This window comes from Haliotis rufescens, unplaced genomic scaffold (assembly GCF_023055435.1).
Source record: "Haliotis rufescens isolate VD_foot unplaced genomic scaffold, xgHalRufe1.0.p SCAF_137, whole genome shotgun sequence".
In the NCBI taxonomy this organism is placed as follows: Eukaryota; Metazoa; Mollusca; class Gastropoda; order Lepetellida; family Haliotidae; genus Haliotis; species Haliotis rufescens.
Window position 1 is genome coordinate 178950 of NW_025963821.1, and position 130039 is coordinate 308988.

General features: G+C 43.2%; 5 protein-coding genes across 16 annotated transcripts; 4 read left to right on the forward strand and 1 right to left on the reverse strand.

The window, feature by feature from the left end:
* The first annotated feature begins 830 nt into the window (after positions 1 to 830).
* On the forward strand, positions 831 to 29939 carry LOC124124412 (serine/threonine-protein phosphatase 6 regulatory ankyrin repeat subunit B-like). Of its 8 annotated transcripts, XM_048394985.1 has the most exons (10): positions 831 to 1055; positions 1865 to 2102; positions 3820 to 3893; positions 19724 to 20014; positions 20534 to 20693; positions 20952 to 20990; positions 21255 to 21268; positions 22461 to 22496; positions 22944 to 22982; positions 23176 to 29939. In XM_048394985.1, the coding sequence occupies exons 3-10, from the start codon at positions 3824 to 3826 to the stop codon at positions 27069 to 27071; spliced, it is 4545 nt and encodes a 1514-aa protein (XP_048250942.1). In that variant the 5' UTR covers positions 831 to 1055; positions 1865 to 2102; positions 3820 to 3823; the 3' UTR covers positions 27072 to 29939. The 8 variants fall into 8 exon arrangements, with proteins under 8 accessions (XP_048250942.1, XP_046343528.2, XP_046343530.2 ...); XM_046487572.2 differs by lacking the exon at positions 1865 to 2102; XM_046487574.2 differs by lacking the exon at positions 1865 to 2102 and having other exon boundaries at positions 19730 to 20014.
* A 3630-nt stretch (positions 29940 to 33569) lies between these two features.
* On the forward strand, positions 33570 to 42533 carry LOC125378969 (glycoprotein-N-acetylgalactosamine 3-beta-galactosyltransferase 1-B-like). 3 transcript variants are annotated; one of them, XM_048394990.1, is made up of 3 exons: positions 33570 to 34010; positions 40581 to 41245; positions 41960 to 42533. In XM_048394990.1, the coding sequence occupies exons 2-3, from the start codon at positions 40661 to 40663 to the stop codon at positions 42254 to 42256; spliced, it is 882 nt and encodes a 293-aa protein (XP_048250947.1). In that variant the 5' UTR covers positions 33570 to 34010; positions 40581 to 40660; the 3' UTR covers positions 42257 to 42533. The 3 variants fall into 3 exon arrangements, with proteins under 3 accessions (XP_048250947.1, XP_048250946.1, XP_048250948.1); XM_048394989.1 differs by lacking the exon at positions 33570 to 34010 and adding an exon at positions 38255 to 38435; XM_048394991.1 differs by lacking the exon at positions 33570 to 34010 and adding an exon at positions 38615 to 38960.
* Positions 42534 to 44200: 1667 nt separating this feature from the next.
* On the reverse strand, positions 44201 to 49122 carry LOC124117629. Its single transcript, XM_048394992.1, has 3 exons — positions 48475 to 49122; positions 45835 to 46707; positions 44201 to 45062 (listed from the first exon to the last, which is right to left on the reverse strand). The coding sequence occupies exons 1-3, from the start codon at positions 48794 to 48796 to the stop codon at positions 44947 to 44949; spliced, it is 1311 nt and encodes a 436-aa protein (XP_048250949.1). The 5' UTR covers positions 48797 to 49122; the 3' UTR covers positions 44201 to 44946.
* Positions 49123 to 66669: 17547 nt separating this feature from the next.
* On the forward strand, positions 66670 to 78006 carry LOC125378970 (ankyrin repeat and KH domain-containing protein mask-like). Its single transcript, XM_048394993.1, has 3 exons — positions 66670 to 67965; positions 76664 to 76735; positions 77259 to 78006. Exons 1-3 carry the CDS (start codon positions 67086 to 67088, stop codon positions 77858 to 77860), a joined length of 1554 nt encoding a protein of 517 aa, XP_048250950.1. The 5' UTR covers positions 66670 to 67085; the 3' UTR covers positions 77861 to 78006.
* A 2804-nt stretch (positions 78007 to 80810) lies between these two features.
* Positions 80811 to 95268, forward strand: LOC124123154 (putative ankyrin repeat protein RBE_0220). Of its 3 annotated transcripts, XM_048394994.1 has the most exons (5): positions 80811 to 81709; positions 93113 to 93175; positions 93519 to 93584; positions 93918 to 93983; positions 94547 to 95268. In XM_048394994.1, the coding sequence occupies exons 1-5, from the start codon at positions 80827 to 80829 to the stop codon at positions 95131 to 95133; spliced, it is 1665 nt and encodes a 554-aa protein (XP_048250951.1). In that variant the 5' UTR covers positions 80811 to 80826; the 3' UTR covers positions 95134 to 95268. The 3 variants fall into 3 exon arrangements, with proteins under 3 accessions (XP_048250951.1, XP_048250952.1, XP_048250953.1); XM_048394995.1 differs by lacking the exon at positions 93519 to 93584; XM_048394996.1 differs by lacking the exons at positions 93519 to 93584; positions 93918 to 93983.
* Positions 95269 to 130039: the final 34771 nt, after the last annotated feature.

Sequence of the window (130039 nt, forward strand, 5' to 3'; positions counted from 1 at the left end):
TGCTGCTAGTATAGGTAAGCAGGGGTAAATAGGTGACATTATGCTGCTAGTATAGGCTTGCAGGGGTAAATATATGCTGCTTGTATAGGCATGCAGGGGGTAAATATATGCTGCCAGTATAGGCAAGCAGTGGGTAAATATGTGCTGCTAATATAAGCAAGCGGGAGGTAAATATATGATGTTACTATAGGCAAGCAGGACGTAAATATATGCTGCTAGTATATGCAATCATAGGGGTTAAATATGTGCTGCTAGTATAGGCAAGCAGGAAGTAAATATATGCTGCTAGTATATGCAATTGTGGGCGTAAATATGTGTTGGTGGTGTAGGCAAGCAGGGGGTAAATATATGATGTTGCTATAGGAAGCAGAAGGTAAATGTATACGTTTAGTATAGGGAAGCAGGGGGTTAATATATGATGTTGCCATAGGAAGCAGAAGGTAAATGTATACGTTTAGTATAGGCAAGCGAGGGGTAAATATATGATGTTGCTATAGGAAGCAGAAGGTAAATGTATACGTTTAGTATAGGCAAGCAGGGGATAAATATACATGTAGGCTGCTAGTATATAGAATCGCGAGGGGGGGTAAATATGTGTTTCTTGTATAGGTAAGCAAAGGGTAAATATATGATGTTACTATATACAAGCTGGTATAGGCAGGCATGGGTAAATATATGCAGCTAATATAGGCAAGCAGGACGTAAATATGTGCTGAATAGACTATGAGAAGGCTCCTAATCTCAGATTCCCTATCACAAGTTGAATAGTGTATAGCTACATATCTAGTATATATACAGCTAGCGAAGGTACACGTGACCTGATTGAGAAGTTAGTCATGCTGTGACATAGCATAGAGCCTACATTCACCCTGGTGTATGTATGATACAAGGGGGTCCTGTTCGACAGCCTACATGCACACTGGTGTATGTATGATACAAGGGGGTCCTGTTCGACAGCCTACATGCACCCTGGTGTATGTATGATACAAGGGGGTCCTGTTCGACAGCCTTAATGGGATACAGAAACACACACATCATGTTCTCCTGTGATGTTGGTAAGCATTTTATGTCATTCGTCGTCATATTGTTTGGTTTCACGTGTTGAATAGTATATATCGCGTGACTGTATAGTATAGCATAGCGCAATATACATGTGGCCTAGATGTGCGGTTGTTCATGCAGTGACACCACAAAGCCAATGTTATGTAGATGACAAAAGGGAGGTCACCTGATAGGTAGGCTGATATAGAAGACATGTGCATCACAGGGCGTAGCATTGTGTATTATGTTGGTGAGTAGCTTATGTCATTCGTCGTCATTTTTTCGGTTGACGTTTTTGACATGTCATCTCATACAGATTCGGAAGGAATGTCTATCGTAACTGGCTTACCGTGACCGACAACATTAGAAGTTGTAGCAGGATCACTCGGGGTACATGGGGTTTTATGCGTGGTAAGGTTTTATACCCCGAGCCAAGTTTAAATATGACATTGTAAAATAATTCAAATTTATTGAAAGCTGAGAGAAAACAGCTGCTCGATTGAGCTGAGGTGAGCTTGCGCTAGGTCACGTGACATCTATTTGCTCACAAAAAACATACGGTTATACGGTTATAACGAACACGCTTATGACGAACTGATGGATATAACGAATTTATTTTTGGGTCCTGGCAATTTGCTGTATTTATGCTGTATATATGCTTATAACGAACAACTGTTATAATAAACCAAAATGGGCCGTCCCTTGAGTTCATTTTCGTATTTCGGGCGTCAGACCGCCCTCTACTATATTATCCACGATCAGGGCCCTGATAGATCGTCGCCGAAACACGCGGCATATTAAAAACACGCTTGACATGTTTCAGTGTACGAGTCGGTTCACTTCTTCCGGGTACTACTATCATAACAACATGGAGCAGACACTGTTTATCCTCAACGCCCGTTACTGGCTGCTGGGAATGTTCATACCGTGTACTGAAGATAGCAACCGTCATAACGGATACGCCCTTATCTTGTTGCTGGGAATGTACACACCGTGTACTGAAGATAGCAACCGTCGTAACGGATAGGCCCTTATCTTGTTCGGGTTGTTTGTGACTTTTGGTATGGTTAAATATGGAGCATACATGTTATGAATGAAGAAAATACACTATTCTAAAACACTGCCGAGCATAGTATTTCGTCACCTGCGTTTTCACAAGGCTGTATTTGTAACTTGAACATGTGTGAACAAACACATTAGGTATGTTTTTTTTACCGTTCGTTATGTATTCTAGATGCCCATTGGGTAATTTTAAATTTGATTTCTCCTTACCTAAGTTACATTTGCAAAGATGTGGACAAAAATGAGTGAACACTGCATGTGTATTAGAAGTAGACAAACTGGTTTGGGCAGCCTGCATAAGCTTTGACAACCATAGGTGACTATTTATCACGTTGTGTGTAAACAGTACGGAAGACGAGCCCGCCTATACACAGCAGACAGACAAACAATACATAGTATACGAATAGGGAAATAGATCACAGCTAGTGTTAACAGTGTAAAAGTTTGGTTTGGCTTTAATAATGTATGGCATGATATACATCTACGTATCGCTCACCAAACAGGTCATCAGAAAGTGAAAAGGGGGGCACGGGTGGCCAAGTCGTCTAAGGCGCCGCGATTCGCTGTGCAGAGTTGCGTCCCTTGGGCACGCCAGAAACCTATGATTGTGGGTTCGAATCCCGGTTCGCCGCGATTATGTTTCTAGGTTTGTCAGCATCATACCCGTGCTCGTGGGTTTACTGACGACGGATGAAAGAAGATCAGGTGTGTTATGGTACGCTCTGTCTGCTTTGGCTGCAGGGAATTGTTGATAACAGTTCTTTGAAAACAAGTATATTTGTTGTTTCCACCAGTGTAAATATACAGAAATGTCAAATACATTCCTACTGCTTACAACATGAACCCCGGTACTTAATTTATATATAAAAAAAAGAAATATATTCACTAGATGATTTCTAAAGTCACTTTCTGGTGTAGTGATTTGCGTACTAACAGACACGATGTCATCTTCTTCCTGTTAAGAGGGAATACATGAGAATCATTAAACACGCTATTGCCTGAGATGTGTGACACAGCTTAACACCGACCTCCATGCTGGGGTAAGTTTCTCGCATGTGTTTGGGCACATTTATGTGTTTGTGATTGTATCCTACTTAATAAACCCTCACCTGGGATATCTGCTTGTTACAGTGACGTCTCTTTAATATCCATATTCAGCATTCATTGCTTTTTAGCTATTGTTGTCCTTATGGTAAAAAAAATGATGATCCTTTCAATATAGGAGGCATCTGAGCTGCCGCGTGCTGTCCTTTGTTTCTAGATCTAGACGCTGTATGCTTGACAAACAACATAATACAGTAGAGTACGGTAATAACGAACTTAATTTTAGTTCATTATAACCGTAGTTCGTTATAAACTTATACACATCATAACTACAGCAAATAGTCGGGACCAAAAAAGTAAGTTCGTTATATCCGTCAGTTCGATATAAGCGTGTTCGTTATAACCGTAGTTTACGGTATTTGCCTGAACAGACAGCAATTGACTCCACTGACAAGAAAAGTGGTGATGAAAAGCCCGAAGCCCAAAGTGAGTCAGGTCTCAGACGTTTACCACTTCGGTGAAACTCAAGAGCACAGGTATGGTGCTGACAAACCTACAAACATAATCGGGGCGAATCTGGATTCGAACCCACAATTATAGGTTTCTGGCGTGCCCAACGCCACCCGTTGAGAGAAAACTGAGTTTTACTTTTCTAATGTTTGTTGTTTTCAGACGCATGATGCCGGAGAAGAATGTGGTAGTCTTGTCAGCAACAATGTGGCTTTGGGCAGTTCTCGTGTTAACATGTGAGTACATTAATCTCCTAAAATGTATATGAAGCATTCTTACATGTGATGTAACTGACGATAAATGAAACGACGTGTAAACTATATATATGTTTTAATATAGGTGTCCTAATCGATGTATCAATGTCATGGAAGTTTTATTTTATGTAAAAGCTTAGATCATAGTTTAAGTGCAAAGCATACGTTGTATACTGGGAGGGGCATTGGAACGATTGCAATACTTGAAAACATTGAGAGTACATGATATTCCGGGATTCCATTGGACGAGATGTCAGTCATACGCCCATGAGCGTTATTCATCACATGAATGCATTTTAATAGTGACACAGCTGTTGTAACTTCCTTATTACCAGCGGAACATCATACTTACCTCACGTGAATAACACGAGAGTCATGGCTCGTGTGTTCCTTTGTTCACAGAACCAAACAAATGGTTTGGTTTAATGTCATAGACTTTGGAGCATCGCTCTGTGAAAACTGCCGGGCTTCTTTACATGTTCCAGTTAAATATGTCAGTGGGGGGCACGGGGCCTAGTCATCTAAGGCGCCGCGATTCGCTGTGCAGAGTTGCGTCCCTTGGACATGCCAGAAACCTATGATTGTGGGTTCGAATCCCGGTTCGCCCCGATTATGTTTCTAGGTTTGTCGTGTGTCATGTGCAATATGTAGTTTCAGGTTAGAGTTTGAGTAGGTTAGAAATACGGATAATATAAGCAGCCTGACTCGGGGGATTCAACTGAAGTGCGTGGGGATTACACACATCACATCGTCATTAACCTTATGTTCCTGTGTGTATCCTGGCAAGTGAGGGTTGACCTATAGCAGTAGAAACCTCCACAGAAGGCCACACTGGGTGAACCTATAGCAGTAGAAACCTCCACAGAAGGCCACACTGGGTGAACCTATAGCAGTAGAAACCTCCACAGAAGGTCACACTGGGTTGACCTATAGCAGTAGAAACCTCCACAGAAGGCCACACTGGGTTGACCTAAAGCAGTAGAAACCTCCACAGAAGGCCACACTGGGTTGACCTATAGCAGTAGAAACCTCCACAGAAGGCAACACTGGGTGAACCTATAGCTGTAGAAACCTCCATAGAAGGCCACACTGGGTGAACCTATAGCAGTAGAAACCTCCACAGAAGGCCACACTGGGTGAACCTATAGCAGTAGACACCTCCACAGAAGGTCACACTGGGTGAACCTATAGCAGTAGAAACCTCCACAGAAGGCCACACTGGGTGAACCTATAGCAGTAGAAACCTCCACAGAAGGCCACACTGGGTGAACCTATAGCAGTAGAAACCTCCACAGAAGGCCACACTGGGTGAACCTATAGCAGTAGAAACCTCCACAGAAGGCCACACTGGGTGAACCTATAGCAGTAGAAACCTCCACAGAAGGCCACACTGGTTGAACCTATAGTAGTAGAAACCTCCACAGAAGGCCACACTGGGTGAACCTATAGCAGTAGAAACCTCCACAGAAGGCCACGCTGGGTGAACCTTTGAACGCTGAATGAAAGTATGAGCGTCATTTTAGGTGTTGATTTAATAATTATATTGCAAATATTCATCAGACTTCTCGTAGGAGTGTGCAGAAGTACTGGCCTCACATCCCGTGTACAGTGTGTAGAAGTACTGGCCTTATAATCGGGGATAGTGTGTAGAAGTACAGGCCTCACACCCCTTGTACAGTGTGTAGAAGTACTCGCCATATATGCGGGGATAGTGTGTAGAAGTACTCGCCATATATGCGGGGATAGTGTGTAGAAGTACTCGCCATATATGCGGGGATAGTGTGTAGAAGTACTCGCCTTATCTGAGGGGATAGTGTGTAGAAGTACTCGCCATATATGCGGGGATAGTGTGTAGAAGTACTCGCCTTATAATCGGGGATAGTGTGTAGAAGTACTCGCCTTATAATCGGGGATAGTATGTAGAAGTACTGGCCTTATAATCAGGGATAGTGTGTAGAAGTACTCGCCATATATGCGGGAATAGTGTGTAGAAGTACTCGCCATATATGCGGGGATAGTGTGTAGAAGTAGTCGCCTTATCTGCGGGGATAGTGTGTAGAAGTACTCGCCTTATAATCGGGGATAGTGTGTAGAAGTACTCGCCTTATAATCGGGGATAGTGTGTAGAAGTACTCGCCTTATAATCGGGGATAGTGTGTAGAAGTACTCGCCTTATAATCAGGGATAGTGTGTAGAAGTACTCGCCTTATAATCGGGGATAGTGTGTAGAAGTACTCGCCTTATAATCGGGGATAGTGTGTAGAAGTACTCGCCTTATAATCGGGGATTGTGTGTAGAAGTACTCGCCTTATCTGCGGGGATAGTGTCATGAAGTACAGGCCTCACACCCCGGGTACAGTGTGTAGAAGTACTTCCCTCACACCTCGGGTACAGTGTGTAGAAGTACTGGCCTCACACCCCGGGTACAGTGTGTAGAAGTACTTCCCTCACACCTCGGGTACATTGTGTAGAAGTCCTGGCCTTACATATCGGGTACATTGTGTAGAAGTACTGGCCTAACATCTCGGGTACAGTGTGTGGAAGTACTGGCCTCACACCTCAGGTACTATGTGTAGAAGTACAGGCCTCACACCTCGGGTACAGTGTGTAGAAGAACAAGCCTCACACCTCGGGTACAGTGTGTAGAAGTACTGGCCTCACACCTCAGGTACTGTGTGTAGAAGTACAGGCCTCACACCTCGGGTACAGTGTGTAGAAGTACTGGCCTAACACCTCGGGTACAGTGTGTGGAAGTACTGGCCTAACACCTCGGGTACAGTGTGGAGAAGAACAAGCCACACACCTCGGGTACAGTGTGTAGAAGAACAAGCCTCACACCTCGGGTACAGTATGTAGAAGTACTGGCCTAACATCTCGGGTACAGTGTGTAGAAGTACTGGCCTCACACCCCGGGTACAGTGTGTAGAAGTACTTCCCTCACACCTCGGGTACATTGTGTAGAAGTGCTGGCCTTACATATCGGGTACATTGTGTAGAAGTACTGGCCTAACATCTCGGGTACAGTGTGTAGAAGTACTGGCCTCACACCTCGGGTACAGTGTGTAGAAGTACTTGCCTCACACCTCGGGTTGCAGTGTGTAGAAGTACTAGCCTCACACCTCGGGTACAGTGTGTAGAGGTACTGGCCTCAGACCTCGGGTACTGTGTGTAGAAGTACTGGCCTCACACCTCAGGTACAGTGTGTAGAAGTACTAGCCTCACACCTCATGTACAGTGTGTAGAAGTACTTGCCTCACACCTCGGGTTGCAGTGTGTAGAAGTACTTGCCTCACACCTCGGGTACAGTGTGTAGAAGTAATGGCCTCACATCTCGGGTACAGTGTGTGGAAGTACTGGCCTCACACCTCAGGTACAGTGTGTAGAAGAACAAGCCTCACACCTCGGGTACAGTGTGTAGAAGAACAAGCCTCACACCTCGGGTACAGTATGTAGAAGTACTGGCCTAACATCTCGGGTACAGTGTGTAGAAGTACTGGCCTTACACCTCGGGTACAGTGTGTAGAAGTACTAGCCTCACACCTCGGGTACAGTGTGTAGAGGTACTGGCCTCACACCTCGGGTACTGTGTGTAGAAGTACTGGCCTTACACCTCGGGTACAGTATGTAGAAGTACTAGCCTCACACCTCGGGTACAGTGTGTAGAGGTAATGGCCTCACACCTCGAGTACTGTGTGTGGAAGTACTGGCCTCACACCTTGGGTACTGTGTGTAGAAGTACTGGCCTCACACCTCAGGTACAGTGTGTAGAAGAACAAGCCTCACACCTCGGGTACTGTGTGTAGAGGTACTGGCCTCACACCTCGGGTACAGTGTGTAGAAGTACTGGCCTTACACCTCGGGTACAGTATGTAGAAGTACTGACCTAACATCTCGGGTAGAGTGTGTAGAAGAACAAGCCTCACACCTCGGGTACTGTGTGTAGAAGTACTGGCCTAACACCTCAGGTACAGTGTGTAGAAGTACTGGCCTTACACTCTGTGTACAGTGTGTAGAAGTACAAGCCTTACATATCGGGCACTGTGTGTAGAGGTACTGGCCTCACACCTCGGGTACAGTGTGTAGGAGTACTGGCGTCACATATCGGGTACAGTGTGTAGAAGTACTGGCCTCACACCTCTGGTACTGTGTGTAGAAGTACTGGCCTCACACCTCGGGTACTGTGTGTAGAAGTACTGGCCTTACACTCTGTGTACTGTGTGTAGAAGTACTGGCCTCACACCTCGGGTACTGTGTGTAGAAGTGCAGGCCTTACATGTCGGGTACAGTGTGTAGAAGTGCTGGCCTTACGTCTCGGGTACAGTGTGTAGAAGTACTGGCCTCACACCTCGGGTACTGTGTGTAGAAGTACTTGCCTCACACCTCGGGTACAGTGTGTAGAAGTACTGGCCTTACATCTCGGGTACAGTGTGTAGAAGTGCTGGCCTTACATATCGGGTACATTGTGTAGAAGTACTGGCCTTACATCTCGGGCACTGTGTGTAGAGGTACTGGCCTGACACCTCGGGTACAGTGTGTAGAAGTACTGGCCTTACACTCTGTGTACAGTGTGTAGAAGTACAAGCCTTACATCTCGGGTACAGTGTGTAGAAGTACTGGCCTTACATCTCGGGTACAGTGTGTAGAAGAACAAGCCTCACACCTCGGGTACAGTGTGTAGAAGAACAAGCCTCACACCTCGGGTACAGTGTGTAGAAGAACAAGCCTCACACCTCGGGTACAGTATGTAGAAGTACTGGCCTAACATCTCGGGTACAGTGTGTAGAAGAACAAGCCTCACACCTCGGGTACTGTGTGTAGAAGTACTGGCCTAAGACCTCAGGTACAGTGTGTAGAAGAACAAGCCTCACACCTCGGGTACAGTGTGTAGAAGAACAAGCCTCACACCTCGGGTACAGTATGTAGAAGTACTGGCCTAACATCTCGGGTACTGTGTGTAGAAGTACTGGCCTCACACCTCGGGTACAGTGTGTAGAAGAACAAGCCTCACACCTCGGGTACTGTGTGTAGAAGTACTGGCCGCTCACTTCGGTTACAGTGTGTAGAAGTACTGGCCTTCACTCTGTGTACAGTGTGTAGAAGTACAAGCCTTACATATCGGGCACTGTGTGTAGAGGTACTGGCCTCACACCTCGGGTACAGTGTGTAGGAGTACTGGCCTCACACCTCGGGTACAGTGTGTAGAAGTACTGGCCTCACACCTCGGGTACAGTGTGTAGAAGTACTGGCCTCACACCTCGGGTACAGTGTGTAGAAGTACTGGCCTTACACTCTGTGTACTGTGTGTAGAAGTACTGGCCTCACACCTCGGGTACTGTGTGTAGAAGTGCAGGCCTTACATCTCGGGTACTGTGTGTAGAAGTGCTGGCCTTACATATCGGGTAGAGTGTGTAAAAGTATTCGCCTTACATCTTGGGTACTGTGTGTAGAAGTGCTGGCCTTACATCTCGGGTACTGTGTGTAGAAGTGCTGGCCTTACATATCGGGTAATGTGTGTAGAAGTACTCGCGTTACATATCGAGTACTGTGTGTAGAAGTATTCGCCTTACATATCGGGCACTGTGTGTAGAGGTACTGGCCTCACACCTCGGGTACAGTGTGTAGGAGTTCTGGCCTCACACCTCGGGTACTGTGTGTAGAAGTACTGGCCTCACACCTCGGGTACAGTGTAGAAGTACTTGCCTCACACCTCGGGTACTGTGTGTAGAAGTACTGGCCTCACCCCTCGGGTACAGTGTGTAGAAGTCCTGAGCTTACATATCGAGTACATTGTGTAGAAGTACTGGCCTAACATCTCGGATACTGTGTGTAGAAGTACTGGCCTCACACCTCGGGTACAGTGTGTAGAAGTACAAGCCTCACATCTCGGGTACAGTGTGTAGAAGAACTCGCCTTAAATCTCGGGTACTGTGTATAGAAGTACTCGCCTTACATATCGGGTAGAGTGTGTAAAAGTATTCGCCTTACATCTCGGGTACTGTGTGTAGAAGTACAAGCCTTACATATCGGGCACTGTGTGTAGAGGTACTGGCCTCACACCTCGGGTACAGTGTGTAGGAGTACTGGCCTCACACCTCGGGTACAGTGTGTAGAAGTAGTGGCCTCACACCTCGGGTACAGTGAGTAGAAATACTGGCCTCACACCTCGGGTACAGTGTGTAGAAGTACTGGCCTTACACTCTGTGTACTGTGTGTAGAAGTACTGGCCTCACACCTCGGGTACTGTGTGTAGAAGTGCAGGCCTTACATCTCGGGTACTGTGTGTAGAAGTGCTGGCCTTAAGTCTCGGGTACAGTGTGTAGAAGTACTGGCCTCACACCTCGGGTACTGTGTGTAGAAGTACGTCCCTCACACCTCGGGTACAGTGTGTAGAAGTACTGGCCTTACACTCTGTGTACAGTGTGTAGAAGTACAAGCGTTACATCTCGGGTACAGTGTGTAGAAGTGCTGGCCTTACATATCGGGTACATTGTGTAGAAGTACTGGCCTTACATCTCGGGCACTGTGTGTAGAAGTACTGGCCTCCCACCTCAGTTACAGTGTGTAGAAGTACTCGCCTTACATCTCGGGTACTGTGTGTAGAAGTACTCGCCTTACATCTCGGGTACAGTGTGTAGAAGTACTCGCCTTACATCTCGGGTACTGTGTATAGAAGTATTTGCCTTACATATCGGGTACAGTGTGTAAAAGTATTCGCCTTACATCTCGGGTACTGTGTGTAGAAGTGCTGGCCTTACATCTCGGGTACTGTGTGTAGAAGTGCTGGCCTTACATATCGGGTAATGTGTGTAGAAGTACTCGCCTTACATATCGAGTACTGTGTGTAGAAGTATTCGCCTTACATATCGGGCACTGTGTGTAGAGGTACTGGCCTCACACCTCGGGTACAGTGTAGAAGTACTTGCCTCACACCTCGGGTACTGTGTGTAGAAGTACTGGCCTCACACCTCGGGTACAGTGTGTAGAAGTCCTGACCTTACATATCGAGTACATTGTGTAGAAGTACTGGCCTAACATCTCGGATACTGTGTGTAGAAGTACTGGCCTCACACCTCGGGTACAGTGTGTAGAAGTACAAGCCTCACATCTCGGGTACAGTGTGTAGAAGTACTCGCCTTAAATCTCGGGTACTGTGTATAGAAGTACTCGCCTTACATATCGGGTAGAGTGTGTAAAAGTATTCGCCTTACATCTCGGGTACTGTGTGTAGAAGTGCTGGCCTTACATCTCGGGTACTGTGTGTAGAGGTGCTGGCCTTACATATCGGGTAATGTGTGTAGAAGTACTCGCCTTACATATCGAGTACTGTGTGTAGAAGTACTCGCCTTACATATCGGGCACTGTGTGTAGAGGTACTGGCCTCACACCTCGGGTACCGTGTGTAGGAGTACTCGCCTCACACCTCGGGTACTGTGTGTAGAAGTACTGGCCTCACACCTCGGGTACTGTGTGTAGAAGTACTGGCCTCACACCTCGGGTACAGTGTAGAAGTACTTGCCTCACACCTCGGGTACTGTGTGTAGAAGTACTGGCCTCACACCTTGGGTACAGTGTGTAGAAGTCCTGGCCTTACATATCGAGTACATTGTGTAGAAGTACTGGCCTAACATCTCGGATACTGTGTGTAGAAGTACTGGCCTCACACCTCGGGTACAGTGTGTAGAAGTACAAGCCTCACACCTCGGGTACTGTGTGTAGAAGTACTTGCCTCACACCTCGGGTACAGTGTGTAGAAGTACTGGCCTTACACTCTGTGTACAGTGTGTAGAAGTACAAGCCTTACATCTCGGGTACAGTGTGTAGAAGTGCTGGCCTTACATATCGGGTACATTGTGTAGAAGTACTGGCCTTACATCTCGGGAACTGTGTGTAGAGGTACTGGCCTGACACCTCGGGTACAGTGTGTAGAAGTACTGGCCTTACACTCTGTGTACAGTGTGTAGAAGTACAAGCCTTACATCTCGGGTACAGTGTGTAGAAGTACTGGCCTTACATCTCGGGTACTGTGTGTAGAAGTACTGGCCTTACACTCTGTGTACAGTGTGTAGAAGTACAAGCCTTACATCTCGGGTACAGTGTGTAGAAGTACTGGCCTTACACTCTCTGTACAGTATGTAGAAGTACAAGCCTTACATCTCGGGTACAGTGTGTAGAAGTCCTGGCCTTACATATCGAGTACATTGTGTAGAAGTACTGGCCTAACATCTCTGATACTGTGTGTAGAAGTACTGGCCTCACACCTCGGGTACAGTGTGTAGAAGTACAAGCCTCACACCTCGGGTACTGTGTGTAGAAGTACTTGCCTCACACCTCGGGTACAGTGTGTAGAAGTACTGGCCTTACACTCTGTGTACAGTGTGTAGAAGTACAAGCCTTACATCTCGGGTACAGTGTGTAGAAGTGCTGGCCTTACATATCGGGTACATTGTGTAGAAGTACTGGCCTTACATCTCGGGAACTGTGTGTAGAGGTACTGGCCTGACACCTCGGGTACAGTGTGTAGAAGTACTGGCCTTACACTCTGTGTACAGTGTGTAGAAGTACAAGCCTTACATCTCGGGTACAGTGTGTAGAAGTACTGGCCTTACATCTCGGGTACTGTGTGTAGAAGTACTGGCCTTACACTCTGTGTACAGTGTGTAGAAGTACAAGCCTTACATCTCGGGTACAGTGTGTAGAAGTACTGGCCTTACACTCTCTGTACAGTATGTAGAAGTACAAGCCTTAAATCTCGGGTACAGTGTGTAGAAGTACTGGCCTTACATCTCGGGTACTGTGTGTAGAAGTAATGGCCTTACACCCTGTGTACAATGTGTAGAAGTACTGGCCTTACACCTCGGGTACAGTGTGTAGAAGTACTGGCCTCACACCTCAGGTACAGTGTGTAGAAGTCCTCGCCTTACATCTCGGGTACTGTGTGTAGGAGTACTCGCCTTACATATCGGGTACATTGTGTAGAAGTACTGGCCTCACATCTCGGGTACAGTGTGTGGAAGTACTGGCCTCACACCTCAGGTACAGTGTGTAGAAGAACAAGCCTCACACCTCGGATACAGTGTGTAGAAGAACAAGCCTCACACCTCGGGTACAGTGTGTAGAAGTAATGGCCTTACACCCTGTGTACAGTATGTAGAAGTACTGGCCTCACACCTCGGGTACAGTGTGTAGAATAACAAGCCTCACACCTCGGGTACTGTGTGTAGAAGTACTGGCCTCACACCTCGGTTACAGTGTGTAGAAGTACTGGCCTTACACTCTGTGTACAGTGTGTAGAAGTACTCGCCTTACGTCTCGGGTACAGTGTGTAGAAGTACTGGTCTCACACCTCGGGTACTGTGTGTAGAAGTACAAGTCTCACACCTCGGGTACAGTGTGTAGATGTACTGGTCTCATACCTCGGGTACAGTGTGTAGAAGAACAAGCCTCACACCTCGGGTACAGTGTGTAGAAGAACAAGCCTCAGACCTCGGGTACTGTGTGTAGAAGTAATGGCCTTACAACCTGTGTACAGTATGTAGAAGTACTGGCCTCACACCTCGGGTACAGTGTGTAGAAGAACAAGCCTCACACCTCGGGTACTGTGTGTAGAAGTACTGGCCTCACACCTCGGTTACAGTGTGTAGAAGTACTGGCCTTACACTCTGTGTACAGTGTGTAGAAGTATAAGCCTTACATATCGGGCACTATGTGTAGAGGTACTGGCCTCACAACTCGGGTACAGTGTGTAGAAGTACTGGCCTTATATCTCGGGTACAGTGTGTAGATGTACTTCCCTCACACCTCGGGTACAGTGTGTAGAAGTACTGGCCTCACACCTCGGGTACAGTGTAGAAGTACTTGCCTCACACCTCGGGTACAGTGTGTAGAAGTACTGGCCTTACATTCTGTGTACAGTGTGTAGAAGTACTCGCCTTAAGTCTCGGGTACAGTGTGTAGAATTACTGGTCTCACACCTAGGGTACTGTGAGTAGAAGTACAAGTCTCACACCTCGGGTACAGTACGTAGATGTACTGGTCTCACACCTCGGATACAGTGTGTAGAAGTACTGGTCTCACACCTCGGGTACAGTTTGCAGAAGTACTGGTCTCACACCTCGGGTACAGTATGTAGAAGTACTGGTCTCACACCTCGGGTACTGTGTGTAGAAGTACTGGTCTCACACCTCGGGTACTGTGTGTAGAAGTACTGGTCTCACACCTCGGGTACAGTGTGTAGAAGTACTGGTCTCACACCTCCGGTACTCTGTGAAGAAGTACTGGTCACACACCTCGGGTACAGTGTATAGAAGTACTGGTCGCACACCTCAGGTACAGTGTCTAGAAGTACTCGCCTTACATCTCGGGTACTGTGTGTAGAAGTATTCGCCTTACATATCGGGTACAGTGTGTAAAAGTATTCGCCTTACATCTCGGGTACTGTGTGTAGAAGTGATGGCCTTACATCTCGGGTACTGTGTGTAGAAGTGCTGGCCTTACATATCGGGTAATGTGTGTAGAAGTACAAGCATTACATAATGAGTACTGTGTGTAGAAGTACTCGCTTTACATATCGGGTAATGTGTTTAGAAGTACTGGCCTCACACCTCGGGTACAGTGTGTAGAAGTACTCGCCTCACACCTCGGATACAGTGTGTAGGAGTACAGGCGTCACACCTCGGGTACAATGTGTAGAAGTACTGGCCTCACATATCGGGTACAGTATGTAGAAGTACTGGCCTTACACCTCTGGAACAGTGTGTAGAAGTACATGTACTTGATTCACACCTCTGGTACAGTGTTTAGGAGTACAGGCCTCACACCTCGGGTACAGTGTGTAGGAGTACAGGCCTCACACCTCGGGTACAGTGTGTAGAAGTACTGGCCTTACACCCTGTGTACAGTGTGTAGAAGTACTCGCCTTACATATCGGGTACAGTGTGTAAAAGTACTGGCCTTACTTCTCGGGTACTGTGTGCAGAAGTACCACACCTCGGGTACAGTGTGTAGAAGTACTGGCCTTACACATCGGGTACTGTGTGTAGAAGTAATGGCCTTACACCCTGTGTACAGTGTGTAGAAGTACAAGCCTTACACCTCGGGTACAGTGTGTAGAAAAACTGGCCTCACACCTCAGGTACAGTGTGTAGAAGTATTCGCCTTACATCTCGAGTACTGTGTGTAGGAGTACTCGCCTTACATATCAGGTACATTGTGTAGAAGTCCTGGCCTCACATCTCGGGTACAGTGTGTGGAAGTACTGGCCTCACACCTCAGGTACAGTGTATAGAAGAACAAGCCTCACACCTCGGGTACAGTGTGTAGAAGAACAAGCCTCACACCTCGGGTACTGTGTGTAGAAGTAATGGCCTTACACCCTGTGTACAGTATGTAGAAGTACTGGCCTCACACCTCGGGTACAGTGTGTAGAAGAACAAGCCTCACACCTCGGGTACTGTGTGTAGAAGTACTGGCCTCACACCTCGGTTACAGTGTGTAGAAGTACTGGCCTTACACTCTGTGTACAGTGTGTAGAAGTACAAGCCTTACATATCGGGCACTGTGTGTAGAGGTACTGGCCTCACACCTCGGGTACAGTGTGTAGAAGTACTTCCCTCACACCTCGGGTACAGTGTGTAGAAGTACTGGCCTCACACCTCGGGTACAGTGTAGAAGTACTTGCCTCACACCTCGGGTACAGTGTGTAGAAGTACTGGCCTTACACTCTGTGTACAGTGTGTAGAAGTACAAGCCTTACATATCGGGTACAGTGTGTAAAAGTACTGGCCTTACTTCTCGGGTACTGTGTGTAGAAGTACCACACCTCGGGTACAGTGTGTAGAAGTACTGGTCTCACACCTCCGGTACTCTGTGTAGAAGTACTGGTCTCACACCTCGGGTACAGTGTGTAGAAGTACTGGCCTTACAGTCTGTGTACAGTGTGTAGAAGTACAAGCCTTACATCTCGGGTACAGTGTGTAGAAGTACTGGCCTTACATCTCGGGTACTGTGTGTAGAAGTGCTGGCCTTACATATCGGGTAATGTGTGTAGAAGTACAAGCCTTACATATCGAGTACTGTGTGTAGAAGTACTCGCCTTACATCTCGGGTACTGTGTGTAGAAGTGCTGGCCTTACATCTCGGGTACTGTGTGTAGAAGTGCTGGCCTTACATATCGGGTAATGTGTGTAGAAGTACAAGCCTTACATATCGAGTACTGTGTGTAGAAGTACTCGCCTTACATATCGGGTAATGTGTTTAGAAGTACTGGCCTCACACCTCGGGTACAGTGTGTAGAAGTACTCGCCTCACACCTCGGATACAGTGTGTAGGAGTACAGGCGTCACATCTCGGGTACAATGTGTAGAAGTACTGGCCTCACATATCGGGTACAGGATGTAGAAGTACTGGCCTTACACCTCTGGAACAGTGTGTAGAAGTACATGTACTTGATTCACACCTCTGGTACAGTGTTTAGGAGTACAGGCCTCACACCTCGGGTACAGTGTGTAGGAGTACAGGCCTCACACCTCGGGTACAGTGTGTAGAAGTACTGGCCTTACATCTCGGGTACAGTGTGTAGAAGTACAAGCCTTACATCTCGGGTACAGTGTGTAGAAGTACTGGCCTTACATCTCGGGTACTGTGTGTAGAAGTACTGGCCTTACATATCGGGTGCAGTGTGTAAAAGTATTCGCCTTACATCTCGGGTACTGTGTGTAAAATTGCTGGCCTTACATCTCGGGTACTGTGTGTAGAAGTGCTGGCCTTACATATCGGGTAATGTTTGTAGAAGTACTCGCCTTACATATCGGGTAATGTGTTTAGAAGTACTGGCCTCACACCTCGGGTACAGTGTGTAAAAGTACATGTACTTGATTCACACCTCGGGTACAGTGTTTAGGAGTACAGGCCTCACACCTTGGGTACAGTGTGTAGGAGTACAGGCCTCACACATCGGGTACAGTGTGTAGGAGTACAGGGCTCACTCAACGGAACAGTGTGTATGAGTACAGGCCTTACACCTCGGTTACAGTGTGTAGGAGGACATACCTTACACCTCGGGTACAGTGTGTAGGAGTACAGGCCTCACACCTCGGGTACAGTTTGTAGAAGTACAGGCCTCACACCCCGGGTACAATGTGTAGGAGGACATACCTAACACCTCTGGTACTGCCTGTAGAAGTACAGGCGTCGAACCTCGGGTACAGAGTGTAGGAGTACATGGCTCACACAACGGAACAGTGTCTAGGAGTACAGGCCTCACACCCCGGGTACAATGTGTGGGAGGACATACCTAACACCTCGGGTATTGTCTGTAGAAGTACAGGCGTCACACCTCGGGTACAGTGTGTAGGAGGACAGGGCTCACAACTCGGATACAGTGTGTAGGAGTACATACCTAACAACTCGGGTACTGTCTGTAGAAGTACAGGCGTCACACCTCGGGTACAGTGTGTAGGAGTAGAGCCCTCACACCTCGGATACAGTGTGTAGGAGGACAGGGCTCACACAACGGAACAGTGTGTAGGAGTACAGGCCTCACACCTCGGATACATTGTGTAGGAATACAGGCCTCACACCTTGGGTACAGTGTGTAGGAGTACAGGGCTCACACCTCGGGTACAGTGTGTAGGAGTACAGGCCTTACACCTCGGGTACAGTGTGTAGGAGGACATACCTAACACCTCGGGTACAGTGTGTAGGAGTACAGGCCTCACACCTCGGGTACAGTCTGTAGAAGTACAGGCCTCACACCCCGGGTACAATGTGTAGGAGGACATACCTAACACCTCGGGTACTGTCTGTAGAAGTACAGGCGTCACACCTCGGGTACAGTGTGTAGGAGTACAGGCCGCACACCTCGGCTACAGTGTGTAGGAGTACAGGGCTCACACAACGGAACAGTGTTTAGGAGTACAGGCCTCACCCCTCGGATACAGTGTGTAGGAGTACAGGCCTCACACCTTGGGTACAGTGTGTAGGAGTACAGGCCTCACACATCGGGTACAGTGTGTAGGAGTACAGGGCTCACACAACGGAACAGTGTGTAGGAGTTCAGGCCTTACACCTCGGGTACAGTGTGTAGGAGGACATACCTAACACCTCGGGTACAGTGTGTAGGAGTACAGGCCTCACACCTCAGGTACAGTGTGTAGGAGTACAGGCCTCACACCTCGGGTACAGTGTTTGGAGCACAGGCCTTACACCTCGGATACAATGTGTAGGAGTACAGGCGTCACACCTCGGGTACAGTGTGTAGAAGTACAGGCCTCACACCTCGGGTACTGTCTGTAGGAGTACAGGGCTCACACAACGGAACAGTGTGTAGTACAGGCCTCACACCCCGGGTACAATGTGTAGGAGGACATACCTAATACCTTGGGTACTGTCTGTAGAAGTACAGGCCTCACACCTCGGGTACAGTGTGTAGGATTACAGGCCTCACACCTCGGATACAGTGTGTAGGAGCACAGGGCTCACACAACGGAACAGTGTGTAGGAGTACAGGCCTCACACCTCGGATACAGTGTGTAGGAGTACAGGCCTCACACCTCGGGTACAGTGTGTATGAGTACAGGCCTCACACCTCGGGTACAGTGTGTAGGAGTACAGGGCTCACACAACGGAACAGTGTGTAGGAGTACAGGCTAACCACCTCGGGTACGGTGTGTTGGAGTGCAGGCCTCACACCTCTGGTACAGTGTGTAGGAGTACAGGCTAACCACCTCGGGTACGGTGTGTTGGAGTGCAGGCCTCACACCTCTGGTACAGTGTGTAGGAGTACAGGCTAACCACCTCGGGTACGGTGTGTTGGAGTGCAGGCCTCACACCTCGGGTACAGTGTGTAGGAGTACAGGGCTCACACAACGGAACAGTGTGTAGGAGAACAGGCTAACCACCTCGGGTACGGTGTGTTGGAGTGCAGGCCTCACACCTCTGGTACAGTGTGTAGGAGTACAGGCCTCACACCTCGGGTACAGTGTGTAGGAGTACAGGCCTCACATCTCGGGTACAGTGTGTAGGAGTACAGGCGTCACACCTCGGGTACAGTGTGTTGGAGTACAGGCGTCACACCTTGGTTACATATCGGATTTCACCGAAGTGGTTAACGTCTGAGACCCGCATAACTTCACGCTTTCCTACTATATTAAGCTGACACGATATTACTGGAATACTGCTAAAAACGGCGTTAAACCCATCCATCTCACTCACTCACTCACTAGGATATGTAGGATTATCTGCCAAAATTAAACAAATGGTAAATCATTCTATTGTCATTCACGCGAGGTAATTCTGAAGCTCTGCTGGTAATATGGAAGGGGTTACAACAACTGTATCACGATGAAACCCTGCCTGACAAGTATTCTCCATGTTTCTCTCTGGTCATTTCCTTGTGTGTTGTAATAGTTCACGATGTCCATCACAGTATAAGGTTCTCTTTTGCACTTTAACTACGATCTAAGTTTCATCATTCTCCTCCATGACATTGGTACATTGATTAGGACGCCTATATTTATAAACCCGTGAAGATCCGGGGTAAAATAGGTCTTCAGCAACCAATGTTTGCCGTAAGTGGCGGCAGACGAGATGGGGAGGTCAGGCTTGCTGTCTTGGATGATACATGTCATCGTATCTCACTTAAGGGTCACTATGTCAATCACTGGATTGTCTGGTCCAGACTCGATTATTTACAGACCGCCATGAAAGCAGCAAAGAAACGAACAAACAAACGAACCTTATTTCATATATTTTACGAAGTATTTCTTAACAGTGAGTCGAATGTTAAAGATTAAAGTCATTTCTTCCCTATGTAGTTTCAGCATCACAAGTGTATGGACAGACGAATTGTGAATGGGGAAGATATGGAGAACGGTGCGAAAAAGCCTGTCCTGAACATTGTATTGTCAATGAAGCCAGGAAACTCCAGCACTGCCACAAGTTGACTGGGAAGTGTTCTGAGGGATGCATGCGTGGGTGGCATGGCGATATGTGTGATCTACCTTGTAGCAGCCACTGCGAAAAGAACACATGCAACCAGCAGAACGGTCTGTGTACTTTTGGCTGTGATGGAACCTACAGAGGAGACTTCTGCAACATCACAACAGGTAGGAATGTCTACTGTGTCATTCAGGACTTGCATGTTCTTAAAAGTTAGCGAGTTTGGTTTGATGTTTGCTGTGAACATTATTACAGTTATATCACGGCGTGTCAGCTTGATGTGGATACGCCCATCACCTTGGTGAAAACTTTGAGCATGAGCATGGTACTGTCAAAACTAGAAATATACACAAGGGTTCAACTATCATAGTTTTCTGTGAAGCCTCCGGAAGATGCCTTGGACGACAGGTCACCTATACCATTATATGAATGTTTTCTTTTGATAATACAGTTTGACAAGGAAATATGAATTAATAAATGAGCTGCCGGTCACAAATAAGTACAAATCAAATTTAACATTAGACAGGGGTTGGCATATGTTCAAAAAAGAACTTGAAAGCAATACTCCGGCTTTGAACACATTTACAAAATGCTTCGATTAACATGCTGGCTATTTAAAATATTGTTTCATAATAATAATAATATTTGATTGACCTAAGATTTGTAAGTTCTTTCTTTTTCATAAGTAGTGGTCTCAACGCACTCAACGTCACCGACAGATGCCTCAACACCACGGGGATCTACCCCTAGGCCTGGGAAACAAACAGACCTAGTCGTGATTATTGTCCCCATCATCATCATCATCATAATCTGCCTCGTCACAGTCGTAGTGGTGGCATTTATAGTGTGAGTGTAGACCTGACAGAATAACGCATCCATAAATAACGGTGTGGCTATTCACGAGATACACTTTACCCGGATCTCCACGGTCGAAATTTCATTCCCATCCGTTGGTATTATACGAGACAATTGTTCCATTAATGAAGGGAATATTCAGTGTTCTTGATTTTTTACAAATATCACACCTACAAGCAAAGATTTAAGCACTTCATTCATCGTTAAAAAATGAATTTCAACTGCTCTAATAATTTTAATTCTTTGCAGGATAAAACGGAAAAAGGGAAGAAAAAACGGCGATGGAAGGTAATACCAAGACCAATGATTTTGCAAAGATATCACGTCACGAAGGCTAAAATGTCTTTACTTTCATATCTACATAATCTTTTAGTTTCTGATATAACATGCAGCTCACGTCGTTCATGGTATGCATCATCATAATATGAGGCTGGGATAAGAGACCAGTATTCCCTGATATTATGTTTTACTTCACGGATTGTATGTTTAACATAAGTGTCATCCATCCATTGTAGTATCCATTGTAGTTGGGAACTTTTTTTATATTTACAGGTCCCCGGAAGACAGTAAGTATATTAAAGTAACTTGACTTTTGCTTAAATGTACAATGGGTGTACTTTTTCAAATATAAGAGTTACGTCCCTCCCGACAGTTATTGGTTATCTGGCGTGCAGTTATATTGTAACCTTGAAATTATATTGCATATCCTACGACCCTCTGACTTGATCTGATCCTTTAGCAGCGAATATGTACGTTGAGACTAGATGCACCTTGTGTTAGAGGTGTTGGGTTAGATGGCAGCATGAAGCCAAACTTAGATACCAGAGACTGATGCTATTAAAACATATTATGTGCCATATGCAAACACGTTTTAGCAGAGGTATTCGTATTGCACACAGGTATCATGTGATCATTTCGAAGTAATGAAAAATATCCCTTGGCATTTAGTTCCTATGCATTACTTTGTTTCAGATTAATGACTATAAGTGATAGTGCTACTTTTACGTGTACACTGATACACTTTCAGTGTGATGAATACAAGGAAAACATTACTTTTTTGGGTACTTATACTCTTGTTGTGTCACATTGGTCATGTAAGTGTTAGTGGCACTTTTACGTGTTTACTGATGCGGTTTCACATTGGTAACTTTATGGCATAGATCTGCTTTTATATATGTTAACTGATGCCTTTGCTATTTTGAAAGTGAGGTGAACTGGGGATTGAACGTCGCAATTTAGATTGTTACACTTATGTAGAGACGTACATTCACGTGCATTCTTACGTCCGTCTAACGGTCAGAAATCAGAAGGAGGTTATAGTTCTGGCCCACTAAGATACAATGCTGCAGTGTTAACATGAATACCACATTCAGGTGCCCTTATACTGATCCGAGTAGTCTGCCCTCAGAGTCTAGCGCCAGGCAGAGTAACGCAAGTACTATCTTTTAACACAGTTTCGTTATCACTAGGACAGGGATCGTACCACCGACCTTCTGTTGGACCACCGACGCTTTACCATGTATGAATGGATCACCAAAATGAATGATTCAACATCAAATTGAACTTAATGACTACAGTGGCTTTGGGGATACACCTGGTGTATAACCTTGTTATTCGTCAATGCATTGTATATTACCTGGATATATAGTAGTTAATAATGTGCTCATATTTTTTACTGGATAACATCTCGTATTCAACTTCAGGTTGTTCAGTAAAGGTATATATTTTTATCTGATCTGGACATCTTCTATGTTTTAGTTCCCTTAATGGAAAGAAGTGGAGCGGCCTTTAGCAGTGAGTATTAATTATATCATATTTCACCTTGATATTAATCACTTGCTTGATAAAGGTAGCAGAAACTACAAAGAATAATAAAAAGAAGTTGGTTTTACATAGAACGTGTCTTGGCGTCTGGCAGATTGCTGAATGTCATTAACTCGTATCACTTGTTCATAAACAAACAATGATTTGAATTAAGTAGACCAAAACTGTATCATAGGCAGAAACAATAAGATCGACAGACATAATTGTTCACGGAGATCAATCCACCTTCCGTGAAAGTGACAAAACCAACAATGACACCCCACATACGTGTGTAGCGCTATATATACGTACATGGTCCTCTTTTTGCTTTAAGTGTATATTTTGACAGGGACATTCTGAAGTCATACATCACCACATTTTTTTTTCTGAACTGTACATGAGTGGGTATGACAGTTGTGGGTCTTATTTTTTTACCAGAATTGGGACATGGTCTGGAAGAACAACGCATTGAGTCAGGTACATACACACTGCTTTTCACACTGTAGCATGAATTATAACAATTGTATTGAACAACGTACATATATCCAAATCAAATGTGATATAAAATGTGATGACAATATAAATAACATTGATATAATAATCTCACTTACTTGATGTCTATTATTTACATTTCAATTTTCTTTTCATAATCGTGTTTCTTCCTGTACAGATCCAATTGACCGAGAGATAAACAATACACGAACATTGTTTGTGGAAACTGAAAACTTTAAGAAAGTGAGAGAAATGTTGGCGACGTTCCATCATGTGACCATCAGTGGTGCTCCGGGTGAAGGTAAAACATCCATGGCCCTGATGCTGGGAGCTGAATACAGGAAGCAGGGCTATGAGCTGGTACTGGTTGATGATCTTTCACAAGTAAACTTGTCTGACTGGCAAGGCCATGATGTATGTGTGATATTTGATGACATATTTCAGAAGGCAGGGTCCCATATGGATGTGCCTCGTTTTAAACACCTTCTGTATGACCTCCATCTGTACCTAGCACAGTGCAAGGACAGGTCTGAGAGACGATATGAGAGTATGCAGAAGGAGTCGAGAGAGGAAGAAAGAAGAGACAATCAGTCAGACATGTACCTCATATTCACAACAGAAACCTCCGCCCTAGAACATGCAATGTTAAAACTTGAAGGTCATCCAATTTGTTTGTTCAATAACTCTGCGGAAGCATTATTGTCTTACACACCGGAGGAGAAGAAAGAAATATGGATGAAACATAAACACCATTACAAATGCAAAGCAAACGTCGATGAGATGGAACTTGGTGCATGTGATAAACAAACTGTTGGATTTCCTCTTGTATGCAAATTGTTCTCCAGTTGTGCTGCCTTTCAAAAACACCAACAGCGTTTTTTTGAAAATCCCGTATCATGTCTAAAACTTGAATTCAACACGGTTATAAGTCGATTGGATAACCAGTCAGCTGCCCTAATCCTAGTGCTACTGTGTGACGGGCAGCTGAACCTCAGTCAGCTGGAGACTGAATCTGACAACCCAGACCTGGAGGCCCACATCAAGGCAGCTCTGTCCTTTGTGAAGACATCAACCAGACAAGATGTAGCTGTGGCTGTCAGAAGTTTATGTGGTTCGCTTTTGACAGAAGGAAACTTAATATCATTTTCCCATTCGATGATTTATGATGTCTGTGCCTCTGTCTTATTCAGTATTGATCCAAAATTTATCTGTAAACATTGCATTATTAAGTTCCTCTTTGAGCATGTACAGGATCAGCAAGCAGACATTGCTCCCATCAAAGAACACCAGCTCAGCATTCCTTTCTCGGAGGCCTACAGTGAAACCATTGATGACAGAATGGCTGATTCTATTGCCAGTGGGGCTCTAAGTGAATACATCATGCATCCCATATGTAAAAGGAAAGAGATAGTTAACAAATTGTCTCTAATGATTAAAGATCCCACTTCTCTGTCTCATGATGACATGCACAACATCTTCCATTATGCATGCTTCACTGGGAACAAGAATATCCTGAAGCAACTTGTTCCTCACTGTGACATCAATAGTCGTGGCTTGAATGGCTGGACGCCAGTTATGTACGCAGTTGTCTCTGGACAGGTGGGTAGCCTGAAACTCCTGGTGAAACACAACGCTGATGTAGAACTATGTGACAGCAACAACAACAGCCTATTACATTTGGCCATTGAGAATGGAACAACTGCCAGTGTAGAATATCTACTTAAAGAACATAAATTTGACATCCACACTCGAGGAATGCATGGCTGGACACCACTTGTGTGTGCAGTGTTTGCTGGGAAGAAGGATGTTTTGGATGTTCTTTTAAAATACAAAGCTGACAAAAGATTAAGAGATACAAATACCAGGAATGCGCTTCATCTGGCATGTGAGTGTGGAATTAATTCCATTGTGGAATGCCTACTGCAATTAACGGATATTAATGCCTCTGGTAAACATGGCCAGACCCCCATAATGTGTTCTGCATCATCTGGAAAGAAGAACACGTTTGACCTTCTTTTGTCAAGAAAGGCCGACATCAACCTGACTGATGATGACAACAACAGCCTCCTTCATGTGGCTTGCCAGTCGGACGATACATCTATTTTAGAGCATCTACTTACACACCTTGACATCAATAGGCCGGGAAAACACGGCTGGACTCCGGTGATGAAGGCAGCTGTGAATGGAAGGAAGGATGTATTTGACCTGCTTGTGGAAGAGAAAGTGAATCTTGAACTGACTGATGACATTGGTAACAATCTCCTCCATCTTGCATGTCACGGTGGAAATGCCTCCATTGTGAAATACCTACTCCCACAGTTTAACATCAACAGTCGTGGAGGAAATGGCTGGACGCCAGTGATGTATGCCGCTGTCAATGGAGACAGCGATGTGTTCCGCCTGCTTGTGTCAAGGGGGTCTGATCTCTCCCTGGAAGATGACTACAGCAACTCTGTATTTCATTTGGGATGTATCGGAGGAAACAGAACCATAGTGAAAGATCTACTGCAAAAAGCTGATAAGAACAGCCAGGGAAACCTTGGGAGAACAGGAATCATGAAGTCTGCTTGGGCAGGCAATGCTGATGTTTTCAAACTTCTTGTGTCAAAGAAAGTTGATCTCAAAACAGTTGATGATAACAATGATACTATACTTCACCTTGCCAGTCAGGGAGGAAACTGCTCCATTGTTGAATATTTGATAGAGAAACAGTTTGACATAAATTGTCGTGGAAAAAACGATTTCACAACCGTGATGTCTGCAGTCTGGTCTGGAAAGAAAGATGCATTTGAACTTCTTTCTTCAAAACAAGATTCCATGTCCGTATACAATGTATATCGTGACACAATACTTCACTTGGCATGTGAAGGCGGAAATATATCCATTGTACAATCACTTCTGTTGAGAATAGATGTTAACATTCGGGGAAAGAATGGCCGGACTCCAGTCATGGCTGCAGCTGTGGCAGGGAATAAAGATGTGTTTGACCTTCTGATTTCAAAGGAAGCTGATCTCACATTGACTGATGACAACAAAAACAACATTCTTCATCTTGCATGCCAGGGTGGAAATACGTTCATCATAGAGCATCTCATACCACTGTTTGACATTAACAGTCCTGGAGAAGATGGATTGACACCATTAATGATTGGAGCTCTCAGTGGGAAGAAGGAAGCTTATGATCTGATTGCAAGAAAAGGGGGTAATCAATCATTAACTGCCTCTGAAAATGATAATGTTCTTCATGCAGCCTGTCTAGGAGGTAATCTAGCCATTGTGAAGGAGGTGATTGACAGCTTTTACATCAACACCAGGGGAAGGAATGGCGAGACTCCTCTGATGCGAGCAGTCTGTGGAGGCTACATTGCTGTGTACAGATACTTGATGTCCTGTGGTGCTGACCGTACTCTGGTGGACAATGACGGACACACTCTACTACATCTTGCATGTCATCACGGACAGCTTGCAATGTTGAAACATATCATAGCTGATTTTGTTGTCAACTCAAAGGACAATATGGGCCTCACACATGTCATGACTGGTGTACTGCACAGAAAAGCTGCAGTAGTCAAATACCTGACAAATAGAGGCACGGATTTGACTTTAGTTGACAACACGGGAGACGATGCCCTTACTCTCGCCCTGAAACTCGGTAACAGACAAATCATTAAACAAATGAACAGAAAACAAGTCAAGCAAGTGGCACCGTGGAATGAGCTAATGAAGACCATGGTCAGGGGGGAAGTAGTTTTCCTGAAGACCTACAGTCGAGGGAGTCCTGACCTGGTTCAGACAGATCAGGATGGAGACAGTTTACTACACCTCGCCTGTCGAGGAGGCAACAAACGGTGTGTGGAGTATCTGCTCCCATCCTATGACATCGATGTCCAAGGTCGCTATGGCTGGACACCGGTGATGATGGCTGCTGTGTGTGGACATGCTGATATCTTCCAGCTACTGGTGGCTCAAAAGGCAGGTCTCTTTGTGGAGTCAAGCACAGGAGAGGATATCCTCACCCTGGCTCGGCGTGGGAAAAACAAAGAAATTATCACACACCTGGAGAAAGATAACTGAAATGAAAATATCCCTTTAACATTAAATCTTAGCAAAGTATTGGAGACTTACGTCACTTATATTGAAGTTACATCTTCAGAACATTACTATCCCATGGTGTAAAAACTTTGCAATAACAAAAGGGAAGAACAGGGACAGACCCATGGCATAACCTCACACTGATGACATCAATGAAAATTGTGCCTAGACAGTGTATAGACAGCAGGCATATGATCAAGCTCCATGCACTTTTCTGCAATTCTTTCGCAAAACAAATATGTTCAATTTCATGTGTGTCTCTTTAAAAAAGATGTTTCTTGAAACGTGGTTACCTTAAAATAATTGATTGTGCTAAGTGGAGTTACTTTTGACCCTTACTGAAGGCCTCATCTCCACAATTCGAACGGAAACATAAACTTTGCTTCATATAAAGTTCAATAAAAGTAGATATATTCTGAAATAAAAAAATGCATTTTTCAATATATATTCATCTCGACCTAAAGGTCGTGATTCACAATTTACAATTTGGATGATTGCATGTTTGTCGGGGGCATAAACTTACACAGGTTTTATTTATGTGAATAGAACACAGTGAATGTTCATGAAATACTTTTGTTTTACCGTAAATAACGCTTATGTACTACCAGGAAGGGCTGAAAATCAACGTCTAAGGGCTATGGGTTTACAGCGAACAGGGATAGCACAAAACCAAGCTACAAGACATGTTAATGTTTGTCGAAACTCAATATCATCTTTTTCGAGACGTTATCTACAGCAGGGAAACAGTCGTGACGTGTCACGGATCAGCTGCCACCGCGTGACGTCACGTCAACAAGACAAACAAGACGCTTGGTGCGTCACAACTCCTTGATTGAGATTAATTTGTGTCAGAAATCAAATCGGAAATGTATAACTGTACTGTTATCGTATACTGTTCATTGATGAGTCAAGGTATCACCTGGGCAGCTCAGGCAGTTGTGCAAGGGAATATTTAAGTCCAGGAGAATGTTTCAATGATGCTTGCGTTACTCAATCGGGTCAGTTTTGGGTGGAAGTGTAATAGAATTGAGCTGCTTCACAACATATGGGAGAACATAACTCATCATTGTTATATGCATGCCGGACGACAGCATTAGAGATCATGTTCTGCCCTGGGACGGAACGTCACGTTGTAGCAGCGTAACGCCCGCCCACATGTTGTACTTGTTGTAACAGGCTTTTGGCGGTAACGAAACATTTACATTTTGCCATGGCTGGCTGTTTCCCCAGACCTTTTCCACATAGGGCATGCATGGGATGAAACGATGCCTACGACAGGACCAGAGTAGGTCGATAACGCTAGCTTAGCTGGACCAATCTTTGGTTGATATTTGAAACAGCATCCAAAAGGCTGCTTTCAATCATCTGGTGTCGTCAATGCACCGCCTCTGCCTCGCCTTTATCAATGCAAATGGTGGTCACACCCAATTTTGACATTGTTTTGGGAGTTGTCACCTGTTACTAGGCATGACTATTGTCAATGGATGTGTTATGTTGAAACATTGATCATACGAAAGAAAACAAATATGCTGTTAATTTCAATAACATAACCTTTACACCTCCTTATATGAAGCAAGGTTACCTTTCCAATATATCAAACTAAAACGCCTTTAAAGACATTCCTACGTGCGGAAGCTTAAAATTGGAAATGATACAGTCTGTCCTACGTGAAGATTCTTGTATCTATGATCCGCATCTTGCACGGTCAGTCACTACCCATGGCCCATACCCGTATTTCAAACGTCTTACTAACTACCTGGTACTCTACCAGTGTTAATATTCTGTCAGCATGTTTAACTTATGATGTGTGACTAGACCCTATCTCTCAGTCAATCCACATCATAAATACAGATATACAAGCTAATGATCTGTATTTACACTAAATAAGTGTCTATTCACCTTACTAAATGATGCGTAATGTAATAAACGATCTGTCAGGTACAACCCTGTAAAAATCTGGTTTAGAATTCGTCTTCAGCAACTCATGCTTGTCCGTTGACCAACCGGATCGGATGGTCAGGTTCGGTCACTTGGTTGATGCATGTCATCGTGTCCCAGTTGCATAGATAGATGTTTATAATGCAATCACAGGATTGTGTGGCTCAAACTCGATAATATACAGACCACCAGCTGGGTTATTGCTTATTGTGGCGTTAAACAACAAATAAACATAATCTGGTATAGCAAACACGAATGATATGGACATGGCATATTGTTGATGATTTCCTAGATATACTAAAAGTCTTGATCAAATAGGCGATGTTTCAACCCTCTTGACGGTGAATGTAACGCAAAAGTGGAAGTGAGTCGGATGTTTCAGTACCGCTTGCAAATATCCTGCTGGTACAGATGTAAATATTTGATTTGTGTTCTGTTTTAGTTATAGACGTCCTGAATGGACGATGTGAGTCGGATTCGGGATATGTGGTTTTCACATTTGTTGGCCACTTCATTAGATATGTTTAAGCATTGTGTTAAGTTTGATATATTATTTAATGCATTGAATTCTACGAGAAGTTACGAGTACTTCATCTAGTTAAAATATATGTGTTTGTGTGGATAAGGTGAGTTAGACAGGTTTGTTTTGAGTAGCAGCAAACAGGAAATATATTTTCCTAGCATGTCATCAAATGATGTTTTAAGCATATCAAAGAAAGCTGTTTTATAACAATCACAAGTATTGAGAGTAGTGCCGGGTATAGATCACATGTATTATGATCAGCTGAAAACATAACCAAACTGTCTGTGCAAGGAAAACGTAATCAAGTATGACTAAATAATGAATGTGAATTTGTGCAGGAGAAGGATGCCAATGTATAAATGTATTTGATGAAATACTAAGACATTGAGTCGTTAGAAGTCTACAATAATATATACAGCAATACATTTCTGAGGCAAAGAAACAACAAAAGTAGAATATAACCACGTTACCGGTATACAGGTTCTGAACAGGAAGTTATATATATCACCGACTTTCGACGTTGCAGTAATGTTTGAAGTTTGAATGAGTGTGTACTCATTATGATGTAGATAGGCGTGTCTTATTTTTCCATTATCAGTTTCATTAGTTGATGCTGATGAATTTGAATGCTATGATATGATTATTATGATGCTCTTCAACGTGTTTACGTATTCATACCATTCAAGATACAATGTTATAACTGTGTGAGTGTCGTGACTAGAGAAAGAGGAGCGACGGGTAGATATATATTGTACTGGTGTGCGCGTGTGTGTGTGAGTGTCGTGACTAGAGAAAGAGGAGCGACGGGTGGATATATATAGTACTTGTGTGCGCGTGTGTGTGTGTGAGTGTCGTGACTAGAGAAAGAGGAGCGACAGGTAGATATATATATTGTACTTGTGTGCGTGTGTGTGTGTGAGTGTCGTGACTAGAGAAAGAGGAGCGACAGGTAGATATATATATTGTACTTGTGTGCGTGTGTGTGTGTGAGTGTCGTGACTAGAGAAAGAGGAGTGACAGGTAGATATATATATTGTACTTGTGTGCGCGTGTGTGTGTGTGTGTCAGTGTCGTGACTAGAGAAAGAGGAGCGACAGGTAGATATATATATTGTACTTGTGTGCGTGTGTGTGTGTGTGTGTGAGTGTCGTGACTAGAGAAAGAGGAGCGACAGGTAGATATGTATATTGTACTTGTGTGCACGTGTGTGTGTGTGAGTGTCGTGACTAGAGAAAGAGGAGCGACAGGTAGATATATATATTGTATTTGTGTGCGTGTGTGTGTGTGAGTGTCGTGACTAGAGAAAGAGGAGCGACAGGTAGATATATATATTGTACTTGTGTGCGTGTGTGTGTGTGAGTGTCGTGACTAGAGAAAGAGGAGTGACAGGTAGATATATATATTGTACTTGTGTGCGCGTGTGTGTGTGTGTGTCAGTGTCGTGACTAGAGAAAGAGGAGCGACAGGTAGATATATATATTGTACTTGTGTGCGTGTGTGTGTGTGTGTGTGAGTGTCGTGACTAGAGAAAGAGGAGCGACAGGTAGATATGTATATTGTACTTGTGTGCACGTGTGTGTGTGTGAGTGTCGTGACTAGAGAAAGAGGAGCGACAGGTAGATATATATAGTATTTGTGTGCGTGTGTGTGTGTGAGTGTCGTGACTAGAGAAAGAGGAGCGACAGGTAGATATATATATTGTACTTGTGTGCGTGTGTTTGTGTGAGTGTCGTGACTAGAGAAAGAGGAGCGACAGGTAGATATATATATTGTACTTGTGTGCGCGTGTGTGTGTGTGAAAGAAGATCTATTTGGAGAGACAGAGGGAGACAAGGGAAGGGAGAGAAAAAGCAGATGTCACTTTGTTCACACAATGTAGCCTGATATCTTTGGACATGACGAATACAACGCTGCACCTGTATTACAAGTACGCCAAGAGACGAGTGTCTAAAAAGAAATACCCCAAATATATTTGCTATGTCGATACATAATGCCCTTCTGGGTCGCTTTTCATTGATGTGATATACCGAGAACTGAAAAATTAGTGTAGCGAAACATGTCTTACTGAGGATACTCACAAGAGTGAAAAGACAAGAATGAGAGAGAGAGAGAGAGGGTAACACTCTCCAGTTTGGAGACTGGCTCTATTGTCTAGTGGTAGAGCGTCTGCCCGGAGATCAGAAGGTGGGGGATTCGATCCCCAGCCGCGTCATACCAAAAGACGTTGAAAGATTGTACTTGTTGTTACCCTGTCTGGCGCTCGGCTTTAAGGGGCTAAAACAAGGACTGGTCGGCTCGGAGTCAGTATACTGAGTAGGGCATTCAATTTGCTATGCGGCATGGTATCTCAGTGGGCTAGCACTGTGAAATCTGGACTAGTACAAGTAGCCACACAAGATCATGCACGTCGCCATATAAGTGAACGCGTCGTTAAACCCAATGTCACTGCACCTCACCACACATTTGGCATAACACATTCTTTCGGTCTGTGAGGCAAAAATGTGTGTTTTGAACTATTTGTGTGCTGTTCGATCGGTTCACTTATGTGCATGTAAAATATGTCTTGGGGTAATGTACAGAGAGGGTGTACAATGTTCTATGTTATACTTGTTGTTGCTAGTCATTTTGAGATACACATGCGCTGTTTAACTAATAGAAGCAAAGGCCACTGGCATTTTTCACAGTCGCAATTATTTCAAGATGTACAGTATTACTCGTATACCAAATGCTCTTAGATATTAGTTGAACCATTTTAAAATACCATGAAAATGCCTACCAAGTGAATGTTATTTTTGGAATGCTTTTCAATATTTGTGCATTTATAGAAGGGGAATATTCATAAATTGTATCACTTATTGTAGCCTAGCTAGAAGCTCAATAAAATATTTTCTTTTAAACAGTTGTTAACTAATGTATTCTTAGTTCAGAACTATCGCAAGGTGCTATGTAATGTTTGTGCTATGTGTTGTGCAATATGTTGTGCAATGTGCTGTGCAATGCGTTGTGCAATGTGTTTTGCAATGTGGTGTGCAATGTGCTGCGCAATCATATTCGCAACATCATCATATTTACTGTTTAAAGTTACCTTTTTGAAGAGAGCTGTACCAGAAAATGTGTATCTATCAAAACATTCAAAGTGACCCCAGCACAATGTCGATGTTGTTCACATCAAGTGCATATTACATCTGGTAGATATGTCAATGTACCGCAAAGTGGTCGATTATGTAAAGGCTGCAATGATGCAAAAATTGAGGTTGAAGATCACTTCCTATTAGTTTGCTCTGCGTACAACATACACGAGAAACATTTTGCCTTCATTCTGACAAGCATGACAGAGAGAAAGGGATATATATATATAGAGAGAGAGAGAGATGAACGCCAGATTTAAAATAGATTACCAACTTTTTTTCAAACACTGCTGTTGATAAGAAGTGAAACTATAAAATACTCCTCTCAAATGAAATGAAAGCGAGAACAGAAAGGAAACGACTTACATGAACATAGACGCTAATCCTGCACGAGACATCCTGAACATGACGTCACATGTGATGCGGTCATGAGTATCGCTTCACACAACGTAACGGTATGTTCGTTTGTAAATCGAACCAATCTAATATATCTTAAATATGAGTAATTCTTCATATATCAACCAACAAGAGTGGTATTCGCGTTTCTTTTGTTCATGAGCAAAGATGACCAACTCTTTTTCGAAACACTACTGTTAATGCAAGGAGGTCAAACTTTAAAATATCCCTCCGAATGGAAGCGAAAACCAGATCAGAAAGAAAACGGCATACTAAAAATATCGATGAATTGCAAATCAATCTAGATACCTCAAATGATATATAAATTTGAAGTGAAATATTGAAGAAACTTAAAGGGCAAACACCGAACTGTGAGAAGTTAATTATATAAAAACAGAAGGAATATTCATGCGATATGGACAGAAAGGACAGACGTCTTATCTTTAGAAAGGATAGAATTACGTCTTATCTTTAGATAGGGTTTATCCAAGCTAGAAACAAGGAATGGAAATACATGTACCCTAACTGAAACAAATGAAAGTGCTCATGCTATCAACCACTAGTTTACCTGGCCAGACTCGATTGTTTACAGCCGCCATAGTATGTCTCTGACAGCAGCGTAACAAGCACACACCGTACTGTAAACCGATAAGACTCTCATCCTGCGCTGATATATAATCTGTGGCCTGCATTTGGTGAGAAGTAGGTTAACCAGAGCGTGAAGTCGTCACTAACACGAGGGGGTTATGAAGAACAGGTAAATGCGTGTTGTGACTCAAACCTTTGTCAAACCATGCTCATTCACCTGAACGAAATTGTGTTTTGATAGAGGCAGTCGACATCACACAATGTATGGATAACGTGAGCTGTCCCAAACCGGAATACAGGGGACGGTTACATACACATGTATCAGACTGGCCTAACGACAACTACCCAGTAAGCATGTACCATCCATGATGCACGGGACGGCTACATACACATGTATCAGACTGGCCTAACGACAACTACCCAGTAAGTATGTACCATCCATGTTGCACGGGACGGCTACATACACATGTATCAGACTGGCCTAACGACAACTACCCAGTAAGTATGTACCATCCATGTTGCACGGGACGGCTACATACACATGTATCAGACTGGCCTAACGACAACTACCCAGTAAGTATGTACCATCCATGTTGCACGGGACGGCTACATACACATGTATCAGACTGGCCTAACGACAACTACCATGTAAGTATGTACCATCCATGTTGCACGGGACGGCTACATACACATGTATCAGACTGGCCTAACTACAACTACCCAGTAAGTATGTACCACCCATGTTGCACGGGACGGCTACATACACATGTATCAGACTGGTCTAACGACAACTACCAAGTAAGTATGTACCATCCATGATGCACGGGACGGCTACATACACATGTATCAGACTGGTCTAACGACAACTACCAAGTAAGTATGTACCATCCTTGTTGCACGGGACGGCTACATACACATGTATCAGACTGGTCTATCGACAACTACCAAGTAACTGTATACCATCCTTGTTGCACGGGACGGCTACATACACGTGTATCAGACTGGTCTTACGACAACTACCCAGTCAGTATGTACCATCCATTATGCACGGGACGGCTAAAAACACATGTATCAGACTGGTCTAACGACAACTACCATGTAAGTGTATACCATCCATGTTGCACGGGACGGCTACATACACATGTATCAGACTGGTCTAACGACAACTACCCAGTCAGTATGTACCATCCATGATGCACGGGACGGCTACATACACATGTATCAGACTGGTCTATCGACAACTACCCAGTAAGTATGTACCATCCATGTTGCACGGGACGGCTACATACACATCTATCAGACTGGTCTAACGACAACTACCAAGTAAGTATGTACCATCCATGTTGCACGGGACGGCTACATACACATGTATCAGACTGGCCTAACGACAACTACCAAGTCAGTGTATACCATCCATGTTGCACGGGACGGCTACATACACATGTATCAGACTGGTCTAACGACAACTACCAAGTAAGTGTATACCATCCTTGTTGCACGGGACGGCTACATACACGTGTATCAGACTGGTCTAACGACAACTACCCAGTCAGTATGTACCATCCATGATGCACGGGACGGCTACATACACATGTATCAGACTGGTCTAACGACAACTACCATGTAAGTGTATACCATCCATGTTGCACGGGACGGCTACATACACATGTATCAGACTGGTCTAACGACAACTACCAAGTAAGTGTATACCATACTTGTTGCACGGGAAGGCTACATACACATGTATCAGACTGGTCTAACGACAACTACCCGGTCAGTATGTACCATCCATGATGCACGGGACGGTTACATACACATGTATCAGACTGGCCTAACGACAACTAGCCAGTCAGTATGTACCATCCATGATGCACGGGACGGCTACATACACATGTATCAGACTGGTCTAACGACAACTACCAAGTAAGTATGTACCATCCATCTTGCACGGGACGGCTACATACACATGTATCAGATTGGTCTAACCACAACTATCCAGTAAGTATGTACCATCCATGTTGCACGGGACGGTTACATACACATGTATCAGACTGGCCTAACGACAACTAGCCAGTCAGTATGTACCATCCATGATGCACGGGACGGCTACATACACATGTATCAGACTGGTCTAACGACAACTACCAAGTAAGTATGTACCATCCATCTTGCACGGGACGGCTACATACACATGTATCAGATTGGTCTAACGACAACTATCCAGTAAGTATGTACCATCCATGTTGCACGGGGCGGCTACACACACATGTAACAGACTGGCCTAACGACAACTACCAAGTAAGTATGTACCATCCATGTTGCACGGGACGGCTACATACACATGTATCAGGCTGGTCTAACGACAACTACCAAGTAAGTGTATACCACCCATGTTGCACGGGACGGCTACATACACATCTATCAGACTGGCCTAACGACAACTACCCAGTAAGTATGTACCATCCATGTTGCACGGGACGGCTACATACACATGTATCAGACTGGCCTAACGACAACTACCCAGTAAGTATGTACCACCCATGTTGCACGGGACGGCTACATACACATGTTTGAGACTGGTCTAACGACAACTACCAAGTAAGTATGTACCATCCATGTTGCGAGGGACGGCTACATACACATGTATCAGACTGGTCTAACGACAACTACCAAGTAAGTGTATACCATCCATGTTGCACGGGACGGCTACATACACATGTATCAGACTGGTCTAACGACAACTACCAAGTAAGTGTATACCATCCATGTTGCACGGGACGGCTACATACACATGTATCAGACTGGTCTAACGACAACTAGCCAGTCAGTATGTACCATCCATGATGCACGGGACGGCTACATACACATGTATCAGACTGGCCTAACGACAACTACCCAGTAAGTATGTACCATCCATGTTGCACGGGACGGCTACATACACATGTATCAGACTGGCCTAACGACAACTACCATGTAAGTATGTACCATCCATGTTGCACGGGACGGCTACATACACATGTATCAGACTGGCCTAACTACAACTACCCAGTAAGTATGTACCACCCATGTTGCACGGGACGGCTACATACACATGTATCAGACTGGTCTAACGACAACTACCAAGTAAGTATGTACCATCCATGATGCACGGGACGGCTACATACACATGTATCAGACTGGTCTAACGACAACTACCAAGTAAGTATGTACCATCCTTGTTGCACGGGACGGCTACATACACATGTATCAGACTGGTCTATCGACAACTACCAAGTAACTGTATACCATCCTTGTTGCACGGGACGGCTACATACACGTGTATCAGACTGGTCTTACGACAACTACCCAGTCAGTATGTACCATCCATTATGCACGGGACGGCTAAAAACACATGTATCAGACTGGTCTAACGACAACTACCATGTAAGTGTATACCATCCATGTTGCACGGGACGGCTACATACACATGTATCAGACTGGTCTAACGACAACTACCCAGTCAGTATGTACCATCCATGATGCACGGGACGGCTACATACACATGTATCAGACTGGTCTATCGACAACTACCCAGTAAGTATGTACCATCCATGTTGCACGGGACGGCTACATACACATCTATCAGACTGGTCTAACGACAACTACCAAGTAAGTATGTACCATCCATGTTGCACGGGACGGCTACATACACATGTATCAGACTGGCCTAACGACAACTACCAAGTCAGTGTATACCATCCATGTTGCACGGGACGGCTACATACACATGTATCAGACTGGTCTAACGACAACTACCAAGTAAGTGTATACCATCCTTGTTGCACGGGACGGCTACATACACGTGTATCAGACTGGTCTAACGACAACTACCCAGTCAGTATGTACCATCCATGATGCACGGGACGGCTACATACACATGTATCAGACTGGTCTAACGACAACTACCATGTAAGTGTATACCATCCATGTTGCACGGGACGGCTACATACACATGTATCAGACTGGTCTAACGACAACTACCAAGTAAGTGTATACCATACTTGTTGCACGGGAAGGCTACATACACATGTATCAGACTGGTCTAACGACAACTACCCGGTCAGTATGTACCATCCATGATGCACGGGACGGTTACATACACATGTATCAGACTGGCCTAACGACAACTAGCCAGTCAGTATGTACCATCCATGATGCACGGGACGGCTACATACACATGTATCAGACTGGTCTAACGACAACTACCAAGTAAGTATGTACCATCCATCTTGCACGGGACGGCTACATACACATGTATCAGATTGGTCTAACCACAACTATCCAGTAAGTATGTACCATCCATGTTGCACGGGACGGTTACATACACATGTATCAGACTGGCCTAACGACAACTAGCCAGTCAGTATGTACCATCCATGATGCACGGGACGGCTACATACACATGTATCAGACTGGTCTAACGACAACTACCAAGTAAGTATGTACCATCCATCTTGCACGGGACGGCTACATACACATGTATCAGATTGGTCTAACGACAACTATCCAGTAAGTATGTACCATCCATGTTGCACGGGGCGGCTACACACACATGTAACAGACTGGCCTAACGACAACTACCAAGTAAGTATGTACCATCCATGTTGCACGGGACGGCTACATACACATGTATCAGACTGGTCTAACGACAACTACCAAGTAAGTGTATACCACCCATGTTGCACGGGACGGCTACATACACATCTATCAGACTGGCCTAACGACAACTACCCAGTAAGTATGTACCATCCATGTTGCACGGGACGGCTACATACACATGTATCAGACTGGCCTAACGACAACTACCCAGTAAGTATGTACCACCCATGTTGCACGGGACGGCTACATACACATGTTTGAGACTGGTCTAACGACAACTACCAAGTAAGTATGTACCATCCATGTTGCGAGGGACGGCTACATACACATGTATCAGACTGGTCTAACGACAACTACCAAGTAAGTGTATACCATCCATGTTGCACGGGACGGCTACATACACATGTATCAGACTGGTCTAACGACAACTACCAAGTAAGTGTATACCATCCATGTTGCACGGGACGGCTACATACACATGTATCAGACTGGTCTAACGACAACTAGCCAGTCAGTATGTACCATCCATGATGCACGGGACGGCTACATACACATGTATCAGACTGGCCTAACGACAACTACCCAGTAAGTATGTACCATCCATGTTGCACGGGACGGCTACATACACATGTATCAGACTGGCCTAACGACAACTACCCAGTAAGTATGTACCACCCATGTTGCACGGGACGGCTACATACACATGTATCAGACTGGCCTAACGACAACTACCAAGTAAGTATGTACCATCCATGATGCACGGGACGGCTACATACACATGTATCAGACTGGTCTAACGACAACTACCAAGTAAGTATGTACCATCCATCTTGCACGGGACGGCTACATACACATGTATCAGACTGGTCTATCGACAACTACCAAGTAACTGTATACCATCCTTGTTGCACGGGACGGCTACATACACATGTATCAGACTGGTCTATCGACAACTACCAAGTAACTGTATACCATCCTTGTTGCACGGGACGGCTACATACACGTGTATCAGACTGGTCTAACGACAACTACCCAGTCAGTATGTACCATCCATGATGCACGGGACGGCTAAAAACACATGTATCAGACTGGTCTAACGACAACTACCATGTAAGTGTATACCATCCATGTTGCACGGGACGGCTACATACATATGTATCAGACTGGTCTAACGACAACTACCCAGTCAGTATGTACCATCCATGATGCACGGGACGGCTACATACACGTGTATGAGACTGGTCTAACGACAACTACCCAGTCAGTATGTACCATCCATGATGCACGGGACGGCTACATACACATGTATCAGACTGGTCTAACGACAACTACCAAGTAAGTGTATACCATACTTGTTGCACGGGACGGCTACATACACATGTATCAGACTGGTCTAACGACAACTACCCGGTCAGTATGTACCATCCATGATGCACGGGACGGTTACATACACATGTATCAGACTGGCCTAACGACAACTAGCCAGTCAGTATGTACCATCCATGATGCACGGGACGGCTACATACACATGTATCAGACTGGTCTAACGACAACTACCAAGTAAGTGTATACCAACCATGTTGCACGGGACGGCTACATACACATGTATCAGACTGGTCTAACGACAACTACCAAGTAAGTGTATACCATCCTTGTCGCACGGGACGGCTACATACACGTGTATCAGACCTTTTTGTGGCTGGTCAACAAAAAAGTTTATATTCTGTCAAAATGTCACTAAAGTGATATTTTATTGATACACGTGTATCAGACCTTTTTGTGGCTGGCCAACAAAAAAGTTTATATTCTGTCAAAATGTCACTAAAGTTATTTTTTATTGACTATGTTTCATATAAAGCAACAATGTCATGTTCTGATACAAAAGAAACCAAGCTAATGTCGGACAGTTTGTTGGTTACATTTTCTGTATTCCTTGCAATGTAAGATATAATTTCGCATACCCTTCGACCTTGACGGCAGCACCCGCTCCTGATCCACAGTAGCTGTGGAGAGATTCGTGGCTGATGCATGAATAAACTATACTATTCTGCTGTTGCTCCTCCTGCAATAGCTGTGAAGAGATTCGTGGTTGATGTATGACTGTCATATAACATCCTATTGTTGCATCTCCTGCAGTAGCAGTGGAGAGTTTCGTGGCGGATGCATGAATGAACTATAATATTCTGCTGTTGCCCCTCCTGCAGTAGCTGTGGGGAACTCTGTGATTGATTGATTGAGGCATGACTGTCATATAACATCCTATTGTTGCCACTCTTGCAGTAGCTGTGGACAGCACCGTGGCTGAAGCTCTGTCCAGGAAGGTCCGTCTGGCCTGTTTCATCACCGCCAGGGAGGTCAACATGGAGACAAAATTGAAGGCCGTCAATGAGACGTGGGGCAAGAGATGTGACAAGATGATGTATGTGATGACAACAAACAAAACAGGGCCGGACATATTAGGAGTGACCATTCCCGACTCCCATCGCACTCTCACAGAGAAAATCGTCCATGCTTTCACACACATGTATAGTACATCACTAGACGAGTATGACTGGTTCCTCAAGGCTGATGATGACACATATGTCATTGTGGAAAATCTCAAATTTCTTCTCGCGCATCTAAACGCCAGCAAACCTGTCTACGTTGGCGACCACTTCGCACCCTTCTCACCTAACGGGTACATGGGTGGTGGTGCGGGGTATGCTGTCAGTAGGGAAGCTCTCCGTCGACTGGTGGAGCAGGGTTACAGAGTGCCAGGTAGATGTCGCCACGCTGGAGGAAGTGAAGACATCGAGACCGGGCGATGCATGTACAAGGTTGCGGTGTCTACATATCTTTCATTAGACAAGTACAACAGATCGACCTTTCATGGTGCAAATCCTGACACATTCCAAGTTGGTGTAGCCAACTTTATCTCCGGGTTTTCTGCCAACAAATACCACTCGGTAAGCTGAGTTTACCTGTTCCTGTTTGGTGAATGGGTAATTTGGTGTAACGCTTCTATGAACAGAATTACAGTTTTCTCCATGGTGTGCATAAAAGGCTTTATTCCCTCTGGCTAAAACAAAACACATACCATTATATGGTGTTGACAGAACTTGGTCTTAGTATCTAGGTCTCATATGTCAAGGGTTCATTCACGAAACGAAAACCTGTATTTATGAAGTAGAACCTCATGAAAAATCCCTGTATTGATTGCAGTTGCTGACTGTTTATATCAACTAGCATAACTGTGTCTGTTAGTTTCAAGTGACTTGTATCTAACGTTTTACATATATAGATATAGATATATACAATCATTTTCTCAGCGTTTCAGATTTAGGGTATAAACTCTAGTATTGGCTTTTCTAGATTTCTAGCATAGTTTTTCCTTGTACTTTATAATTACAGCACGGCGAGACTTCTACAGACAATGTTTATATATTTATAGTTTTTTATATAAAGCGACTTAGAAGCTGTATATTCCCGTTTGGATTCCATGTCAGTCTGAAATGGGAGATCGGGTGGTCAGGTCTGTGACTAGGCAGATTGGGAGTATCGTACAATGGGCGTGTGTCACATACTTCCATGGCCCACTTTCGCTGCTGTAATAGTGCCGCATGCATAAATCAACAAACACATATGTAGTTGAGTTGTTTCAATTTCTGTTCTCGACACAGGGCCCTGAGTGCTGCTCACAGCTGACCATAAGCTTTCACTATGTGAAACCGGAGTTGATGAGAACTCTGGATATGTTCCTCTACCAGATCACTGTGTTTGGTCGGAAGGTGAAATACAAGGAGCTCTGGAATCTGTTTCGAGCCGAGGAGTTTCACATACCACAAGAACGTCGGAGGCGCCCTTACCCAGGGGAGACAATTGAGGAGTACTACAAGAATGCTACAGAGTGGAGACTGAAGAACACAACTATCTATATTCCAGACAAGACGAAACCAAAGAAAAAAACAGGAGCGTGAGTCTGGAGTCAGGAATTGTGTCTTGCTATTTACATGAGCAACTTTTTTTTTTCGCCAATTCGATAAATAAATACATGGATCTTTTCAATACTATGGTATTCAGCCGAATCTAAATTTCAGGCTTGCAATATTTTTATTTTTATATTTTATAAACACTGTGTCATCTGTCAGACTTCGTTATGTGAGGAACATTGTTTTGGAACTGAAACATCCTACAGTGACATGGAAGGAGACATTGAAAGAATACGGGGTATATACTATTGAACTGGGAAATCTATATAATACACACCTGAGAAATTTCATACATACTACATGGGACTTTGAACGATATAAATAAACTTATGACAGTGGTCACCTATCAATCAATCTGTAACATTGTGACACACTGGATAAGAAACACCTAGGTCTATCCTAGATGGACGCAAGTTATTGAAAGCATATGAGTTACAGACGCAGATGAGAGATGTGAAACATACTCAAAGAAGTATTTACTTGGAACGAGTATAACCCATTTAAACATTAATCGATTTCGTTTTCTGTATATCACTATGAGTATGTCACAGTCATACGATTTTTCCAAACCTATGTATTTAAAAAACATATGTAATGGGAAGTGCTTAACTTTTGCCAGGTTTATATATGTATGCATACCTTGTAGATGATAATAAACAACACTACAACAATTATAACTACATCTGGGTGTTTTATCTTTTATGCAACTTTAAACCTAAAATTATTGATTTTGAGTTACGTTTTGGAATGTCAATATTTCTCTAGATTGCACTGGTCTCCGAGCGTCTTGACATGCTTTGCCCTAAGCAATACCAGGATACACATGTGGTTGGATAGACTCCAGGGTTCTTTGGCCATGTAAATCGAAAAACCAAAAATGATTTTCTGTTCATTAAAACAACAATAAATGCATATTTCGCTAATAGTTTTCTGTAGAGCAAAACAGAGTAGCCTATTGCCTCCCTGGCAATATGGAACATGACGTATTCCCATGCTAATGGGAATCGTCAAACATATGACATTTAAAGGAAAAGGGGCATAACTTCCCAACACTGTACACGTATAATCTCAGTATTTTACCATGGATTCCGACACAAATATCAAAGCAAAAGTTATTTACGTGAAGGTTTAGAAATCAGAGTGGGAGAGTGAGTTCAGTTTACTGCTGCTTTTAACAGTATTCCAGTTATATCGCGGCATGTCAGATAAATGTGGGAGGAAAGCCCGAAGTGATACAGGTCTTAGACGTTTACCTTAGAAATCAGAAGATGTTAACCACATCCCTACTCCAAAGAAGAAGAACCTGTTTATGTATCACGTCTAAATATACAACTTCAATGCCAGAGATAAAACACCTACCGAAACAGGCACTTAAGTCATCATAGCGGTGAATATCATATGAATGGATCACAGAAAATCAGTGATGACACCAGGTGTTCGCTAAAAGGGGTAGATATATATCCTGGCCTACTGGTAGCAGGGGGGCTGACCTTTGGCGTTGACGTTAAATATTTACAGAAGCAGAGGAAACAAAAAAAATGATACTCACATTTCCATGGAACAAGTATGAAACATTTCGTTGGATAATCGGTTTCGGTTTCTCTATTTCTAATGCCAAAGTAATACTTTTTTTGAAAATGTGCGTGTTCAGCGAATATATTTTTCAGGGGGAACATTGGGACAAAATATTTTTTTCTGCAGATAAACCCCAGCAACCTTTCCCTCGAACATCAAATTTTAGGTCCCTAACAACAAAAACAAAATTCGCAACAACAGTCCTATATGATATGACGTGTATGCCGTCCACTAACTGTATCGACGTATAGCAACCCTCACTGATTCACATGAACCTTTAACACCACACGTAGCATTCACCCTGTTGTCCATATTCTCCGGGCACGATCATACTGTGGGATAATATTGAGACAAACCTACATGTTCATATTTATTTACAAGACATCCATTTCAGCAATACAAAATGAAAACAATGAATAGAGAGATGTCATGCTTGACGTCATTATGACGTTTCGAAATATGACGCACCATTGATGAGTGGTGACGTCCGCTTGATGAAAACAATGAGTTCGTCAATGGAGGGCCACTGAAAGGACCCGCCTCTCAAAGCCTTGTCTGACAAGGCACACATATAAGTTGTGTACAGTTCTTGATAAATAACTGGTTTAACACCCATATCATGTATCGTACATACAGGCCTTATGATACATCAGGTTTGGAACAAAGACACCAATAATATTAATTCACAGCACCTTATACATCGTTGATACAAATTACCAAAATGTGTGTTATCCAAGACAATGATTCATTGGTCCGTTGATTCACGACTGTTTTGTTCCAATATTCTCTAACACTGCCACTCAGATTGAAACATACAAGTTGTGCACAGTTCTTGATGCACAGCTGGCTTAACACCATATCAGGTATCGTAAATACAGGTATGATGATTCATCAGATTTTGAACCAAAATATCAAATAATAATAATTCATAACCTTAAATATCCTTGACACAAATCACCAAGATGTTTGTTCTCTAAGACTATGATTCATTGGTCTGTTGATCCATGACTGTTTTGTTCAAATATAACCCTCACGTTCATCATCACAACTTGTTGGGTAGGTTCAGTATTCCAGCTATTGGCACTCAGATTGAAACGTTCTCCTCATTTCTTCTCTGTACGGAGATTGTTGCTGACATCGGGTGGTGGGCCAGGCTTAGCTGTAGTAGTCAGCGACTCCTCATATGACGGCGGCATTGGAGGAGTTGTCTGTCCCGCTGCTGCAACAAACAACACTGAAGTACATGGACTTATTTATCCTTCATGCGAAGACACTGTTACATCTCTCTGATCCATGTATTTAGAACGTTCCAGTGATTTAAAACCTCCTGGATACCTTTCACGCATTATGTTTTCACTGTTACAGTGTCAACCATGGAATATTGTACAACTGAGGCAAATTGTAAAACATTTAATGTTTACTGATATTGTAAAAGTAAATGTTTCGGAAATATACTAGTGATCTCCTGACTAATCCATGTCGCAAACGTGACGATCCAAAATATATATGTATTTATGTATGTATTAGTCGCTGATTTACCTTAGCTGCAGCAAAACCTAACATGAACAATGTAAAAGTGGTAAATTTGCTACAGCCACTTGTTTCAGGCATTGTGGCAAATTTATCATAACATGGCTGTTGTGAATGTTTAGAGAAGAAAATGGATTGTGATTTCAGAAAGTGAGCAGCTCATCTTGTTTTTCAAGAGCTGATTTGTTTAATAATAATAAAAAGGCCCATGTGTAAGTTTTACTGATTGTCTCATGCATGCTGTTACGATCTTTGGAAAAAAACACTTAGTTGGACATTTATCTTCTACATTTCAAATATCTGAACAATATATTGAAAAAAAACGAATTAGCGTTGTAACAATGTTTCTATACCACTATTGCTTGATTGCAATAATTTCAATTTATTGGAGTCTGAGCATACATAATTTGACGTGGCATCGACATTTTTTCGACGACTAGGTTACTTCATACTTCACCTACCATTAGCGTCCGGCAGATCGGGATAGAAACCCTGGTTCGGGTAGCCTGCTACTTGTGGATACCCAGCAGACATCCCAGCATAGCCTTGAGGTGGATAGGATGTCATGGTCTGGTAGCTGTAGGGAGGTGGCATTATGCCACCAGGGGGCGCGGCTGTTCCAGGGGGCGGAGCTGCACCAGGGGGCAGGGCTGCTCCACCAGCAGGCATCGTCATCACTCTTCCGGGCGCCATGTTAGATACTGTAACAAAAGTCTGCCCTGTGGAGGTGACAGAGACGTGACCACCAGACCATGGCTGGGTAGTTTTGGCGATGAGACGTCGTTCAGATAAATACTTGTTGTGATCCTTCACCAAACACGGCAGTCGACAGAAGTCCACCAACCACCCAACGCCCAACACTCCAAACGTAAAGAAGTACAAGGCGCCCCATCCTGGTCTGTTCAGGTAGAAATGGTGGAGACCCAGCCACCCGAAGGGGAACCACAGTATATAGACATCATCCAGGTGTTTCCATTCCTTGTCTTCTTCCATTGCTTGGATAGCGTTTGCGCGTTTCACGAGGACGGGGATGCGGAACCAGTCATATACCCAACCCACTCCCATCAGGCCGAAGGTGAAGGTGTACAGTATCCCCCATACGGGCCTGTCCAGGTAGTAGTGATGAAGGCCAAGGATGCCTAAGGGGGATGCGCCGAGGATGTAGGCTGTGCAGGTGCTCTTGCAGGGTTCTGGCTCCCGTGGACACTGGTTGGCTGCCTCCACGAGGGAGGGGATGCGGAACAGATCTACCAGGAAGCCAATGCCACAGAGACCGAAGGTGAGGAGATACAGAACACCCTGGCCCGGCTTGCCCAGGTAGAACAAATGGAAGCCTGCAATAGAGAGACGTTTCTTGAGGACAGGCCCTTAATGGTACTTACAATTTGGCATTACACATACTGTTTTTAAACAATAGCATTGTCGTCTGGATGTCCTGTTGATAATCACAGCAGCAATAATAACAATAATTTGAATTGCGTCAGTTTCCTTTTACCAAGTGATTGCTTGTCTCCAAACATTAGTATTACCACAGACAATGGATCTGTGCATATGCTCTCGATTTTTGATCAGAATACGAGTATTTGATAAAAGAAATGCGTTGTGGGTAACATAAAGCAAATTGTTGCATGGGTTCTCACACAGAAAGCATGTGTATGTGTTAATGTTGTGCAAAAATATACTCCGATAAATAGTAACATCGTAAATATTGATAGAGTGTTGCACACAACGCAAAATCCACTGCCTGGAGCAGAAACACACGAACATGACATACATGTGCAAAGTAGCAATATTCCAGCTATATGAAGGCGGTCTGTACATAATCGAGTCTGGACCAGAGAATCCAGTGATCGACACCAGGAACATGGTACTGGGTACTGGTTTCAATAACACAGGGAAAGGGGGTTCAATCCTCTAAGGCGCTTCAATTCGCCGTGCAGAGTTGCGTCCCTTGTGCACGCCAGGAACCTATGATCATGAATCGGAATTCCTGATCGCCCGGATAATGTTTGTCAGATCCATACCCGTGGTCCTGGGTTTCATCGAAGTGGTAAACGTCTGAGACATGAATCACTTCGGGCTTTCCTCCCACATTAAGCTGACACTGAGTGATATATATGGAATACTGTTATAAGGAGTGTTGTATCGCCTTCTGTGACACGTTTGGACACCGGGGACATGTGAATATCATCTCATGATTGTTTCCAACCTGAAGATAAGTTATTATTATCATGTCTCTTGTCTGTGACACGGTGAGGAAACCGTGTTATCTTGGAAAGCTGACTTAAGCTACCCTGGGCTACGTGAGTCTACACCAAGCGCGTCGTCACCAGATAAGTATGTTGCAGTCCAATACGTGCCGTTGCCAGGAACCGAAACACACAGTAGTAGCTTCACAGGTAATCTTAATCAGGTGATATGTAGGAGAGCCGTTGCAGGATGCTTTACGGCATGGTTGTTTGTTGTTTAACGACGCACTCAGCAATAATCCAGCAACATAATGGCGGTCTGTAAATAATCGAGTCTGGACCTGACAATCCAGTGATTGACATCATGAGCACAATATGGATCGATGACATGCATCAACCAAGTCAGCGAGCCTGACCACCCGATCCCGTTTCTCGCCTTCTACGACAAGCATAGTCGCATTCTAGGGGAAATTTGTATTGCTGAAGACCTATTCTACCCTGGATCTTCACGGGTCATTTACAACATGTGTTAGTAATGTCGAACAACGCAATATATTTATATATTAAAAAAATACACATTACCACGATTGGCGCATAAACTAAGGCATGTTGTTTGACGCCGCTGTTGGCACTAATGCAGTCATACTTGTATGACATGTAGCACCGGTCCACACAATTCCATTTGAACAATCGCCACAGATCGTCAGCCTTATGTTATGCTGTATATCATTATTGTGGTTAATGGTTACAAATGAACACTTGACATTTCACTGGCTAACCGGTCTTCAGGATTGTCTGGTCCAGACTCGATTATTTACAAACCGCCGTCATATTGCAGGAATAATATTGCAGCGTCAAACAACAAACAAAGAAACATAGCAAACAATGCGCCTGTGAGAAGATGAATCTTACCAAGAAGTCCCATAGGAAACCAAAGAACATAGGCGTCACACAGGGTCTTGTCAGGCACGTGATGGGGGTTTTCACTCCTCCTGTTAGCCTCCTTCACCAGGCACGGCAGCCGGAACAGATCCACCACATACCCCACCCCCAACAACCCGAACGTGAAGAAGTACACTACACCGAACCCAGTCCTCCGTAGGTAGAAGTGATGCGCTCCCAGCAAGCCCAACACTACTGCAAGGATGTATGCTTCCACCAATGATTTCTTCGGTCTCTGAACGACAAAATGGTGTGGCGGGTATCTCGGGTGTGCTGGGTCCTGGCCTGTCATGATTCAAGCCGAAATGTGATATACAAATGTGAATATACTCCTTTCAAAGTTTTCCTGATGTTTATCCCTTGTTCCGAAACCGTTCCTCCACTTGTCAATCTTGTCACCTTGCGTGGGTTCGGTCACAACACCAAATGTGCCTACCTGTCGTTCGCGGTGTTATAAGTCCGTCATCGTTATCAGAAGACTACAGTCAGACCCTCCCTCTGTTGTCGCTATATCCTTCCCACGCTTCAGGAAAAACACACACACGGTTCATCTTGCGCTGGTCGAACTGTCACAGAGTAAACGCCGCGTGATCGGTCAAAGGACCCTGAGTGATTGTTTATATTCTGTCATCTACCCTACAGATCAGCCCTGGACAGAGTCAATGGTGTCAGCCCCGCGCGGCTGTGACTCTGGGATATATTTAGCTACGAGGAAGAGCTGAACACCACACCGTGTTTTCGCCTGTACAGTATTTATAAACGCTGATCGTTAATACGTATCCGCTGTGGGTGATACGGGTTTCAATGCTGGAGGTTTGTTGTTTAACGCCGCACTCAGAAATATTTCAGCTTTATGACGGCGGTCTATAAACAATCGAATCCGGACCAGACAGTCCAGTGATTGACATCATGTTTGTTTACTGTTTAACGCTGCACTCAGCAATATTTCAGCTTTATGACGGCGGTCTATAAACAATCGAATTTGGACCAGACAATCCAGTGATTGACATGTTTGTATATTGTTTATCGTCGCACTCAGCAATATTCCAGCTATATGACGGCGATCTATAAACAATCAAATCCGGACCAGACAACCCAGTGATTGACATAATGTTTCAACCCCGCACTCAACAATATTTCAGCTATATGACGGTGGTCTAAATAATTGAATCTGGGCCAGACAATCCAGTGAGTGACATCATGTTTGTTTACTGTTTAACCCCACACTCAGCAATATTCAAGCTATATGACGGCGGTCTATAAATAATCGGGTCTGGACCAGACAATCCAGTGATTGACATCATGTTTGTCTGTTGTTTTAACGCCGCAATCAGCAATATTCCAGCTATGTGACGGCGGTCTGTAAATAATCGAATCTGGACCAGACAAATCAGTGATCATTGATCATGAACATCAATCTCCTAAATCACCCACTCATTTTACTCTACGATAAACAACTCCCACTCGTCGTTTATTTCTCAAACAGTCTCCAGGCTTTCAAAACCCCAACAACCTTGGAGCTGTTGAAACAATATTTCACAAGGCGCGTATTTGAATAACATCGGCCTGTTTGTAGACAAGCGAGCTGGTCATGTGGGTAATCTCTGAATATGATACAGAAGATATTAATGATGACAACATGTTGTGTTGATTGGTCAGATTTGTATTTACTTTGTGTATCGTGATCAGTAAACACAAATGTAGTAAACGGATGCTCAGCAGCCAGTGTATGACAGGAGTGATTGGAAAAAACACTCCAGATTTCTACTTGGTTGTGTGAAAAATGAATTATACTCCACCAGGAAAACGTACGTGTAATGCTGACACGCCAGATCACATATCAACACAATGTAGAATTTAGGTGTCACTCGTGTTCTTACTAAATTAGATATATTGAAATTAAATCATGAAAACACGTATCAAGGAAGTCACAAAAGGTTTGACTGACACACTATTTATAGCACCCGTGAAGATCCGGGTTAAAATCGATCTTCAGCAACCCATGCTTGTCGTCTAACGGGGTCGGTTTGTCAGTCTCCCTGACTTGGTTGATGCATGTCATCGTATCCCAATTATGTAGACTGATGCTCATGAGGTCGTGATTCCGCCGTGATGTTGCTTGAATCATGCCGAGTGCGGCGTCCAACAACAAACAAAATGATGTGAATCACTGGTCTGGTCCAGACTCGATTGAGTGCGGCGTTACACAACAAACAAAAACAAGTCATATGTTCAGGTCCATGTGTTCGGTCAATCTAGGACAGCTTCACATATGTGCAGCATGTGTAAACCAAAAAGAGGTATGAACGTACACATGTGTTGCCATTGTATCTAATCTAACAGATGTACATGCACGTCGTAAGGGAAATAGTGTTATGACATATGTACAAGCACGTCGTCAAATAAATATTGTTATAACAGATGTACAGGGAAATAGTGTTTTGGCAGACATACAGGCACGTCGTAAGGGAAATAGTGTTATGACATATGTACAAGCACGTCATAAGGGAAATAGTGTTATGACAGATGTACAAGCAGGTTGTAAGGGAAATAGTGTTATGACAGATGTACAAACACGTCATAAGGGAAATATTGTTATAACAGATGTACAGGCAGGTCGTAAGGGAAATATTGTTATAACAGATGTACAAGCACATCGTAAGGGAAATATTGTTATAACAGATGTACAGGCACGTCGTAAGGGAAATATTGTTATAACAGATGTACAAGCACATCGTAAGGGAAATATTGTTATAACAGATGTACAGGCACGTCGTAAGGGAAATAGTGTTATGACAGATGTACAAGCACGTCATAAGGGAAACAGTCTTATGACAGATGTACAAGCAGGTTGTAAGGGAAATAGTGTTATGACAGATATACAAGCTCATCGTAAGGGAAATATTGTTATAACAGATGTACAGGCAGGTCGTAAGGGAAATTTTGTTATGACAGGTGTATAGGCACGTCATAGGGACAGATGTACAGGCACGTTGTAAGGGAAATAGTGTTATGACAGATGTACAGGCACGTCGTAAGGGAAATATTGTTATAACAGATATACAAGCACATCGTAAGGGAACTAGTGTTATAACAGATGTACAGGCACGTTGTAGGGGAAATAGTGTTATGACAGATGTACAAGCACGCCATAAGGGAAATATTGTTATTGCAGATATACAAGCACGTCGTAAGGGAAATAGTGTTATGACAGGTGTACAAGCACGTCGTAAGGGAAGTAGTGTTATGACAGATATATAAGCACGTCGTAAGGGAAATGGCGTTAATATATATCTGTGTGGTTTTTTTTTAAATGAAACGGCGAAAGGGCTTATATACATATGTATGGTCAGGATGAATATCGCTTTACTAAATATACATATATGTGATTAATGGAGTTGTAATACATATATACATGTGAGAAATGGGGTTATGATAAATATGCATATATGTGATTAATGGGGTTATGATAAATATGCATATATGTGATTAATGGAGTTATGATAAATATCCGTATATGTGATTTACGGAATTATGATTAATATGCATATATGTGGTTATTGTTATTGTTACGTGTAGTGGGACACTGCGGATATGTTTGCCTGCACTTCAGCCATGGTATTAGTCAGCATTGTAGGCCCCGTGAAGCTGTGACACCCGGATATGTTTGCCTGCACTTCAGCCATGGTATTAGACAGCATTGTAAGCCCCGTGAGGCTGTGACACCCGGATACATTTAGGAAGGAGGAAGAACTGTATGTCATACGATGTTGATAGCCCACACCGACTTTCCTCTAATACGCGACTAGCGTTTTATAAACGTATGTGTTATGGGTGAAACAGGTTCAATCTCGCTGAATTGGTTGAAGCGAGTCATTGTATCGCGGCGTGTCAGCTTAATGTGGGAGGAAAGCCCGAGGTGAAAACTCGGTGAAACCCACGAGCACTGGTATGGTGCTGACAAACCTAGAAACATAATCGCTGCGAACCGGGATTCGAACCCAAAATCATAGGTTTCTTGCGTGCCCAAGGGACGCAACTCTATACTGTTTAAACAGGGATCCAAATGCAGATCTCGTCATCCCGTCTGTGGTAGGGCATAGATGATTTTCTGGACGCTTCACGTTTTCATTGCTTGGGCGACACATACCACTGATGTTACGTATCACTTCTTTCAAATCAGATCCGTGAAGATTCCAGGGTAGAATTGGTCTCCAGCAACCCATGCTTGCCATAAAAGGTGACTATGCTTGTCGTAAAAGGCGACTAATGGGATCGGGTGGTCAGGCTCGCTGAATTGGTTGATGCATGTCATCGATCCCAATTGCGTGGATCGATGCTCATGATATTAATCACTGGATTGTCTGGTCCAGACTCGTTTATTTACAGACCGCCGTTATGAAGCCCGATTATTGCTGAGTGCCAACCAACCAAACAAATCTTTCAGATCATGTTTTGTAAAACAAAATGAGAGATGCTCGACATTAAATTATATTTTTGTGGAAATGGAACAATACACAAATGGAGAGATAGTTTTGAGCACGGTGTGAAAGTGATCACTGCCGCGCAGATCACCATGAACTGACCAGAAAAATTACTTATATTGTGATGGATCAGAAATGGACAAATCCAGCACAGAGTATGTACCTGCTGCTGGATGGAGGGAGACGTTACTTCCTTCATTGAGGAGACACAGACCATGCTTATCAAGCATTTCTTCCAGTACTTATCATTACGTGAATATGAACCCCATTAGGGATTGTGACCATTTATGTCACCCACACTAATAAACGGCTTGGGAAGTCGGTCAATGAGATTATCCAGATCCCTGATTTGGAGAGCAGATGGTGGAGGTATATAAGAGAAGCACAGAGTTATTGCAATATGTAAAGTTATACGTACTGCAACGGCTTGTAGGTTAGTATTTAGGGCAATAGTGTTATGCCGTGTACCCTGTTTCACCAGTAAACTGCCCCCCTCAGAGGCCTTACCATTGGTAATCCTTGCAAACGAACTTAGATAACTTACTGGCGTAAATGAAAAGAATGATCATCTCCAGGAGGTTAAATACCACGGGGTTATAATCATTAATTAGAAGTATTAAGCCCAAACTGTACAACTGATATGAAGATTGTATTTAATTACAACAATCTACCATAGCTACCATGTGCTTTAAAAAGTTACCCGTAGACAAGTTTCACAAATCATAGCATGTAGTATGTCTTCTTATTTCACTTTGTCTTCGCCCATTGTATCTCTTTAGAATACTGGTATTCAACTTATTAATGCATGCATATATTATGTAGTCTATATAGTGAACAACGAAAGTTCCTATGACATTGACTTAGATTTAATGCAAAGATATATTTTTTACCAAATCTGAAACAATTTCGGTTTGCAAAGATAGACTCCTGTAATATTTCTCCTGTAGTGCTCGATTCTTTAATTTGCTAAACTGAAAATGCGTGATTTCATAAAAAAACGTGAACATGCCAAAATGTAAATTTACAAATGAATAGCGTGTGTGTCCACCTCTGGATCGATGCAAGCAACACATCTTCGTCACATGAAATGGACGATGCGTCGCACAAAGTCCTGTGGGTTATCTGTCCATATCTGCTGGAGCATGTTTCGAAGTTCCTAGAGTGTATGTGGAACACGTGGTTGACGTCGAAGGTACCGATCCATCTCATCCCACATGCGCTCGATTGGTGAGAGATCAGGGGAGCGAGCCGGCCAGGGGATGACATTCACGTTGTTTTGTTGAAGATAATCCTGAACAAGTCGAGCAATATGAGGCCGGGCGTTGTCATGTTGAAAGGTTATGCCTGGGCCATGACGACGCAAAAACGGTAGAACAACAGGGCTGATGATCTCGTCGCGGTAGCGCTGACCATTGAGATTTCACTCTATTATTATCAAACGGGTCGTATGTCTTGCTGTAATCCCACCCCATACCAAAACGCTTCCGCCCCCGAACCGATCTTCTTCCATGACACAATGATTGACGTAACGTTCACCTAGACGTCAGTACACTCGAATTCGTCCATCGCTGTGGCTGAGGTGAAAACGAGACTCGTCAGTGAATAGAACTTGTCCCCACTGCATGACCGTCCAGCGTAGACGCTGTCTTCACCACTGTAAACGTGGCTGACGGTGGTTTCCTGTCAAAATCGGACGTCTGGCGGGTCTTCTGGCGACAATCCCTTCACATCTGAGGCGGCGACGTACGGTTTGTGAAGATATTCGTCGAAGGCCAGGGATGGTCCTTGTAGTCACTGTTGTTGGCTGGAATCGATTTCGTAGATGTATTGTTCGAATCAAGTTGTCTTGTCGATTATTGGTTACGCGTGGCCTGCATTTGTCTGTTGCCAACGTTGCCATAAACAACAAGTGGTGTTTCTGTGGACGTTAAATTGTCTTGCATCATCACGTTGACTCGATCCTGCTTCAAGCAAACGCTCATTTTCGGACAGGTGTAGCATTTCTTAATGTTGTATAATTGCGTCATTTTGTTGTTTTTCTGAGTGGTTCTTGTCAGCACGATGCTAAACAACGCATATTGAATCCCATTAACGCACAAAATGAAAAATAAATCTGACAAGACTACTCAAAAAGATTTACTTTTTCTTACCATAGAGTTATTGGCGTAAGACTACTGAGTTTACTCCGCAAGAGAAGTTGTTTTCAAGTATAACATATTTTATCGAATGTGTGTCTTGGCGATTTGGCGGGCGCTACAATCAAAACCTCTGTGCAGATTATCGTAATGTCAATGTCGCTGATTGACAGATGTAAGATATGTAAAGACACTTATGTCCGTTAATATAAATGTGGTACAAATTAGAGGCAGGAAGTTCACGATCACCACCAAGTCCAAAGTGATCGACAGGGAACGTTCGCATCCTGGCTGTGCCGCGATTTATTGACTACCATTTGTCCTATACATGTACGCCCGTTTTGACAAAAAACTGTTCATGTTTTTTTTATGTGGAATTACTATTAGTTTCATGTTTATGATCTAACTACCTGACACCGTGTAAATGAGTTTCCAAAACCATTTCATGTTTTGTCGAAAAAAGACATTTTACAAATTTCCACAACATCTAAATGCTAGTCGACGCCATAATGTCAACAAATTGTGTCAACGTCCGTTTCATATGTGGTAACTCGGCCCCAGTTTCTGTCAATGAAACACGCGGTAGAGAAATAATACAACCACTATACACATCTACTTAACTCGATGACAACTATAGTTGACGAGTTAACCAGTTATGGACTGAATGTCACTGTAAAGTTGGATTTGCTTTTCTTTTCTTTGAAACCGGGATAATGGCGTTACGATTGCTTTGCTGAAATAGTAAATATCGTTTGTCTAATGTACATGGAATATGTTTGATTGTGCAAGATAATAAAAGATAACTATTTATGAATGTTTATACGATGTAACATAAAATATCCTGCAAAAATGGAATATGTTGTCATAACACAATATGGTTCACATTTCCAACATTTTGCATTTGGTATGAAATCAAATGAAGATTACATTTACATATTATTGATGTTAATTGAACTCTTGATAACCATATGATATTCTATCGCAAGTCGTTAACATCTTTATGCTGTAGCTGTTGTGTTAGCAAGGAGTAAACACGTTGTTTTTGTTGTTGTTATTTTGCAATGGCGTTTCAATCTCCAATTGTGTTTGTATAAGCGAAGGATTTTACGGCTGTCCTAGATAGGACAGATTAAGAGTGAGTGAGTGAGTGAGTGAGTGAGTGAGTGAGTGAGTGAGAGAGTGAGAGAGTGAGTGAGTGAGTGAGTGAGTGAGTGAGTGAGTGAGTGAGTGAGTGAGTGAGTGCGTGCGTGCGTGCGTGCGTGAGTGAGTAAAATCACTTCGGAGACTCCAGAAAAATGCTGCACACATTCTTCCTATGTAGGAAAACGCTCTAGGCGACTCAATCCTTTTCCCGATTCCAGATCACAATGCTAACTTCAAATCCAATGTTGACCTAAATGCCTGGAGTCATCATTAACGTTAAATAGATGCACATATTTATTTTCCGCAAGGAACGTGCACACTCGCGTGCTCGACGCTGTCATATATAACATTGTCATATGGTTTCTATAACACTCCTTTTTCATCAAAATTATGTAGCTGGTAAGCATACCATCGTTTATGTAGAAAACAAATACAAATTGTGCGCGTGGCATGCATGGCTTCTTTCTGGATAAAAATAAACAGTTTGACAGAACACAGCACATAACACAGCGCAGAACACAGCACAGAACACAGCAAACAGCACACAGCACGCAGATTACTTCACACTGCAAACAACACATGGAAAAACAGAACACATAACACAACGCAGAACACAGAACATGACACACAACACGAAGCACACAGAACACAGAACACAGCAAGCAGCACATGCTACAACACACAGAACACAGAACGCAGCACAGAACTCATCACACAGCACGGAACACAGCACACAGCACAAAATTATGAACAAAGCACAGAACACAGCACACAACACATAACACATCACACAGCATGGAACACGGCACATAACACAGCACACATCACACAGTACGGAACACTGAACACAGAACACAGAACACAGAACATCACGCAACTCAGATCACATCACACAGCACAGCACACATCACGGAACACAGAACACAGAACACAGAACATCACACAACTCAGATCACATCACACAGCACGGAACACAGCACACAGCACGGAACACTGAACACAGAACACAGAACAGCACACAGCTCATATTACATCACACAGCACGGAAAACAGCACACAGCACGGAACATTAACACAGAACACAGAACAGCACACAGCTCAGATCACATCACACAACATAGAACACAGAACACAGTACAGAACACTGAACACAGAACATAGAATAGCACACATCTAATGCCACAGCGAACAGTACAGAACACTAAACATGATGCACATATTTATCTTCCACAATAAACGTGCACACTCGCGCGCTCGACGCTATCACAAATTACAGTCTCACATGTTTTGTTTTTTTCTATAACAAGACCTTTTCATCAAAATTATGTAGCTTGTTAGCATCCTATCGTATGTAGAAAACAAATACATATTGTCTACTGCAGACATAGTAGGTATAGCTATCGTTATAGCTGTAACCAATTTGTTTATATGACCCCCGTCCCCACACACTGTCATTGGTTGTCAAACCATATACATGCATGAACGTTGCATTCACGTGGCGTGCATGGCTCCTTGCTGGATAAAAATAAACACAGCACAGACCACAGCGTGGAACACCAAAAAAGCACACAACACACAGAACAGAGCACGCAGACTACTTCACACAGCTAACAACATGCGATACAGCACAAAGGACACGGAACACAGCATCGAACAAATCATACAACACTCATCACAGAACACAGAACACATCACAGAAGACATAACACAGCACAGCTCAGAACACAGAACACTGAATACTGAACACATCACACAGAATACAGAAGAGCACACAGCTGAGAACACATCACACAGCACAGAACACATAACACAGTACAGAACACAGAACACGGAACAGCACACAGCTCAGAACATATCACACAACTCAGAACACAGTACTCAGCACAGAATACTGAACACAGAACAGCACACAGTTCAGAACACAGCACACAGCTAAGAACGCGGCACACATCACACATAACACAGCACAGAACACTGACCACAGAACAGCACAAAGCTCAGAAAACAGCACACAACACAGAATGCATCACACATCACACATCAATCGGCGCAGAACACTGAACACAGAACAGCACAAAGCTCAGAACACACAACAAAGAACGCAGCACACATCAAACAGTCAAGAACACAACACAGAACACTTAACACAGCAGAGAACACATCAAAGAACACATCAAACAGTCAAGAACACAACGCACATCACACAGCAAAGAACATAGCACACAGCACACAGAACACAGCACAAATCACATTACATCACACAGCACAGAACACAAAACAAAACACAGCACACAGCACATTACATCACACTGTAACAGCACAGAACACTTAACACAGCAGAGAACACATCCAAGAACACATCAAACAGTCAAGAACACGACACACATCACGCAGCCGGAACATAGCACACAGAACACAAAACAAAACACAGCACACAACACAGAACGCATCACACATCACACAGCACAGAACACTGAACACAGAACAGCACAAAGCTCAGAACACAGCACACAACACAAAACTCAGCACACATCACACATAACACAGCACAGAACACTTAACACAGCAGAGAACACATCCAAGAACACATCAAACAGTCAAGAACACGACACACATCACGCAGCCGGAACATAGCACACAGAACACAGCACACAGCACGTAACACAAAACAAAACACAGCACACAGCACATTACATCACACAGCACAGAACACAAAACAAAACACAGCACAAAACACATCAGACGGCACAGAACACAGCACATATCACACAATACACACAGCACAGCAAACAGCAAAGAGAATACCCATCACAGATGGCAAACCCTAGATGACTGAGCCAGGTACAAGTGGTCACACACACACACACACTGATGAACAAAGCACAGCACACAGCACGCAGCACAGAACACGTCACACAGCATGGAACACGACACATAACACAGGACACGGCACGGAACACAGAACACAGAACAGCACACAGCTCAGATCACATTACACAGCACGGAACAAAGCACACAGCACGGAACACTGAACACAGAACAAAGAACAGCACACAGCTCAGATCACATCACACAGCACGGAACACAGCACAGAACATTAACACAGAACACAGAACAACACACAGCTCAGATCACATCACACAACATAGAACACATAACACATTACATAACACAGAACACCGAACACAGAACAGAACAGCACACAGCTAATGACACAGCGAACAGCACAGGACACAGAACACAGTACAGAACACTGAACATGATGCAAATATTTATCTTCCGCAAGGAACGTGCACACAGCACAGAACATAGCACACAGCACAGCAAGAGGTCACACACAGACTGATAACACAACACAACACACAACGGAATACACGGACCGCCTCGGCATTAAGGGGCTAAAACAAGGACTGGTCGACTCGGAGTCAGTATACTGTGTCCGAGTGGAGTATTAATGTTAAACTGCGGCATGGTATCTCAGTGAGCTAGCACTATAAATCGGCATCAGTGGCCACACAACCACCTACACGTACATGCAGTCGCTGTATTAGTGTAATATTATTTGCCGCGACGTTAAACACCATGTCCCCTCACCTCACCAACGGAATACACACAACACCAATAGAAAGACTTCCAAAACACCAACTCGAAAACGCAAATTCACAACAGACAAACAACACAAACAATCTTCCTTACATTTCCATGAACAGTCCTTCCTACATCTATCGCCTTCGGCGCAATCTAATATTAAGTCCACACAATGAGAGAAAAACAACCGCCAATGCACACACTGCCACCAATTGGAACGTCCCTCCCACGCATGCCCTAACTATCCTATCTGCAGGAAATGTGGATCTAAAAATAGACTGCCGATGTATCAGCTGTAACGCCAGACACAGAGCCACTCAGACAACATTCCTGGAAGTTCTTGGTGGGTTCGTCTCATCTGCTGTCGGGGATGCGTGTAGAGGTGACAGGTGCCCTCCTCTAATGTGACATGAGTCTGGCTGTACCGGGATGACCCAAACCCTCTTTGCTGCACTTATTAGTTCTTATTTGTCAAATGTAACAAAAAGAAGAATCATAGGAACACATAGCACAATAAGGATGTGTGAGTTGAAAAAAAGAATTATGTTGGACTATGTTGACTTTTATTTCTCTTACATTCCGATGTTGAATATGTAAATTACATGGAGATAACAATTTAGGAATCGCCTTTCCTATGCATAAATACAATTTTACTTTTGAAGGACTTTTTAGCACCGGATAACTGCAAATCGTATGCTCACTGAAGAGGATGTCTAAAGACGCGCAAAAGTCGCAACATGTATGCCAGATGTCTCTTCGCCAGAGGATCAACACGGGGCAAAGATATTCTGTAGATACATACCTACTGATGCCATGTAAGTACCTGTACTGTCAGAAAGCGCACACATGTATCCCAGAAGGTAAACCAAAATGTAAACTCAGAATCAGGATATGAGAACATGGCATGAGTTTAAATATTTAGGTAATAATTAGTAGAAACAGAAAAAATCAGAAATTCAAAGCAAAACTAGTGATGCGTTTTCCGGCAATGACTTCCTGAAACATTTTCTATTGTTTTAACAGTCTCCGTGGTCCTAAGGTACAGCGTCCGCCCAGGGAGCGGAAAGTCCGGGGTTCGATCCCCGACCGCGTCATACTAAAAGACGTTAAAAGATGGTACTTGTTGTTACCCTGTCTGGCGCTCGGCATTAAGGGGCTAAAACAAGGACTGGTCGGCTCGGAGTCAGTATACTGTATCTGAGTGGGGTATTCATGTTTTACTACGGCATGGTATCTCAGTGAGCTAGCACTATAAATCGGCATCTGTCCGGACTAGTACAAGCAGCCATCACACACACACTCACAGGTGCGTGCACGTCGCTGTATATAAATGCAATAATCTTGGACGCGACGTTAAACACAATTCTCCTCACCTGCTATTGTTTTCAAGACACAATAGGTATTAGGTTGACATAATCTTAGTGGTATACATGATATATGTTTAAAGTGTTTTCAGAATGGAATAGTATAAAAACTGTTTTCTTGGCACATGATAATGTTTGCAACATATGTGTGCGTATTTGTGTGAGTCTGCATGTTTTATGTAACCACGAATCATACTTCTCTATAAGAGTTAACTCCCTGACGTTTAGTGGACTGCTGTTGTCTGACACGTAAGTTGATCAGGCTGTTGAAAAAGTTGTTTTCCTTCCAACACGAATTTGGGTCCACGTTTCCCGCATAGCGATCTGTAAGTAAGGGAAGGCTGCTATGTGATGTGTGCGGGGAGCCACTGAGAAGTGCCGGTAAGCGTGAATCAAGTGTGATCGCGAGATTTTGGTTACATAGACTTGCGGCTAGTCTCCATCACCAGATTCCAAGGCTGTGGTTGGAGATAGCGCAACCCGCCCTTATCTCACCAGGTGTGAGGCCCACTTCTTGAGAGAATTAAACTATTTCTAATATCATAAAAATAAACCATCTAGACTTTGTCAGATGTGTTAGCTGTACACAAATGTCATGTTATTATATAAATTCAAAGTCTACCCTATGGTTTGTGTACGCAGATGAACTCCTATTGCCAGTGTCGTAACTTTAAGTATAATTCTAATTAATCAAACTGCACAGTTTCCAGGCAAATAAACCCTGCTACCAAATCTCTTTATTTGTTTCGTTGTTAAACATATAAAGACACTTCCAACAATAATGGCCGTAGGAGCGAGAGGCCTATATAAACACTGAATGTAAATATTACATATTGCATTCATGCACACTTGTCATGGTGTGGCCATTGCCTCATTATATTGCACTAATGTTCTGCAAACTACCTGTAATATATATATCTTTAATTATCGTGTGTATAACTGCATCGCTTCTAATACTGTCTGTTCGTCTGCGTTTCCTTTCAGAATACAATAGCTATAGCTTCATCGCTGCCGCTTGTTTCCCAAGTATTAATCTTGTACGGTTAATGATGAACACTATTAATGTGTTTGAACTTTGCAAGTTCTACCCTGTACTATATGCTGATTGCATGAGCTACCTTCACAATCAGGACAGGAGAACAATACATAAGTTTAGATATTAGGGTAATAATATTCTTGTAGGGTAAACAAACATGAATTGAATCAAAGCTAGTAATATGTTTTCACAGCAATGACGTCCTGAAACATTTGTTATTGTTTTCAAGGAACAAGATGTATTAGGTTGACACAATCATAGTGGTATACGTGGTTCATGTTAAAGTGTTATCAGAATGGAATGGCGTAAAACCTGTTGTGTTGTGAGGTGATGAGCAACACGTTCAAGCAGTGCAGCACCTCGGCAGCCTGGGCTATAAATAGAAACACTGGTTTCGTATTCCAATGGATGGCATGACCAGTGTTGACACAAAAGTTCATAAGAACTAACCATCAAAGCATGAAACAAATAATTCACTAAGGAAACAAGAGGTCGTGTATGAATTTATGTTAAACATGTTAATCTAAACCATGGTAGTATTTTGAAAACGGAAACCTATATCAGAATTGACAGTCAATAGTATCCCCACATCCGTCTGGTGGCCTCACCAGCGTGGAATCCAGAGAGTTGCTCCTCCATTGTTCTGTGTATATGACGACAGCTACTCCAGTATTTTGCCATTGTTCTGTGTTAATGACGACAGCTACTCCAGTGGTTTCCCATTGTTCTGTGCATATGACGACACCTACTCCAGTGTTTTGCCATTGTTCTGTGTTAATGACCAGCTACTGCAATGTTTTTCCATTGTTCTGTGTAAATGACGACACCTACTCCAGTGGTTTCCCATAGTTCTGTGCATATGACGACACCTACTCCAGTGTTTTGCCATTGTTCCGTGTATATGACGACAGCTATTCCAGTGTTTTGTCATTGTTCTGTGTATATGACGACAGCTACTCCAGTGTTTTGCCATTGTTCTGTGTATATGACGACAGCTACTCCAGTCTTTTGCCATTGTTCTATGTATATGACGACAGCTACTCCAGTGTTTTGCCATTGTTCCGTGTATATGACGACAGCTATTCCAGTGTTTTGCCATTGTTCCGTGTATATGATGACAGCTATTCCGGTGTTTTGCCATTGTTCTGTGTATATGACGACAGCTACTCCAGTGTTTTGCCATTGTTCTGTGCATATGGGGGTAGGTCGGATACCCTAGTGGTTAAAGCGTGGTTACTACTGGCTACACCCCTTACTAATCTAGTATGAGACACATATGACATCAACAACAACACTCACTCACTCATGGCTAAACATGTGACATAAACAACAACACTAGCTCACTCACTCCTGGCTAAACCCCTTACTACTCTGTTATGAAACACATGTGACATCAACAACAACAACACTCACATATTCCTGATTAGACCTCCAACTAGGGGCGGTCGGGTAGCCTTGTGGTTAAAGCGTTCGCTCGTCACGCCGAAGACCCGGGTTCGATTCCCAATATGTGTACAATTTGTGAAGCCTATTTCTGATGTCCCCTGCCGTGATATTGCTGGAATATTGCTAAAAGCGGGGTAAAACCATACTCACTCAACACTCACTCTGTGCATATGGCGACAGCTACTCCAATGTCTTGCCATTGTTCTGTGTATATGACGCCAGCTACTCTAATGATTTGCCAATGTTATGTGTAGATGACGACAGTTATTTCCAATGCTTTGCCATTGTTCTGTGTATATGACGACAGCTATTCCAATGCTTTGCCATTTTTCTGTGTATATGACGGCAGCTACTCCAATGATTTGCAATTGCTCTGTGCATATGACGACAACTACTCCAATGTCTTGTTTTGTTCTGACTCTCGTTTTCTTTGACATTGGAGGAGCACAATATCCCCAGCACTAGTTGTTTCTGTGCTAATGTATCATACTACAGAAGTCATCGGTTTCACCAGTAATGACGTCACAGGGCTTTGAAAGGAATATTGCTGTTGTTGCTGATTAACATATGTGTCTCGAACTACGGTAGTTGTAGTCAGTGAGTGAGTGTTGTTTTGTGATGCTTTAGCAGTATTCCAGCAATATCACGGCAGGGGACACCAGTAATGGGCTTCACACATTGTACCCATGTCGGGAATCGAATCCGGGTCTTCGGTGTGACGAGCGAACGCTTTAACCACAAGGCTACCCGACCGCCCCTAGTTGGAGGTCTAATCAGGAATATGTGAGTGTTGTTGGTGTTGATGTCACATGTGTCTCATACCAGAGTAGTAAGGGGTTTAGCCAGGAGTGAGTGAGTGAGTGAGTATTGTTGTTGATGTCACATGTGTCTTATACTAGAGTAGTTAGGGGTTTAGCCAGGAGTGAGTGAGTGAGTGTTGTTGTTGATGTCACATGTGTCTCATACCAGAGTAGTTAGGGGTTTAGCCAGGAGTGAGTGAGCTAGTGTTGTTGTTGATGTCACATGTTTAGCCATGAGTGAGTGAGTGTTGTTGTTGATGTCATATGTGTCTCATACTAGATTAGTAAGGGGTGTAGCCAGTAGTAAGTGAGTTTGAGTTGTTGTTGATGTGAAATGTGTCTCGAACTGTAGTAGTAAGGGGTTTAGCCAGGAGTAAGTGAGTTTGAGTTGTTGTTGATGTGAAATGTGTCTCGAACTGTAGTAGTAAGGGGTTTAGCCAGTAGTAAGTGAGTTTGAGTTGTTGTTGATGTCAAATGTGTCTCGAACTGTAGTAGTAAGGGGTTTAGCCAGGAGTAAGTGAGTTTGAGTTGTTGTTGTTGATTTCAAATGTGTCTCAAACTGCTGTAGTTAGGGGTTTAGCCAGGAGTAAGTGAGTTTTAGTTGTTGTTGATGTGAAATGTGTCTCGAACTGCAGTAGTTAGAGGTAGCTCATCAGCAGATGTCCTGTTTTATTTGCAATACACCAAATATTAATGTTTGGCAAGTCTAGGAAAAGTGCAAACATCCTGTACCGAGTTCCGTACAGGTCACTCTGACATCGGCTAAACTTAATGTGAAGTCATCTAGCCGATCTCCATACTTTCTTGAAACATCCGATGCCCATTAATGTTTCCATAAATAACTAATATGCAATTAACTAGATCTTAGTGCCCCAATGTTCAAACGGGTCAAGCTGACATGCAGAGTACTGACGTCGATTATACATGTATGTCTCGTCTAACAGGTGTGTTAGTGTGGCGCTAAAATGCCATGCTTCTTACATCACAGATATAGTTTCTTATTCTCTATACCTCCAACATGGGGCGACTAAATGTGACAGCAGTAGAATATTGATGAGTAGAGTGAGAGATGACCTTTTTATTACAGCATTCTGTATATAGAGGATTAAAAACAAAACCATCCTCCACATACTGACTCTGTCTCAGAGAAGCTGTAAAGGCTCAAAGGCAAATCCTCAGTCTCTGATGATGAATATAATCTAGGGTTTTTTTAAACTCACGTTTACAACCTCCACCATATACGATGGAGATGTAATCCAGTTTAGAGCGCTCTACAGTTGGAGGAGGGTTTTCTTATCCCCTCCCCGCTTTGAATCGGAAAAGACTTTCAATGGAGCAAGTGGCTTCAGGCATTTATTGTTTAAGTAATTAATGTGTGGCAGAAAGGTTTAATTTTTGTTCCACCTTGTTCTTTCTTTTTCGATAGCTTTGACGTCATGAGGAAAGAAACGTACCTGATGTCCATATGTTATCAAAAATAACGAAAAGGTATTCTAAACATGGGTCTTGTAAATGCTTCAGGAGTTGATAATTAGTTGATAATATCAGTGTCTTTATAATATGTTTCTTGTAAACATATTGCACCTGGTTTGAAATCTTGAATTAAGAGTTGTAAGTCATTATATTTATTCCTAAGTCCTCTACAGTTCCATTGTATTATATTTGATGCTTGAGCCATGGTGGCTCAAATGGTAATCTCTAAGGTGAACATGAGCACCAAAGCGGTTGAGGGGAAATAATCTTCGAGGATGAAAGGGTATTGGGTGTTGACATAACCAGCTTTTATTGAATTGGGAACAGGTCAACGGGCAAGTGAATAAATATGTGTTCGTTTGAACAGTAGTTGATGTATCATCCTTTCTAATAAAACGTTTGTCAGACTAAACTTGATTTTTGTCCCGGCACATTCAACCTGAAGAGCTCCACTGCGCAAACGTGTCACATTTTAACCTCCCCACAATGCCATGAACAGATCTGGATATACCAATTTGATTGGTTCATGATCTGTAACTTCGATCACAAGGAATCAACATGTGTATTAGCCTTATCAAACGACTTGCATCCAAATGTCTTCGTTAAGAAACAGAATGATTGTTAGCCATGGTGGGGGATTGGAGGAGAAAGGTATATGTGAGACTGCATGTGGCATAGAGGCCTGGCTGTCTGCTACGGGTGGATCAAAGGTATATGTTGTACATTGGACATATAGACCTTGGTGTCGGGGATGGGCAATAAGTAAGTTCCGCAGCGTGAAACAAAGAGAGGTAATTTACGCACATTATTAATGTTAGGGGTTGTATCGAGATTAGTTAAAGTAAACAAGAAATCTAATATTTTTCAAGTTACTTCAATAGTAATAATACTCTCAACACGAGGCTATTGTGGCAACATACTTGGTATGTAACACAATACCCTGATGAGGGTACCTGCCTTATTTGTGTCTGTGGTGCCACATGAACGCACAGGAATTTTCTGTCAGAGCATTCCTGAGTTGGCTTTTTGTCAAACACTTCAGGCTAAGTGCGATGTTGATCCAGCACCAAGTCAGTCTTCTCGTAACTGCGGCGAGCTAAACATATCTCTGCATGATGGAACTAACAAGTGTTGTATTCATCAGTCTTGTGTTCTTGTGTGGTGTCAGAGACGCACATGCTGATACCAATTTGACCGACTTGACTGGACAAGTGAGAGTCCTGACCGCAAGTATCCAAGCATGGAAAGGAAGAGTTGATAATATTAAGACTGATATGAAAAACCACTTTAGGACGTGGGAGTCATCACTGAAAAATCAACTGACTGACACGTTCATTCCTGCCCTGATAAATCCTCTAGTGGGACAAGCGATTACCGGCATCCTGAAAGAGTATAACATTAGGAATATTATGAGCGGACATATTCTTGATGTAGTTAACAGACTGAGAGTCAGTGTACAATACACAAAAACACAACTTCAGGCAGTAACACAACAGTTCAGACGTGTAGAAAAGGAAAGAGACAGTTACAAAGAAAGTCTTGAAAAACTTCGTAGCGAGGTGAACACTGACATCCACAGTTTACAGCTGCAGCTGAATGAGACGAAAGCTGGTCTTCGTGATGCAAAGATGGTGAACACTGTTCTTAGGGAGGACTTAATGACACTGAATACAAGCTGTGTGAGGAGAGAAGAGATAGAAGCGCGCACCCATGATGATCAATCATACAGGGAGGGCTTGCAGGAAATGCAGCAAAAGTTAAAAACTGACATTCAGAGTTTAAACATTCAACTAAATCAGAACATTGATGACCTACATGATTCAAATCAAGTAATCACTGGTCTTACAGAGGACATTGTGACACTGAATACAAGCTGTGTGATGAGAGAAGATATTAAAGAGGTCAATGTTACTGACAGGTCGCTGACTACATCGTCGTTGTCGCAGGTGTCATTCACAACATCGCCCCCTTCGTTTTCTGGTGTTGCAGGAGGTGAGACTTTTAGCAGTAATTTCTCGTATGTCTTCTTCTGCCTTTAACTTGTGTCTAAACTTTCTGTGTTATAAATGTGTAAAACAATAAAATACACTGACACATAACAGTGTAATCCTACATAAAACTGTCTCAGAAAATTGAGATGTCCATGAATGAGTCCATGCAAAAGATGCATGAAATATATTATTTCCTTTGAAAAAAAGCAGAACACATTGAACATATTGGCTAAACACTGACTTCCGCCAGTTTCCGGAATGACAATAACTCTTAGGCGTTCATTACATTGTAGACCGCCTCCCTGGTCTAGTGGTAGAGCGTCCGTCCGGAGAGCGGAAGATCCGGGTTTCGATCCCCGGCCGCGTCATACAAAAAGACGTTAAAAGATGGTACTTGTTGTTATCCTGTCTGGCGGCATTAAGGGGTTAAAACAAGGACTGGTCGGCTCGGAGTCAGTATACTGTGTCTGTGTGGGGTATTCATGTTAAACTGTGGCATGGTATCTCAGTGGGCTAGCACTATAAATCGGCATCTGTCCGGTCTAGTACAAGCAGCCACACACACACACACACACACACACACACACACACACACACACACACACACACACACACACACACACACACACACACACACACACACACGTGCATGCACGTCGCTATGTAAGTGCAATAATCTTGGACGCGATGTTAAACCCAATTTCACCTCACCCCATTACATTGTAGACGACGCATTCCTACTCTGATCATAGATATTGCAGTGCAGCAAGCGTAGAGAGCTTTCCAGCTCACGTGCACAGAAGAATGTTTGTGTGCAAGGTTTCGTGTGTGTTGAGACGTTAGGGTTTCGTTCCGAAACCGTTTAGCGTCTGTCTCTGGCAGTCTTTTTTTCAAAGCACATCGTCCTTCTGATCATAATATCAATGTGCCAAGATCCTATTTCCTTTGGAGAGTTTTCAAAGACGGGACACCCAATACCCAGGTACATAGGTTAACGTCGGTATGAATACTCCCACCAATATTCATTACAATATAGAAAAGAGTGCATGACTCAGGTAAAAACTAGAAAAAATGTGCGTCTCTTAAATAAGTTATTAGTAACACGACATTTATACGGGGTGAAAATATACAGGAGCGTTCTAATCCTGCTTCATTTATACGCAAACTCTAAACTAGGCTAACTATACTACTGTGTAGTAAATTCAATAATAATCGAGTATACAGTAAGAAAGAATCATGAACAATCCATTACATTTCATAACGTGAGTGTGAGTGAGTTGGTTTTAACGCCGCTTTTAACAGTATTCCAGTTATATCACGGCGTGTCAGCTTAATGTGGGAGGAAAGGCCGAAGTGATGCAGGTCTTAGACGTTTACCACTTCGGGGAAACCCACGAGCACGTGTATGGTGCTGACAAACCTAGAAACATAATCGGGGCGGACCGGGATTCGAACCCACGGTTTCTGGCGTGCCCAAGGGACGCAACTCTGCACAGCGAATCTCGGCGCCTTAGACGACTGGGCCACCCGTGCCCCCGAAAGAATCATGAACAACCCACAACATTTCATAACGTGAACAAGCGTTGATGTCAATAATGTCACTGGGGTCAAAATTGGAAATCCAGGCCAAGAGAGAAAAGTCAGTAACGAGTGTGTCCGCCCCCAGCAGCCACACATGCAACACAACGACGCCTCATGGATGTCACTAATGTCAGTAGTGTGTTCTGTGGGATAGCATGCCACTCCAAACTCAGCCATTGAGGAAGCTGGCGCAAATCTTGAGGTGGAGGGTGGCTCTCTCTAACACGTCTCGTTAACAGATTCCATACGTGTTCAATGGGTGCCATATCAGGAGAATATGCTGGCCATTCCATGCGAGTAACATTGTTTTGTCCCTGAAAGTCAGTGACTATGCGTGCACGATGAGGTCTAGCATTGTCATCCTGGAAAACCGCCTGTGGGCCTATTCAAGACAAGGAATCACCATTGGTCTCAGAATCTCATCCCTGTAGCAAACAGCATTCAAATTCCCGTTAATGACGTACAGATTGGTTCTGTGATCAAATGAGAAGGCGGCCCACACCATGACACTACCACCACCAAAACGATTGTGCTCACGGACGTTGACGTCAGTAAAACGTTCCCCACGCCGTCTGTAGACAAGAACACAACCGTCATAATGCTTCAGTGAGAACCGAGATTCGTCAGAAAAAAGAACTGCTGAAAACTGTTTTCTTGTCCACTGCCGGTGTTGCCGTGCCCATGCGTCTCTGGCTGCTCTGTGACGAGGAAGAAAAAGCGGTCTAACGGCTTTACTTCGGGGCCAGATGTTTCTTTCCATCATACGGTTTCTTGTGGTTTGGTCACTGACATTTGTTCCTGTAGCAGCCCTCAGTTGCCTTCGAAGATGGTTCTCTGTGACTGTTCTTGACCCCAACACTGTACACCGACAGATGCTTCATATGTACTTGACCCCAACACTGTACACCGACAGACGCTTCACGTGTATTTGAACCCAACACTGTACATCCACAGACGCTTCACATGTACTTGACCCCAACACTGTACACCGACAGACGCTTCACATGTACTTGACCCCAACACTGAACATTGACAGATGCTTAACATGTACTTGACCTCAACACTGTACACCGACAGACGCTTCACGTGTACTTGAACCCAACACTGTACATCCACAGACGCTTCACATGTACTTGACCCCAACACTGTACACCGACAGACGCTTCACATGTACTTGACCCCAACACTGTACATTGACAGATGCTTAACATGTACTTGACCCCAACAGTGTACACCGACAGACGCTTCACGTGAATTTGACCCAAACACTGTACACCGACAGACGCTTCACATGTACTTTACCTCAACACTGTACACCGACAGATGCTTCACATGTACTAGACCCAAACAGTGTACACCGACAGACGCTTCACATGTACTTGACCCCAACACTGTACACCGACAGACACTTCACATGTACTTGACCCCAACACTGTATACCGACAGACGCTTCACATGTACTTGACCCAACACTGTACACCGACAGACGCTTCACATGTACTTGACCCAACACTGTACACAGACAGACGCTGCACATGTACTTGACCCTAACACTGTACACCGACAGACGCTTCACATGTACTTGACCCCAACACTGTATACCGACAGACGCTTCACATGTACTTGACCCCAACACTGTACACCGACAGACGCTTCACATGTACTTGACCCCAACACTGTACACCGGCAGATGCTTCACATGTACTTGACCTCAACACTGTACACCGACAGATGCTTCACATGTACTAGACCCAAACAGTGTACACCGACAGACGCTTAACATGTACTTAACCCCAACACTGTACACCGACAGATGCTTCACATGTACTTGACCCCAACACTGTACATTGACAGATGCTTCACATGTACTTGACCCCAACACTGTACATCGACAGACGCTTCACATGTACTTGACTCAAACAGTGTACACCGACAGACGCTTCACGTGAATTTGACCCAAACAGTGTACACCGACAGACGCTTCACATGTACTTGACCCCAACACTGTACACCGACAGACACTTCACATGTACTTGACCCCAACACTGTATACCGACAGACGCTTCACATGTACTTAACCCAACACTGTACACCGACAGACGCTTCACATGTACTTGACCCAACAATGTACACCGACAGACGCTGCACACGTACTTGACCCCAACACTGTACACCGACAGACGCTTCACCTGTACTTGACCCCAACACTGTACACCGACAGACGCTTCACATGTACTTGACCCCAACACTGTACACCGACAGACGCTTCACATGTACTTGACCCAAACACAGTACATCGACAGACGCTTCACATGTACTTGACCCCAACACTGTACACCGACAGACGCTTCACATGTACTTGACCCCAACACTGTACACCGACAGACGCTTCACATGTACTTAACCCCAACACTGTACACCGACAGACGCTTCACATGTACTTAACCCCAACACTGTACACCGAAAGATGCTTCACATGTACTTGACCCCAACACTGTACACCGACAGACGCTTCACATGTACTTGACCCCAACACTGTACACCGACAGACGTTTTACATGTACTTGACCCCAACACAGCACATCGAGACGCTTCACATGTACTTGACCCCAACACTGTACACCGACAGACGCTTCACATGTACTTGACCCCAACACTGTACACCGACAGACGCTTCACATGTACTTGACCCCAACACTGTACACCGACAGACGCTTCACATGTACTTGACCCCAACACTGTACACCGACAGACGCTTCACATGTACTTGACCCCAACACTGTACACCAACAGACGCTTCACATGTACTTAACCCCAACACTGTACACCGACAGACGCTTCACATGTACTTGACCCCAACACTGTACACCGAAAGATGCTTCACATGTACTTGATCCCAACACTGCACACCGACAGACGCTTCATATCATCGGCATCCACGACTTCTTCAGCCCACAACCCCCTAACCCCATTTACATGGTCATTCCAATGATTTAAATAAATGTGGATTCAGAATAAGGATAATGATTTTGAGAGCAAACTTGCCACAGTTCTGAGTCCCGTTTCAAAACAATTGTTTGCCTGATAAGTCGGAAGAAGAATGTTTACAGTACAGCACTGTCTCTAGGTTTCTAACGCTCTACAGAAATATATATTCTGATCATGGACACAGGAGTTATAGCTGTTATATCACAGACGCCGAAGGTTCCAGCGAAGAATAACTACACAAGATGAAACATTGCCACATTTCTGAGTTCCATTTAAAAAATAACTCGTCTGCCTGATTGAATTGCCAGAACCGCATTGTCAAGGGGTTTCTAACGCTCTGTAGACATAGATCAATATTCTGTTAACTGGTATACAGCAGGTATAGATACCGTTCCGTACACCTGTATAGCAAGCTGGCTTACCCACTAAGAGACCAAGCAGAATAATATTGACTCTTTTAGGAGAGTCCAGTTAAATAACATTTAGTCCCGTAAATATAATTATATTATTTATACAAAAGGACAGACAGACAAGAAAAAAAAAATCTTTTCCAATTCATTCCCGTCTCCGACACCTTTTTAAATTGATGAATAGGTTCGGTTGACCCAGTCGTTTTAGGCGGCGCAGTTCGCCGTGCAGAGATCGCCGAATACCACCCAACACCATACCATACTTCGGATGTTCCTCCCACATCAAGCTGACTCACCGTGGTGTTAAAAGCGGCGCGAAATAATAGTCATTCAGGATATGCTTTTTGAAAATCCTTTATCGATAAATTATAAACATCATATTTCCCAATAATGTTTGGATGATGTTTATATGCTTACTACATCAAACTTCAGATAGCCAACGAGTCTTTAACCCACAGATTTAGCTCCTACTTAACGGACTTAAGCATGCACATGTGTTATTGCTGTGACTGAGTTAAATACCTGGGCACATTCATCTACACTCAAATAACATGTTAAGGACAGATTTTGAATATAAGCAATACGAAATGTAACAGCGACAAGGCAACACTTCATCACTATGTCAGCGGCCAAAATTGTTTTACACATTCAACATTCAAAATGGTGGCTACCGTCGCGATAGCTTCGGTGCTGTGTTTGCTTGTGATAAGGTTAAGTAACTGGTCAGTTGTTATCGGTAATTTTCCGATCAAAACAAAAATATGAGTTCATGGTCTGATGATTTTTAATGAACAAAAATGGTGTATCAGGGCAATGGCATATTGCTGAGTGCGGCGTTAAACAACAAACAAAACAAACAATCTTACAGTCAATAGATTGAGTCGTTACGTTACAGTCAATAGATCGAGTCGTTACGTTACATTCAATAGATCGAGTCGTTACAGTCAATAGGTGGAGTCGTTACGTTACAGTCAATAGATCGAGTCGTTACGTTACAGTCAATAGATGGAGTCGTTACAGGCAATAGATGGAGTCGTTACGTTACAGTCAATAGATCGAGTCGTTACGTTACAGTCAATAGATCGAGTCGTTACAGGCAATAGATGGAGTCGTTACGTTACAGTCAATAGATCGAGTCGTTACAGTCAATAGGTGGAGTCGTTACGTTACAGTCAATAGATCGAGTCGTTACGTTACAGTCAATAGATCAAGTCGTTACAGTCAATAGATGGAGTCTATATAGCGACGTGCATGCACGTGTGTGTGTGTGTGTGTGGGGGGGGGGGGGGGTGCTTGTACAATTCCGAACTGATGCCGATTTATAGTGCCAGCTCACTGAGATACCATGCCGCAGTTTAACATGAATACCCCACTCAGACACAATATACTGACTTCGAGGTGACCAGTCCTTGTTTTAGCCGAGAGCGACAGACAGGGTAACAACAAGTACCATCTTTTAACGTTTTTTGGTATGACGCGGCCGGGGATCGAACCCCGGACCTTCCGCTCTCCGGGCTGACGCTCTACCACTAGACCACGGAGTCGGTCGGTCGTGAGCGACAGGGATGGTGGAATACAATGTGCGTGTTTACTGGTATGGTTAAAGCCAATGGCGCTGTTGAGAATCTTACCTTTTCATATCCCACACGTCTATCTGGAAAAATAATTAGGTAAAGAAACTTGCATCTCAGCTTTCTCAAAGACGTTGAAAGAAGGTACTTGTTGTTACCTTGCCTGCTGTTAATTTATCTTAAAACGTCATTTTATCACACTGTTGAGTTTTAGTTAAGAAATATAGTTTGCTCTACCCCCGTGTGTGGTGTAATTAAGCAAAGTGTTGCCCTGAACTATTATAGTTAAAGCATGAGGACGCTTGCGTTGCTTTGACGTTATAATACTTACGGGCAAAACTATATTGTATTAAACAACACATGCGGCTAGAGCAAACTTTATTAATTTTCTTAGATGCAGAATTATTATCCTTACTTAGTACTCCAACTTCTAAATGCCTATCAAAGAAAATATGATTGTAAGTTTCATCCTCAGAACTATTAACAATTATTTACAACTGAGACTGAAGACTATATGATATTATTCTAAATCTATTCAGTTAAGTGTCGGTTGCGTTTTTTCGCTCGCATTTTTCAAAACGTTGTTCTGCATCATAGAATGGCAGAAATACAACCCCGCTACAGACGGGGCCGAATGTATCAGCGTCATTATTTGTACACTCAGGTTTGTTCTTCGAAATCGGGAAATATTATGTGAAACAAATGTATTTTGCAGGGCAAAACATTGTTTTTAAGGATGGCGAAGAAATGTAGAATGTATAAGGGCAAATGTTCATTATTTTATGACTAATTTAGAACGGACGTTAAATGCGAAAACAATTTGGCGCATGTCACACGGGCAATCGGCATTTCAAACTTATCACTTTGTAGAGCCACGTGTTTTTTCCCTTCTTTACACAACCAAATATCGTATCGAACATCTTGTAGTGTAGTAAGCTGATCTGTGATGAATGTACTGCCGCCACCGCTCGGAATGTGTTGCAAAGAGTTTTCCTGACACTGAATTTCCACTGTGTTGCACACGCGCTTAGTCAAGTAGACCTGTTGCTCTTTTACATTCATTGTATATCATCATAAAAATGTCATCACTGAAATATTATTCTGTGGCATGTCGTATTTCGACGTTTGTAATACTGTATAGCCCGAGACATCAAACGATGTAAAATTCACCAGTTTCAGAATCTAGTTAAGAGAATGTTTGGGGAATAAAACATCAAGCATAGTCACTTGGAACAACAAATAATTTACGATAGGTCGCAGCATTTAGTAGCCTGTTACCATCAAATGGCAAAGGAAATAAGGACACAGAGAAACCATCAAGACAGTTGTCGATTTGACATGTAACAATTGTGTAAAATGTCCATTGTCCACAGACGTTGAAAGTCACAAGAAATATGTTTTCCTCTAGAATTACACTGGTGGGCGTCATATCCTGGTCAAAATATATATAACGATGTGCACTGATTCTCACTGACAACAAAACCCTGAGTATAATTTAAATACACAGGAATAATATAGAAGGAAATGAAAATTAGAAAACAATGTTCAGTATTTGACCTGTATGTACCATGTTGGTTTGCTATTCACAGAATTGATGCTAAAATGTAGATATAACGCACCAACTTGCGGGGCCAATTCATTGTCACAACAATTCCACCCAAAGTTAAGGCACTCAGATAAAATACTAATCATTTAATAATTGGGAACACTATGTATTTAGCTCGCCAAGTCTCGCTAAATACAATGTTTATTCCTAATGCAGGATATTTACCATCCCGAAACACATTCACGTGATAACCTCTATCTATTATTATCCTGATAATTTGAAACAAGTTAACTGTCTTGTCAGTACCAAGATAAGTCTCAATCCAACAAGCGTGTACAAACGCGCGGCTCAGATGAACAGCAATCTCAATGTTTGTGTTGTATATTTATGATAGTCGTTTGAGTGATTTGTTAGTCGCTAGACTACCTTATATTTTTAGTAATGATTTACCTCTACTTAGATTAACGTATTTAAAATTGTATTAGATCTAGGTCTAATCAGTACAAAATTCAAATACATAAAATTGGTCAAATGGCCATATCGTGTATGTATAATGCTTGTGTGGTTTGTATATTTTTCTGAACAGCATGTTCTGTGTTTCAGCCTCGAGTGATCCGAGTCGGACCGAGGGGACACCAGTGACGACCACAAGGACCACTGGGGACAACTCAGCAGGTAGAAAGCCCACACTTTAATCCCTCCAACAATTAACAAGCTGGGGTATAGACCCGTGGGGGTTCTGACTTGCTTCATGCATGTCATCGTATACCAGTTGTGTCGATCGGTGCTCATGTTGTCAGCCACTGGACTGTCTGTCTTTATCCGACTCCGCCATCTTATTGCTGGACTACTGCAAACAAACAGACTGACATACTCCAATGTCATGTCTTATTAGATCTAGCTAATATTTCCAAACAGCAACGTTACTGACAGTATCATCTTATAAAGCTCAGTTCATCAAACGTTAACACTCTCCAGCCATACACAGAATAATGTTACAACAACTGGATGTGACAGAAAGATTTTAAACATTGACGACGTAATCCTTGATTACATGAACCAGCTGGTCCTTGTATTGTCAGCCATGGTGGAAGTGTTTGATGACGTACCGTGTCACGTGTCACCACGTTGAGGTGTGAACCATGTAGATGTATGACAAAGATGTCTGGAAGTGTACAGAGTTTACTTTGTGTTACAGCGACTCCATCACCAGCAGACTGCAGGGACCTCTATGTCGCCAGCAGGAGGGGGAACCTGGAGGAGGTGAAGCGGCTCCTGTCGCGGGGCATCGACGTCAACTGTAGGCGGGGAAAGTGGAGCTGGACACCGGTGATGCCGGCAGCACGGTGGGGACACAGCGACGTGGTGGAGCTCCTGGTGAGTAAAGGGGCCGATGTGTCACTGGTGGACAAGGACGGTGACAACATCCTTCGCCTCGCCTGTATGGGAGGCCACTTGGAGACGGTGGAGTTTGTGCTGTCTCTGAACGTGGTGGACATCAACAGTAGAGGAGGGGGGAGCAGGACACCGGTGATGACGGCAGCAGAGTGGCGACACAGAGACGTGGTGGAGCTCCTTGTGAGTAAAGGGGCCGATGTGTCACTGGTGGACGTGAACGGTGACAACATCCTTCACTGGGCCTGTAGGGCAGGACCCTTGGCGACGGTGAAGTTTGTGCTCTCACTGAACGTGGTGGACATCGACGCCAGGAACAACTCGGGGCGGACGGCGGCCGACTGGGCGAGAAACAGGGGACATCAGCGAGTGGTGGATCTCCTCGTGTCCCGCGGCGCTCAGTGACGTCAGTGTCGTGTTTGTGTAGACGGTGGAGGTGACCTGACAGTGACGTGGTGTGCCGTTCATGTCGTCGTTTGTAAATATATCTTTATTTACGTGAAACTGTTTGTTGTTTTTGGAGATGAATAAAACTTGTAAAAACTATTTCAGACATTTTGTCATTTGTTGTGTTTGGAACTTCGCATGATCAGGTAAGAAAATTGTTAACTGAGTGTAAATAGAGATGATGTGTGATTGGTATGTAAACACTGATATGTTCATGCATGTCGTCATATATTTTTGTGTTAATTTTACGCCATAAGTTTGTAATTAATCGGGAAAAACACAATAAAAAACATGTTTGTTTACATCTTGCTGCCCTCGGTAACCCCAGACCGAGCCGAGGGTCGCCCAGCTGACGTGGCGCCAAATGAACAATGATAGTGACGTCACACTGTCGATGACGTCACGGCATTCCGGCTTAGGTCTAAAGCTGCCTGCTGTTTTCTCTGCTAAATACAATATCGGTAATTCACAGGGTGGCACCATGCTGGCTTCGCGACATATGCATGTTCAGCACAGGCCTCATGTGGGCGATATAGATTAAGAAATGGAGATGTGTTGCATATTATTGCTGCTGAAATTTAAAAAGAAATATTTCTGATTGGCGAGATATTTATTTTCTCTCTCCCATTTCACTATTTTAATCAAGCTACTTCCCAGCGGGTGACACCTTCTTTACACTCTCTTCTTACGACTGACCAGATTCCGAAAATGAATTCAGAGCTATGGATAGGGTTTTGGTTATTTGCTGTTGTTTTTCACCCGGGGGCAGGATGCCAGAGGGATATATATATATATATGTCTCTCCTCTTCAAACCTCACATACAGGCTACATACATATTTACCTCACAAAATTGGGAACAGTGTCTCACATACATACAGGCTACACACATATATATCACAAAGAATGGGAACTGTGTCCCACATACATATAGGCTACACACATATATATCTCACAAACATGGCAACAGTCTCCTGCACACATACAGACTACACACATATATATCTCACAAAGGTGGGAACTGTGTCCCGCACACAAACAGGATACACACATATATCTCACAAACATGGGAACAGTCTCCCGCACACATACAGGATACACACATATATCTCACAAAGGTGGGAACTATGTCCCACATACATACATGCTACACACATATATCTCACAAAGGCTACATGCATATATCTCACAAAGGTGGGAACTATGTCCAACATACATGCAGGCTTCACACATATATCTCACAAAGATGGGAACAGTGTCTCACATACATACAGGCTACACACATAGGTTTCACAAAAGCTACACACATATATCTCACAAAGGTTGGAACAGTGTCTCACATACATACAGGCTACACAGATATATCTCACAAAGGTGGGAACAGTGTCTCAAATACATACAAGCTACACACATACATCTCACAAAGGCTACACACATATATCTCACAAAGGCTACACACATATATCTCACAAAGATGGGAACAGTGTCCCGCATACATGCAGGCTACACACATATATCTCACAAAGGTGGGAACAGTGTCCCGCATACATACAGGCTACACACATATATCTCACAAAGGCTACATACATATATCTCACAATGGCTACACACATATATCTCACAAAGGCTACACACATATATCTCACAAGGGCTACACACATATATTTGATAAAAGTGGGAACAGTGTCCTACGGCACACATACTGATTACAAACATATATATCATAAAGGTGGGAACAGTGTTCTCCCGCATACTTACTGGGTACAAACAGCGAGAAATGTTGCTGTTAATATTACCACAGGTTGTGATATTTTGTGTGTAATATAAATACTTAGAGAATTATTTAATAGCAAATATATACTTTACTTGATGAAGTAAGTTATATGTCTTAGCTGGTGGAAGCAAGACTCCACATTAAAATTGTCTGACTTATGAAAAGAATAGATTGGCGTAGAGGCACAGAACACTTTTACAAATGAAGGCACAATATTTTTTACAATCCTGGAACGTGAATGTCACAAAACCCTTTCCATATTCATAAGAAATCTCTTCCAAAACCAGAGTCGATTGTACTATTCAGACTATTTGATGAGCATGTGTTTATGAATCACTATCAAATAGTGGTGATACCAGGTATTCACGAAACGATGAGCGCACCCTGTCCTACCGGTTGAACCCGTCACAAACGCATGCAAAGGCATGTCAATTATTCACCTGAAAAGAATCATGTTCACAGGAGAAAGCTGATTCCAAACTTTTCCGAGCAGATAGAAGAATTTGTGTCAGAGGAGATGGGATTTATTTACAAGCACGTAGAGGTCGAGTTTTTTATTTTTATAAATTTATGAGCTGTGTTGTTTTTTCAAACAGATCCTGTCCCGAGTTTCCAGATCCACAGCCCCTTCCTGAACTGTGGTTCTTATGTAAGGTCACACTGACATCGGCAAGGCTTGCCATGAAATCAACTTGCCTAAACGAGGACTTTGTGGAATAACTGATGCTCTGATATTTCCACTAACAATTCATGTAACCTGAACTAAATCATAATCCTTGCAAAGTCAAACCGTTCAAGCTGACATTCTTATTGAGGATGTTTAAGTAAATCGGCGTGTTTGTTGGATCCACCATAAAGTATTGTAAGATAATGTAAATATGTACTGTCTGTTAAAGTACACTATATTGTTTGAGTGCGTTTTACGTCCTCCTGTTTACACTATAAATTCACAAACGTTAGAAGTATTCCAGGTATGAAACACAATATTCTGATGAAGCTCTTAGTCATGTTTGCTGTTACGATGCCACATGTACACACAGGAAGTAATTATAGAGCATCTGTTTCCCTGAGCTGGCTTTCGGCCATAACACTTGAGTCGGGCCATGGTATATACATCCCGCATCAGTGTAGCCGTATACAGTAAACTGCGCCATGGAGACGGTATCAACAGTAATAGTCATCGGTCTTGTGTGGTTGTATGGTGTCAGTGTCGTACATGCTGACACCAGTTTGACAGCTTTCACTGGCCGACTGAACCTACTAGAGGGAGAGATCAACGCATGGAAACATACAGCTGTTAATCTTGAGACTAAAATGAATAATACATTTAGCACGTTGGGCTCATCTCTGAAAGAGAGCCTGACTAACAAGTTCATTCCTGCCTTGATGAAGGGTCTAGTGAAACAAGTGATAACTGACATTCTGAAAAAAGGTTACATTGAAGATATGATTAGCGGACGTGTCCAAGACGAAGTCAACAGCCTGAAAGCAAGTGTACACAACACAAAGACACAATTTCAGGCAGTAACACAACAGTTTAGACACGTTGAACGGGAGAGAGACACTTTCAAAGAGAGTCTTGAAAAACTAAGTGGCGAGCTGACCCAAGACATCCAAAGTTTACAACTGCAGCTGAATGAGACGGAAGCTGGTCTTCGAGATGCAAAGATGGTGAACACTGCTCTTAGACAGGGTCTGATGACACTGAATACAAGCTGTGTGAAGATGAGCCAAGCGATTGAACAACTCACCAAAGATAAACAATCATGCAGGGAGGGCTTGCGGGGAATGCAGCAAAAGTTACGCACTGACATTCAGAGTTTAAACAATCAGTTAAATCAGACCATTGATGATCTGCATGACTCAAAGCAAAGAATCACTGGTCTTACGGAGGACATGATGGCACTGAATACGAGCTGTGTGCTGAGTGAAGGGATTGAAGAGAATGATGTTAATGAAACGTCGCTGTCTACATCCTCGTTGACGCAAGTGCCATTCACCACATCGCCCCCTATGTTTCCTGGTGCCGCAGGAGGTGAGACTTTTAGCAAAGATTTCTTATGATTATGGAAACGGTTGTGTCGCTAAATTTACAACCGTCTGTCTTAACATGCCATGCGATAGATGTATGACAAATATTATCCCCTTTGAGAAAAAAGATAAATGTACGTCATGAATTTGAAACAATATATCGAATGCATGCAAAGGATATGTCTTCTTCTGCCTTTAAAAAATGTGTCTGAACTTTCTATGTTTAAATATGGAGACCATAAATTAAGCTCATTTAAAAAAACTTGGTTAACAGTGTATGTTAACATATGACATACAGAGCATATCGACAAAGGGTTTACAGGGCATGTCAACATGAGGTTTACAGGGCATGGCAACATTGGGGCTTACAGAGCATGGCATCATAGGGCTTATAGGGCATGTCAACATGTCGACATAGGGTTTGCATGGCATGTTGACATAGGGTCTGCTTGGCATGTCAACATGTGGCTTACAGATATGTGTTCATGGGGCTTAGGGGGCATGTCAACATAGGCCTTACAGAGCATGTCGAGATAGGGTTTACAGGACATGTAGAGATAGAGTTTACGGGATATGTCAGCATACAGCTTACAGAACATGTCGAGATAGGGTTTACAGAGCATGTCGATGTAGAGTTTACGGGACATGTCGAGATAGGGTTTACAGAGCATGTCGACATAGGGTTAACAGGACGTGTCAACATAGGCCTTACTGAGCATGTCGGCAAAGAGTTAACTGGGCATGTAAACATAGGGTTTGAAGGACATGTCATGATGGTGTGTATAGGGCACGTCAACGTGTGGCTTACAGATTTACATGTCCCGCTTGAAATAATGTTGTACCTTGGACATACACCGTCAAACAGCAATAATTGGGTTAAAGATTTTCTATATGATGTAATTTAAAACATGTTGGGAGATACGTGTATATATTGAGGTGTTGAGATTAAATGTCTCGTCATCCCCCACTCAGTCCGCAAAAATGCCAACACTAACTGACGATATGCCAACCCTTACTGAAGATATGCCAACCCTAAATGAAGATATGCCAACACTAACTGAAGATATGCCAACCCTAACTGAAGATATGCCAACCCTAACTGAAGATATGCCAACCCTAAATGAAGATATGCCAACCCTTACTTAAGATATGCCAACCCTAAATGAAGATATGCCAACACTAACTGAGATATGCCAACCCCAACTGAAGATATGCCAACCCTAACTGAAGATATGCCAACCCTAACTGAAGATATGCCAACCCCAACTGAAGATATGCCAACCCTTACTGAAGATATGCCAACCCTTAACTGAAGATATGCCAACCCTAACTGAAGATATGCCAACCCTAAATGAAGATATTCCAACCCTAAATGAAGATATTCCAACCCTAACTGAAGATATGCCAACCCTAAATGAAGATATGCCAACACTAACTGAAGATATGCCAACCCCAACTGAAGATATGTCAACACTAACTGAAGATATGCCAACCCTAATTGAAGATATGCCAACCCTAAATGAAGATATTCCAACCCTTACTGAAGATATGCCAACCCTAAATGAAGATATGCCAACACTAACTGAAGATATGCCAACCCCAACTGAAGATATGTCAACACTAACTGAAGATATGCCAACCCTAACTGAAGATATGCCAACCCCAACTGAAGATATGCCAAACCCTACATGAAGATATGCCAACCCTAACTGAAGATATGCCAACCCTAACTGAAGATATGCCAACCCTAACTGAAGATATGCCGACCCTAACTGAAGATATGCCGACCCTAACTGAAGATATGCCAACCCTAACTGAAGATATGCCAACCCTAACTGAAGATATGCCAACCCTAACTGAAGATATGCCAACCCTACATGAAGCTTTGGAGTATTCAGTGGGGTAAAAACGGGTAATTTCATATGACAAAGGGTACTGTTAACAGAAATGTTGGGTTCCTATTGAGGACTTTGCAAATTGTGTAGAGTTATTTATATCAGTGAAGATGGTTTGTTTTCATCTGTTATAACAACCTGGCAATACATTAGTCATACACACTTCATAACTGGTCACAATGAATGAAGAAATATTATTTAAATATATAAATAACACATCTCATGTCCACGATAATCATATAGTGAGCGTTCCGGGGCCAAAGGAAGTTCTCTACATGAGGGTCTCTTCTACTAAACGAGAATTCATTGTATGTTTATTTCATCCGATATGTTTGCACAAATAACTAGCAGCGGCCATGGTTAGTAACTGGATTGATCATGAGATCGAGTCAGTGCTATCTTACGCAAAACTGACGCAATTTAATACTAGAGAAAGTCAGGATTAATTCGTTGGAAAGTCGAGTTTCCAAAACGCGTACGGCTGATGATTACAGAAATAAAGTATATGATCAGTATATAGTGATCTTGTTTTAGCAGAAGCCATTTTGTTTGTCAGCTAAGCTACAATGATGTCCATGCCAGACACTAAAACGCTGATTTAAATATCAAATACACATCGGTCACTATTTAATATAACATCGCTCAAGAGATGGCCGCCCAATGCTCAGTTAAGCAGATTAGAACGAGTGATCTTGTCCTAGTGCGCCCCGTGCGGAGACGGGTCGACCCGTAACATTTTGTGTCTACAGGACACATTGAACATTGAACATACTGGCTACCCCTCGCTGACGTCCGCCAGTTTCAAGAACGACAATAGTTCTGATATCTCACTGGTTATATTTATTTGTTTGTCAAACGTGTTTGGTTTCACTTCGTTCGGTTCATATTACTCACATAAGCATGATTTTGTTTTAACTGTTTATTGTATCCAGGTGCATCACAGCCATGCATGTACATGCCATTATTCTTACGTAGTTCATATTGATGTCTATATATGTTGTACTTTGATCTATCTAGTGTCATTATTCTAACATAGTTCATATTGATGTCTATATATGTTGTACTTTGATCTATCTAGTGTCATTATTCTGATGTAGTTCATATTGATGTCTATATATGTTGTATCTTGTTTATCTGTGATATTTACTTCACAACTTTAGTGGACATGCTTCACATGAATGTATAACTCCTCTCCTCGTTACATGGCGTGTACATGCGGCCTTAGATTAAACTCTCTAAAAAATCTACAAGACCAAATGTGACACGTTATTGGCAATTGTATAAAGAAATCGAAATGCCTGTACTTTCAACTCAATTACCCATAAGGCATTATTTCCATTACCCACGCATCCCATAGATTTATTAGAAACTTTTTCATATAGTTGAAAAAACAAACTGTTCAACTTGTACAAGGGAGAAATTTTTTTTACAGTTAGAGCTTATGCCACCATACATGTATAGTGCGGGCGCTACCTGTAGGTCAGGACTTGCTCATCCTTTTCGCGGACATTTGGTGTCATCACTGATTTTCAGTGGTCATTCACAATATTTTACCACTATTTGCTCTCTATATCCAAAATTGAATCTGTTTCGGCGGATAATCTAGATTGGCTAATCTCTTGCATTGTCAATTTATGTATTTGCAGTCACGGGTCTAGTTTCATCCCTTGGTCTTACCTCGATCAGGTGGAAAAACACAAAGTAAAAGCGTGATCTGTAGTATACATTGACAGGTGGTTCCTAGGAATGGCAGTTGTCCCGTGGAGAATCATGATACAGACACAATAGTTTTGTTTTCGTGCTAAATACATTAGGCCTAGTTGCATGGAATGTTGTCATGCCATTTTCATTTGGCGTTGATTTGGTTTACCATTAATATATACCTTTTACTACCGGGCACATTTATCACCAAATATATGCATTCAGCTTTAAAAGCGCCCCAAGAGTATGAATAATTAATTACATACTGGAATACAGACATAGGGGTATAAATGTCAGTAGTTGGGTCCCGAAGCCGGGACACACGTTTTTACGTTTGTGAAGGAGTTGTCGAATGTAAAACGTTCTTTATTAGGGAACATTAGTGTAGAAAATTAGTTTCAAACATGAATGAAAATCCGACCTCTTTGTATGACACGCGGAGTGAGTGAGTGAGTGAGTGAGTGAGTGAGTGAGTGAGTGAGTATGCTTTTAGCAATATTCCAGCATGGAATTGGCCCAATACTGTACACCGACCGACGCTTCACATGCAGGCTGATCATTTTCAACATCGATGTCTTCCGAATCATCGCCTCCATCATCATACACATCATCGGCATCCACGACTTCTTCAGCCCACAACCCCCTAACCCCATTCACATGGTCATTCCAATGATTTAAATAAATGTGGATTCAGAATAAGGATAAGGAGTTTGAAAGCAAACTTGACACAGTTCTGAGTCACGTTTCGAAACAACTGTTTGCCTGATAAGACGGAAGAAGAATGTTTACAGTACAGCACTGTCTATAGGTTTCTAACGCTCTACAGAAATATAGATTCTGATCATGGATCCGGGAGTTATAGCTGTTATATCACAGACGCCGAAGGTTCCGGCGCAGAATAACTACACAAGATGAAACATTGACACCTTTCTGAATTCCATTTTAAAATAACTCGTCTTCCTGATTGATTTGTCAGAACCGCATTGTCAAGGGTTTTCAAACGCTCTGTAGGCATAGATAAATATTATGTTAACTGGTATATAGCAGGGTTAGATACCGTTCCGTACAACTGTATCGCTGGCTTACCCACTAAGAGACAAAGCAGAATAATATTGACTCTTTTAGGAGAGTCCAGTTGAATAACATTTAGTTCCGTAAATACAGTTATCTTATCTATACAAAGGGACAGACAGACAAGAAAAAAAATATTTTTCATTTCACTCCCGTCTCCGACGACTTTTAAAATTAATGAGTAGGCACGGATGACCCAGTCGTTTTAGGCGGCGCAGTTCGCCGTGCAGAGATCGCCGAATCCCAGCACCATGCCATACTTCGGATGTTCTTCCCACATCAAGCTGACACACCGTGGTATAACCGAAATACTGTTAAAAGCGGCGCGAAATAATAGGCATTCAGCATATCCTTTTTGACGATCCTTTATCGATAAATTATAAAGATCATATTTCCCAATAATGTTTGGATGATGTTTATATGCTTACTACATCAAACTTCAGATAACCAACGAGTCTTTAACCCACAGATTTAGCTCCTTCTTTACGGACTTAAGCATGCACATGTGTTATTGTTGTGACAGAGTTAAATACCTGAGCGCATTCATTTACGGTCAAATTTCATGTTCAGTAAAGATTTTGAATATAAGCAATACGAAATGTAACAGCGACAAGGCAACACTTCATCACTATGTCAGTGGCCGAAATGTTTCAGATATTCAACATTCAAAATGGTGGCTATCGTCGTGATAGCTTCGGTGCTGTGTTTGCTTGTGATAAGGTTAAGTAACTGGTCAGTTGTTATCGGTAATTTTACGATCAAAACAAAAATTTGAATTCATGGTCTGATGGTTGTTAATGAACCAAAACGATGTCTCAGGGCAAGGGCCAGGCACATCGGGCTCGACCAGTTTAAAAATATGTTCCCATGGTAAGAAGTGCAGGCTTGCAGTCAAAAGATCGAGTCCTTACAATCAATATACCCGTGAAGATCCGTGGTAGAATAGGTCTTCAGCAACCCATGCTTGATGTAACAGGCGACAATGCTTGTGGTAAGAGACGACTAACGGGATCGGTTGTTCAGGCTCGCTGACTTGGTTGATGCATGTCATCGTATCCACATGACGTGGTTCGATGCCCTACGATGCTCATGATGTCAATCACTGGATTGTCTGGTCCAGACTTGATTATTTACAGACCGCCGTCATTATATATATATTGCTGAGTACGGCGTTAAACAACAAAGAAAACAAACAATCTTACAGTCAATAGATGGAGTCGTTACCTTACAGTCAATAAATTTAGTCGAACCTCGGTCACTCCAGTTGCCCATTCGATGACGAGCCTGTCCTATCCAGTTAATGGTGTTAATGGTGTATTCATGGATGGACTAAAGCTTAGTAAAGTTCATGTGAATATCAAACCGTGTATGAGTGTGCGCCAGCACATGAATGTCTCGGAAGGATGAACGGTCGTCGGACCCTTCCCTCCAGGACGCACATCACGCGACTGGATTTGGCAATGATACGTATACAGGTTTGATAATGAACGACGCTGACTGAAGCTGCGTAACTGCCAAATGTGTGGACGTATACGTAGCAATATGGCCACCAGTTGTATGTGAGCGACAGGTGAGGTGAGGTGAAATCGGGTTTCACGTCGCGTCTAAGATTATTACACTTATATATAGCGAGGTGCATGCATGTATACTGAGTCAAATTAAAAACTTCACATTTTTAAAAGTAATCCCATATATGATATACAACGGACAAATGTATCAGAGAAGGTAATTTTTTAATCATTAATGTCCAAAGAAGGATTTTAATTAACGGTGGTAAACATAATGTGTTCCAAGCACCTACGGTATTCGGTAATAACATCAACAGTTTAAATCATAAGTCCCAAGCACGAGAATATGATGGCACACAAGTTCAGTAGCGGGTATGGCCACCATGTGCGTTGACAATTGCCACACAACGCCTCCGCATGGACCTTATGATGCTTGTGAACACATGATTGTGAAGACGACGCCATTGTTGCTGCAGAATGGTGCCAAGATCTTGCAAATTCTGTGGTTGGTTCTGGAGAGTGCGCAGACTTCTGCCAAGGGCATCCCAGACGTGTTCGATTGGAGACCTTGACGGCCAGTCCATGACAGTTCTGAAGGAAATTCCTTGTCAAAATTGCAGTGTGGGGTCTGGCATTGTCGTGTTGGAAGATCAAACCGGGTCCATGTGCTGCCATAAAAGGCAGAAGTTCTGGTGCCAGTACCTGGTCGCGGTAAGCAGCAACGTTGAGGTTGCCACGGATGACAAGAAGCCTGGAACGTGCATTGCCACAGAAAGCAACCCACACCATGACACTTCCGCCTCGAAATCTGTCAATTTCCTGTACCCAAGACTGGGCGTAACGTTCATGACGGATCCTCCACATCCTCGCCCTACCATCAGCAAATCAAAGATTAAATCGGGATTCATCACTGAAGACGACTTGATTCCAATTCCTCTGAGTCCATCGTAAGTGTCGCTGTGCCCATATTTGACGTTGACGTCTGTGTAATTGAGTCAGAATCGGCCCGCAGTATGGCCGTCGGGCTTGAAGGTGAACAGTTCTCAGACGGTTTCGAACAGTTTGCGTACTCCGTCTACCCCTAAACAGTTCATTTCTGGTTGATTTAGCCGTAAAAAATCAGTTACGGAGGTGACGTAAGACAATCTGACGATCCTCTACATGTGACGTCACACGTGGTCGACCTGGCCGAGAGCGATCAGCGGTGGTACTCGTTTGCTGCAGACGCGTCTGTAAATCATAAACAGTCCGTCGACTACAACCCATCGTCCTTGCGACTTCAGCTACGGACGTTCCCGTCTGCAACATGCCGATGGCACGTTCACATTGTACATTTGAAAGGCGTGGCATGACAAATGGTCGTAATGACTTTTGTTTTCTTGTGTTTTTCTTTCTTTGTTAATGACTGTTGACAAGTATGGCTGAAAACAAGATTTTGATCGATTCGCCTGCACAAAAACGGGTGTTATCTGAAGACAACACGTGGCCATTACTGTTTAATACACAATAAGGGCCCACAATGATAACTGGTCAAGATGTTAAAATTTTAGGATTGTGAATTGTAACATTTGGTTCAGTATATGTGTGTGGCTGCTTGTACTATTCCGGACTGATGCCGATTTATAGTGCAGCTCAGTAAGATACCATGCCGCAGTTTAACATGAATACCCCACTCAGACACAGTATGCTGACTCCGAGCCGACCAGTCCTTGTTTTAGCCCGTTTATGCCGAGAGCGCCAGACTGGGTAACAACAAGTACCATCTTTTAACTTTTTGTGGGTATGACGCGGCCGGGGACCGAACGCCGGACCTTCCGACCTCTACCACTAGACCACGGAGTCGGTCGTGAGCGACAGGGAGGGCGGAATACAATGTGCGTGTGTACTAGTAAACTATGGTAAAAGCCAATGGAGCTGTTGAGAATGTTACCTTTTATATCTCACACGTCTATCTGGAAAAAGAATTAGGTAAAGAAACTTGCATCTAAGCATTCTCAAAGACGTTGAAAGTAGGTACTTGTTGTAGCCTTGCCTGCTGTTAATTTATCTTAAAACGTCATTTAATCACACGGTTGAGTTTTAGTTAAGAAATACAATTTACTCTACCCCTATGAAAAGTATAGTGTTGCCCTTAACTATTATAGTTAAAGCATGAGGACGCTTGCGTTGCTTTGACATTATAATAGTTCAGGGCAAAACTATACTTTATTACACTATTCACGCGGCTAGAGCAAACTTTAGTAATCTTCTAAGATGCAGAATTTAAAAATGATCATTTTGTTTTCTTGGAGATGGGTTTAACATGCGGTAAATTGAAAATCCTCCAACATGCTAACTATCGGGCTGGTCCACTTGATTGCCTGTATACCCTTACGCTCAGAGACATATTTACGTTTAAAATATAATACAACACGACTAAAATGATTAGTTTATTATTATGGGTCTTTTTTTCTTATCCGTCCAGTGTGTGAACATGCAGAAAAACGAAGGATATTGAAATTATTATTTTTTATAACAGCGGCTATATGACGGTGGTCTGTAAATAATTGAGTTAAGACCAGGAAATCCATTGATTGATATCATGAGCATCGATCCATACTGAAGACATATACATATAATTAATTCGTAGGGCACCGGGGCCGACGCACGCATCGAACAATTTTGTGACTGCTGTCGCACGGTTAGTTTTGTTGGTTTATTGTTTAACGCCGCACTCAGCAATATTCGAGCCATATGATGGCAGTCTGTGAATGTAAATAATCGAATCTGGACCGAACAATCCAGTTATTACTATCATGAACATCGATCCACGCAATTGGGATCGATGACATGCATCAACCAAGTCAGCGAGCCTGACCACCCCATCCCGTTAGTCGCCTCTTACCAAGCATAGTCGCCTTTTACGGCAAGCATGGGTTGTTGAAGACTTATTCTACCCCGGATCTTCACGTGGACACAATGCTTTGTCGCAGGATAAAGTATAGTCGGTGCCTACTCTTTTAGCGAAGCATGTTAAAAATTAAGACCTCTTTTACGCACGATGATGAGGTAGATTTCTTTAACCAATGAAGTAGGCTTATGCAATCTGAAACGAAATAAGGTAAGACTTGTGGAAAAAGATCGCCCGAGTGATCGGCACAAGCAGCCGAGCGCCAAACTATGCCATGCTCCTATCCAGACACGTCACACTGACGTCATAGCTCGCTCCTTCGCCAGTCAAGTCGTTTCTTGACTGGCAGTGAGATGTCACTCGTGTTAGGACGTAAACGGTGGGTAAGTTTTCAGTTTGTACTTCAGAATTTTGTTAGGAAATGAAACTAACATTGTAAATATAGCAAGATTGATGTACAACAGAATACATTTTGAAGGAATCAGGTGCTTGCTTCACACAAAGGACCATGTAACAATAAAAATATAATTGGTCTCGTCTATGATTTTTTTTGGCGATTTTTTAAATATTTTTATTGTTACATGGTCCTGTGCTTCACACATTGTTTACACCCAGACGTTTGTTTATCCTGTCACCGGGGATAACAAACGTCTGGATGTAAACATTCATACCGCGTTTCACCTGAAGATCTATATTGCAAAATATATGCTTGTACGTGTCATCTCTGAACTAATAAGAATTATTTATGTGGAACAATTGTATATCTGCAGGACACCAACATCGTTTTTTTCAGAATGGCAAGGAAATGTAGAATATATAAGGGCAAATGTTCATGATTCTCGTTTTTGTATGAGTAAGTTAGAACGGACGTTAAATGCGAAAACAATTTGGCGCATGTCACACGGGCAATCGGCATCTCAGTCTTATCACTTTGTAGAGCCACATGTGTATTCCCTTCTTTACACAACCAAACACCGTATCAAACATCTTGTAGTGCCGGCGACAGTTTCTGCCTCAGATAGTAAGCTGATCTGTGATGAGTGTACTGCCGCCATCGCTCGGAATGCTGAATAATGATAGTGTTGCAAAGAGTTTTCCTGACACTGAATTACCGATGTGTTGCACACGCGCTGAGTCAAATAGACCTGTTGCTCTTTTACATTCATTGTATATCATCATGAAAATGTCATCACTGAAATATTAATCTGTAGCATGTCGTATATCGACGATTGTAATACTGTATCATCCGAGACATCAAACAATGTAAAATTGTCAGTGTCTAGTAAGTGAGTGTTTGTATAGGGGAAGGTGGGGACTAAAACATCAAGCAAATACATTCGGAGCAAAACACAAATTTACGACAGATACTAATCATTCCATAATTGGGAATTATGGGTAGGTTGATCTAGCTCTTGTAATACCCTCATCGGACGTTCCAATATAATAAATGCACATATTCTGGGTTGCAGTCTATTTTAGATCTGGTCTTTCTTCTGTGGACAGCAATATACACTAACATGTTTAGTCCTCGAGTCCTTATAATGGTAACATATAAACCCCTTAAAATGACATGTTTACTAGCCTAGTCGTTATGATGATGTTTGGCAAGGATTATATGGGACTAGTGCCAATTTCTATCGCTGTTGTAGTAATGTTTATTTGTGTTGTATGTTGTTGTATTCTATTCAGTTCCTGCAACATTTCAACCAAGAGAAGAGATATATCTCTGCAGTTTGCAGCTTAGACTAATTCAGAATGTGTTTTTTTCCTATAGAAACGCGGGGTAGATTAAATGCAATCTTAATGTACAAATATAAGCAATTTCCAAAATTTGTCAGTCACCATGCTACGTTATATTAATAATACCTCTGCTACAGCAAATGTATTTTAAATCAAGTTCATCAGTGAAAGTCACACATTTGCTGAAAGGCCAGTAGTTATATTGTTTACCTGCACTATTTGCAATATAATAAATATAGTTTCAGCGTTAGAAATTGGTATTAGTCCGGTAGTCCTTACGAAACTGCCCAATAGTAAAGGTATCTTAAGGACTAGTAGAAATTGGCCCATTTTAAGGGGTTTGCTATATGTTATCATTAAAAGGACAAGTGGAAAAAAACTGTTAATTTCTAACCCTGAGTTTTCTTAACAGCATATATTGAGGTGCTTGGTAGCCTAGTTGTTAACGCATTCGCTCTTCACGCCGAAAACCCGGGATCGATTCCCCCAAATGTGTGAAGCCAATATCTGGTGTCCCCCACACACATATTACTGGAATATTGCTAAGAGCGTGTAAAACCCAACTCACCCAACCCCACTGAACAGCATATTTTGTGTTTCAGCCTCGAGTGACCCGAGTTGGACCGAGAGGAGACCAGTGACCACAAAAAAGCCTGCTACACAGGGTAGATACTGTCACTGTAGAACTTTGTAGGAGATGAGGTCAGATCAACATGTAACAAATATAAGCCAGAAAGTTCACTCAACAAACATTCATATGAACAGCAATCTCAATGTTTGTGTTGTATATTTATGATAGTCGTTTGAGTGATTTGTTAGTCGCTAGACTACCTTATATGTTTAGTAATGTTTTACCTCTACTAAGATTAACGTATTTAAAATTGTATTAGATCTAGCTCTAATCAGTACAAAAATCAAATACATACAATTTGTCAAATGGCCATATCGTGTATGTATAATGCTTGTGTGGTTTGTATTGTTTTCTGAACAACATGTTCTGTGTTTCAGCCTCGAGTGATCCGAGTCGGACCGAGGGGACACCAGTGAAGACCACAAAAAGGCCTGCTACACAGGGTAGATACTGTCACTGTAGAACTTTGTAGGAGATGAGGTCAGATCAACATGTAACAAATATAAGCCAGAAAGTTCACTCCACAAACCTTCATATGAACAGCAATCTCAACGTTTGTGTTGTATATTTATGATAGTCGTTTGAGTGATGTTAGTCGCAAGACTACCTTATATTTTTAGTAATGTTTTTCCTCTACTAAGATAAACGTATTTAAAATTGTATTAGGTCTAATCAGTGATAATTTCAAATACATAAAATTTGCCAAATGGCCATATCGTGCATGTATAATGCTTGTGTGGTTTTATTGTTTTCTAACAGCATGCTCTGTGTTTCAGCCTCGAGTGATCCGAGTCGGCCTGCGAGGACACCAGTGACGACCACAAAAAAGCCTGCTACACAAGGTAGGTGGGAGAACCCAGCAAGTAGAAAGTCCACACTTTAATCTCTCCAACAATTAACAAGCTGGGATATAGACGCATGGGTTTTCTGACTTGCGTCTTGCATGTCATCGTATCTCAGTTATGTCGATCGGTGCTCATGTTGTCAACCACTGGACTGTCTTTCTGTACCAGACTCCGCCATCTTATTGCTGGACTACTGCTGAGTGCGGCGTAAAACAACAAACAAACAGACTGACATAAACCATTGTCATGTCTTATAAGATCTATCTAATATTTCCAAACAGCAACTATACTGACAGTATCATCTCATAAAGCTCAGTCCATCAAACGTTAACACTCTCCAGCCATACACAGAATATTGTTACAACTACTGGATGTGACAGAAAGATTTTAAACATTGACTACATAATCCTTGATTACATGAACCAGCTGTCGTCCTTCCCCTTGATTCTTGTGTTGTCAGCCATGTTGGAAGTGGTTGATGACGTGTCCTGTAACGTGTCCACACGGTGAGGTGTGAACGGAGATGCCTGGATATGTACAGAGTTTACTTTGTGTTACAGCGACTCCATCCCCAGCAGACTGCGAGGACCTCTATGACGCCAGCGGGAGGGGGGACCTGGAGGAGGTGAAGCGGCCCCTGTCTCTGGGTGTCAACGTCAATTGTAGGGTGGGGAGCTGGACACCGGTGATGAGGGCAACATGGGATGGACACAGAGACGTGGTGGAGCTCCTGATGAGTAAAGGGGCCGATGTGTCACTGGTGGACGGGGACGGTGACAACATCCTTCACCTCGCCTGTCTGGTAGGACACTTGGAGACGGTGGAGTTTGTGTTGTCACTGAACGTGGTGGGCATTAACAGTAGAGGATGGAGGAGCATGACACCGGTGATGAGGGCAGCACGGTGGGGACACAGAGACGTGGTGGAGCTCCTGGTGAGTAAAGGGGCCAATGTGTCACTGGTGGACGAGAACGGTGACAACATCCTTCACCTCGCCTGTATTGACGGACACATGGAGACGGTGAAGTTTGTGCTGTCCCTGAACGTGGTGGACATCGACGCCAGGAACAACAAAGGACGGACGGCGGCCGACAGGGCGAGACATACGCCAGTGTTGGATCTCCTCGTGTCCAGTGGCGCTCAGTGACGTCAGTGTCTTGTTTGCGTAGATGGCGGTGGATGCTGCTAACAGTGACGTGGTGTGTCGTTCACTTCGTCGTGTGTAAATATGTCTTTATTTACGAGAAACTGTTTTTTTGTTTTTGGAGATGAATAAAACTTATACAAACTTTTTCAGACATTTTGTCATTTGTTGTGTTTGGAACTTCGCATGATCAGGTAAGAAAACTGTTAACTGAGTGTAAATAGAGATGATGTGTAAATTGGCCCTACCTTTAGAATACAGTACCACAAACTTTTCAAACATGTGATCATACTCTATGACGTTATTTGTAGTATTTTGTTGCGAGTCACACCAGCGAAATAATGCCCTGTGACGTCAGGGGCCATAGAATGTGCAGAAGCTCATCCCAGTGAGCTATCATCTCTACACGTAATGTAATTGAATACGCCCTGTGGTGTTGAGAGCTTTGAGAATTTGTTTACTAATTATAGCCTGCGGTGGCGCATTTAAGAGCAAGCGCTAGTTTACGAAAGCACTTTTATTTTTTTCATTTATTTTTTATTTCGTTTTTCTCGTAATTCAAGTGGATAAAATGGTTATAAATAATACATATATTATTTTTTCGGTGCATTAATTTTCATTATTATGCGCATGAATGCAGTTTATTTGGGATATTATATTGGCGCTGAACACATCCAAATGTCGCCAGTGTTAGGGTAGGTTACCCCGAGCTCTATACTTAGGCCTGGGATCCCCTTTACAATAAATCACCCCTTTACGATCATTAGGGTTAGGTACCCGTTTCGTGGCTATTAGTTTACCCGAAGTCTATCTCTTATAGATATATCTGGCTCTTATAGATTATATAACGGCACCTAATATTCTTCACACAAAAACGTCGATGTTGAAATGGTTTTGTGTCGAATACTTTGGCTACTGGAAACTGTCCTGGAACATTCACACAAGCCACTTTCACCGACTACAGTTTTTCAGTACTGATTCAAAAGCTAACTTACCGTTGTGTCGTCACTAGCCATGCACATGCCTCCCTCGTTCCTTACTGTTATCCACATCATCCTTACACACTTTTCTGCCACAAAAATCACCCGACGAATTTTTAAATACCATATCATTCATGCGTACTGACGTCCGACGTCTGACGCCTGGAGCCGTTTTCAGTTCGCGGCATATCGGCTCATTCCTCTACACTCTGTATCTTGTACATTACGGAATGGGACGAGTGTGCCAAATGGCATCGGGATCATTCGTAAGTGTCGATAGGCTAAAGTCACGAGACACCATGCCTACCCGTAACCTTCGTAAGTGTCCGTCACCTATTTGACCCTTTTCGTTCAGTTCCGTAAAGTCGTAGGCATGACTAGGTAAATTTGCACTTAAGTTTAACACTGTGGACGTAGCTCAGTCGGTTAGCTGTCGGGCTAACAATCCGAAGGTCGCGAGTTCGTGTTCGACGAATTTTCACAATAACAGGTTGCTTGTCTTGAGACATGTGACCTGCGGCAGAGATCGTCCTCACGAGAAGTTGTGGTACTGTATTCTAAAGGGGCTCCGTAAATTGTATGTAAGCACCGCACCTCGTGAAATGATCATGCATGTCGTTATAAATTTCTGTGTAAGTTTTACGTCATAAGTTTGTAATTAATCGTGAAACACAAAAAAAACCGGTTTGTTTACATCTCGCTGCACTCGGTGACCCCAGACCAAGCCGAGGCTCACGTGGCGCCAAATGTACAATGACGGTGACGTCACACTGTCAATGACGCCACGGCATTCCGGACATATATGTCCCTCCTCTTCAAACCTCACTTTGAAGTCGAAGTAAAAATCAAAATACTCTGTTATTTGTTGTAATATTTTCATTGAAACCAACGGAAATAGTGAGAAATTCCGATAAATACCGTTGTCGTTGTGCATGATTTTGCGTCAGCCATGGCGTCACACAGGACGGTAGCTTTGACAATTTCTGTTAAAAAATATCACATAAATATATCTATTTTTAATTCCCTAATTATTCCTATAATTCTCTTCCCATGCATATTCTGAACGAATAGACGAATGGATAGCTCAAAATAGTGAAAAATGATACACTGTAAAATATTTATTTTGCTTTGTTTACATTTCAAACACGTGCAGTTTTTCAAGCACAGCGTTGTTTTCACACCTAACTTATTTTGCTTGATTTGATCTCGGCACTTTCTTTGTATTGGTGACAAAGACCATCTGTCCTTTGAGTCTAACATGTATGAGGAATTCAAGGATGTGTGTATTGCAGCTGAGTTTGAAACACACGTATTGTCACAGGCGTTTCATTACCGGTACACGTGAAATGTGATTTTGTAAACTCTATCTAATATGGCGGAAAGTTCACAGTATACAGAACTGCGAAGTGTATCTTTGAGAGAAATTATAACAACAAATAACAGTAAACAGATTGTCAGAATGTTTCTGATTACTTACATGTCACATTTATGTATATACGATCCGTGAATTAACGAAAGTCACTTCGTACAATCCCGCGTACTGTTGACAGGGAACACGTCATTTTGTAAATGTCAGTCACCGGTAGTGATGTCATAAGTCAAAATTGTTATACATACTTGGTAGTTTCTTAAGGTGAAGGTCCTTGAATGAAGGCACACACGGTCATTGTATCCTGCTGTTTACAGTTTCAAGTGTGATGCAGATTTTGCATATCTCCTTATATATATATTTTCACACAATTAATTTCACTTTGGATATTTTCCAGTGTTCAATATAAAATCATACGTAAATATAGGCCACAACATGTATGAATGTACCTTTGATAATCTCGTGTTTGTTTGAACATTGTTTACATAAGAAATTGATAAGTTTATAGTGCCGTATGCGATATTTCTTTCCTTTGGACAAGTGTTACAAGATGAAATGTAAACGTAACGTATTTCATGGGAGTGTAAACGTCAATATTATTAGTTCATATGAACAACTTCCATGAGTAGCCGTTTCATTTTATTTTAAAACTAAAACTGAATATATTACTTTCACCAAATGGATATTTTGCGTTAAAGTATACGCACACATTTCCAGAAGAATTGTTTTGGTCTTGGAATAGTTTTTTTTAGGTCGTTTGATAAACATAACAGTGATATCTAACGATTCGCAGGTGTGCGTTGTCACAATCGATTTACGAATGATTTCTTCTAGTTTTGCATTGTATAATCAAAATGTTCATCTTTTTCTAAATATTGTGATCACAGGATATTAAACTAATTACATTATTTCTCCAATAATTTAAAAAAAAGTAATCAGGGGAGGTATATATATACATCAATCAAAATACCAGTGTCGTCTTTCTCCGACGTTGTCAAAGACATACAACCAGCCACACATCAATTAGAAGGGTGTCATTTCATTACATTTGATCACAAGGCTAGTGCTCCATTAATATGGGGGCGGTCGGGTAGTCTAGAGGTTTAAGCGTTCGCTCGTCACGCCGAAGAAGACCCGGGTTCGATTCCCGATAATGGTTACAATGCGTGAAGCCCATTTCTGGTGTCCCCCGCCGTGATATTGCTGGAATATTGCTTAAAGCGGCATACAATCATACTCACTCACTCCATTAATAATGGTGCATCATAAGCCAAATTATACATGCACAGTCAGAAGAATGTTGTAATCTAAGGACTAATTTACAGCTTACATAGGGCCATTAATTTCGCTATTACTTCTTATTTATGGGAAATGTAATACTCTGCGTAATCTTATACCCGGAGGTAGATCCAGTCCCGTATGTGCGCTATTCTCGCACAACCTCCACTTTTCCGATCTTAGGAAAATATTCGTCAGACAAAAAAACTCAGCATCCAGCAGGTTAATTTTGATTGCGTTTCCACAAGTTTTAAGATACAATGTGTGTAATGTACACCGACGAGGCACGATGTGCTTTTCATTTGGCATCTATCAGTTTGTTTGTCGCAAACGCTTTTCCGAATGAACCGGACGTTAAGTGAATTTGGCGATCGGCTGACATACAATCATGTTATCTAACAGTTGTAAAATATGCAATCGTTTTATCTAATAGTTACAATATAAGCATACATTTTATTTAAAGAGCATCTTTATAGTTTTTATTGCATATTTGATACTCGTGGATTTGATTTATCTCCCTATTTCAGTTTATTTAATGCGTATTTTACGCAAATACACAGCACATCTCGAGCTGTGGAATTTACCTTTTTCTTTGTTTACTCAGATTGGATCGAGATGGCAGACTTACATGAAATCACCAGACTGGGTTCCTGTCTACCTAAACTTAATCGTGCTAAGCTAGCGTGGCGTACCAACAATGGAACCAGTTTAATAAAATCACCAAACTTCCCCCTTACATTCCTACTGTACCAATTATATGAAAGTTGATACGAAATAGAATTCAAATTGACAAAGCAATAATAATTAGCTGGGGTGAGTGTACATTCGGCGTCACGGAAGTCATCACTTGTTTATAAAAAAATGTTCAGTCGGTTGAAAATCTCATTGAAAACTGATCTTAGTTTTCCCTTACGCTAAACAAAGATCTGAGGACAGCTCATTACGGGTCACGTGAGAACGTCCTCTCGCGAAATTTGACCGATCAATAAAATGACTGACAAGAAATCGACATTAGCCAATCAGAAGGCAGCTTGCGTGGCATCCAAACAATGGAACGATTTTAATAAAATCACCAAACTTCCCCCTTATATTCCTACTGTACCAATTATATGGTAGTTGATACGAAATTGAATTCAAATTGACAAAACAGTAATAATTAGCTGGGGTAAGTGTACATTCGGCGTCATGGAGGTCATCACTTGTTTATAACAAATGTTCAGTCGGTTGCCAATCTCATTAAAAACTGATCTTAGTTTTCCCTTACACTAAACAAAGATCTGAGGACATCTCATTACGGGTCACGTCAGAACGACCTCTCGCGAACTTTGACCGATCAATGAAATGACTGACAAGAAATCGATATTAGTCAATCAGAAGGCAGCTTTCTCGAGCTTTACGACACTTGTTTCAAACTGGCGACTACGCTTCCAAACATATTTTGACGTATTCTCGGTTCAAAATGTTATAACTGATATTCTAGTTAGTTTCGACAGACGCCACGGTATGGCAATAGATCACGTTGGCCCTTCGACCAGGTGAGCTAAATATACTCAAATTCCGCTTAATACCAATCAAAATAAAGCAGCAAAACTTGGCCGATTCAAAGGTAAAAGGACACTTCAAACGTTATTCGTACTGTTGTATTTGCTCATTGAGACGGTGGGATAGCCAAGTGGCAAAAGCATTTGCTTGTCTTGCCAAAGGCACGAATTCGATTCCCCACATATGTACAATGAGTGAAACGTATTTCTGGTGTCCGCCTTGTTATCCCCTGTCAGTCTCAGCACCTGATGTATAACAGCCACAGAACATACACATCCACTACTGGTGCACATCCTTGTTATTCCCTGTCAGTCTCCACACCTGATGTATAACAGCTAAAGAACATACACATCCACTACTGGCGCAAATCCTTGTTATTCCTTGGCAGTCTCAACACCTGATGTAAAACAGCTGCAGAACATACACATCCACTACTGGCGCATCTGCTTGTTATCCCTTGTCAGTCTCAGCACCTGATGTATAACAGCTAAAGAACATACACATCCACAACTGGTGCACATCCTTGTTATTTCCTGTCAGTCTCAACACCTGATGTATAACAGTTACAGAACATACACATCCACTACTGGTGCACATCCTTGTTATTTCCTGTCAGTCTCAACACCTGATGTATAACAGCTACAGAACATACACATCCACGACTGGTGCACAACCTTGTTATTCCCTGTCAGTCTGAGCACCTGATGTATAACAGCTACAGAACATACACATCCACTACTGGTTCACATCCTTGTTATTCCACGTCTGTCTCAACACGTGATGTATAACAGCTACAGAACATACACATCCACTACTGGTGCACATCCTTGTTATTCTCTGCCAGTCTCATCACCTGATGTATAACAGCTACAGAACATACACATCCACTACTGGTACAGATCCTTGTTATTCCCTGTGGGTCTCAACCCCTGATGTATAACAGCTACAGAACATACACATCAATTACAGGTGCACATCCTTGTTATTCCCGTCAGTCTCAACACCTGATGTATAACAGCTAAAGAACATACACATCCACTACTGGTGCACATCCTTGTTATTTCCTGTCAGTCTCAAAACCTGATGTATAACAGCTACAGAACATACACATCCACTACTGGTGCACATCCTTGTTATTCCCTGTCAGTCTCAACACCTGATGTATAACAGCTAAAGAACATACACATCCACTACTGGTGCACATCCTTGTTATCCCCTGTCAGTCTCAGCACCTGATGTATAACAGCTACAGAACATACACATCCACTACTGGTGCACATCCTTGTTATTCCCTGTCAGTCTCCACACCTGATGTATAACAGCTACAGAACATACACATCAACTACTGGCGCACCTGCTTGTTATTCCCTGTCAGTTTCAACCCCTGATGTATAACAGCTACAGAACATAAACATCCACTACTGGTGCACATCCTTGTTATTCCCGTCAGTCTCAACACCTGATGTATAACAGCTGCAGAACATACACATCCACTACTGGCGCACCTGCTTGTTATCCCCTGTCAGTCTCAGCACCTGATGTATAACAGCTACAGAACATACACATCAACTACTGGTCCACATCCTTGTTATTCTCTGCCAGTCTCATCACCTGATGCATAACAGCCACAGAACATACACATCGACTACTGGTACAGATCCTTGTTATTCCCTGTGGGTCTCAACCCCTGATGTATAACAGCTACAGAACATACACATCCATTACAGGTGCACATCCTTGTTATTCCGTCAGTCTCAACACCTGATGTATAACAGCTAAAGAACATACACATCCACTACTGGTGCACATCCTTGTTATTTCCTGTCAGTCTCCACACCTGATGTATAACAGCTACAGAACATACACATCCACTACAGGTGCACATCCTTGTTATTCCCTGTCAGTCTCAACACCTGATGTATAACAGCTAAAGAACATACACATCCACTACTGGTGCACATCCTTGTTATTCCCTGTCAGTCTCAGCACCTGATGTATAACAGCTACAGAACATACACATCCACTACTGGTGCACATCCTTGTTATTCCCTGTCAGTCTCCACACCTGATGTATAACAGCTACAGAACATACTCATCCACTACTGGCGCACCTGCTTGTTATTCCCTGTCAGTCTCAACCCCTGATGTATAACAGCTACAGAACATACACATCCACTACTGGTGCACATCCTTGTTATTCCCGTCAGTCTCAACACCTGATGTATAACAGCTACAGAACATACACATCCACGACTGGTGCACATCCTTGTTATTCCCGTCAGTCTCAACACCTGATGTATAACAGCTAAAGAACGTACACATCCACGACTGGTGCACATCCTTGTTATTCCCCGTCAGTCTCAACACCTGATGTATAACAGCTAAAGAACATACACATCCACTACAGGTGCACATCCTTGTTATTCCCCTCAGTCTCAACACCTGATGTATAACAGCTAAAGAACATACAAATCCACTACTGGCGCACCTGCTTGTTATCCCCTGTCAGTCTCAGCACCTGATGTATAACAGCTACAGAACATACACATCCACTACTGGTGCACATCCTTGTTATTTCCTGTCAGTCTCAACACCTGATGTATAACAGCTACAGAACATACACATCCACGACTGGTGCACAACATTGTTATTCCCTGTCAGTCTCAGCACCTGATGTATAACAGCTACAGAACATACACATCCACTACTGGTGCACATCCTTGTTATTTCCTGTCAGTCTCAACACCTGATGTATAACAGCTACAGAACATACACATCCACGACTGGTGCAAAACCTTGTTATACCCTGTCAGTCTCAACACCTGATGTATAACAGCTACAGAACATACACATCCACTACTGGTGCACACCCTTGTTATTCCCTGTCAGTCTCAGCACCTGATGTATAACAGCTACAGAACATACACATCCACGACTGGTGCACAACCTTGTTATTCTCTGTCAGTCTGAGCACCTGATGTATAACAGCTACAGAACATACACATCCACTACTGGTTCACATCCTTGTTATTCCACGTCTGTCTCAACACGTGATGTATAACAGCTACAGAACATACACATCCACTACTGGTGCACATCCTTGTTATTCTCTGCCAGTCTCATCACCTGATGTATAACAGCTACAGAACATACACATCCACTACTGGTACAGATCCTTGTTATTCCCTGTGGGTCTCAACCCCTGAAGTATAACAGCTACAGAACATACACATCCATTACAGGTGCACATCCTTGTTATTCCCGTCAGTCTCAACACCTGATGTATAACAGCTAAAGAACATACACATCCACTACTGGTGCACATCCTTGTTATTTCCTGTCAGTCTCAAAACCTGATGTATAACAGCTACAGAACATACACATCCACTACTGGTGCACATCCTTGTTATTCCCTGTCAGTCTCAACACCTGATGTATAACAGCTAAAGAACATACACATCCACTACTGGTGCACATCCTTGTTATCCCCTGTCAGTCTCAGCACCTGATGTATAACAGCTACAGAACATACACATCCACTACTGGTGCACATCCTTGTTATTCCCTGTCAGTCTCCACACCTGATGTATAACAGCTACAGAACATACACATCCACTACTGGCGCACCTGCTTGTTATTCCCTGTCAGTCTCAACCCCTGATGTATAACAGCTACAGAACATAAACATCCACTACTGGTGCACATCCTTGTTATTCCCGTCAGTCTCAACACCTAATGTATAACAGCTACAGAACATACACATCCACGACTGGTGCACAACCTTGTTATTCCCTGTCAGTCTGAGCACCTGATGTATAACAGCTACAGAACATACACATCCACTACTGGTTCACATCCTTGTTATTCCACGTCTGTCTCAACACGTGATGTATAACAGCTACAGAACATACACATCCACTACTGGTGCACATCCTTGTTATTCTCTGCCAGTCTCATCACCTGATGTATAACAGCTACAGAACATACACATCCACTACTGGTACAGATCCTTGTTATTCCCTGTGGGTCTCAACCCCTGATGTATAACAGCTACAGAACATACACATCCATTACAGGTGCACATCCTTGTTATTCCCGTCAGTCTCAACACCTGATGTATAACAGCTAAAGAACATACACATCCACTACTGGTGCACATCCTTGTTATTTCCTGTCAGTCTCAAAACCTGATGTATAACAGCTACAGAACATACACATCCACTACTGGTGCACATCCTTGTTATTCCCTGTCAGTCTCAACACCTGATGTATAACAGCTAAAGAACATACACATCCACTACTGGTGCACATCCTTGTTATCCCCTGTCAGTCTCAGCACCTGATGTATAACAGCTACAGAACATACACATCCACTACTGGTGCACATCCTTGTTATTCCCTGTCAGTCTCCACACCTGATGTATAACAGCTACAGAACATACACATCCACTACTGGCGCACCTGCTTGTTATTCCCTGTCAGTCTCAACCCCTGATGTATAACAGCTACAGAACATAAACATCCACTACTGGTGCACATCCTTGTTATTCCCGTCAGTCTCAACACCTGATGTATAACAGCTGCAGAACATACACATCCACTACTGGCGCACCTGCTTGTTATCCCCTGTCAGTCTCAGCACCTGATGTATAACAGCTACAGAACATACACATCCACTACTGGTGCACATCCTTGTTATTCTCTGCCAGTCTCATCACCTGATGCATAACAGCCACAGAACATACACATCGACTACTGGTACAGATCCTTGTTATTCCCTGTGGGTCTCAACCCCTGATGTATAACAGCTACAGAACATACACATCCATTACAGATGCACATCCTTGTTATTCCGTCAGTCTCAACACCTGATGTATAACAGCTAAAGAACATACACATCCACTACTGGTGCACATCCTTGTTATTCCCTGTCAGTCTCAGCACCTGATGTATAACAGCTACAGAACATACACATCCACTACTGGTGCACATCCTTGTTATTCCCTGTCAGTCTCCACACCTGATGTATAACAGCTACAGAACATACTCATCCACTACTGGCGCACCTGCTTGTTATTCCCTGTCAGTCTCAACCCCTGATGTATAACAGCTACAGAACATACACATCCACTACTGGTGCACATCCTTGTTATTCCCGTCAGTCTCAACACCTGATGTATAACAGCTACAGAACATACACATCCACGACTGGTGCACATCCTTGTTATTCCCGTCAGTCTCAACACCTGATGTATAACAGCTAAAGAACGTACACATCCACGACTGGTGCACATCCTTGTTATTCCCCGTCAGTCTCAACACCTGATGTATAACAGCTAAAGAACATACACATCCACTACAGGTGCACATCCTTGTTATTCCCCTCAGTCTCAACACCTGATGTATAACAGCTAAAGAACATACAAATCCACTACTGGCGCACCTGCTTGTTATCCCCTGTCAGTCTCAGCACCTGATGTATAACAGCTACAGAACATACACATCCACTACTGGTGCACATCCTTGTTATTTCCTGTCAGTCTCAACACCTGATGTATAACAGCTACAGAACATACACATCCACGACTGGTGCACAACATTGTTATTCCCTGTCAGTCTCAGCACCTGATGTATAACAGCTACAGAACATACACATCCACTACTGGTGCACATCCTTGTTATTTCCTGTCAGTCTCAACACCTGATGTATAACAGCTACAGAACATACACATCCACGACTGGTGCAAAACCTTGTTATACCCTGTCAGTCTCAACACCTGATGTATAACAGCTACAGAACATACACATCCACTACTGGTGCACACCCTTGTTATTCCCTGTCAGTCTCAGCACCTGATGTATAACAGCTACAGAACATACACATCCACGACTGGTGCACAACCTTGTTATTCCCTGTCAGTCTGAGCACCTGATGTATAACAGCTACAGAACATACACATCCACTACTGGTTCACATCCTTGTTATTCCACGTCTGTCTCAACACGTGATGTATAACAGCTACAGAACATACACATCCACTACTGGTGCACATCCTTGTTATTCTCTGCCAGTCTCATCACCTGATGTATAACAGCTACAGAACATACACATCCACTACTGGTACAGATCCTTGTTATTCCCTGTGGGTCTCAACCCCTGAAGTATAACAGCTACAGAACATACACATCCATTACAGGTGCACATCCTTGTTATTCCCGTCAGTCTCAACACCTGATGTATAACAGCTAAAGAACATACACATCCACTACTGGTGCACATCCTTGTTATTTCCTGTCAGTCTCAAAACCTGATGTATAACAGCTACAGAACATACACATCCACTACTGGTGCACATCCTTGTTATTCCCTGTCAGTCTCAACACCTGATGTATAACAGCTAAAGAACATACACATCCACTACTGGTGCACATCCTTGTTATCCCCTGTCAGTCTCAGCACCTGATGTATAACAGCTACAGAACATACACATCCACTACTGGTGCACATCCTTGTTATTCCCTGTCAGTCTCCACACCTGATGTATAACAGCTACAGAACATACACATCCACTACTGGCGCACCTGCTTGTTATTCCCTGTCAGTCTCAACCCCTGATGTATAACAGCTACAGAACATAAACATCCACTACTGGTGCACATCCTTGTTATTCCCGTCAGTCTCAACACCTAATGTATAACAGCTACAGAACATACACATCCACGACTGGTGCACAACCTTGTTATTCCCTGTCAGTCTGAGCACCTGATGTATAACAGCTACAGAACATACACATCCACTACTGGTTCACATCCTTGTTATTCCACGTCTGTCTCAACACGTGATGTATAACAGCTACAGAACATACACATCCACTACTGGTGCACATCCTTGTTATTCTCTGCCAGTCTCATCACCTGATGTATAACAGCTACAGAACATACACATCCACTACTGGTACAGATCCTTGTTATTCCCTGTGGGTCTCAACCCCTGATGTATAACAGCTACAGAACATACACATCCATTACAGGTGCACATCCTTGTTATTCCCGTCAGTCTCAACACCTGATGTATAACAGCTAAAGAACATACACATCCACTACTGGTGCACATCCTTGTTATTTCCTGTCAGTCTCAAAACCTGATGTATAACAGCTACAGAACATACACATCCACTACTGGTGCACATCCTTGTTATTCCCTGTCAGTCTCAACACCTGATGTATAACAGCTAAAGAACATACACATCCACTACTGGTGCACATCCTTGTTATCCCCTGTCAGTCTCAGCACCTGATGTATAACAGCTACAGAACATACACATCCACTACTGGTGCACATCCTTGTTATTCCCTGTCAGTCTCCACACCTGATGTATAACAGCTACAGAACATACACATCCACTACTGGCGCACCTGCTTGTTATTCCCTGTCAGTCTCAACCCCTGATGTATAACAGCTACAGAACATAAACATCCACTACTGGTGCACATCCTTGTTATTCCCGTCAGTCTCAACACCTGATGTATAACAGCTGCAGAACATACACATCCACTACTGGCGCACCTGCTTGTTATCCCCTGTCAGTCTCAGCACCTGATGTATAACAGCTACAGAACATACACATCCACTACTGGTGCACATCCTTGTTATTCTCTGCCAGTCTCATCACCTGATGCATAACAGCCACAGAACATACACATCGACTACTGGTACAGATCCTTGTTATTCCCTGTGGGTCTCAACCCCTGATGTATAACAGCTACAGAACATACACATCCATTACAGATGCACATCCTTGTTATTCCGTCAGTCTCAACACCTGATGTATAACAGCTAAAGAACATACACATCCACTACTGGTGTACATCCTTGTTATTTCCTGTCAGTCTCCACACCTGATGTATAACAGCTACAGAACATACACATCCACTACTGGTGCACATCCTTGTTATTCCCTGTCAGTCTCAACACCTGATGTATAACAGCTAAAGAACATACACATCCACTACTGGTGCACATCCTTGTTATCCCCTGTCAGTCTCAGCACCTGATGTATAACAGCTACAGAACATACACATCCACTACTGGTGCACATCCTTGTTATTCCCTGTCAGTCTCCACACCTGATGTATAACAGCTACAGAACATACTCATCCACTACTGGCGCACCTGCTTGTTATTCCCTGTCAGTCTCAACCCCTGATGTATAACAGCTACAGAACATACACATCCACTACTGGTGCACATCCTTGTTATTCCCGTCAGTCTCAACACCTGATGTATAACAGCTACAGAACATACACATCCACGACTGGTGCACATCCTTGTTATTCCCGTCAGTCTCAACACCTGATGTATAACAGCTAAAGAACGTACACATCCACGACTGGTGCACATCCTTGTTATTCCCCGTCAGTCTCAACACCTGATGTATAACAGCTAAAGAACATACACATCCACTACAGGTGCACATCCTTGTTATTCCCCTCAGTCTCAACACCTGATGTATAACAGCTGCAGAACATACAAATCCACTACTGGCGCACCTGCTTGTTATCCCCTGTCAGTCTCAGCACCTGATGTATAACAGCTACAGAACATACACATCCACTACTGGTGCACATCCTTGTTATTTCCTGTCAGTCTCAACACCTGATGTATAACAGCTACAGAACATACACATCCACGACTGGTGCACAACATTGTTATTCCCTGTCAGTCTCAGCACCTGATGTATAACAGCTACAGAACATACACATCCACTACTGGTGCACATCCTTGTTATTCCCGTCAGTCTCAACACCTGATGTATAACAGCTACAGAACATACACATCCACGACTGGTGCACATCCTTGTTATTCCCGTCAGTCTCAACACCTGATGTGTAACAGCTAAAGAACGTACACATCCACGACTGGTGCACATCCTTGTTATTCCCCGTCAGTCTCAACACCTGATGTATAACAGCTAAAGAACATACACATCCACTACAGGTGCACATCCTTGTTATTCCCCTCAGTCTCAACACCTGATGTATAACAGCTAAAGAACATACAAATCCACTACTGGCGCACCTGCTTGTTATCCCCTGTCAGTCTCAGCACCTGATGTATAACAGCTACAGAACATACACATCCACTACTGGTGCACATCCTTGTTATTTCCTGTCAGTCTCAACACCTGATGTATAACAGCTACAGAACATACACATCCACGACTGGTGCACAACATTGTTATTCCCTGTCAGTCTCAGCACCTGATGTATAACAGCTACAGAACATACACATCCACTACTGGTGCACATCCTTGTTATTTCCTGTCAGTCTCAACACCTGATGTATAACAGCTACAGAACATACACATCCACGACTGGTGCAAAACCTTGTTATACCCTGTCAGTCTCAACACCTGATGTATAACAGCTACAGAACATACACATCCACTACTGGTGCACACCCTTGTTATTCCCTGTCAGTCTCAGCACCTGATGTATAACAGCTACAGAACATACACATCCACGACTGGTGCACAACCTTGTTATTCCCTGTCAGTCTGAGCACCTGATGTATAACAGCTACAGAACATACACATCCACTACTGGTTCACATCCTTGTTATTCCACGTCTGTCTCAACACGTGATGTATAACAGCTACAGAACATACACATCCACTACTGGTGCACATCCTTGTTATTCTCTGCCAGTCTCATCACCTGATGTATAACAGCTACAGAACATACACATCCACTACTGGTACAGATCCTTGTTATTCCCTGTGGGTCTCAACCCCTGATGTATAACAGCTACAGAACATACACATCCATTACAGGTGCACATCCTTGTTATTCCCGTCAGTCTCAACACCTGATGTATAACAGCTAAAGAACATACACATCCACTACTGGTGCACATCCTTGTTATTTCCTGTCAGTCTCAAAACCTGATGTATAACAGCTACAGAACATACACATCCACTACTGGTGCACATCCTTGTTATTCCCTGTCAGTCTCAACACCTGATGTATAACAGCTAAAGAACATACACATCCACTACTGGTGCACATCCTTGTTATCCCCTGTCAGTCTCAGCACCTGATGTATAACAGCTACAGAACATACACATCCACTACTGGTGCACATCCTTGTTATTCCCTGTCAGTCTCCACACCTGATGTATAACAGCTACAGAACATACACATCCACTACTGGCGCACCTGCTTGTTATTCCCTGTCAGTCTCAACCCCTGATGTATAACAGCTACAGAACATAAACATCCACTACTGGTGCACATCCTTGTTATTCCCGTCAGTCTCAACACCTGATGTATAACAGCTACAGAACATACACATCCACGACTGGTGCACAACCTTGTTATTCCCTGTCAGTCTGAGCACCTGATGTATAACAGCTACAGAACATACACATCCACTACTGGTTCACATCCTTGTTATTCCACGTCTGTCTCAACACGTGATGTATAACAGCTACAGAACATACACATCCACTACTGGTGCACATCCTTGTTATTCTCTGCCAGTCTCATCACCTGATGTATAACAGCTACAGAACATACACATCCACTACTGGTACAGATCCTTGTTATTCCCTGTGGGTCTCAACCCCTGATGTATAACAGCTACAGAACATACACATCCATTACAGGTGCACATCCTTGTTATTCCCGTCAGTCTCAACACCTGATGTATAACAGCTAAAGAACATACACATCCACTACTGGTGCACATCCTTGTTATTTCCTGTCAGTCTCAAAACCTGATGTATAACAGCTACAGAACATACACATCCACTACTGGTGCACATCCTTGTTATTCCCTGTCAGTCTCAACACCTGATGTATAACAGCTAAAGAACATACACATCCACTACTGGTGCACATCCTTGTTATCCCCTGTCAGTCTCAGCACCTGATGTATAACAGCTACAGAACATACACATCCACTACTGGTGCACATCCTTGTTATTCCCTGTCAGTCTCCACACCTGATGTATAACAGCTACAGAACATACACATCCACTACTGGCGCACCTGTTTGTTATTCCCTGTCAGTCTCAACCCCTGATGTATAACAGCTACAGAACATAAACATCCACTACTGGTGCACATCCTTGTTATTCCCGTCAGTCTCAACACCTGATGTATAACAGCTGCAGAACATACACATCCACTACTGGCGCACCTGCTTGTTGTCCCCTGTCAGTCTCAGCACCTGATGTATAACAGCTACAGAACATACACATCCACTACTGGTGCACATCCTTGTTATTCTCTGCCAGTCTCATCACCTGATGCATAACAGCCACAGAACATACACATCGACTACTGGTACAGATCCTTGTTATTCCCTGTGGGTCTCAACCCCTGATGTATAACAGCTACAGAACATACACATCCATTACAGATGCACATCCTTGTTATTCCGTCAGTCTCAACACCTGATGTATAACAGCTAAAGAACATACACATCCACTACTGGTGTACATCCTTGTTATTTCCTGTCAGTCTCCACACCTGATGTATAACAGCTACAGAACATACACATCCACTACTGGTGCACATCCTTGTTATTCCCTGTCAGTCTCAACACCTGATGTATAACAGCTAAAGAACATACACATCCACTACTGGTGCACATCCTTGTTATCCCCTGTCAGTCTCAGCATCTGATGTATAACAGCTACAGAACATACACATCCACTACTGGTGCACATCCTTGTTATTCCCTGTCAGTCTCCACACCTGATGTATAACAGCTACAGAACATACTCATCCACTACTGGCGCACCTGCTTGTTATTCCCTGTCAGTCTCAACCCCTGATGTATAACAGCTACAGAACATACACATCCACTACTGGTGCACATCCTTGTTATTCCCGTCAGTCTCAACACCTGATGTATAACAGCTACAGAACATACACATCCACGACTGGTGCACATCCTTGTTATTCCCGTCAGTCTCAACACCTGATGTATAACAGCTAAAGAACGTACACATCCACGACTGGTGCACATCCTTGTTATTCCCCGTCAGTCTCAACACCTGATGTATAACAGCTAAAGAACATACACATCCACTACAGGTGCACATCCTTGTTATTCCCCTCAGTCTCAACACCTGATGTATAACAGCTGCAGAACATACAAATCCACTACTGGCGCACCTGCTTGTTATCCCCTGTCAGTCTCAGCACCTGATGTATAACAGCTACAGAACATACACATCCACTACTGGTGCACATCCTTGTTATTTCCTGTCAGTCTCAACACCTGATGTATAACAGCTACAGAACATACACATCCACGACTGGTGCACAACATTGTTATTCCCTGTCAGTCTCAGCACCTGATGTATAACAGCTACAGAACATACACATCCACTACTGGTGCACATCCTTGTTATTTCCTGTCAGTCTCAACACCTGATGTATAACAGCTACAGAACATACACATCCACGACTGGTGCAAAACCTTGTTATACCCTGTCAGTCTCAACACCTGATGTATAACAGCTACAGAACATACACATCCACTACTGGTGCACACCCTTGTTATTCCCTGTCAGTCTCAGCACCTGATGTATAACAGCTACAGAACATACACATCCACGACTGGTGCACAACATTGTTATTCCCTGTCAGTCTGAGCACCTGATGTATAACAGCTACAGAACATACACATCCACTACTGGTTCACATCCTTGTTATTCCACGTCTGTCTCAACACGTGATGTATAACAGCTACAGAACATACACATCCACTACTGGTGCACATCCTTGTTATTCTCTGCCAGTCTCATCACCTGATGTATAACAGCTACAGAACATACACATCCACTACTGGTACAGATCCTTGTTATTCCCTGTGGGTCTCAACCCCTGATGTATAACAGCTACAGAACATACACATCCATTACAGGTGCACATCCTTGTTATTCCCGTCAGTCTCAACACCTGATGTATAACAGCTAAAGAACATACACATCCACTACTGGTGCACATCCTTGTTATTTCCTGTCAGTCTCAAAACCTGATGTATAACAGCTACAGAACATACACATCCACTACTGGTGCACATCCTTGTTATTCCCTGTCAGTCTCAACACCTGATGTATAACAGCTAAAGAACATACACATCCACTACTGGTGCACATCCTTGTTATCCCCTGTCAGTCTCAGCACCTGATGTATAACAGCTACAGAACATACACATCCACTACTGGTGCACATCCTTGTTATTCCCTGTCAGTCTCCACACCTGATGTATAACAGCTACAGAACATACACATCCACTACTGGCGCACCTGCTTGTTATTCCCTGTCAGTCTCAACCCCTGATGTATAACAGCTACAGAACATAAACATCCACTACTGGTGCACATCCTTGTTATTCCCGTCAGTCTCAACACCTGATGTATAACAGCTACAGAACATACACATCCACGACTGGTGCACAACCTTGTTATTCCCTGTCAGTCTGAGCACCTGATGTATAACAGCTACAGAACATACACATCCACTACTGGTTCACATCCTTGTTATTCCACGTCTGTCTCAACACGTGATGTATAACAGCTACAGAACATACACATCCACTACTGGTGCACATCCTTGTTATTCTCTGCCAGTCTCATCACCTGATGTATAACAGCTACAGAACATACACATCCACTACTGGTACAGATCCTTGTTATTCCCTGTGGGTCTCAACCCCTGATGTATAACAGCTACAGAACATACACATCCATTACAGGTGCACATCCTTGTTATTCCCGTCAGTCTCAACACCTGATGTATAACAGCTAAAGAACATACACATCCACTACTGGTGCACATCCTTGTTATTTCCTGTCAGTCTCAAAACCTGATGTATAACAGCTACAGAACATACACATCCACTACTGGTGCACATCCTTGTTATTCCCTGTCAGTCTCAACACCTGATGTATAACAGCTAAAGAACATACACATCCACTACTGGTGCACATCCTTGTTATCCCCTGTCAGTCTCAGCACCTGATGTATAACAGCTACAGAACATACACATCCACTACTGGTGCACATCCTTGTTATTCCCTGTCAGTCTCCACACCTGATGTATAACAGCTACAGAACATACACATCCACTACTGGCGCACCTGCTTGTTATTCCCTGTCAGTCTCAACCCCTGATGTATAACAGCTACAGAACATAAACATCCACTACTGGTGCACATCCTTGTTATTCCCGTCAGTCTCAACACCTGATGTATAACAGCTGCAGAACATACACATCCACTACTGGCGCACCTGCTTGTTGTCCCCTGTCAGTCTCAGCACCTGATGTATAACAGCTACAGAACATACACATCCACTACTGGTGCACATCCTTGTTATTCTCTGCCAGTCTCATCACCTGATGCATAACAGCCACAGAACATACACATCGACTACTGGTACAGATCCTTGTTATTCCCTGTGGGTCTCAACCCCTGATGTATAACAGCTACAGAACATACACATCCATTACAGATGCACATCCTTGTTATTCCGTCAGTCTCAACACCTGATGTATAACAGCTAAAGAACATACACATCCACTACTGGTGTACATCCTTGTTATTTCCTGTCAGTCTCCACACCTGATGTATAACAGCTACAGAACATACACATCCACTACTGGTGCACATCCTTGTTATTCCCTGTCAGTCTCAACACCTGATGTATAACAGCTAAAGAACATACACATCCACTACTGGTGCACATCCTTGTTATCCCCTGTCAGTCTCAGCACCTGATGTATAACAGCTACAGAACATACACATCCACTACTGGTGCACATCCTTGTTATTCCCTGTCAGTCTCCACACCTGATGTATAACAGCTACAGAACATACTCATCCACTACTGGCGCACCTGCTTGTTATTCCCTGTCAGTCTCAACCCCTGATGTATAACAGCTACAGAACATAAACATCCACTACTGGTGCACATCCTTGTTATTCCCGTCAGTCTCAACACCTGATGTATAACAGCTACAGAACATACACATCCACGACTGGTGCACATCCTTGTTATTCCCGTCAGTCTCAACACCTGATGTATAACAGCTAAAGAACGTACACATCCACGACTGGTGCACATCCTTGTTATTCCCCGTCAGTCTCAACACCTGATGTATAACAGCTAAAGAACATACACATCCACTACAGGTGCACATCCTTGTTATTCCCCTCAGTCTCAACACCTGATGTATAACAGCTGCAGAACATACAAATCCACTACTGGCGCACCTGCTTGTTATCCCCTGTCAGTCTCAGCACCTGATGTATAACAGCTACAGAACATACACATCCACTACTGGTGCACATCCTTGTTATTTCCTGTCAGTCTCAACACCTGATGTATAACAGCTACAGAACATACACATCCACGACTGGTGCACAACATTGTTATTCCCTGTCAGTCTCAGCACCTGATGTATAACAGCTACAGAACATACACATCCACTACTGGTGCACATCCTTGTTATTTCCTGTCAGTCTCAACACCTGATGTATAACAGCTACAGAACATACACATCCACGACTGGTGCAAAACCTTGTTATACCCTGTCAGTCTCAACACCTGATGTATAACAGCTACAGAACATACACATCCACTACTGGTGCACACCCTTGTTATTCCCTGTCAGTCTCAGCACCTGATGTATAACAGCTACAGAACATAAACATCCACTACTGGTTCACATCCTTGTTATTCCCCGTCTGTCTCAACACGCGATGTATAACAGCTACAGAACATACACATCCACTACTGGTGCACATCCTTGTTATTCTCTGCCAGTCTCATCACCTGATGTATAACAGCTACAGAACATACACATCCACTACTGGTACAGATCCTTGTTATTCCCTGTGGGTCTCAACCCCTGATGTATAACAGCTACAGAACATACACATCCACTACTGGCGCACCTGCTTGTTATTCCCTGTCAGTCTCAGCACCTGATGTATAACAGCTACAGAATATACACATCCAGTACTGGTGCACATCCTTGTTATTCCCTGTCAGTCTCAACACCTGATGTATAACAGCTGCAGAATATACACATCCACTACTGGTGCACATCCTTGTTATTCCCTGTCAGTCTCCACACCTGATGTATAACAGCTACAGAACATACACATCCACTACTGGTGCACATCCTTGTTATTCCCCGTCTGTCTCAACACGTGATGTATAACAGCTGCTGAACATACACATCCACTACTGGTACAGATCCTTGTTATTCCCTGTCAGTCTCAACCCCTGATGTATAACAGCTACAGAACATACACATCAACTACTGGTGCACATCCTTGTTATTCCCGTCAGTCTCAACACCTGATGTATAACAGCTGTAGAACATACACATCCACTACTGGCGCACATGCTTGTTATTCCCTGTCAGTCTCAGCACCTGATGTATAACAGCTACAGAACATACACATCCACTACTGGTGCACATCCTTGTTATTTCCTGTCAGTCTCAGCACCTGATGTATAACAGATACAGAACATACACATCCACTACTGGTGCACATCCTTGTTATTCCCTGTCACTCTCAGCACCTGATGTATAACAGCTACAGAATATACACATCCAGTACTGGTGCACATCCTTGTTATTCCCTGTCAGTATCCACACCTGATGTATAACAGCTACAGAATATACACATCCACTACTGGTTCACATCCTTGTTATTCCCTGTCAGTCTCCACACCTGATGTATAACAGCTACAGAATATACACATCCACTACTGGTTCACATCCTTGTTATTCCCCGTCTGTCTCAACACGTGATGTATAACAGCTACAGAACATACACATCCACTACTGGTGCACATCCTTGTTATTCTCTGCCAGTCTCATCACCTGATGTATAACAGCCACAGAACATACACATCCACGACTGGTACAGATCCTTGTTATTTCCTGTGGGTCTCAACCCCTGATGTATAACAGCTACAGAACATACACATCCATTACTGGTGCACATCCTTGTTATTCTCTGCCAGTCTCAACACCTGATGTATAACAGCCACAGAACATACACATCCACTACTGGTACAGATCCTTGTTATTCCCTGTGGGTCTCAACCCCTGATGTATAACAGCTACAGAACATACACATCCATTACAGGTGCACATCCTTATTATTCCCGTCAGTCTCAACACCTGATGTATAACAGCTAAAGAACATACACATCCACTACTGGTGCACATCCTTGTTATTCCCTGTCAGTCTCAACACCTGATGTATAACAGCTAAAGAACATACACATCCACTACTGGTGCACATCCTTGTTATCCCCTGTCAGTCTCAGCACCTGATGTATAACAGCTACAGAACATACACATCCACTACTGGTGCACATCCTTGTTATTCCCTGTCAGTCTCAACACCTGATGTATAACAGCTACAGAACATACTCATCCACTACTGGCGCACCTGCTTGTTATTCCCTGTCAGTCTCAACCCCTGATGTATAACAGCTACAGAACATAAACATCCACTACTGGTGCACATCCTTGTTATTCCCGTCAGTCTCAACCCCTGATGTATAACAGCTACAGAACATAAACATCCACTACTGGTGCACATCCTTGTTATTCCCGTCAGTGTCAACACCTGACGTATAACAGCTGCAGAACATACACATCCACTACTGGCGCACCTGCTTGTTATCCCCTGTCAGTCTCAGCACCTGATGTATAACACCACAGAACATACACATCCACTACTGGTGCACATCCTTGTTATTCTCTGCCAGTCTCATCACCTGATGCATAACAGCCACAGAACATACACATCCACTACTGGTACAGATCCTTGTTATTCCCTGTGGGTCTCAACCCCTGATGTATAACAGCTACAGAACATACACATCCATTACAGGTGCACATCCTTGTTATTCCCGTCAGTCTCAACACCTGATGTATAACAGCTAAAGAACATACACATCCACTACTGGTGCACATCCTTGTTATTTCCTGTCAGTCTCAAAACCTGATGTATAACAGCTACAGAACATACACATCCACTACTGGTGCACATCCTTGTTATTCCCTGTCAGTCTCAACACCTGATGTATAACAGCTAAAGAACATACACATCCACTACTGGTGCACATCCTTGTTATCCCCTGTCAGTCTCAGCACCTGATGTATAACAGCTACAGAACATACACATCCACTACTGGTGCACATCCTTGTTATTCCCTGTCAGTCTCCACACCTGATGTATAACAGCTACAGAACATACTCATCCACTACTGGCGCACCTGCTTGTTATTCCCTGTCAGTCTCAACCCCTGATGTATAACAGCTACAGAACATACACATCCACTACTGGTGCACATCCTTGTTATTCCCGTCAGTCTCAACACCTGATGTATAACAGCTGCAGAACATACACATCCACTACTGGCGCACCTCCTTGTTATCCCCTGTCAGTCTCAGCACCTGATGTATAACAGCTACAGAACATACACATCCACGACTGGTGCACATCCTTGTTATTCCCGTCAGTCTCAACACCTGATGTATAACAGCTAAAGAACATACACATCCACGACTGGTGCACATCCTTGTTATTCCCCGTCAGTCTCAACACCTGATGTATAACAGCTAAAGAACATACACATCCACTACAGGTGCACATCCTTGTTATCCCCTGTCAGTCTCAGCACCTGATGTATAACAGCTAAAGAACACACACACATCCACTAGAGGTGCACATCCTTGTTATTCCCGTCAGTCTCAACACCTGATGTATAACAGCTGCAGAACATACAAATCCACTACTGGCGCACCTGCTTGTTATCCCCTGTCAGTCTCAGCACCTGATGTATAACAGCTACAGAACATACACATCCACTACTGGTGCACATCCTTGTTATTTCCTGTCAGTCTCAACACCTGATGTATAACAGCTACAGAACATACACATCCACTACTGGTGCACAACATTGTTATTCCCTGTCAGTCTCAGCACCTGATGTATAACAGCTAAAGAACATACACATCCACTACTGGTGCACATCCTTGTTATTTCCTGTCAGTCTCAACACCTGATGTATAACAGCTACAGAACATACACATCCACGACTGGTGCAAAACCTTGTTATACCCTGTCAGTCTCAACACCTGATGTATAACAGCCACAGAACATACACATCCACTACTGGTACAGATCCTTGTTATTCCCTGTGGGTCTCAACCCCTGATGTATAACAGCTACAGAACATACACATCCATTACAGGTGCACATCCTTGTTATTCCCGTCAGTCTCAACACCTGATGTATAACAGCTAAAGAACATACACATCCACTACTGGTGCACATCCTTGTTATTCCCTGTCAGTCTCAACACCTGATGTATAACAGCTAAAGAACATACACATCCACTACTGGTGCACATCCTTGTTATCCCCTGTCAGTCTCAGCACCTGATGTATAACAGCTACAGAACATACACATCCACTACTGGTGCACATCCTTGTTATTCCCTGTCAGTCTCCACACCTGATGTATAACAGCTACAGAACATACTCATCCACTACTGGCGCACCTGCTTGTTATTCCCTGTCAGTCTCAACCCCTGATGTATAACAGCTACAGAACATAAACATCCACTACTGGTGCACATCCTTGTTATTCCCGTCAGTCTCAACACCTGATGTATAACAGCTGCAGAACATACACATCCACTACTGGCGCACCTGCTTGTTATCCCCTGTCAGTCTCAGCACCTGATGTATAATACCACAGAACATACACATCCACTACTGGTGCACATCCTTGTTATTCTCTGCCAGTCTCATCACCTGATGCATAACAGCCACAGAACATACACATCCACTACTGGTACAGATCCTTGTTATTCCCTGTGGGTCTCAACCCCTGATGTATAACAGCTACAGAACATACACATCCATTACAGGTGCACATCCTTGTTATTCCCGTCAGTCTCAACACCTGATGTATAACAGCTAAAGAACATACACATCCACTACTGGTGCACATCCTTGTTATTTCCTGTCAGTCTCAAAACCTGATGTATAACAGCTACAGAACATACACATCCACTACTGGTGCACATCCTTGTTATTCCCTGTCAGTCTCAACACCTGATGTATAACAGCTAAAGAACATACACATCCACTACTGGTGCACATCCTTGTTATCCCCTGTCAGTCTCAGCACCTGATGTATAACAGCTACAGAACATACACATCCACTACTGGTGCACATCCTTGTTATTCCCTGTCAGTCTCAACACCTGATGTATAACAGCTACAGAACATACTCATCCACTACTGGCGCACCTGCTTGTTATTCCCTGTCAGTCTCAACCCCCTGATGTATAACAGCTACAGAACATACACATCCACTACTGGTGCACATCCTTGTTATTCCCGTCAGTCTCAACACCTGATGTATAACAGCTACAGAACATACACATCCACTACTGGTGCACATCCTTGTTATTTCCTGTCAGTCTCAGCACCTGATGTATAACAGCTACAGAACATACACATCCACGACTGGTGCACATCCTTGTTATTCCCGTCAGTCTCAACACCTGATGTATAACAGCTAAAGAACATACACATCCACGACTGGTGCACATCCTTGTTATCCCCTGTCAGTCTCAGCACCTGATGTATAACAGCTAAAGAACACACACACATCCACTACAGGTGCACATCCTTGTTATTCCCGTCAGTCTCAACACCTGATTTATAACAGCTGCAGAACATACAAATCCACTACTGGCGCACCTGCTTGTTATCCCCTGTCAGTCTCAGCACCTGATGTATAACAGCTACAGAACATACACATCCACTACTGGTGCACATCCTTGTTTTTTCCTGTCAGACTCAACACCTGATGTATAACAGCTACAGAACATACACATCCACTACAGGTGCACAACATTGTTATTCCCTGTCAGTCTCAGCACCTGATGTATAACAGCTACAGAACATACACATCCACTACTGGTGCACATCCTTGTTATTTCCTGTCAGTCTCAACACCTGATGTATAACAGCTACAGAACATACACATCCACGACTGGTGCAAAACCTTGTTATACCCTGTCAGTCTCATCACCTGATGTATAACAGCTACAGAACATACACATCCACTACTGGTACAGATCCTTGTTATTCCCTGTGGGTCTCAACCCCTGATGTATAACAGCTACAGAACATACACATCCATTACAGGTGCACATCCTTGTTATTCCCGTCAGTCTCAACACCTGATGTATAACAGCTAAAGAACATACACATCCACTACTGGTGCACATCCTTGTTATTCCCTGTCAGTCTCAACACCTGATGTATAACAGCTAAAGAACATACACATCCACTACTGGTGCACATCCTTGTTATCCCCTGTCAGTCTCAGCACCTGATGTATAACAGCTACAGAACATACACATCCACTACTGGTGCACATCCTTGTTATTCCCTGTCAGTCTCCACACCTGATGTATAACAGCTACAGAACATACTCATCCACTACTGGCGCACCTGCTTGTTATTCCCTGTCAGTCTCAACCCCTGATGTATAACAGCTACAGAACATAAACATCCACTACTGGTGCACATCCTTGTTATTCCCGTCAGTCTCAACACCTGATGTATAACAGCTGCAGAACATACACATCCACTACTGGCGCACCTGCTTGTTATCCCCTGTCAGTCTCAGCACCTGATGTATAATACCACAGAACATACACATCCACTACTGGTGCACATCCTTGTTATTCTCTGCCAGTCTCATCACCTGATGCATAACAGCCACAGAACATACACATCCACTACTGGTACAGATCCTTGTTATTCCCTGTGGGTCTCAACCCCTGATGTATAACAGCTACAGAACATACACATCCATTACAGGTGCACATCCTTGTTATTCCCGTCAGTCTCAACACCTGATGTATAACAGCTAAAGAACATACACATCCACTACTGGTGCACATCCTTGTTATTTCCTGTCAGTCTCAAAACCTGATGTATAACAGCTACAGAACATACACATCCACTACTGGTGCACATCCTTGTTATTCCCTGTCAGTCTCAACACCTGATGTATAACAGCTAAAGAACATACACATCCACTACTGGTGCACATCCTTGTTATCCCCTGTCAGTCTCAGCACCTGATGTATAACAGCTACAGAACATACACATCCACTACTGGTGCACATCCTTGTTATTCCCTGTCAGTCTCAACACCTGATGTATAACAGCTACAGAACATACTCATCCACTACTGGCGCACCTGCTTGTTATTCCCTGTCAGTCTCAACCCCCTGATGTATAACAGCTACAGAACATACACATCCACTACTGGTGCACATCCTTGTTATTCCCGTCAGTCTCAACACCTGATGTATAACAGCTGCAGAACATACACATCCACTACTGGTGCACATCCTTGTTATTTCCTGTCAGTCTCAGCACCTGATGTATAACAGCTACAGAACATACACATCCACGACTGGTGCACATCCTTGTTATTCCCGTCAGTCTCAACACCTGATGTATAACAGCTAAAGAACATACACATCCACGACTGGTGCACATCCTTGTTATCCCCTGTCAGTCTCAGCACCTGATGTATAACAGCTAAAGAACACACACACATCCACTACAGGTGCACATCCTTGTTATTCCCGTCAGTCTCAACACCTGATGTATAACAGCTGCAGAACATACAAATCCACTACTGGCGCACCTGCTTGTTATTCCCTGTCAGTCTCAACCCCTGATGTATAACAGCTACAGAACATACACATCCACTACTGGTGCACATCCTTGTTATTCCCGTCAGTCTCAACACCTGATGTATAACAGCTGCAGAACATACACATCCACTACTGGCGCACCTGCTTGTTATCCCCTGTCAGTCTCAGCACCTGATGTATAACAGCTACAGAACATACACATCCACGACTGGTGCACATCCTTGTTATTCCCGTCAGTCTCAACACCTGATGTATAACAGCTAAAGAACATACACATCCACTACTGGTGCACATCCTTGTTATTCCCCGTCAGTCTCAACACCTGATGTATAACAGCTGCAGAACATACAAATCCACTACTGGCGCACCTGCTTGTTATCCCCTGTCAGTCTCAGCACCTGATGTATAACAGCTACAGAACATACACATCCACTACTGGTGCACATCCTTGTTATTTCCTGTCAGTCTCAACACCTGATGTATAACAGCTACAGAACATACACATCCACGACTGGTGCACAACATTGTTATTCTCTGCCAGTCTCAGCACCTGATGTATAACAGCTACAGAACATACACATCCACTACTGGTGCACATCCTTGTTATTCCCTGTCAGTCTCCACACCTGATGTATAACAGCTACAGAACATACTCATCCACTACTGGCGCACCTGCTTGTTATTCCCTGTCAGTCTCAACCCCTGATGTATAACAGCTACAGAACATACACATCCACTACTGGTGCACATCCTTGTTATTCCCGTCAGTCTCAACACCTGATGTATAACAGCTGCAGAACATACACATCCACTACTGGCGCACCTGCTTGTTATCCCCTGTCAGTCTCAGCACCTGATGTATAACAGCTACAGAACATACACATCCACGACTGGTGCACATCCTTGTTATTCCCGTCAGTCTCAACACCTGATGTATAACAGCTAAAGAACATACACATCCACTACTGGTGCACATCCTTGTTATTCCCCGTCAGTCTCAACACCTGATGTATAACAGCTGCAGAACATACAAATCCACTACTGGCGCACCTGCTTGTTATCCCCTGTCAGTCTCAGCACCTGATGTATAACAGCTACAGAACATACACATCCACTACTGGTGCACATCCTTGTTATTTCCTGTCAGTCTCAACACCTGATGTATAACAGCTACAGAACATACACATCCACGACTGGTGCACAACATTGTTATTCTCTGTCAGTCTCAGCACCTGATGTATAACAGCTACAGAACATACACATCCACTACTGGTGCACATCCTTGTTATTTCCTGTCAGTCTCAACACCTGATGTATAACAGCTACAGAACATACACATCCACGACTGGTGCAAAACCTTGTTATACCCTGTCAGTCTCAACACCTGATGTATAACAGCTACAGAACATACACATCCACTACTGGTGCACACCCTTGTTATTCCCTGTCAGTCTCAGCACCTGATGTATAACAGCTACAGAACATACACATCCACTACTGGTTCAAATCCTTGTTATTCCCCGTCTGTCTCAACACGTGATGTATAACAGCTACAGAACATACACATCCACTACTGGTGCACATCCTTGTTATTCTCTGCCAGTCTCATCACCTGATGTATAACAGCTACAGAAGATACACATCCACTACTGGTACAGATCCTTGTTATTCCCTGTGGGTCTCAACCCCTGATGTATAACAGCTACAGAACATACACATCCACTACTGGTGCACCTGCTTGTTATCCCCTGTCAGTCTCAGCACCTGATGTATAACAGCTACAGAACATACACATCCACTACTGGTGTACATCCTTGTTATTTCCTGTCAGTCTCAACACCTGATGTATAACAGCTGCAGAACATACACATCCACTACTGGTGCACATCCTTGTTATTCCCTGTCAGTCTCAGCACCTGATGTATAACAGCTACAGAACATACACATCCACTACTGGTGCACATCCTTGTTATTCCCCGTCTGTCTCAACACGTGATGTATAACAGCTGCTGAACATACACATCCACTACTGGTACAGATCCTTGTTATTCCCTGTGGGTCTCAACCCCTGATGTATAACAGCTACAGAACATACACATCCATTACAGGTGCACATCCTTGTTATTCCCGTCAGTCTCAACACCTGATGTATAACAGCTAAAGAACATACACATCCACTACTGGTGCACATCCTTGTTATTTCCTGTCAGTCTCAAAACCTGATGTATAACAGCTACAGAACATACACATCCACTACTGGTGCACATCCTTGTTATTCCCTGTCAGTCTCAACACCTGATGTATAACAGCTAAAGAACATACACATCCACTACTGGTGCACATCCTTGTTATCCCCTGCCAGTCTCAGCACCTGATGTATAACAGCTACAGAACATACACATCCACTACTGGTGCACATCCTTGTTATTCCCTGTCAGTCTCCACACCTGATGTATAACAGCTACAGAACATACTCATCCACTACTGGCGCACCTGCTTGTTATTCCCTGTCAGTCTCAACCCCTGATGTATAACAGCTACAGAACATACACATCCACTACTGGTGCACATCCTTGTTATTCCCGTCAGTCTCAACACCTGATGTATAACAGCTGCAGAACATACACATCCACTACTGGCGCACCTGCTTGTTATCCCCTGTCAGTCTCAGCACCTGATGTATAACAGCTACAGAACATACACATCCACGACTGGTGCACATCCTTGTTATTCCCGTCAGTCTCAACACCTGATGTATAACAGCTAAAGAACATACACATCCACTACTGGTGCACATCCTTGTTATTCCCCGTCAGTCTCAACACCTGATGTATAACAGCTGCAGAACATACAAATCCACTACTGGCGCACCTGCTTGTTATCCCCTGTCAGTCTCAGCACCTGATGTATAACAGCTACAGAACATACACATCCACTACTGGTGCACATCCTTGTTATTTCCTGTCAGTCTCAACACCTGATGTATAACAGCTACAGAACATACACATCCACGACTGGTGCACAACATTGTTATTCCCTGCCAGTCTCAGCACCTGATGTATAACAGCTACAGAACATACACATCCACTACTGGTGCACATCCTTGTTATTCCCTGTCAGTCTCCACACCTGATGTATAACAGCTACAGAACATACTCATCCACTACTGGCGCACCTGCTTGTTATTCCCTGTCAGTCTCAACCCCTGATGTATAACAGCTACAGAACATACACATCCACTACTGGTGCACATCCTTGTTATTCCCGTCAGTCTCAACACCTGATGTATAACAGCTGCAGAACATACACATCCACGACTGGTGCACATCCTTGTTATTCCCGTCAGTCTCAACACCTGATGTATAACAGCTAAAGAACATACACATCCACTACTGGTGCACATCCTTGTTATTCCCCGTCAGTCTCAACACCTGATGTATAACAGCTGCAGAACATACAAATCCACTACTGGCGCACCTGCTTGTTATCCCCTGTCAGTCTCAGCACCTGATGTATAACAGCTACAGAACATACACATCCACTACTGGTGCACATCCTTGTTATTTCCTGTCAGTCTCAACACCTGATGTATAACAGCTACAGAACATACACATCCACGACTGGTGCACAACATTGTTATTCTCTGTCAGTCTCAGCACCTGATGTATAACAGCTACAGAACATACACATCCACTACTGGTGCACATCCTTGTTATTTCCTGTCAGTCTCAACACCTGATGTATAACAGCTACAGAACATACACATCCACGACTGGTGCAAAACCTTGTTATACCCTGTCAGTCTCAACACCTGATGTATAACAGCTACAGAACATACACATCCACTACTGGTGCACACCCTTGTTATTCCCTGTCAGTCTCAGCACCTGATGTATAACAGCTACAGAACATACACATCCACTACTGGTTCACATCCTTGTTATTCCCTGTGGGTCTCAACCCCTGATGTATAACAGCTACAGAACATACACATCCACTACTGGTGCACACCCTTGTTATTCCCTGTCAGTCTCAGCACCTGATGTATAACAGCTACAGAACATACACATCCACTACTGGTACAGATCCTTGTTATTCCCTGTGGGTCTCAACCCCTGATGTATAACAGCTACAGAACATACACATCCACTACTGGTGCACCTGCTTGTTATCCCCTGTCAGTCTCAGCACCTGATGTATAACAGCTACAGAACATACACATCCACTACTGGTGTACATCCTTGTTATTTCCTGTCAGTCTCAACACCTGATGTATAACAGCTGCAGAACATACACATCCACTACTGGTGCACATCCTTGTTATTCCCTGTCAGTCTCAGCACCTGATGTATAACAGCTACAGAACATACACATCCACTACTGGTGCACATCCTTGTTATTCCCCGTCTGTCTCAACACGTGATGTATAACAGCTGCTGAACATACACATCCACTACTGGTACAGATCCTTGTTATTCCCTGTCAGTCTCAACCCCTGATGTATAACAGCTACAGAACATACACATCAACTACTGGTGCACATCCTTGTTATTCCCGTCAGTCTCAACACCTGATGTATAACAGCTGCAGAACATACACATCCACTACTGGCGCACATGCTAGTTATTCCCTGTCAGTCTCAGCACCTGATGTATAACAGCTACAGAACATACACATCCACTACTGGTGCACATCCTTGTTATTTCCTGTCAGTCTCAGCACCTGATGTATAACAGATACAGAACATACACATCCACTACTGGTGCACATCCTTGTTATTCCCTGTCAGTCTCAGCACCTGATGTATAACAGCTACAGAATATACACATCCAGTACTGGTGCACATCCTTGTTATTCCCTGTCAGTCTCCACACCTGATGTATAACAGCTACAGAATATACACATCCATTACTGGTGCACATCCTTGTTATTCCCTGTCAGTCTCCACACCTGATGTATAACAGCTACAGAATATACACATCCAGTACTGGTGCACATCCTTGTTATTCCCTGTCAGTCTCCACACCTGATGTATAACAGCTACAGAATATACACATCCACTACTGGTGCATATCCTTGTTATTCCCTGTCAGTCTCCACACCTGATGTATAACAGCTACAGAATATACACATCCACTACTGGTGCACATCCTTGTTATTCCCTGTCAGTCTCCACACCTGATGTATAACAGCTACAGAATATACACATCCACTACTGGTGCACATCCTTGTTATTCCCTGTCGGTCTCCACGCCTGATGTATAACAGCTACAGAACATACACATCCACTACTGGTGCACATCCTTGTTATTCCCCGTCAGTCTCCACACCTGATGTATAACAGCTACAGAACATGCACATCCACAACTGGTGCACATCCTTGTTATTCCCTGTCAGTCCCCACACCTGATGTATAACAGCTGCAGAACATACACATCCACTACTGGTGCACATCCTTGTTATTTCCTGTCAGTCTCAACACGTGATGTATAACAGCTACAGAACATACACATCCACTACTGGTGCACAACCTTGTTATTCCCTGTCAGTCTCAACACCTGATGTATAACAGCTACAGAACATACACATCCACTACTGGTGCACATCCTTGTTATTCCCGTCAGTCTCAGCACCTGATGTATAACAGCTACAGAATATACACATCCACTACTGGTGCACATCCTTGTTATTCCCTGTCAGTCTCAACACCTGATGTATAACAGCTACAGAACATGCACATCCACTACTGGTGCACATCCTTGTTATTCCCTGTCAGTCTCAACACCTGATGTATAACAGCTACAGAACATACACATCCACTACTGGTGCACATCCTTGTTATTCCCTGTCAGTATCAGCACCTGATGTATAACAGCTACAGAACATACACATCCACTACTGGTGCACATCTTTGTTATTCCCTGTCAGTCTCCACACCTGATGTATAACAGCTACAGAATATACACATCCAGTACTGGTGCACATCCTTGTTATTCCCTGTCAGTCTCCACACCTGATGTATAACAGCTGCAGAACATACACATCCACTACTGGTGCACATCCTTGTTATTCCCTGTCAGTATCAGCACCTGATGTATAACAGCTACAGAACATACACATCCACTACTGGTGCACATCCTTGTTATTCCCTGTCAGTCCCCACACCTGATGTATAACAGCTGCAGAACATACACATCCACTACTGGTGCACATCCTTGTTATTCCCTGTCAGTCTCCACACCTGATGTATAACAGCTACAGAACATACACATCCACTACTGGTGCACATCCTTGTTATTCCCTGTCAGTCTCTACACCTGATGTATAACAGCTACAGAATATACACATCCACTACTGGTGCACATCCTTGTTATTCCCTGTCAGTCTCCACACCTGATGTATAACAGCTACAGATTATACACATCCACTACTGGTGCACATCCTTGTTATTCCCTGTCAGTCTCCACACCTGATGTATAACAGCTACAGAACATACACATCCACTACTGGTGCACATCCTTGTTATTCCCTGTCAGTCTCCACACCTGATGTATAACAGCTACAGAATATACACATCCACAACTGGTGCACATCCTTGTTATTCCCTGTCAGTCTCCACACCTGATGTATAACAGCTACAGAATATACACATCCACTACTGGTGCACATCCTTGTTATTTCCTGTCAGTCTCCACACCTGATGTATAACAGCTACAGCATATACACGTCCTCCCCTGGTGCGTGCATCGGAACCAGAGGTGGACACGCATGCTATTGTTTTGTTAATTGACATTTTGGCATGTTCATGATTTTGTTTTTTTATGAAATCAGGCATTATCAGTATGGCAAATTAAACCATTTGAACACTCACATGAGTCTTTTATCTGTTGCAAACCGAACTTGTTTCAGATTTGGTTTAAACAACAAA

Coding starts and splice junctions, on each gene's coding strand:
- LOC124124412 (XM_046487569.2), top strand. Junction 20,015..20,533: donor CTTCTGCAACATCACAACAG/GTAGGAATGTCT, acceptor CTTTTTCATAAG/TAGTGGTCTCAACGCACTCA. Junction 20,694..20,951: donor GTAGTGGTGGCATTTATAGT/GTGAGTGTAGAC, acceptor AATTCTTTGCAG/GATAAAACGGAAAAAGGGAA.
- LOC124117629 (XM_048394992.1), bottom strand. CDS start 48,796: ATGACAGGCCAGGACCCAGCACACCCGAGATACCCGCCACACCATTTT. Junction 46,708..48,474: donor GTTTCCTATGGGACTTCTTG/GTAAGATTCATC, acceptor TCTCTATTGCAG/GCTTCCATTTGTTCTACCTG. Junction 45,063..45,834: donor CGATCTGCCGGACGCTAATG/GTAGGTGAAGTA, acceptor TGTTTGTTGCAG/CAGCGGGACAGACAACTCCT.
- LOC125378969 (XM_048394990.1), top strand. CDS start 40,661: ATGGAGACAAAATTGAAGGCCGTCAATGAGACGTGGGGCAAGAGATGT. Junction 41,246..41,959: donor CTGCCAACAAATACCACTCG/GTAAGCTGAGTT, acceptor TTCTCGACACAG/GGCCCTGAGTGCTGCTCACA.
- LOC124123154 (XM_048394994.1), top strand. CDS start 80,827: ATGGAGACGGTATCAACAGTAATAGTCATCGGTCTTGTGTGGTTGTAT. Junction 81,710..93,112: donor GTTTCCTGGTGCCGCAGGAG/GTGAGACTTTTA, acceptor TTTGTGTTTCAG/CCTCGAGTGACCCGAGTTGG. Junction 93,984..94,546: donor AAAAAAGCCTGCTACACAAG/GTAGGTGGGAGA, acceptor TTTGTGTTACAG/CGACTCCATCCCCAGCAGAC.
- LOC125378970 (XM_048394993.1), top strand. CDS start 67,086: ATGATGGAACTAACAAGTGTTGTATTCATCAGTCTTGTGTTCTTGTGT. Junction 67,966..76,663: donor GTTTTCTGGTGTTGCAGGAG/GTGAGACTTTTA, acceptor TCTGTGTTTCAG/CCTCGAGTGATCCGAGTCGG. Junction 76,736..77,258: donor CACTGGGGACAACTCAGCAG/GTAGAAAGCCCA, acceptor TTTGTGTTACAG/CGACTCCATCACCAGCAGAC.